Raw genomic sequence first — 132,679 nt, 5'->3', positions numbered from 1 at the left:
TATGATTTTTCTCCATCTACATAAGACATTTGGTTGTTAGCATCCAGCGGTATACTGTGGAACTTTCACGGACCATAAGGTGCACGATGCTATGCACTGTAATGACCGATGCTTGCTTATATGATATTGGCATCGATATGTTGAACGCGCGCTCCGCGCGCGAAAAATTTTGGCTTTTTTTCGGGCAAGTCATTACAGCCCCCAAATCCAATTGGGCTCCTACGCCTTTAACTACACACATAGACAGTTTTTGAGGCTGTTCATCGTGGAACATGCATTTCAATGCTCACTGATATGATGTTATATCTGCTCTTTGCTTTAAAAATTCGAACAGGCGTGTAGCGAGTAATTGCCAAGGGAGGGGCGAAGCCTGTAGGCAAACTATCTAAGCGAAGCGCCACCATGAGTTGGCGCGAAGCGTACAAGCAAAATTTTGGCCGAAAATGCCTCCCAGATCGCTGGAAATGACACTTCCCAGGCCTTGAAAGTTGCATCTAAGCAATGTCTATTTTGAAATTACTAGCGATGTCATAAAGAAAATTTGCTCGGGGGGGGGGGGGGCGTTCGCCCCCTTCCCGAAATGCGTCATGTACCCCGACGACTCGGTCGAGTTCAAGACCAGCCACAGTTGGTTCCATATAGCACAATTGTACAATTGTTTAAGGCGTCCATACACACACACACGCGTTATGATAGACCATATATATAGTATTTATATAGATACATTAGTGAGAGAGGAAAAATGGAAACGTCAAAAATGGAGTTGTCGGTGTAAGGGGTAGGGTGAGGCGCACACCCCCCTCCGTAATCCTTGATCTGTCACTGGCTACCCTGTGTATATAATAGTGATCAGCGCTTTAACTATGACTGTTCCTCTTTCTCTTCCCGAGGTCTTGGCTATCTTCTACTCCTTCCTTTTTTCCTTTTTCTCTCTTTTTTCTTTTTCTTTTCCCTTCCTTCCTCTCCTCCTTTTCTTTTTCCCCCCTCCTTTTCCCTTGTTTCTTCTCTTTTTTTCTCTCCTCTTTTCCTTACCCAGGGGGCGCGCGCCCCCAACGCCCCCCCCCTGGATACGCACCTGTATATATATATATATATATATATATATATATATATATATATATATATATATATATATATATATATATATATATTGTTATTTTAATTTTCATATGTACAAGAAAGAGGGACTTCTTGATCCCAGACGAATCTTTATTCAGATGTTAACAGTGTAAAACAAAACAGAGTAAGAATTCATTAAGAGACACAGGCGGACAGTTTAATTCCACAAATGAGCAATGAATAGAGGCAAAGTAGGCACAACAAAGGAGAGGAAGATGGAAAGGAAGGAGTGATGAGAGGATTATTGGTTGTGGAGAAACATTCTGAGGAGTATAACAATTGGAGCTCCCGGTTATATAGTTACAGAGGTGAAAGGAAGGAAGGGGGACCAGGAGGGCAGACCTGCGAATGTGGGGAGAAAAGATTGTGAGAGGCTGGGGATAGTCTAATGAGGGATGTTTTCTATATCTGCTGTCAAAGTGACATTTCAGTATACCAAACTTTTATATAGAATTGTAATACATTCGCCGGGCGATGCCGTCATCATTTGATGATACTGTAATGAAACAAACACTGGGATTAGCCTATATGCGTAGAGGCGTCACGTCAAGGGAGGGTTCGGGAGTAGGTGTGGACCACTCAATTACAACCCCCCCCCCCCACCCCCGTTCCACCAATCAAATAAACAATATCATATCTTTATATTCATTCATGTGAGGACAGAGGGGAAGCTAAATATATATAGTGACGCACTTTTTCGAGATAGCATCCCTCTCCCCTACAAGTAAGCGGTTGTAATTCACGTAACGGTCCGCATGTTAATAACTAAAATCATAGAGCTACAAATCAAGAGATTGGTCAGCTATTATTATAAGTACCACCTTTACGTTGCAAGTATAATGCAATCCTTGAGCAAAGCAGCAATGGCAGGCTTATAAGAGAATGAGAATGTGTTCATGTGTTCTTGTTATAACATATCTCTCTTGCAGGTAATTGTGAGTTATAGGTTGATGATTTACTTTCATGCTGATATTTCATTGAGTATTTTAAATATTTCATTTAACGTATTGCGAGCATGGGCGTAAACAAATGAGCAAGTATTATCTCAAAATGCTACAGTTTGCGAGGTCTTCGCCAATAGGGGCTTCATTATATCCCATTGTGTTTTTTTTTTTGCTTTGCCGAATGGCCTGCAGTGATATATGGCAAGCCGCTTTTAACGAAGTGGAATTCATTTAAGTGCATGGAATGCATTTCACTTAAGTGGAATTCAATTTCACTTAAGTTAAATTAAATTCCATTTAAGCTAAATTCATGAACTGGTCACCATGTTTCACTTAAGCTCAATTCTATTTCGCTTAAGTGAAATTCCATTTCACTTAAGTGGAATTGCATTCTGCTCAAGCGAAATTCTATTTCACTTAAGTAAAATTGGCAAAATGTATTCCACTAACGTGGAGGCAATTGTGAAATGTATTCCACTTAAGTTAAATTCAATTCCACTTAAGTGAAAATGTATTCCACTTAAGTGGAATTGGGAGGGAAATGTTCAAACGGCTTGCCAAAAGTACACTCTCGTTCGTTGCAAGCCGGATTCATCTGCCAAGCGGAAATTACCGGCCAAATCGGATAGACAATCAGTGGCGTTACTAGGCCAATGCACTCCGTGTTCTAAAAAAAAGTCACTAAACTATAGCTTGTTTTGTATTTGTACAGATCTCTGTTAAGGTCCTTTTACAGTGGATGCACATGGATTGAATTTGACGAAATCGTGAGAAGTTGACTGCCTGTTCGTCACCACGCGTACTGCATGCATGGGTAAAATTGGACTTCTTTTAGGCCAACTGATAGCTGATCCATTTTGAAGGACAATATTTCCAATTTACCTGTGTCTCATTCCCCGTCCCTCCATTTGCTATCCTCACCCATCAGTTACACTGATCTGTACTATTCAAGGGCGTAGGAACCGGGGGGGGGGGGGCTGGGGGGGGGGCGCCAGCCTCCCCCAGTGAAAAATATGGGGGGCGGAAGTATCATTCCGCCCCCCCCCCCCCGCTCCGCAAGTCAGAAATCCCCTTTTTCATTTCCAAATGAGAAAAAAATCTCATTTGGAGCACCAAATTGCATTTAAGGCCAGGTGAAAATGCAAAATTCTTTACAAAATGGAGTGGGAGTTGAAGTGTGCTATATTGCACCAAATTGCATCTGAGGCCACCTGGAAATGCAAAAAAATTCCAAAGGGGAGGGGACACCCCCTCCCCTTATGCCCCTCCCCCAGGCCGGCCATCAGTCTTCAGCCCCCCCCCCACTCAAAAGTACCTTCCTACGCCACTGGTACTATTGCAGAAAAGCTACCCTTCCCTAACCCCTCCCTTCCTCACCCTAGCCTTCATTGGCTCGAATACCAAACTTGTATACCTGTACCAGTTACCATGCAGACTAGACGGGATGGTAAATGCTATTTTATTTATTGACGTGAGCACAAACTTCGCGCTCTAACAAAATGCATAGTAACGTATACACTGTTACCAGGGTTCTGGTTGTCAGGAAAGCTTTGTTATAAGCTACTGTACCTTGCGCAACTTTAACCAATCACAAATCTTACCGCTCGAACGCTTAGCACGATGGCCGAAGCGTTATAACCTACTAAAAAATGCAAATAATGATCCAATCACAATCAAGTATTTTCTATAATTTTGTACATGACAGATCCCCTGTATCAGTACTTATTGCCTGTTATGCTTAACGATACAACCATTTACTGTTCGTAATTGCAGCAAACCTGACGTGTTGAACCCGTGTCTGAATCTGAAGACCCATCTGTGTTCCAACAACGAAATTTGACCGTTTTATTTTGGTGAGTTACGACTTCACGTGTGAATCCTAATGTTCATAGGCCACATATTTTCCATCTGTAGTGTTTACCCTATCTAGGCCTAACATTAGGTAGACCTAGCTTTTCATCCTAAACGGTGAGTATAGGCTACAGTAGCTGCATGGGTATGTATAACGAACCAACATTGTCGTCCCAAAAAAATTGCAGAAACTCAATGCTGTTTGGAATTAATCCTATGATTGACCATGGGTTCAAAATGTTTTCTGATTATCTTGACGCTAGTACAGGAATGATTGGAACGAATTTCTGTCGATAGGTAGGCTAGGTCAAAGCACAAAGAATGACAGTCTTATTCTGGATGAGTTTCGCCTTGCGGAGGCTTGCAATTGCCTAGGAATATCAAATAAATCATTTCCCAAGCCATGGATGAATTTCAATTTCTGAAACTGATTTTTTAAATTTTTTTAAAGGAAATTACAAGTGTATGGATAGTGCAGTTGGCTAAAAGTGCATAGGCTATACAAAAGTGGACACATTAGTCATGGTATTCCGAATCCAGTCACAAGTAATGTGTCTTTCTTGGTTTACATGTAACATTGCATATTTTTTGAATTGTTTTAGGCATTTGACCACAACTCTGCAGCATTTGCAGTTCATATCTTGAAAAGTCTGGCTTTATAATCAAGTAGATTTTTCCCCCATTGTTTGGAGTTTGGTCAAAATGCTATATTCTAAACAGGAAATGTTAAAATAGGATACATATAAAGTCCTTGGTGTAAATATGTGAATATATATGAATTTTCAATGATGGCCTCACAAAGAAGAGAAATCGGTTGGCATTGAGACTTTTCTTTGAGTGAAGTATTTGTTTTGGTACTCGTGTGATATCAAATTAGCATTTTGCATTGCCACTTGCTACTCAAAACTGAGGATTAATTAAATACAAAAAAGGTGCACCTAGCCTATGCATCATCCTGTTGGATTTCCTATCCAGTGGAGTTGTCCAAAATGGCAGATTGGCAAATGATTCCCCATATACCCCTTGTAAATTGCTTTGTTAAATTAGGTTTGAAAAAGACACCTTCCTACAGAATACAGGGTGGTTTTTCGTTTTCATTTTTTTTCCTGAGGGTACTGGATCATTTCATGAGCAATGTGGATAACTAAAATTGTTGTGCGACTCTTTGCCATAACTTGTGCATCAGTGTGTGTAACGTTCACTTCTATTGACAATCAAAGTTGCTTTTATGATGCAAACAAAAGTCTGAGTGGCCTATCATTACAGTATTTTGGTCGTTCTGTTCTGTTGGCAGGGCATTATTTATCCGGTACCGCAGAGCAACGTGGACAAATTGCTCTTCAAGTGCAAAGATGTATAGCAGTTTTGTACACTGAAAGTTAAGTGACTTAAACTGCTGCACAAAATGTTAACACTATTATGCTCTGATTGGATGTGATGGCATATATAGATAGGGACATGGTAAGGTAACAGCTAGCTGTATGGCACAATATTGGTGGTTCATGTAACTTTAAATTTTTATCCTAGTTACAACACATTCATGCTTTATTACAACTTAGGCTACTGAGCACTACATAACCTTAAAATCTTTCCTTTTTACTCAGGAAGAAAATAACCTCGCTTCAAGAATGTCTGAAAGGAAAGCTGTTGTCAAGAATGCTGACATGACGGAAGAGATGCAACAAGATGCCATTGATTGTTCCAATCAAGCAATGGAGAAATTCAACATTGAAAAGGACATTGCAGCATCTATCAAGAAGGAATTTGACAAGAAATACAGCCCAACATGGCACTGTATTGTTGGCCGCAATTTTGGAAGCTATGTGACCCATGAAACGAAACACTTTATTTACTTTTACCTCGGGCAGGTTGCAGTCTTGCTGTTCAAGTCTGGTTAAGGCCAATCATAACATTTGGTTTTGCAGTATTTCTTTGGTGCTATCAAGGAACATCCTATAACAACAGGAACATGACCAATACCAAATTACACAAGTTACTGATGGGAGAAGATGATGTTGGGCGCTGTTGGTGTGAAATGTCAGATGGTAGATGGCCACATGCTTGTACTCTATTTTCCTTTAGCACTGGATTTACACCCATGAAATTGATGCTCCCTGTTGTTAATCGCTCTTGTATTCATTTCTTCAGATGCAACTTTCAGCTTCATATTTTGTTTTTACCAGCTAATGTATATTACCAACATAATCAATGTACATTTATATAACAGTTATTACATTTGCATTTTGTTAACCTTAAAAATGGATTGTTATTTCATTTTTCTTGACCATAAATTGCAGCAAGGCTAACTGTAACATGTTGAATGTTCAATGATGATCTTTGTTGATTGCCAGTCTTGTCCCTAACCCATATTCCTCTGCAGGTGTTAAGTTCCTGCTCTTTGACAATGACTAACTGACAACACTGTTGGACCCCTTCTGCTTTGAGAACCATTTTGATCTACCATTGAGAACAAACCTGAAAGAGTAGGCATATTATCAATCTTCCAACTCCCCTTCCCGACCCTTCCGCCCAAGAAAAGGAAGTTTTATCCCTCCAGTGGAAATCGTCACAAAGAAATCATAACATGAAGAAAGAGGATGGTGTTCCTACCTTGCACAGGTTGCTCCAAAAGCTAATGTGAAGCAGACAGGTGTGATGTCAAAGTTGCATAATGACAGCAAAATATTGTATGTTGAAGTTACGTATACCTATATTCTAGGGGGTATTCATGTTGTCAAAGGGTCCAAATTGTTTAGGGAAATTTGATAACGATTATAAATAAAAACAACTTTGTCAGTGTACATCTATGACATCACTTCCATTAGCTTCAAGTTCACTTTTGTTACAAGACATGAACATGTCCCATCAGACCAAATATTTCACCAGGACAGTTTTCAGCACAATGTATAAACGATACAGCGATGGACATCTCAGGTTCAGCTAAAGGTAACACGGTTTCACGTTTCATTACTGTCTGCATTTTGTAGCGACACGAGCAAAACGTCACTTGCAAGCAACGTAAAGTTAACTTTTTCAGCTGGCCGAACGCGGTTTGGGGCGAGTCTTCAATGCCTTTAACGTAGTCTGGTCAAGTGAAGTTTTGTGAAGGGGCAATATAGATCATTAGGCTACAGTCATCCAGGAAATGAAATTGCTTGTAGAGTTCATATTCATGCTTTAAACTGCGCTTCTACGTTCCTGTCAGTTTTCAGTCTCTAATGGTGAAAAAATGGCTCGTGGATTAGCTCACAGGTTAATCACAGAGCCAACTGGCTTTCTGATGATGGTGTATGCTTTCATGGTGAATTGATCTTACTCAAATCTTACCAAGTTGGTGACGCTCTATTAAGTACAATGGTACAAATTCTTGGACACAATTGCAGGGGCGAACGGCCATAAGTTGTTAGAGAATTTTACAGTCACAAGTTGCATCCAAAAATATTGTATAGCGCCAAAGGTGCTAGTCTAGATTTATGACTCGAATACTTCGGACAATTATCTGTTGTGGGGTATAAAGTTAAAAGACGTCATTAAAACTTGCGTGTAGGCCTTGTTTATTGCCTAAATATGCCTTAATATGACCATTTCACGTCTTTCTTCTGAGGCCCCCTTCCATGGAGATTTAGTTCAACGAGCCCGGGACAATCCCTCCCTCCCCGAGTTGTTTCTTGCCTTAGGCAGGCAAGTTAAACTTGAATGACCTTCAAATTGGTAAAGACATCCATCACAGTGCGTTTAAAAGCCGCATTGTTTTTGCGAATAGCAAAGGTCAGGAGGGAGAAGTCAAATTCCGAAACCTTGTAGGCTTGAAAAGTCCAAAATTGACGCATGGACGATGTTCACACTTAATATGTGCATCTCTTTCAGTGAGAACAAAGACCGTGTCAAGTTATGCAGGGGTCAAAAGTCATCTTGGGTCAATATAGATCAAAGTTTGAATTTATTGGGAACACAAAAACGGCAATGTTAAAACTAAGGTGAACTTTTTACAATCCTGTTATTTCGCCGGAACTAGTAAGTGCAACTTATTCAAACCTATGGTATCATTAGAATGGATGAAGCTTCTTTCACCATATGTAATAAAGTAGTAGGCTAGGCTACTAATATAACTTTATATCCTACTAAATATTTGTGGCATATACGCTGCTCCACATCATAATGTCCAATTTAATCACATTGACAGTCTTTGTCTTAATTATTTGAAACGTAACTTGACTAGTCTGCATTGTTATGACAATTTAAGAACCAATTAATGCTATAGAAATTTATCACATTCTAGGCTGTGTTCACTACTCAAATATGAGTGTATTGGTCATTTTGTTAATAAATGAAAATAGTTTCAACAATTTTTTTTCTTTTACGTCAAAACGTGAAATTAATCAAATCACTATACTTGAAGTGTTGTCACTATGGTTTAAATCCTGGATCGGCCCTTGCAAGCGGAGTTAAATGATAAAGCAGTGGCGTCAAAGATGGATGAGCAGAAGCTGGTGGGCTTTGTGGATATTAATCAGAAGAACTTGAGTATTTTTGTAGATGCTTCTGTGGCTCAAATGGGACCTATAGTGAAAACCAACTTTTATCTTTTCATGTTTTTTAAATCTCCGTGGATTTCTCACTTTTTTTCTCACAACTTCTCTTTGGAAATGCAATTAGTACTATTATAATTCTTAAAATTTTATCTATTGGCTGATATATTGGCTCATATCAAAATTTCGACTTGTTTCTCGAATTTTCAACTTTATGTTTTCGACTTTTGTTTATTATTCGCCTAATTCATAAAGAATCTATGTGATGGTGATTGCGTATGTCTGCGCATGACGAATTGTTCATGACGAATTGGCTCGTTAATACGATACCGTAACTCACTCAGCCTACATGAGTGCATGAACTTTTCCCTTAGTTAGTTGGCAGCTGTCGTTATATTGGGCAAGGTCAAATGTCACCAGCTGCAACATGGAAAAACCTTGTAAACAAGCTTTTGTACATCTTTCTTAAACTCAATGCAGACAAAACGAGGTTATAGTGGATTGGAGCCATTTGCCGTCTGTGGCTGTTGCTGGTGTGGATGTTCCCGTCCAAACAAACTCTGTTAGATACCCGGGGGTTATGTTCAACTTTGGTATGACAATGAGTCCACAGGTCGCAAATATCATCAACAAAATGCTCACCACTGAGGCAGCAACTCAATTGGTACACTGTAAACATAATCTAGTCAAGATGACTAGAGTACATTAGTCCAGACAATGCTTCTATCGACCAATTAATTCTAGTCACTTGACTAACTTTTGGTCCAGTGACCAAATAGTTCTGGTCATATGACTAAGTAAACCTGGTCACATGACCAGTTTTTACTAGTCATTCAATTATGCCTCTATCGACCAGGCTTTAGTCAAGCGACCTAAACGATTAGTCAAGATGTCAGTTGACTAATTCAATTAGTCACATGACCAGTTTTTACTAGTCATTCAATTATGCCTCTATCGACCAGGCTTTAGTCAAGCGACCTAAACGATTAGTCAAGATGTCAATTGACTTATTCAATTAGTCACATGACCAGTTTTTGCTAGTCTTTCAACAATGCTCTATCGACCAGGCTTTTGTCAAGCGACCTAAATGATTAGCCCAGCAGTCACTTGACTAATCCAGTTAGTCTTGCCCATGGATAAAAGTAGTTTTTCTATACTAGTTTTATATGACCCACCACAGATTCGAACCTGCGACAACTCCCTTATAGGTACAAAGCTGTCTGTTGAGCTAACTGGTGGGAACAATTCTTGGATATAATACCTGATTGGGCCTTAACCACTGCTAGACCATCAAGCCCTCTCACATGAAAAAAAGAAAGCAAGAATTTCTGTATTAATTTGGAATCACATTTTATATTTTCTCTTAAACACTACATATGCTTCACCTCAATAGTAAGTACAAAAGAGTGTCTGATTTCATCAGTAATTGAAGAACCAGAAAACCCAAAGGTTTAGTGGTTCTGATGCCGATGAGAGTTTATGAAATAAGATAAGTCAGAATTTGTTATTGTTATATACCTGTATTGTACTTATTGCCAGACAACTGAAACCAAACTGAAGCTGATCAGACATAAAGTTGTCAGTGCACTCATGAATATAAATGAAATTTCAGTTTCATGTGGCACTACTGTACCAACCTACCAAGTATGAAGGTGATCAGACATATATTTGAAAAAATATCGACATTTTAAGAATTTGATTACAAGCCCCACCCACATATTCATGTACTGGACAACAAAAACAATGAGGTCCATGTAATGATAATGTAGCATATCTACAAGTTATTCAATACATTTAGGGTAATTAAATATATTGTTTTTAAGATTATACATACACTTGCAAACATGCTAAACTGTAGATTACCTGGCTATCGTAAACAAAACCAAAAATTAATGCCTTTATTGATGTACATATAAAGTTGAAAAAAGTGATATAGTTGACTCTAGGCATTTCACCACCCCACACCCCCTCTCCAGACAAACACATGGGGATCATACGACACAACCCATATCCCCAACCCAGAGCGGAACCCTTACCATCATACCACCTGCAGCCTCACCTACCATCCTACAACCCTGATCCCAACATCACCCTACTCATCTGACAACCCCCCCCCCCACCTGACACCCATCAGATTTTACCAGTTTCACACCTTACTACCAACACATTAATCTACCCCACTCACATAAGATTTCCCTATACTCTATAGGTACATGTACAGTAATACCAGATTATTAAGTTCATTTACTATTTTCACTATAGACTATCCCTTTAATTGTCTGAGCCAGCTATTTATGCAACATACATATACACATACCCACACGCAAACTTGATCAAAACATACAAACATGCCAACTCATCACAACATACACATATGCCAACTTAATTGCAAAGGTTACTTTTTTCAGTCCAGTGTAATTTGTCACTGGACTACTCCTTTAATGGCCTGGCTAGCCAATTTCATGGTTTTATAAAGCAAAACAAATATAGATAAGATCAGCAAGCTCCCAGGAACCAGGAAAACATGTCAAACGTGACGAATGACAGGAGTTTAGGAATGAGGTACAACAAATGCTATATGGCCAACAAACACATGAATATTAATGAGGTTACATGTTATTTTCATATGAAAATGTAACTATTATTATCCACCACCAATCAACAAAGTATGGAGATGATCGGTTATACCGTTGCAAAGTTATTGACATTTTAAGAATTTCACTTTAACTGCTGCCTACTCATTAATATTCATGTCATGAACAACAAAAACAATAGGGAACATCTACTAATCATGGAGCATGTACCAGTTCAAAATGACAGTAATTCAACATTTAATTTCTAAGATTTCAGGTTTACAAGCTATTTCTAGCAATTAAGGATTAAGCCCCACCTACTCATGAATATTAATTAGATGAAATTCCATTGTCATGTGACAATGAACCACTTACATCACCATACCAAGTATGAAGCAGATCGGACATACCGTTGCGAAGATATTGACATTTTAAGAATTTTACTTTAAGCCCTGCCCACTTATTAATATTCATGTGATGGAGAACAAAAACAATAGGGACCATCCACACATCACCAGTCCAATATGACATTGATCCAATGTGTCGTTGTTGAGATATTGTGTTTACGAGCAAGCTGTCACATCACACACACACACGCATACATGTTTGTGTTTCGTTCAGACCGAGGACCCCATTGTATTTTCCATTGTTCAAATCCACGTACCGTAACATTAACAATACCCCATACAATAGAATTCTTCCGAGGACGTGGTGATTCTTTAGAAATCACAACCGAGGACCTGAAATTGGTTTGTTCAAGTCCTCGGTCAGATAGCAAAACAAACGCACCCTCACACACGCCAACTTGATCACATAGGTTACTCGGCCTTCGGCATCGTAACCAAAAATAACAACATTTTGTAAGTCAAAACACACGCAACAGCTCAAATGATAATGAAAAAATTTTCAATGACTTATTATTTGCAAGTTAGTTACAGTTTTATAACACCTTAGCCTATTTTGACTCATATATGCTAGTGCAATTGATAGGCAGTATTCTATGTTATAAATGTGATGACAGTTTGAGCCAAAAAAACTGTACAAAAAATGGTAGGTGCCTGGAGCAGTAATTAGGCCATCAATTTTTAGTGATTTGCATGTTTAGTTTCTCCAGAATTTTATTGACTGATTTATCTGCCGGTGTAGTATCATCAACATTCAAAATGTTTTTTTTTAAAACTGAAGGGTTTTCTTCAGCAAAGGCTCATATGCCATATTTAGGACATAGAACACTGCCAAATAATTGCACATGGCTGCGAACAAACTTTTCAAAGTAGCTACTTGCAAGGTTTCCACTATCACAGTGTACTCTGGAACACCTTCATCCTCTGTCACCTGGATATAAACTGGCACGTCTGACAAGTCTGTAACCTGCAAAGATATTAAGGTATATGTATTCAATATACAGCGCTTTCCAGTTTCAGAAAATGGGAGGGGTGGCTGATCCACCATGATGGCCATGAGTGACCAACAAACAAATATACTCCACCAACGAAGGAATCAAAATAAATAATTTCTTAAATATTTTTTCAAATCAATTTACAGTACATCGTATTCACTACAAGTAATACTATTTTTGATGATATAAATAATAGAATAAATGAAACAACAAAGCTAAATGGTGCACTGGTTCCGTGTATTTTAGAGAGAAATGAATATTTGCCATGAGTTATGACATCTTGTTACAGCTAATTACATCATGGTAGGGATTCATTCCACTAGATGATTTTAATACACTTGGGGCTGATCAGGAAATCCACGTTGGGTTATGGTTACAGCAACTACAGATTGAAATCTGTCCAACATTCTGTTCCAGTTATCACATACATACTAGTCTATTCTACCTTTGTGATGATGCCCTTACTATATTTACAGCTATGAACACTCCCAGGTCATACATGTGATATTTAGTTAGGGAATAATGATCAGATGTGCGGGCCTTTGTTGCAGACAGAAGGTTTTCAGGGCCCAAATATTTCAAGGCCCCCCAGAAATAAGGATGCCAAAAAATGCCCCCCCCCCCCAAAAAAAAAAGATGCCCCAACAAATGTTAGGGCTAAACCAATTTTAGGGCAAATTTGTATGAAAAGTATCATTTTGAGTGATTTCATAAATTGGCCCATATGGTCTACAGGTGACTTAGGCCCCCAAATCCTAAAAACCCAAAGGAGGCACTACCTAAGTACCACTGTGAAAAATGCTCAACACTGCACCATAGAATTCATAGGAAAAGAAACATTTTGTGTGATTTCAGGCGGAGTTCAGGAGTTCAAAATGGCCCATATGGCCCATACATGACCTTTGGCCTAAAATTCCAAACACCCCAAAGGAGCACTACCAAAACACTATCGTGACAATTAAACTCTAAGCATTGTGACCATAAAATCTGTAGGAAAATATTAATTTTGAGTTATTTCCTGAAATAGCCCATATGGCATCAGACCTAAAATTGCTGAATACCCCAAAGGAAACACTACCAGGGCACTATCATGATGAACCCTCGACACTGTAACATACAATATCAGACCACCTCTGATGGCCTTGACCCATAGTTTACATACTGTTGATTTAAATAATACATTGGGTACTTACACTATCCTCATCTGCAAATACAATCATAGCACCCAACTTCTCATTCAGTAGAGTCGGAACTGACAGAATTGCTGCATGCATTCTAGACTCTAAAAGAAAAATCAACAACAGAATGTTAAAGCACTCATTACATCATGACATTTCAGAAGAGTGATATTATGTCATATTTGGTAACATCGATAGGACAAAAATATCACAGATTCACTCATCTGCAGTCCGGAGAGCAATACTCAATGCTCGATAAATTGCTTAGGTGACAATATTAAAGTAGAGTACTAAATACATCACAGGTCTTATTTTCAGCAAAGATATTTGTATCATTTGATAAGGTCTAGGCTACTTAGCTAAGTAATATCAAGTATGAGCTCAACCCAAGCAAGCATCTTTAAGTTAAGCCAATTGTTCAGTTATTTGTCGTGGGCCCCTACTGGCATGGGCCATAAAAAATGATTGCATCCATGTCATTGTTTCAGCTTGAGGGATTCAAGACAATGATAACTGATAAGGAACATTTGAAGCAAAATATAGAAACATTAATGGAAAAATATCAAATACTGAGATTGTATTGAAAGAGTTGCTCCATTTGTCAAGAATATGTATCAGTTGTCAAACTCGTATCTTGGACCCAAAGCAGATAGGTTTCATTGATACCTACAGATTCCTGAAGTCCGAGAACATGTTTTCCCTGAATTAACAACCATATACCATATTCTGAGGTCTTCAGTAAAATGAAGATAATAGAGAGCAGACTAGCAAGCAGATTGACACATGAAAATTTGAACCTCAGGATTCAGCTGGCAACAGAGCATGAACTAGTGTGAAAGTTGAACAAGGAAGATATTATTTGAGAATATGCAGACAGTGATAAATTGAAATGCCTCTTGTTTCCAAAGTAGAGTAAGTAGACTAGATTTCCATATACTCAGCTTGTAACAATGTAACATTGCATCATATAAATGGATCAAACTGCATATCGTGTAGCCTATAATACATATAGGCATATAGGGGGAAGTGGGGGCAAGTTGTCACATACCACCTACTTCCACCCATGGATTTGCATATTGAACAATATATTTTTGGAAATTGGAATAGACATTCTATATCCATATCCATAACTTCAAACATGTTATAATAACCTTAATAATAATAAAACGTTTTTATATAGGGCATTCCGTCCAAGACCACAATGCTGCAATGCACTGCACACAGAAAAAATATAATTATACAAAACATTACCCATATTGCAAATATAAATGCTAATTCAGAGTTGATTTTTTAATTTTTTTTTTAATAATCAAATAAATTTTGCAATAATCAAAAGTTCAATTTCCTCTCAAATGTTACCTAAATCTTCCAAAAACATCTATACCCACCCATATCACATACGAGCAGTCAGCCCAATGATTTAATTTGATTTCGGGACAATCAAGGGAAGTCAACAGTCTTGAATATAATTTCAAAATTAGGCCCTATATCCCCTCCACTAAGGGGCCCATGATACTGTACCAATTTCCCTTTGTTGAACACAGACACTTGTTTGTACCAAATGAAGTACTTCACAGCCATAATTTATGCAATCTACCGTCAATACACAGCCTGTCTCGTTATCATCTGAGCACTTGATTGTGTTCATCCATGATCATATCTGGCAGTCTGGGTTATCTGTGGTACAGGGTCTTTCACAGGGTCCATCCTGATCCTTATTCTACTGAACTTAACTGAACTCTGAGGGGATTCTAGCAGGCAATTTCTAGAATTGTTCAATTTGTTTTAGCATGATAGGCCTCATGCCATACCGGTGTATGTGACAAGGATTTTTCTCCCTGAAAATACAACCCCCCCCCCCCCAGATTTACTGAAATTGCTTTGATACTTGATTGAGACTCTATTTTATAAGGAACTGCTTGATTTCAGAGAATATGCTGACCACAGATTCAACTTTTCCTGCCAAGAATTAGAAAAGTGATTTAAATCAGTGATTTAAAAAAAACCACTGATTTAAATCAGCATAATTTAAAATCACACAACCCTCTGCTAGTAAGTCTTAACAAGGTCCTAAATTTACATATAGATTTAGCATTTCAAACATGTGGTGGTAGTTGGTTTCAGAGTTTAGCAGCTGCTGAAAAAAGAACTCTCACCGTAAGTAATGGTGCTGACATTTGTACAATAAGTGTTGTAGCAGCATTTGACCTGAGAATATGTACCGGTTCATTGATATTGAGAAGTTTACATAGATAGTATGGAGCAAGTTTATTTAATATTTTGTAGGTCAAAAGCATTAACTTACACATGATACGCTTCTTCACTTGTAACCAGTGGAGATTTACAAGGATGGGGGTTATGTGTTCACACTTCCTAGATAAGGTAACCAACCTGGCAGCTCGTACAACGCTGGAGCTTATTTGGCAGTCCATAAATGAGTCTGTTGCAAGAGTCAAGATGTGAAGAGACAAATGCGTGCACTAGCCTTTTAGTGCTACCACAGTCTGAGTATGTACGGATGCGCCCTATTTTCCTCAGACTGTATGATGCAAGACGACAAACGTTAATGTCTAATGAAGGTGTTTATTTTTCACTACCATACATCTGAATGGTTATACTGTACCCCCTTACCAAGACATATTTTGCATCCACCCCTGCCTCAGACTTTGCTCGTAGTCCATTTTGAAGACCCAGCACACACCTGGGTGATGATCACTTGAATAGTGAATTACAGATTGAATTGTTACTAATGTACCTTAACGGGCACCCTCGTCCTTCTCCATGGATGTATCTATGACAGTGGGATGCTTCATCTTCAAAGTGCAGCGGATTATGGCATCTCCATACTTGGAAAGCCCTTCACCAAGCAACTGTGCCATTGTCGTCTTTCCTTCAAGTCGCTTTAATTCAAGTAGTATCTATGGTTAAATGAGATCAATTAGATTATACAGTACATATGGTAAATTCACCTGAGAAGTTAAGAGATCGCTTAGGACTAACACATATTCGGGATTATGTTCAGAGACGTAGATTGAGATGGTTTAGACATGTCGAAAGGGATGGAAGATGCGAATTGGTAAAGAAGTAGAGAGAGACTACTGTAGCTGGTCAATGTAGGAGCAGTAGGCTCCCCAAGTCTTGGGATGAGGACATGAGGTTTTGCGGAGTGATCTTGCTGATAAAGGTATAGATCGGGCTCTAGCTCAGAATAAAACAAAGTGGTTTTCTTTTTAAGGGGGAACATCCCCCCTACAAATTCCCAATAGCGGTATCAGCAAAAAAAGTGTGGGAATCCTGCAATCGCGCTGCTTAGCGCAACACTGTCTTGAATTGATTTTTGAAAAACAAAGTCGTGGTTCGAACAAGTGGCGGGCATAAAGTGAATATATTCAAATGTCCATAACTTTTGAAACCACAAGATTGAATTTTACTTTTACGCAGACTACTGTATAATAAATAATATCTACAAAGACATATTAATACAGTACCTCTTCATCTTCAAATAGCCAAGGATAGACTTTCTTAACCACTTCGCTAGTAGCATCCTCTTCCACAATTAAACGACGTCTATCTGCCAATGTGATAGACATACAACTTTTGTTATTTGTTCACATCCCTAATGTTCATGTGCATATTTTGTACAGCATGTGGGTAAACATGTACGGTACGATACCAGTCACAATTCAACTATTTAATCACATCCCATTACTAAAATGTACAGTAGAAATGGAAGTGAAATTACTATGCAGTGATACAGAAGCCTGAATGCATTTGATACCTGTATGGAAAAAGAAACATGTGCAAACATTAATCAATCCGCTATGGTAGCTACATTTTCATTTGTCAAGTGTACAATGATAACCAAATACATTTATGTTTGAAATTGTAGTATTTCCAAAAAGTTGAATGAAACACCCCGTAAAAGATGTCCTATTTTATTTCCAATGGAATTAGGGCTAGCCTAGGGGGATCAACTGCGGTTCACGGTACCACAGGTAAAGCGAGGAATATTCCATCTTGAAAAAAGGCCTAGTCCAAGGCTATATGACTCCCTACAAACAGCTACAACAAATTAAACACCCACCCACCTTTGTTCTGAATCGGAACTGTTTTGTACAAACTTAAAAAATAGCAGAAAAAACTGTCCCAACTCATGCCGCTAGAATATTTAACAAATTTTAGCCAAAAATTCCGGACAAGTCAGTGCAATTGTCCAGAAATATTCCCCCTCTATATTACTGACAACTAGGCCTATAAATTGATATGACACAGCTGTGGCAGCAATAGGCTGTTAGATTGCTCCAAGGTCCCCAATGTTTATTTTGGAAGGGGGAGTGTATTCTCCTGTGAATTGTTAACGGGATTGTTGGATAGGATGGTCAGTGGACAAACTGGTAATAAAAGATTGGCGTCATGTTCAGTTGATGTTTCGAGGCCTAGCCTCTGTATTTTATGAAAACTATTTAGGGCTAGGCCTGGGGGGGGGGGGGCTATAGGGCCCTAGGAATAATCAGCTTATTTAGTGTAACAGTTTCGCACACAACTACACAATCCCATACACACTATTCTAGTTAATTCGTTATCTTAGGGTGACCCTAATTGGAGGCTAATCCTTAACTCAAACCTAATCTAGGTATAAATAATATGGCCTAGGACCTAAGCCTAGGCTATGTCCCCCCTGAAAGTGCAGGAGAAACACTGCTGTGAATTTATCCCCCTAAAATATTTCAAGAATAATATAGCCAAGGTCCTATCCCCCTAAGGCTAAAGTTTCTAATACAGATTATAAATATTAAGTTTAATTTAGGTTTGTTATTTTGTAAAGAAATTATCCATTGCAAACATGAGAAACGCGTGAATACCGGGGCCACCATGATACTGTAAATATACGGAGGCCTACTGTTACGATAAACTGTGCTGTACAACTACTACAACTACAAGGCAGCTTAACGTCATTAGGTTTAACGTTAGGCAATTCGCCTATAGCTACTGCATGATAGGCCTAGCCTAGGACCTAGATCTTAGCTTGTTCGTACACAAGTTGGAATAATCGAAAATACACACTTTATGGTCTAATATACTATATACTTTTTAAGTGACTAACAAACGACACTGGCCAAAGGCCCAAAGAAAACTGGTCTAATATACTAACCTTGCAATGGTTACTGACAATATCACTGGATGATAATATTTTTTTGATTTTTCGTACCGTAACCGTCTGGCTGCTAACTCCCTGCTGTACGTTCCTTGCTCGTCGTGTACGTATGTGTACAATGTACTATAGTTCAGTGCAGTACGCTAGGCCGTACCGTGGCGCTACAATTGTTAATATTTTCCCGCGCTTTTTCATGTGACGAATATATCAACCTGATTGACTAGTGAGTTTCGTCCCAGTGCTGACATTTATTGTAGGACCAGATTAAAATAGAACTGTGACCATTATGTTCTGGTCAGGCGACCTTTTGGGTTAGTCGTGAAGGCATCTCTACCAAGATTATGGCGGGATAATCGTTGACTAACGTAAACCAGTCGATATGACTAGACTTTAGCCTCGCTTGACTAGATTGTGTTTAGAGTGTATCAATAAATTACTCATGACCATACTTCAAAATGCCCAACGCACCTCTGCTCGCATCATTGTCAATTTTCATTTTAAGAAGTATGACTGTATCACACCACCACTCACTGCTCTTCACTGGCTCCTCATAGTTGCGCATCAAGTTCAGAGTACTTCTTATTGTCAAAATAAAATAAAACTGTTAGCAAACTAGTGCTTATCCACTCATTGTGTTCACCGTGCTCATTAACCTGTCTGTATTCTGTGGGTGTTTTTGTCCCTTCTGTTACTGTTACTTGTCATTTAGCCTCTGAAGAAGATCCTGCTAGGATCGAAACGTCAGGCCAACTTACTTTTACACATACTTCTTCTTCTGTATAAAGCTTACCATACACAAATGTTTTTTGATGTAACATTGGTTACTGACAGAGTTGGGTGGTAAGTGCCACTTGATAAGTACTACACTTTGAGTAGTGTAGATATAAGGTCAAAGAGTAACAGAAGGCAAAGTCTGTAAACCTTGTAAACAAGGTAACTCAATAATGATCTCATCTCCCTACGTGCAATGTACAGTTTTTAGCCATTGTCAACAGCTTGTCAACATGCACGGAAAGGGCATTAAAACACACGATGTATAGAGAATAACGAGAGGAATTTTAAAGTAGGACAGATCGGGGTCGAAGGTCAATTGAGGTCAAAGGTCAAGTTGGCCTAAATTGTGTGAAAAGTGTGTCTCGGACACCCTCCTACACTGTAAGTCCGATCACGTTCTAACTTGGTGGGTAGGTGCCTGATCATGAAAACTGGGGCCTGCGTGATAGCTCAAATATCCCTAAAACTGTGTTTTAGCCATTATCTGCTTGTCAGTAAGTAGGAAAAGGTAATTCAACCACACGTGGTGAATAATGGGACAAATTTTAAAATAGTACTTACATGGTTGTTAAAAGGGTCAATGTCAAAGGTCAATTTAGGTCAAAGGTCAAATTGGCCTACATTGTGCGAAAAAGTACGGTCGCGAACTCCTCCTAAACTGTAAGCCGGATCAAGTTCAAAGTTGGTGGATAGGTGCCTGATCATGTAAACTTGTACCTGCGTGATTGATAACGTCAAAAGTAAAAAAAAAAAAAAAACTCAAAATTAGTCTAAGTCATTTTCTGCTTGTCAACATGTAGGGAAATGGCATTAAACCATACGATCTGTACATAATTTTAAAATAGACGCTAGATTGGAGTGTTTATGGTCGAGGACAAAGGTCAATTGAGGTCAATTGTCAATTTGGCCTAAGTTGTGCAAGAAAGTGTGACGCGAACTCCTACACCGTACCCCGATCAAGTTCAAACTTGGTGCCGTGTGTACCTGAAAAGTGAAGCTGCAGTGAATCTCATACTCATAATGTGCATCCAACTTAGTGATTACAACACCTGCAATATGTTTTAACAGAATCTACGTAATTCAGTTGAGGTGCACAAGATTGTTAAATTTTGGATAACTTAGCGTTAAATTGCTTTTTCGATTGTCTTTTTTCCCCTTCAGTGTCTCTAAGAGTAAGAAAACTAGAGGTCATTGTCCTAAGTTGCAGAAAATTTGAAGAAAAAAAGGGTCCAGGGGCGGAGCACTGGTAGGGGACAGGGGCGAAGCTCTCTTAATTTGTTTAAAGTGCTCAACGAGTTGAAGAGAAATGTGCAGAGATTTCTTCCATTTTAACCATGAATGACCTGGGTGACTTTACATGGCTACTGTACAAGGGTGCTTTCCAGTGGACAGATGTTTACTATTATTCACTGCCCAACTGATGCGCAGGATGCTACTTGAATTTATACAAAAGTTCACAGCATCACCTGGCGCAATGTAATTGGAAACAGGATGTTGTTCTTATTCTAAAATGAACATTATATCATATAAATTACAAGTATGTGGAAAGTTTTGCCAAAGGTTCGACAAATTAACAACTGTACCGAGGTCAGTCAGTAGTTCATACCAGAAGTTGTCGCGAATCGCATGTCATTTCTTTTGACAATTGCTTCCCTTTAGTTTAATGAAATAACCCATTGCTCTGGCCCAAAACTATTCACATCTATGTGCAACTTGTGACAAACAGCTGGCACTATGCGATCGAACAAAACTAGCTTTTCAAGTTTACATAATTCTGGTTACGGTGTTACGACAAGCGCGCTTTACAAAATTTTCGTGAGTTGTCAGTCGTCACAAAGATATTTCACCTTCGGATGGTGGAATATCTTTGGTAGTCTTGTACATTTGAGGTAAGTTCGAATCACCCTCACGGGTGCGCCTGTTCCTAACGTATGCCATTCAGCAGTTGCAAAGACCATTGAAATTGATATGGCATAGACACTGTGTGGTCTACAAAGGCTTAACGTTAGGCTAGTATCGCAGAACTAGGCCAAACGGAATGAGATAGCTTATGTATAGTCTTAGAAAGCCATGATTAAAAAAAAAAAAAACCGATATCCAGTCCTAACCATTTCTATGACATGCCGCAAGAAGAAACAACGACTTTGTCCAATTGTACAAGACTTACTTAGTATAGTCAGTATTGCGAAGTTCGGCATACTGCGAAAGTTCGGACACCCTAAGAAATACACGATTTCACCATGAAAATCTACAGGAAGAGTCAAATTTCACCAAAAAGTACGAAGCTACAGTTATATTCTCTCCAAAATGACCCGTGTGCAAGAAATTACTTACATATTTGTCAATAAAATGACGAAGATCTATGAAGTCTGTTATAATTACTGAAAGAGCAACTGCGCCACCAATTTTATCACCAGCGCCACACTGTGGGTTGCGTGTCCGAACTTCGCAATACTCTAGCAAAGAAATACCAGTTCCACAATCACGAAGAATCTTCTTGGAAAACAACGTGAAAACAGTTTGCAGGAAAGAAAGTTTGGCCGTGTATCGTACTATAACAAAATTCTCCCACCATATGAAGTATATTTTCAAATGATTTATACCAGAAGATTTAGTTATGGGGTGTTTTAAGTCTTAAGTGTCCGAACTTCGAAGTCACCATGCTACTACTATAAGGCCTAGGATAGGCCTAATGTTCTGCTATAGCCTAGGCTGTAGCCTATAGGGCCTAAGTTAGTTCACGTTACTTAAAGTAGCAGCTCCCTGGTACTAGCCTAGCAGGCTTCTCCCTGGAGTTCATGGCACTGTACCACTAGGCACTACCAGCATAGGCCTAGACTGCTATGTTATTAGGCCCAGCCTTTATTAGGGGTGTTACTAAAACGAATGACAATTGCGTTACACATAACGAATGACAATATGCTGTACACACTAAAAAATTGCGTTCAGCTAAAACGAATGACAGTAATGACAGCACAGACATTTGCTTCAACCGGAAATCACAGTTCAGACTTCGTGGGTATCTAGATCTAGTAAAGTACTGACAAGATAAAAACGCACCTTAAAGTAAGCGAAATTGTAAGTCGGATATTAAAAAGTAAATTTAACATCATTTTTTCCGATATTAATTGTTAGAAACTAACAATACTATAATCTTGAAACGGCTTCAGTTATCTTTCTATATAAATCTACAGAGGTAAAAAGCACAGCACTCAAGTGCATTCTCACACAAAAACTTTCCCTGTGATTTCTATCCGTAAATTACACCAAAACCCTGCAACCACGTAACATGCGATTTTCCTCAAATCATTTTTGCGCAGAAAACCAATAACCGCATTTACTCCACTCCGTTAATCATTCTATCTCTTCTCAACACTGTCCTTCGTTGTCATTCGCTGTCCTTCGTTGTCCTTCGCTGCCATTCGCTGTCATTCGCAAATGATAATTAACCCTGTACAAAGTCAATTGTCATTCGGTCATTCGCTGTCATTCGTTTTAGTTTGTCCCTTTATTAGTGCTGATACTGATAGTTGATTCTTTCTTTTGTAGTCAATTAATCGCATAGCTTTTCTCGCGATTACCCGGTTACAGTTATGATGTCACCACTGTCTTTTTTACATTGTAGAAATAGTCAAAACAAATCTTTCTCACAGTTTGGTGCACTGTCTTTATTTCTTTATTCTTTCCTGTCATATCGTGTGGTGTCTAAATCATGGTAAAACATCTACCAAACAAAAACAGTGAACAACTTTCAATCTGTAACGTTTCTTAAAATCCTTCACAGTAAATCAAAAACTTTCGAATGAATCTACGAGGCTACTACAACTACTAGCACTAATAAAACTTGAGCAAACATGCAATCAATGAATATATGTAACACTTGTAGCAGTTTGATGTTTAGTATGCAAGAGTTTTCTGTAGAAGGATGTTCTAGGCTAGGCTCTAGTCTAATGCGATAGCAGGCACATATTTTGCACATTGAAATTAAACTACACCGCAACTGACACACTTTATCAGACATCGGATGAATGAGAACCAGGCCAGTTATGAAGTTATTGTAAACATGTTTGAAGAAATTATAAATACTTTGGCAAATGTAAAAGATTAATAAGTTACAAATTAGCGCAATAATTAAACATTACTAGGAGTCTAGGACTGAATGTTGCATTGCAGAACAAGCGTGTTACTGACAAGCAAACGCATGAATTTAACTGGAGCGGGTGCTTGCTGATTTTTAACACAGCACAGTGCTAGTGTAGCATTGTGAGAACCTGTATACGTTGATATTTGCTGACAAAATGCTTTAGTGTTGTTTTTGATAGGTTAGGCTATTTTTCAAAGCAAATTATGTGTAGTGCTAGCTTGTAGTCGAGTAATCGCAACTTAGGTTTTGGGCGCGATTAATCGAACTTCCAAAGTGTAATCGCGACTACTGGCGATTAGCCTATTTTGTACTGCTACTGATATTTTTGAAACTTGTGAGTAACTGTAGAGTGCAGGGCCGCTTTGGAGACCTATCTAAGTATTCAAATGCACAGTAGCCCAGTTTATATTTCCAGAGCTAATCATTCTTTCTCCTAGATCCCATTGACATCATATTACAATTAACCATTTTATTTAAATGATTAGTCCAAGGCTAATATTCATAAGTGTATGCTTGGATGCAGAGTGGAAAAATATAAGTCCAAGCCTTAACTTTGAGAAAACCTAGCATTGTGATGTTGTAAGTTTTGTTCATGTGTGTATTTGAAGTCCAATGCTAATAATTTGAAGTGGATCCTCAAATGCAGATGCTGTCATTTCAGCAATGTAAAATGTGGCTGCTCTTATAAAGTGCAATGACAAAAAGAAAAGGCTTTCAATGCAAATGAAATGGTAATAACTTACTATACTTCATTGTTAGCATTTGCAATTCTTTTCTTTCTATGCAGTTACTTTACAGGTCAACACAATGATGTGGTTACTCTGTTTTCCATGTGTCAGGTATATCCCAGGGATCCAGTGGATGTTCCTGGTATTGATGCCTCTTCTTGCCTCATTATGTGGTCCTGACGTGGTTGTTCGTCTTTCCCTCATTCTGATGTTGCATACATTCATTGCTGATATCCTTCCAGTAGTATGTATATTTGCTTAACAGTTTTGTCAGCATGTAACATTTAATATAATTTGGATTTAATTTAATTAAATCCAACATTAATTTAATTAATTTAATTTAATTTAATTAAATCCAACATTAATTAACATTTAATATAACTTGGATTTCACCAGATGCATGTTCCTACGGTTGCCATGGGCACATTGCATTCATTAGAACATGTGACTGAATATGTACTCATTGTACTGTCGTAGGGAAATGTTGTTGTGTGGCTGTGGCGGAGTGGATTAAGGCGGTGGTATTTGAAGTAGTGAGGTGTAGCAAATAGGGGGTTCGATCCCCAGCTGGGTTTTTCATCCAAGAGCAATCTATAGTTTTCCCATTTGAAATGACTTTCTAAATTGAAAAAATTCCAAATTTGAGTTAAAATGTTGAATTGGAAGCCACCCAACATGAAAGTTGTAATTTATAAGCCCTTGTGGGCTTCTCCCACATTTGTGGTGGTTTACAATCGTCGCAAAAATAAACCTGATTATTTTACTGTTTAAATTATGTGCAGCAGTTTTGAAGGGGGCTACATTTTGTCAGAAGTAACATACTATGGTTGCTATGTACATAAAATGCAAGACATGTGTGTACTTGCATAGTCATTTGCCAATTTTGCATAGCATTTTGCAATGGGATACTGGATGAATATGTTAAAATTATTCTCTGCCACATGCATATGTGACTGCTTTGTGTCCCACAATAACTGCCTTCCAGGACAAAATTATTACTATTATTAATATAATGACTAAAAAGAATTTGGTTTGCTGTAGATGTGTGGGTAAATCTGAGAAGACCTACAGTATAATTTCATTATTTTTTTGTGCTTCCAATGCCCTTTGCTTGCATGAAAAAGTCATACAAATTTGTGCCTGGTCTGCCACTTCAGAATGTGCATGTTAAAATGTCAACCATTGTGGAGAAATTGATGATAAGTCAAATATTAAATGAAATTTATTTCACTAATCCATCCATCAGTCATTTGTCTTGATTTGTTAATAAATTTCATTTGTGTTCCACAACATTTGTTTGCCCTGCATGTGTTTTTTTGTTATTATTTTTTGATTTCTATCTAATTCAGATCAATCAAATCCCATTCCTGTCAACTGCCCTGCTGGTTGTCTTGGTAGCTCTTCCAGTGAATCTATTCCCATCCATGCTGGTCTGGGTCTATACTCAAGTCATCTTGTCTTCTGAACCACTGTTGATGATGCTAGAAGCAATTGCAGTTGTGCACTTTGTCATGCAGACCAGTAAACAGTTGGTTAGCTACATTGATGATAGACCAGTTGTTGTGAAGGTAAATACCACATTTCTCTATTAAAGACCTCAGAGAAGAATGAGAGCAGGCCTACAATGCATGTAAGATGTTACAATCATCAATTGACTCGGAAAACTAGCTGATTACAAGGATAAATTGCTTCATAGCGATTAGTGTAGATGATGCATTGCACCAGCCGTGCGTACATCATTTAGAATGAGTTAATCTGATGATGTGCAAAAGGGTTCTATCATTTATTAATATTAGAGCTGAAAGTTGATCAAACTGAAGCTAATGCATGTAAATCAAATACAGATATAATTGATTCACTGGTAACTACTGTAAGTCACGAATGTTGTCAGTTTTATTGCAGCAATGATTTGTTTGGTGAACTTTACATTCGCAGTGAGTAGAACATGTATTAATGTTCCGTTGATAATTTCAGTGACTGCAATCTGGTGATCAATTGATTCTAGACCTTTTCATGCAATTTCAAAACTTTAGTACAATATTATCATCAACATTACCATTAGTTAGCCTAACACTTTTCATCATTCCATTCTTTCATGGTTGGACTGAAAATGATTTCGACATTTGTTACTCATCTTTTACATTTCACTCTTTTTAGACTACAGTTTTAGGAATAACAGTTATCTCATATGTTGCATCATTTAGTCTTGGATTAATCCTCTTTCTGACAGGAAGTCACAGCATCAAATGGTAAGCACATATCAAGTTTTCAATTTGATTCTGTAGTGCACTTCAGACTTTGGGTTTAACTGTGACTGGCATTTAATTCCAAATCTTGATTTTGGTGGAAAAAATGTACTTTGAATTTGGAACTTTGTGAGTTCCTTTATTTAGGAAGATTGTTTAAAGATTGTTTAAACTATGGACAACAAATTCAAAAATCTTTGATTGATACCATATAATTGGATATTATTTGCATATGCCATGCTCAGTGCAGTTAAGTTTAGCCTCATATATAGGAACACTTGCTCTGGTTTTAGATTTGAAATTAATATCCTGTACAAATATTTATACAACATTACAAAACCCAACAGTAGTGTGGTTAAGGAAGAATGAGTTAAAAGGATCGTCCAGATGAAAATTATGTTTGACCTTTGGAATCTGAGGAAGACATTCTATCGTTTGTAGCATTTCATCATCTACTACTTAGTCTTTCTACTACTATACTGTAATATTGTGACGAGCCCGCTTCCTCCGATAGTAAAACTATATCGGGACTCGCGATAGAAAGGTACTGGGATATCTTGAAGCCGTATTTACGCTTCTTCAGGAGATGTCTCGAACGGAAGAAAACAATGACTTCACACAAAAAACAATTTGACGAGATAGGATTTGATTAATGATTCGGTATAATTTCTTCTCTGTCGATTCTCTTTACAAATAAAACTAAATTACAATGATTTGACTTGACTTGACTCCGTCAATTAAACAATTAGGAGTGATGAAATGGTGACGAAGCAACGAACTGATCACGGAGCGCTGACGGAGTGATAAATTTGCTGATCAAGTGATAAATTGATCACGGAGTGATAAATTTCTGACCTCCTTTTTCTTTTATACCTTACTTCCATAAAAATCCTCTGCGCACAATCAGTAGGCAGCCAATAACCTGACCATCCTGTATTAACTTAATAATATAAAAATATGTGCACTGGCACTGATCTGCCCTGATTGGTTGGGAGTTTGGAAGTCCATCCCCTTTCTATGGAAACTTCCATACCACGTGAGAGAACCTTCTCGAATGTTCCACAGACATAATGGAATCTATTTTGGGAAAAGGCCCTGTACCAAGATTCAATAAGATAGTTAAAAACTTCTCGTGGGAAAACTGAATCCATGACCTAGATAAATACATAAGAGGCCTGTAAGGTGTCTCGATGGAGCGTTTCAGTAACATCAAAGAGATGGTATCACTATTTCATAACATCCCCCTCAATCTTTTAAAATTTTTGGATACTCCAAAATTTTAACATCATACTGCTTTAACTTATCATTATCTCAAGAAGGTAGAGTACTGTAAGCACATTCACTAATATTCATTGACTTCAATAAATGGCCTTCATATATCTCAAAGGTTAACATCTTGGTTACGAATTATTAAAATGATCATATGGTATATACATTGACACTATCTCCATGACTTTGAAATTGAAGTGTACCTCTTCAATATTGATGACATCATATGATGTAATCTATTAAAAAAAAAAAAAAATGTCATTAAGATATCTTAAAGTTACATGACACAGCAAAATATGCAGTATCTCTTACAAAATACATTTATGCATTTCATACATCAATAATACATATATATCAAAAGTGAAATCATGCCGTGAATTGGGGAGAGATCAGAGAATACTAGACTTAGTTATCTTTTAACTGAATAAAACACCTTGGCGTTCCATAAAAAATTCGTACATTCAAAAAGAACCTTAAAATATTACAAACTCTTTTACAAAACCTCCTCTTTAATGAAGGCTTAGTTTCAAAACTGCTTTGAAACCTTGTGAATCATATATACATTCACCCCAAGAAAATCAAGAAAATGTGACTCGATAGCATGGTGACCCTAGGTATGCACTCCGAATTGATCTAGTAAAGTACCAAAGTACTAGATATTCGATACCATAAAAGAGACCCCATAAACTATGACATCAACAAATCTTTCTTCAAATTAACATATTACTTAACATCTTGTCTTTTCAACTTCATGATGAAATTTACTTTTGCATGAATATTTGAGGAAAAGAAAATATATACATAAGTTCCTCAAAACATCTATACTTTCATTTGCTTCGATAACTGTTGCTGTAAGCAAAAGTTGCACATCTTCAATGCTGTCTCTGAATAGCCTTCAATATAACATCAATGATGCAATGTAAATATCCTTAAAATATTTCTCAATATATGAAAACCCATGTTGCTAATATTCCGGATATGTTCTAATTGCCGGGTAAACGTTTGAACGAATTCATAAGGAGAAATTAGGTATACTCACTACATATTTGTTATAAAAGATGAAACTAGGTCACTTGGTGGCGTTTTAAACAATAAAGCTTATATTGTTACACCATACAGTACAATGACTTCCACTTAACAGGTATGCAGGTAATTGCCATGACGCATTCCATTCATACAATCGTGGGTAAAACACCTGTTCATCTGAACTTAAAGCAATATGCAGTTATACATATTAACCATATAATGTTTGCAACATCCTGCCTGGACTGCCTGTAATGTTCAATCCCTTTTCATGGAGAAAATTCATTATTTCCTCTGTGTTGGAATATTTTCCTACATTCCACCAAAAATCGTGACTCTTAAAGCCTGTTGGAAAACATGGTGTCTGATAGGTGACCAGAACCTGTAATTCACCCAATTTGTATCGAGCACGTTGGACTTTCATGTCTCCTTGTGGAGCATTTGCAAAAACTTTCTTTTGCCTTAATATGCTATCTTTCATGGAAGGATATGGAATTGCTAATCCTTCATTATGTGCTCTATTCTCTAAAAAGGATGCAACATTCATTGGCTTAGTGGTCATAAGACACATGACATGATCTGAAGTTACCCCTGGCAAAATGTTACCAAACTCATCATGAAACTCAATATGTGCATCTTGCATGACATTAACATTTTCTGCATTAGAAGTGTTACTACTCAATACATTTCTCATTCGAGCAACCTTTTCACTTGATGAACCCTTTGTTTTCAAGACCTGACGCAATTTCTGAATGTTAGTGATATTCTTAGTTTCAGAAGATGCTCTTACAAAACATGGTTTAAGCCTGTTATAATTGAATACATCACTAAGAATTTCTCCTTTGAGAGTGGCCAACAAATAATGAGTCCTATCTAAAACTTGATGGATCACTAATGGTCCACACCATTCTGCAGCAATTTTGCGAGAGTTCGCAGTCAAGGAGGAAGACGTTGGCTTATACAGATACACTAATTGACCCGTTGAATAAATTGCACCTTTGTCCAGTTTTGCACTTATCTTAACATTTTGAGCATCTTGTTGCTTCTTTTGTAAGACTAACATTACCCTTGACAAATGATCAAATCGTTTCTTTAACAATGCAGCATATTCTCCATGAGATTGTGATAATCCTGCCATTGGATTGAACGATAAATTTGTAAGATTTGGCGGCTTACGTCCAAATGCAAGTTCAAATGGGCTATAGCTACCTAACTGAGGAGAGGAAAATGTGTTATATGCATAGGCTGATGTTGGGACAAATCGTACCCAATCCGTACCAAACTGATTTAAGTTCACTTTGAGGAAATTTGAAAGAGTCTGAATGTGTCTTTCAACCTGTAAGCTTCCATGATTGCTTACACTGATGAACTTTTGTTCAATGCCTAAAGCTTTACTTAAGAGCTCCACTAATTTTCCTGTAAGAGAAGCTGCCGCATCACTTATGATACAAGACGGTGGACCAAAGGTTGTGACTACCCTCTGCAATAATGCTTCACATATTGTTTCAGCATCAAGAGTCTTAAGAGAAACACATACAACAAATCTAGTGATCTCATCACAAACAACCATCAAATGTTTAAATCCTGTAGCCGTTATGGGCATAGTCTTGAAATCCAGACTAAGTCTGTCAAAAGGACGATAAGAATCAGGAATGCGAGCATGATATTGTCTCAATTTGTCCGGTTTCTTACGGAATTCTTGACAACGGAGACATGCCTGAATATAATTACTGATGCGTTGAAACATATTGCGCAGATAGAAATGCTGTCTAATGGTCAAATATGTACGCATTACACCCTGATGATTACTTAACAAGTCATCAAGATATTATTTGTTCTACCATAGTCTCAGGTACGACTAACTGAAGAGTCATCTTAGCATCATTAGTCTCATGCAAAAATATCCTGAATAACAAACTATTACATAACAAATAATCCTCTGCTTGAGAACGAACAGTTCTAGCATGCTTAACATTACTTGGAATAATGTCGTGGGCAAGAAAATCATAAATTGGTTTGTAGTAAGGACAAGTTTGTTGTTGAACTTGCAACTCTTTTACATCAAATGGCAGATCATAGTTTTTGATCAGCTTTCCTTGAATTGCCTTCATGACTTTATTCAATTCCTTTTGTTTTGGAATGTGCCCTGTAACCAAATGATCAATGTTTGTTATGACTGGCTTTGGCTGAGCAAATAATTCTGGTGGTGGTTCTCTGACTACCTCTGGCACTCTATGTCTACTCTGATCCACTAACCTTGGCTCTGAAGGTTGAGAAACACTTGTAAAATTTGGCACAACCAATACATCAGGACTATATGTATGTCTATTTTCACTAGGCATAGTAATAATAGGCCTTTGAATATATGTTTCTCTCTTATCAGTAGAACTAACTGGTGTAGTCGTCTTTTGTGACTCAGATTGTGGTCTCTGTGTAACATGATCACTAGAATGTGTTGCCTTAGGACTGAATGTCCTTTCAACTCTATTTGTTGATTCTTTGGCTGGGGAATCCTGCTTAGACTCCTTTGTGACTTTATTCGGAAATAAATCTGGAACTTTGACTCCCATTGACCTTGCCATTGACCTTGTCATGATTGGATTAAATGTCTCCTTAGGTGGAGTTGAAAAATCCTCATAAGAACCGACCTCTTGAGCAACCTGATCTATTTCGGAGTGGAATTCCTGTGGTGCTCTAGACAAATAATCTGCCAAAACCAATTCTGAGCCTTTCTTATAACCAACCTTGAATGTAAACTCTGACAATTTGAACAGAAGCTTACGTAAGCGTGAAGTTGCTGGTTCTTGTTTTGACTTAAACAATTCAACAATGGCAGAGTGATCAACATATGCCTCAAATTCTACATTTTGCAATAAATGTTTGAATGCTGTCACATTAATAAATAGACCCATCATTTCTAATTCAGTGACACTATACCTCTGACATGCTGGTGGTAATATCTTAGAGTAATATGCAATAATATTCTCTTTACCATTAACTCTTTGTGTCAGGTATGATCCTGTTGCTACTCATGATGTGTCGCTATATAATACAAAACGACCATATTTCTGTGGCATATGCAATATAGGTGGATTACACAACAACTCTTTAATACTTTGAAATGCACTCTGATGTTCCTCTGTCCATTTAAATACCTTTCTCTTACGACTCAAATGATGTAATGGTCTCAATAGTGCTTGAATATTTGGGAAAAACGAAGCCACATAATTAACTGCACCTACAAATCGTCTTACTGACTTAACATTGTGTGGTTTCGGTGTGTTCCTGATTGCTGCACATCTATCATGTAAAGGTTGGATACAAGCCTCACCTTCTGGGGTTATTGAGAGCAAATGTCCCATATATCGGACTGAATTTTGAAAAATGCTACACTTTTTCGGAGAGATTTTCAATCCGTTGTCCATTAAAACCTTAAAAATTGCCTTTAGGTGTTGTTTGTGCGATTGTTTGTCTGCACTGTACACAATAATATCGTCATGATGAGCAATACAGAACTTATTTGAATTTGGGATCGTTGCCAAAATATCATTAATTTGCGACTGAAAGATCGCTGGAGATAAATTCAATCCCTGTGGTAAGCGTTTATAATAATAATGCTTTCCTCCATGAAATGAAGCAATACCCGTATACTGTTGTGCATGAACACTAAGTGGCAGACAGAAGAAAGCAGACTTTAAATCAAGAACACCCAAAATTTTGGCTCCAGAGTACCCTATGGTACGGATAGTCTCATTCAGTAAAGGAAAAGGGTGATTGAGACGTTTTATTCTACTGTTCAAGTAGCGAAAATCTGTGACAACCCGTTTGTCTTTTGTTCCCTTCTTTGGAATTAGGAAAACCGGTGAGGTATAAGACTGATGTCCTACCGCTAAGATTCCTAATCGCACTAATTTGTCAAGCTCACTGGCGACAATGACTTTGTCCTCATCTGAAAGTCTATAGGGACGTATGTAAAATGGCTCATCATTAGTAAGCGTAATATCAGCCTCATAATTTGGACAGTGAGATAATTCACCATAAAGAGAAAATGCATCTCTATGTGAGTCTAGAAATTCATATATGCTCTCTGTTTCTGAAACATTCAGAATACTTTGTTCCAAATTAATGTTGTCTCTCATGATTTCCTGTTCAGATTTGGAAACCAGGGGATCATCGACTGTCAAATGTGGATATCGATGTAAATTATATCGTGTAATTTCATCACGATTCTCTTTAGAGTTAGAATTCGTTCGAAAAAGAGACGGTTTCTCGATGTCTCTCATGACATTGAGAAAATCTAGAGATTCAATAGGTATGTCTTCTGTGACCGTAATGATATCTGCTAAATTTAAATGAGCCACTGTGCGAGAAGGATGCAGACAAAATTTCTGGTTACCCATGTTCCTTAGTAGAATCTTTGTTCTACCTTTATGCATTTTCACTAACATTCGTGAAGGACACATACGAGATATTAGAGGGAACGGTTTAATAACTACATCTGCATTTCGTGCATATAGTGGAAGACGTCCCTGTACAGTAATGTATCTTTGCTGACCTGGGTAAATAACAAATCTCTGCACTGGCCTAAGGAAGACTTTGGCTTGTTTAATTCTAAAACAGTTTGTGGTAAAGTCCAAAGATCCATTCAATTCCTTCAGAGTTGGACTACCTAATATTAAGTCAATACCTGTCAGGTTTGCAGCAATTAAAGCAGAAAGCTGAAATTCATGACCTTGAATTTTGACCTGAAATGTTATCGTGCTATACGCATGAATAAACTGACCATTACCCAACTTTAGGTTTACTACATCAACTGAGACTGGTTGTATAGAGGATAAATACTTTGAATTTTGCACTGTAGAAGAAGAAATGATAGAGCGTGTCGCTCCACTATCAAACAACAATGAAATTCCTTTACCATCATGTAAAGTACCTCTTACAAAATTACGTGTGTCCAGTTGAATATCCACATTACGGTCGTTCCCTGTATATCTAGAACTAGGAATATTACTATTCTTCCAAATATTATTTGCTTTACGTTTCGATCTTCCTTTACTTGGTACTTTGTCTGGAGTCACTGTATGATGAGTGCAATCATAAGTGCTCCCTACTGAAAATTCTGTGTTGGTACTTTCTTTACATTAGCCTCCATTTCATGGCTTAGGCGAATTTGGCAATATTGTGCAAAATGACCTCGATTTTGACAGTAATAGCATGTAATTGAAGGATTATAATATGGTAACCTTCTCCTGTTATTATTCTGACCTGTCCTAGGACCACGAGAATCACGAGAACTATATCTTTGCCTCATATCTTTTGGATTGTCTTGCGATTCTGACCTACGTGACTGATCAAACTTGGTTTCTAATTCCTGAATTTTGGTACACAACTCGTGTATCTCAGAAGATGCAGAAATAGTAGAAGTCTGAACAGAAGACGCTTTGTCGTGCATTGCCATAAATGGTTCGGAAGATGCTGGGGGTTGACTTTGGATTTGTAAGTCAAAAAAGCACTGTACTTTCATGACCAAATCTGCAATTGTTGCTTGTGGTGTTGCAGACATTAACACTGCTGAGCGGCATTGAAAAGGCAGGGTCGAGATCAATTTATCTCTAATTTGGTCCTCGCCATAACTTAATTGTGCTGCAGCTTTGGAAATTTTGGCCAAATGAGCTTGAGCTGTATCACCTGGCGTATAGCTTAATGCATGAAATGCCTGTGATTTAGCGTAGGAAGAAGTGCCTGGACTGAAACGAGCAAGGAATTGCTTGCGCATATCAGCAATAGTTGAAAAACTTTTGTTTTCAATCCAGAGTCTGGCTTGGCCTTTAAGTGTTCGCTTAAATATGCGACATATTTCATTCAATTCTTCCTCTACAGGGGGGGTTTGGGACGGCAATTTATGCACCTCTAAATAATCTTCAAATCCCAAATAATGAGCTTCGGCTAAATCTGCATCAATTACATCGCCCTGAAATCGTGATGGCAAAAAATCAGTGGGCCTATGTTTCTGCATAACATTAACAGAGGTCGAAGTTTCCTGTTCGCTGACGGACATTATGCCGCATACAATTAGGCTAGTTACGAGTATACAACATGAGCCTATACTTAATTGAACACACTATCGACCGTAATACAAATAACATGCAATACATGGACACGATTAAAATAACTTATCGGTACACTCTAATCTCAAATAGGGGTTGGGATACAAATTGGCATGATTTCACTCACCCTTAAGTTTAACTAAGAACTGGTAGTGGAAACGATGAATGAAGTCCCTCGGCTAGCAGTAGTAGTAGCGGCAGGTAGTAGCAGTAGCAGGTGGGTAGTAGCAGGTAGTAGCAGGTAGGCCTACATCTCGTAAGAACTTCAGATTCGTTCGCCGTTAACATCGGGTCGAGCCTAGGCTTAGATCGCGAAAATGTTCAGTTCTGATGTTTTGAGCTGTAGTATGACTAACTACGTACTAGTTGCGCGAATGTTCAAACGCGAACTGCATGCTGGGTTGATTAAAGTTAGTGTACGATCAGTGGTTCCGGTGTACAGACTTAGGCTAGTATAGGCTGACTTCCCTCGTAGAGTGTTTCCGTTAGGCTAGGTCGTGAACATGCGTTGCATTCCTCGTTAGGTCTTCGGGCCAAAAAAAATCTCTGTTCGTTATTGATCGTAACGAACGAAAGTTGTGAAAAGTTCCGTTTTTGTTCCTGAAGAAAGCAACCGCTCCTCCACCATGTAATATTGTGACGAGCCCGCTTCCTCCGATAGTAAAACTATATCGGGACTCGCGATAGAAAGGTACTGGGATATCTTGAAGCCGTATTTACGCTTCTTCAGGAGATGTCTCGAACGGAAGAAAACAATGACTTCACACAAAAAACAATTTGACGAGATAGGATTTGATTAATGATTCGGTATAATTTCTTCTCTGTCGATTCTCTTTACAAATAAAACTAAATTACAATGATTTGACTTGACTTGACTCCGTCAATTAAACAATTAGGAGTGATGAAATGGTGACGAAGCAACGAACTGATCACGGAGCGCTGACGGAGTGATAAATTTGCTGATCAAGTGATAAATTGATCACGGAGTGATAAATTTCTGACCTCCTTTTTCTTTTATACCTTACTTCCATAAAAATCCTCTGCGCACAATCAGTAGGCAGCCAATAACCTGACCATCCTGTATTAACTTAATAATATAAAAATATGTGCACTGGCACTGATCTGCCCTGATTGGTTGGGAGTTTGGAAGTCCATCCCCTTTCTATGGAAACTTCCATACCACGTGAGAGAACCTTCTCGAATGTTCCACAGACATAATGGAATCTATTTTGGGAAAAGGCCCTGTACCAAGATTCAATAAGATAGTTAAAAACTTCTCGTGGGAAAACTGAATCCATGACCTAGATAAATACATAAGAGGCCTGTAAGGTGTCTCGATGGAGCGTTTCAGTAACATCAAAGAGATGGTATCACTATTTCATAACAATACACTGCTGCTTCAGTTGGTACTTTGGCTTGGAGATGGGTACAGTACAGATAATGAGGTTACCTCATCACTTCTACAACTTCAGCTCAGCATAACTTTGTCATGTTTTTGTCTTCTTTATGCAATATTCAAGCCTGCATTTTCTTTCTGTTGTCAGGATTTTGGCATCCATAGCAGTCATGTCATTGGTCTTGCTTATCGTCACACTTGTCAAAGATGAAGGTTTGTAAGCATTTACCCCCTGCATGGGTAGTGACTCCTTTTATTGATGCATTAAAATTTGTCCTAAAAATGTTGATTCTTTGATAGAATATTTTCTTGTTTGTCTAAATGGTAGGTGTGCATCTTTGCAAATATTAGACAATGAAGGGAAAATCAACCTAGAAATCATCGTTATGTATGATAGGGATAGTTGTTACAAAATACTTGCTCAAACAGCTAATATTAACTAAGGAAAATCTTGCTCTATTGGAAGGTATGGTGTAGTCTTGTCAGTGGGCTACCATTTTGTCAGTGTGTGTTGTCCTAGTGTCAACAGGATGTAGAACCTCTTTCCTTCCTTGGTATTTCTTTTCATACTTTCATGTTTTAAAGAGACAATCTTGATACTGCATTAATGCCAGTACTAGGTAATGTGAGGTTTGCAAATGCCTTCCCTAGTTAAGAAAAATGTATGAATAGAGACATGAAAGTAGAACAGAATGAAGCCCAGTCCAACACAAGTGGTTTCTTTAATGTCATTCTTAGGCTTGCTCAAATCTTCAGCCGAGCATACACAAAGAACACTTAAGACAAGATAGCTCTCAAATCAAGTCAAGTTATTCCTATAGCTTATAGCATGCGGGAGTTCTTGACAAGTTTACTACATCTTGTCAGTAAAACCTGTTTTTTCTATCCAAAAGATGAATTGGACAGATTTTTACTTGCTTACTGTGATACTCTATTCTGCTCTAACATCAGATGTAGCTGTTTTCCTTCCATGGTGCCTGTTTGATGATCTATAGAATCAAATAAAACTTTTGAAATGCTTTGGTGAGAACTTTGGTGAAAGTTAATGTTATTCATCTTTCTTTCCATAGGCATCATCTCAGACTGTGCATTGATGTCATTCTACCTAACCTGGTGTTTGTGGGTAATGCAACAAGAGAACAGTCTGTCTTCTCATCCTTTGAAACCTCCAGCTACTTGGGAGAGGTGAGAGGGACCTGTCTGGTTGTATGTGTTGTTTGTTTCTGTATATACCAGAATAGAAGTTGTATGTTCAAGCTAATTGGCAGAGCTTGTCTGTTTGTACGCATCGTTTTAGTTGTACCCTCTGTAATTATATACCAGCAAGATGCTGATAATTTTTCAGAACAGCTCCCTCACCAGTAATTTCCTTTCACTCTGTAACTAATGTTGTTGCAATATTGGTGTGCTTATGAAAGCTTATTCAAGCCAGTTATTTAGCAATGGTTTTGAAACTGTTTGTTTTAGCACCAAAGTTCAAGTTGATATTTTTTGGAACAGGTTTTAATGTCATAGATGCTCTCTGATAAATGTGTTATATATATTATTATTTTTTTTAATGTACACTCACTTGGGGGTGTTGATAACTTCATATCCTGTAAAGCAGAGTTGAAACCCTATCCAATCCAAGGTCAAGCACAACAAAGTGAAAATAAAGGGGAACAAATATTTTGCTATCAGTGCAAACTATGAAATCTGCTAGTTCACTTATGGTACAGACTGAAAATTTCAATTATCAATATTTAAAATATGAATTGCCTGCAAATTTCACCAGGATTTTAGTTCATATACTCTTTTCCATTTAAGTCAAAAATAAAGTTTTCTCTGGATTATCCTTTTAAGGAGGAAGAAATCCCAGATTTACAGACATGATTTTCAGTTTGGCAGTGGCACAGTATCTCAAAGTAAAATCAGTGTTTGGCAAGAAAATGCAAGTATTTGTTTTAGAGTGAACACTTTTACTGTCACCATCCTTCTCTTAAAGTAGCTTTTGGTTACTTGCTGTAGGCAGGCAAGTAACCTATGCAGTCAAGTTGGTGCGTGTCTTTTGCGTGTGTGTGTGTTTAAGTGTATGTGATGCCCTAGCTTGTAAACATGATATCTCCAGTGAGGAACTGTATTTTGGCTCTCATACTTTGCATGTGGCTTCCCTATAATGAGAAAAATTAATTTTTGCATATCCATTTGTCCATGTTCTTTTCTGGATCACAGGAGCAAGTCCCTCCACTCATCTGTGGCACAAATCCTTTATGGCTTTCTTCACCTTAAATTAGGTAAGGGACAAATTGGAGTTAAAATACACCATTAGAAGGTGTAGGTCTTGGTACTCTACTATACTTGTATGATTATGCCCAAAACTCACAGGGCAAAGTAAATGTAGAAGATTCCCCCCTATCATTGCAAAGGGTATGAAGTTTTGTTTGCACCTTCATTTGCAATTTTATGTAGATTAAAGCTAATGTCACTCCTGCTCATGTCTGCTCTGTGAACCTTTTACATATGATAGTTGCTCAGGGACTAGTGAGGCAAGTGCTTTCATACTTATCCAACGCCAATAAAATGGAGTCCCAACTTTGCTAGCAATTTTTGCTATTAACAAGGGAGGAGGGGTGGGGGGGGGATGGTGAAGGTTGTTGTTGAGACACATTTGGGAAGGGGCATGGTGAGAAGTGGGGCCCTAATAAATGGCACCATCAATTGAGAAATGTGAAGGAATCACCCATGACATCTCATCAATGGCATGGTAACAGGCTGTTTAGGACAAGCTTAGAGTGAATCAACACAGATGATTGCAATGCATTTATCTCTTCACGATAGTTCCATGTTAGTGCTAATGTTAGTGATTTAAAACTTGAGACCCTATTTCTGCTTACAAACATTACAGGGAAAGTGAAAGTTAATACAAACCTCATTCAAGTTCTTAGTCTTTATTTTTTAATCAGAAAATAGGACTGTCTCTAAGCTGGACTAAGGGAGGCTATTATTGAAGGGAGGGGGAGGGGGAAGTGTGGGGATTGCAGCTATATTTAATATGTTATTGCTGGTATGTTTAACATAGCACACTGATTTTTTTTCCAGCAAGCATCAGTAGTTCCCTGCTGTTCATGTGGTCCTTACTGTCCCCAACAACAGTTGTCATGCTTGTGATGAGGAGTTTTGTCATTTTACAAGCAAGATCAATAGCCAGCAGGATACCCCTACCGGTAAGTATCTTACTTTAATCACATAGTAATTGGTCCATGGATGGTTTCTAGGATTTTTTAGATTTTATGTTGTTCTGTCGTGTTGGTTTTTAGGTTCTAACTTCAATTGGAATTTTCACTTTTTAGCATTCAAATTGTAGATTTTGTAGTCAATCTGTTTTATCGCTTTACACTTCACTAGTGCTTTTAATAGTTTATTGATCTCATATTCCTGTATATATCTGTAGATGGTATATGTATTTGCTGTTTTTTCTATTTAATGTTTTATGTCATAGTATTTTCTAGATTGTTTGTAAAGCGCACAGATGCATCGCGCATAGTGCGTTATACAAGATTTTATTTACATTACATTACATGGTATTCGTTTATTTCTTCCAAACTGTTCTGTTCATTCTTGATGAATAATAAAAGTCCTCTGTAAGCTTACTGTTTTACTTTTTTTGTAAATTTCATGTACAGTACTGTGTACTAAAACTGGTGAACAATAATGCCTTTATTAGCAAAGAAATTCAAAAATAATTTGCTATTAATCCTTTATTTGAGTTTTAGTGTCTGATGGCTTGTCATGTTTGGAACAGAGATGTAGTTCAAAAACTCAGGATAATTTTCCAGGAATTGAGTGTTTTTGAAGCCAAACCTATTAATGTAAAGCAGTGCTTAACCTTCTTCTAATGATCAGATGCATAGTTATAATATTTAAATTCACAGGGCATGATGTTTGTAGTTTAAGCTTTAAGAGAACTTTAGTGTTAAAATCATTATGGCTGTCACTTGAAACTATGAAGGGAACCATATTAATGTTTCATCGCATTTTGTTGATTTATTAATCATACTTCTCAATGAACATGCATGTATGTATGTATGTATGTATGTATGTATGTATGTATGTATGTATGTATGTATGTATGTATGTATGTATGTATGTATGTATGTATGTATGTATGTATGTATGTATGTATGTATGTATGTATGTGTGTGTGTGTGTGTGTATGTATGTATGTATGTATGTATGTATGTATGTATGTATGTATGTATGTATGTATGTATGTATGTATGTATGTATGTATGTATGTATGTATGTATTTTAGATCCTCCTGCAAGCAGGAACTTGTGAAGAAGCCATCATTGGCTTATCAAAGCCGCAAGCTGATCGAAGTCAGTCTCTTAGATTCATATTTAATGTCCATGATTATGAATTGTCAATTGTCAACAACTCTGTAACTGGACGACATACATTAATCTTGGAGTGATTTGAACCGGGGACCTTATAATTGAAAGAAGTAACATAAAAGACATGTACCCTATCTCAGCTAATTGTTAGCTTTTGGAAAATAGTAAGAATGGAAATAAGCTAGCATTCTCTTCACAGATCCTACACATCTCTCCTACCATACAGTGTATGTATTGGCTTTAATTTGTTATTTGGCTGCATTTGTTTTAGAGAACCAAAATTGAGACCTGGTGGTTGGAGGTGCAAAATTTGCCCAGCTTTATTTTCTTTGAAGAAATGATTGAAGTTATTAGGTAGCAAATGCAGAGTACAGGAAACTATTCAGTTTTTATGGGGAATACATTATCAGTATAGTTCATTGATTGTGTTTATAACTATGTCATAGTTCCTATTCACTTGAGTAACACAGCATACAGTACTGTGGACATGCTAATAGTGTTCAGTGGATGACACTTAACACTTTGGATATACAATTCTGAATTTTCTTGAGCAATATGCAAGGCTATGTTGTGACCTACATTGCATTTGGTTCACTTTTTATTTGGATTAAACTGTTACGAAATGATGTATCAGAAAACGAGTATGAATAAATGTTCATTTGTAAGACAATTCCAGTTTTGAATTAGGTCTGGTAGACTAGCTCTTTCTTGACTTAGGTTGATATATTGAGAAAAATAGTCTCATGTAAACTTAAAGTTAAAGTAGAATTAATTCATTACCACACTGTTCAATCCAGATTGTATTTCTATAGCAGTTTGGCTTAGAGAAATGGTCCTTTGAATACCAGAAGCTTACCAATAAAAGTGACTGAAACGTCAAGTCTAGCACACAGATCATTACCTGAGCAGCTTGTGTTAACAATGTTTAAGGGTGTCATTCATCAATGGACTGTTGGTTTTATAAGCAATTAAAGGATATATTTTTTTTCACATATTACAATTTATAAAAGAATGGATCAACAGATTGTCTTGGAATGTGGATTTGAAATTATCATGCATAGTTTAGCCTTGAAAGAGCACCCAGTTTTTAGAATATTACAAAGATGAATATCTAAAATGCAGGAAGAGCTGTAGAATGATTAATTAAGGCTTCCAATCTTTTAGTTGGAATGTGACAAATCAGTGCTTTAATTCTGTCTAAATTCTGTGACTTGGGTTATGATTGTTACATGTGAATCACAAATGCAAAATCTGTTAAAGAAATTGTCTGGTGGAAGATTTTGATACATTGTCCTCATAGTTCTTATTTTTCTCTTTCTAGCCATGTGAAAATCCTCCCCATTCAACGTTTTCTTCTTGCATAAATCTGGTTTTCAAATTCACCAGTTTCTAACCAAAAGCACCATTTGTTCGAACGCATCAATTTGGTGAATTATGTAGTGCAGGCAAATAGGCAAAACGAGCGACTTGAAGTTAGCACTTCCGTTTCCGCAGCAAATACACTCTTGAGTGTACACGCACAGGTGATTGCTTATCATATATTACGTACACTTCGGGAATGTACATATATAGCCTACATACCCATTTAGTACGTACATAGCTTTGCACATAATACACACTCAAACCACATTTCATAAACCGTTCTTCGAAATTGCTGAAAAAAAATTCACGGCTCAACTTTACAGTAAAAGGAAAAGTATTTGGAACCTCGAAAGATGAAAAATGGCGGAATCGTTGTCAGAGCAGAATGTAGTATCGAGAAGCTTAGGCTTTGCAGAACTGTCCAATTGTAAACGTTAGAGTAGCCTACATGCGAACATTCTTTGAAATGGACAGCGCGATGTATAAACAACGAAGAGTCTGCTGTTCAACTTATCCTGTGTTACACAAAAATCACAAAATCGCTGACGCACTACATATATGACGGGTTAACAATTTTTGAAAAAAATATATAATTTATAAGAAACTTTACCGAAAATTAAGGAAGAAATTAATCTGTATTCAAACACGGTTTTTGTTGTGATTACTGTAGGAACTGTATGGAGCGTGGGTTATGTCGCAATCTGCAATCGTGAAGATTATGTCACGTTCTCTACTGTTCAAAGTATATTTGAAATATCCATCCTAAATGATTAAAAAATTGTTTCTCTGTCAAACGCAACATTCGCGTTCTCATATTTTGTAAACATGTTTGGAAAATTATTTATCGTTTTTTAAGGTAACTTCTAAGGGCTGCCAGACAAGTCTTTTAAGAATAACAAGTTTAATAAACATCAACATTACGTGCTTAGTAACATTTGATTATAGAGACACAAATAGCCTATTTGTCACATTTAGTGCATTGAAGTATAGATATGTTTCAATCATCTCCTTAGTGTGTACCAGTTAGTCTAACTTGTTTAAGGGAATAGGGTGGAATGGTAATCTTTTACTGCCAAACGATGAATTATCTATGATTATTTAATGTTAATGTCATTCCATACAATGCTGCCATTGAATGCATCCCTATAAAGGTAAACATCTACAGCTGTTTGTTTATATTGAGGTTGATTGTATGTGTGTGCGTGCGCGCGTGTGTGTGTGACACTATGTGTCTCTTATGGTTGATACCATAACATTTCAATTTCACCTATTTCTGTACCTTTTGGTACAGAAATGCTGGGCCATATGTAGTGATTCGTTGTGCTGGTTAACCATGATGAAGCTTCTGTCCTTGATAATATCATTTGTGAGCATAAACATTTTGTCATGTGTACATTCTGTTTCCTGTGTACCAATGTGTTGATAATCCTTATCAATCAAGGTCTACTACAATCAGTCACACTTTTATTTCCAGTTTGTTTTCACATATTTCCCTATCGTTAAATTTCGGAAGCATTAAGCTTGGATGTATCGGATGTAAATTTGTGAATGACAAACTGTTCTCTAATACAGCAAACTTCTTAATTGGATCGTTTTGGTAGAACAATAGGAATTCTGTTATAGCCCCCTCTATTATCAGTTCTCCCTGCCAGTTCATTTTTGTTTGATTAATCTACTGTTTTTAGGGTCACTTGTTTCCAGATGAAGAAGACTACACCAAAAATTGATTTGCAATAGAAAGTCCCTATGTACCCAGATTGTTTTTTTTTCTTTCTGTTCTTTGATTAAATTTTGTATTTACGAGACTTTTGTGAAGTTTCTTCTGTAGAGAGATCTCTTAGTTGTAGGTCTGTGCATTTTATGCACTCAATTTCTCAGTGTTCAAAGGTGTGACATTGAGTCATGTGTTAACAGATCAATTACATGGGTCAAAACAAAAAGGTTATTTGTGTAGTGGAATGTGAAAGTGCCATGTTAGTATCATTCTCAACTCCAATAATTGGTTATGATAATGAACAGAGCAATATGAGTCACTTTTAAGCATTTGCCTCTAATTCCCTCTTGTGGAGGGTTCATTATTTATCAAAATTCCAGCTGTTTCTCTAATGAATGTTTAGTTTCTAGCTTTTCAGAGTTGCAAGGCTTTGAGTTGTTCATGTGTTTAGAACCTGACACATACATCAAACCATACAAGAAGTTCATTGTGTATTATATGTTGAAGGTGCCTTGATGGTATTTCTCTTCTGTTTGTGATATATTTTGTGTTGATAAGGGTTCTGATAATGTAATGTCCTACTCAGGTCTTAATCTGCTTTGCCGGAAGATATATCATGAGATGGTTATAAGAAGTGTCTTTCAGATAAATAAACCATTGTAGGTATCAATAGGAGCGCCAAATCACCATAGATTAATGCTCTAGGGACTCATCAGGGATTGTCCAATGTCACTTCAATTTGTTAGATAGGCTTATCCACAATGAGAAATGTCTTCAAGTGTTGTGTAAAATAACAAGAAATTCTCAAACTGGGCTTTGCAGTCTTCCTTGTCAACACTTGACTTGTTTCTTCTTAATTCCATCAAAATTGATCAATATGCATTATGAATTCACACTATTGTAAAATTTAGAGAGAGATCCCATCTGCAGGTGAATAACATGAGGAGAAAACACTGAAAAAGTAACCAGATTTCTTGTCACACTTTCGACAAGTTGCTTGATTTCCTGGATGTTAATGATGCAAAATATGGATGGAGGGCTATCTTCAAAAGTTTAATAATCACAAAAGGATATTTTGATACTAATGCGACTAATTGTATTCAAATATTAATTATTCATGTTACCTATAATTTATCATTGTTAAACTCAATTATATTAAGAACTCCACAGACATAATCTACCTAAAAATATTAAAGTCAGCATTGTTAATTTGATACTTTATTGCATTTACACTGGAAATGGGTAGTGAAAGCTTCCATAATTACTTGCCAGCCATGAAATGAAGGACAGAGGCAGAAGAAAAATGCCACAAATATAATAAAGTCCAATTTTCAAGCAATAATTTTTAAGGTTCTTTGAATAATATGTGATATTATACAAATATCTTCAGCTATTAAACATATGCTTCCTAATAATTTGAAGATCTAGAGTTAGCAAAAAACAGCTAAATTGCCTAGCAGTTTAAGTCTTTTATGAGTAACCTTTAATATGTAATAAACAGTACTGTTTGTGTTTTTTTTAAAAAGAATTTTTAAAAGTAATTATTCTTGAAGGTTATTTTAGACTGAGCTAGCAGCTACATTTGGATTGGAGTGGAGTTTTGTATCAGTCATAATAAACCAGGTAATGACTTAAACATACAGTATTTTGATACTCCTCAATCCTAATGGGAGCATTATGTGGCTACAACCATTACAGACTTACTAAATCTGTTTGTTTGCATATCCAGTCATTGTTGGACCATAACCTATAACTCTGAATAAAACATTAAGACAATTGGAACCAATTTTATTTTGCACAGTTGAGGATGGATGATATCAGCAGTCTGAATAATAATAATCTTAATCACAAAATTAAAATGTGGCCAGAAACAACATGCTCATGTACACCATGAATTGTGGACAAATTTCAATTCCAAGAATTTATATATCATTCTGTGCAATAATCCTTTTAATGAATATGAAAATTTAATCTTTCATGATTATTGAAATAGATGCTTTGAACTTGGTCATGAAGTTACATTTGACTTACTTGAAGTTACTTCAAGAATAGAAAAGATCAGCTTCCTGACATAATTCCCCATTATGTACAAATATGAAGGGAAGCAATAAAGATTTGTTGTTCATTATATAATGTTGTGTAATTTGGATCATACTGCTATCATCCATTTTAAATTTAAGTTACACCAAGTGAAGTTCCATGTTAAGTTATCATTCATGAGTTCATGAGTTATAGTGCATGAATTGATGTCTTCTACATTCTGTTGTAACTATGATAATAATATTCTAAGCCATAGACATGACTGGGTACCCTTCAGGCTATGTACCTGCAGGATCCATGTGCTTGCAGCCATTTTGCTATTCCAACAAAGTAAGTTATTACATGTTTTGTTATATTTTGCTAATCTTACAAAGGAAGTTATTACAATACTGTTTCATTTGGCTACTCTTACAAAATACAGTGAGTTATTTCATGTGCTTTCTGTTTTATTTGGCTACTCTTACAAGTTATTGTTTCAAATTGTTTCATTTGGCTATTCTTGCAGAGTAACTGAGTAACTTGTTACAATTGTTTTTTTGTTGTTGTGGCAAACTTGATGCCTAATGTCATTGTTTCAGGTTCAGTCTTCATGGACTACCTTTGTTTGGCAGCTTACCGTTTTGTTCAAGGAAATGAAGATAACTTACCTTGAAGGATCTAAACCATTTGATGTCAATGGGAATTATCCCAGGATTGGTCCACATAATAAGATGCAACAATTGCTCATTACATTTGCATCCAAGGTTCCCAATGTTGTCAAATTATGCTCTTAGCTAGCTTTACATCTAACTGTCAGACTCTAGCAAACAACATTAGCATACTGATTGACAGCAAAGAAAGATTCTAACACTTGAAGGAGGACCTTAACCAATTCTGATAATTGAAGAAAACATGTCATTAAAGTGTTTTTTTACATAGAAATAATAACATTTAAGCTTTTATTTAAAATTGCAACTTAGAAGCATCTGGTTTATTATGGTTTATTTAAGTCCTCTCACCTTCCCTTTGCACTCCTACCTTCAAGAAAAATCAAAGAGGTAAAATATCTACAAGTTTGACCATCTGAGAGAGTTTGAAAGTCATCTTCCATTACAGTTTGTTCAAAGAGTACCCACATCACATTCGTGGCATAATTATCAATATTTACATTATGCGATATGAATCATATAATTAAGAGCAAAATTAGTTAAGGCTCTGACAGAATGATTTAAGGTTTTGGTTCATGGGCACATACAGAAGCTCCTCTTTCATACTAATGGCTTCTTTTGAATTATTTTGTTAATTACAAATGCAAAGCTGATGACAAATGTAACACTGATTTCAAGAAAGCTTATTACTTTTTCATAGAGTTAATTTGCCTGCATCTTAAATCAGAATGATTTATGTTTTTGCTTTGGCTTGTTTCTGACATCAAGACAAAAAAAATACTGAAAAGATACAGAAAAGAGATGCTGCTTACAGCTACTTTAAAAGGATTTGTTATTAATGTGCAGACATGATTTTAATATTGTCGTTTCTTCATCCGATCTGTATGAATATTTGATATAGAGATTTACCTTCACAAGAATACCTTGGCATAATTGTTGACAGAGCTGTCTATTTTTCATAAATAAAAGTGAGATAAATGACAAAAGAAAAATGTTACAGTTATAGGGGTAACTACTTTCTACTTCGACAAAGATTTTGAAGTTATTTGTTATAAATTCATGGATTAAGATCAGAAACTGGCCTTGAATATATCTTTGACTTATAGTCATAAATTCAACATAAACTGAAGAAAATAATGTTGAATTTATTAATTTCTTTTATTCACATTATGCTCAGTTTCTAATCATCCTCCATTGATTGATCTGCTAGTACTGTATATTGACTAAATAAATCTCATTTAATTTCTTATTCTCCTCATGCAATTTTGCAAAAATGCACGACCAAAGTGTTTTAACACATTTGTAAAGATTAAGAGAGATTTTGTTGATTACTTCTCTTAAGGTACAGTAGTCACTGAAGGTAATAGAAATGTGATATGGTTAAGCTCTAGTAGCATTGATGAATGTCTTCTCAACTTGTTATTTGTTTTATTGAAGGTAAATTCTTTGTCCAAGTTTTTTTTTTATGAAGTTTAAAAGTTAGGTTACTGTCAAAGACTTCCATGAGAGTAGCCTTTCATTGTAGCAAAACAACTCTTCTGTTTAGAAGTCATTGAACCTGGTACTAGCCGTATCTGCCTGGAGGGATGATGATGATGATAATGATAATGATGGCTCAGTCATGGTATAGTAGTCTTGGACATGCTCATTGGAGCGTGTAATTGTTTCTTCAATGGACCATTTAAGGATATTGATGAAATGTATTTGTGGAAACAGACATGAAATTTCTCTTAATTGTCCAACTGGAACAACACTGCAGGCCACACATACTCAAAAGATTGGACAAAGTATATAGATCACATACAATAGAACTACTTAATTTGATGTTAGTCATCCATGATTGGTTGAGCTGGTAAATAATAAAACTATTTTATCCCATTTTACCTTAATCTGCACATTATGTTCACTTTGGTTAAAGAGAAACTGTGTTACAAATACATACTTTGATGCCAGTCTGTTTCTTAAAGAATTGTTCTATGTACTAATAATTACATATTATTACATTCATTATTTCATTCATTAATAATGAATTATTACATTCATTTCCAAGAATAACATGAACATAAACTACAGTATGCTCAGTAGTCTTAATGGTTAAAAGATTTCCTCAATTTGACCACTACACATACATGTACATTGTATCATTTGTATGGTAATATAAATGAGCAAAAATCAATATGTTAAAGTAGCATTTTTAATTCAGCCTGAAGATCGTTTCGTGCCATTATCCAATGTTATTGAATCGCATAGTTCGTTTCAATTTAAGCAAGTTTTCATTTCAAGTAGTTAATGTAGAATTTGCCTTACTATATGAATCAGTGTTTAGGCTTCTATGTGATTCATATTATATTGTAACAATGAAATGATCAACTCAAATTAATTGATCACAGTACATGAAGTCAATATTGAGTCTGCAATTGATTTAAATCTCAATGATCAACTCTAGTTGAGTGATTCTCAGATCCATAAAGTGACTATTGAGTCTGTGAGTGACTGTTATCTCAATGAAATGATCAACTCTAGTTGAGTGATTCTCAGATCCATAAAGTCACTATTGAGTCTGCAATTGATTGTAATCTCAATGATCAACTCTAGTTGAATGATTCTCAGATCCATAAAGTCACTATTGAGTCTGCAATTGATTGTAATCTCAATGATCAACTCTATTCTCAGATCCATAAAGTGACTATTGAGTCTGTGAGTGACTGTTATCTCAATGAAATGATCAACTCTAGTTGAGTGATTCTCAGATCCATAAAGTCACTATTGAGTCTGCAATTGATTGTAATCTCAATGATCAACTCTATTCTCAGATCCATAAAGTGACTATTGAGTCTGTGAGTGACTGTTATCTCAATGAAATGATCAACTCTAGTTGAGTGATTCTCAGATCCATAAGTGACTATTGAGTCTGAGAGTAACCTAAATTTTAATCAAGTGATCATACCCTGAGATCAGAGATTAATGTCCAGGTACAATAAATACTGAGTCTGCAAGTGATTGTAATCTCAATGTAAGGATAATCTGGTTGAGTAAACACAAATTCATGAAGAGACTAACTGACTGTGCTCTTTCAGTGATCAGATACTGATATATAAGATTAGATCCTTGTAAAGGGGCTAACTTACTGTACTCTTTAAGTGATCAGATTCTGACATATGAGGTCAGATCCCAGTAAAGGAACTGACTGTACTCTTTAAGTGATCAGATTCTGACATGTAAGATCAGATCCCAGTGAAGGGACTAACTGACTGTGCTCTTTAAGTGATCAGATTCTGACATGTAAGATCAGATCCCAGTAAAGGGACTAACTGACTGTACTCTTTAATTGATCAGATTCTGACATGTAAGATCAGATCACAGTAAAGGGACTAACTGACTGTACTCTTTAAGTGATCAGATTCTGACATGTAAGATCAGATCACAGTAAAGGGACTAACTGACTGTACTCTTTATGTGATCAGATTCTGACATGTAAGATCAGATCCAAGTGAAGGGACTAACTGACTGTACCCTTTAATTGATCAGATTCTGACATGTAAGATCAGATCCCAGTAAAGGGACTAACTGACTGTACTCTTTATGTGATCAGATTCTGACATGTAAGATCAGATCCCAGTAAAGGGACTAACTGACTGTACTCTTTATGTGATCAGATTCTGACATGTAAGATCAGATCCAAGTGAAGGGACTAACTGACTGTACCCTTTAATTGATCAGATTCTGACATGTAAGATCAGATCACAGTAAAGGGACTAACTGACTGTACTCTTTATGTGATCAGATTCTGACATGTAAGATCAGATCCCAGTAAAGGGACTAACTGAATGTACTCTTTAAGTGATCAGATTCTGACATGTAAGATCAGATCCAAGTGAAGGGACTAACTGACTGTACCCTTTAATTGATCAGATTCTGACATGTAAGATCAGATCCCAGTAAAGGGACTAACTGACTGTACTCTTTAAGTGATCAGATTCTGACATATGAGGTCAGATCCCAGTAAAGGAACTGACTGTACTCTTTAATTGATCAGATTCTGACATGTAAGATCAGATCCCAGTAAAGGGACTAACTGACTGTACTCTTTATGTGATCAGATTCTGACATGTAAGATCAGATCCCAGTAAAGGGACTAACTGACTGTACTCTTTAAGTGATCAGATTCTGACATATGAGGTCAGATCACAGTAAAGGGACTAACTGACTGTACTCTTTATGCGATCAGGTCTGGATCAGGTCCAATAAGGTCATATACGGTCAGATCCCAGTAAAGTGACTACTGATTGTACAAGTAGTCATAGTCTTAATCAATTGATTAGAGTTATTATACCAATGTCTCCGTAAAGTGACCTTAGTCTGCAAGTGACCAATGATATTAATGAATTAATCAAATTCTGACTTCAAAGTCAGTATGTCAGTAAAGTGCCTACTGATAGTGCCAGTGAATGTAATCTATCAAATGATCCGACATAAAAAGACGATCCAAGTTCAAAGATTTATGGCGCCATAAGTTAAGCTGATGACAGACCATTTACTACAGCTAAATGTGAAGTCATGCAACAGTTTGAGTAAGTTAAGCAAGTTGCTAATCTTCTATATCCTTGCTTTTCTCTTTTTCCCAAAGTTGATCAGATGTCTTTAAGGGAGAGAAAGCAGAATGATATAGCCAGATTATTTACCAATAGATAGCTTCAGTCAGCTGTGAAATGGCCTTCATCACCCCTTCCTGTCAAGCTTGTCATGTTTCATGCTTGGCCAGTGTCATTGCTGGAGATGTAGCTTTGAAGGTTGTACCATTCCTTAGAGAAAATTAAAAGACATAATAGCTGCTGCATGAAATATTACCACTAAACAAAAATAAAAAAAAGGTTACGAACTGTCAGTCAGTGCATCTAAAGCATGACATATACCTCGTCTAATATTTTGCCAATCACCAAAACTATAATGCAGTAGGAACCTTTTAAGAGACAGACATGTTGTAAAGTGCATCAATTTTCTATAATCTACTCAAATTGACACAAATCTCACCTGTCATGGGTATATATTATTTACTGTTTCAGAATTTGGTGGTCTTGGTTGCTTGCAGGTTCCCCACTTTCACCACTGTCCCTTCAATGGCTTTTCACCTCCTCCTCCTGTCCTTAATATGAAGTCTAATTGGCTAAGTCTACTTGCTAATGTTCACTTAAAGTAGTACTCTCTTATTGGGGATCTCCAGCCATGTCCTAAATCAATAGAGGGCGCTGTCATGTGGCTCTTAGCTAGTTCCTCAAAACTTGACAAGTTACAATCACTGAGTAATCCTTTGAGGTATCTCTGATCGACACTTCTGGGCAAACTTAACCTGTACATTCCCTACTTCACACATCCTGTGACATATTCAAGCTAATATATGGTTTTTACCACTCATAACTAGTACATTTTAGGAATGAATGTTGCCAATCGTTTGTTTGGCAACTTTACACACGTATAATCATCAACCAATCAGAAAGCTTCTTTGACATATTCTCAATTATGTCCACTGAGTTTAAGCTTTTAGGTTCAGCAAACATTGTATGGAAGCCTCTGAAATATACAGCAATTCCTAGTTGAACATTAGTGGTGTATATGCAATTTTCATTTGTGATTTTTGAAGATGAGATTTTTTGAAACATTTTTTCACAACTAGCCCGTTGAATCTGCATTAGGACCAAAACAACAGTGCCCTCGGTAGAAATATGAAGATCCCGATTGGGTTTACATATCCTCAGAGAGTTCCTAGCACTAACTGGACCACCACCATCTGCATACAACAATAGAATATTGTACCAATGAAATATGATGATACATACTACAAGCCATCCAAAATCATATTTTAAAGCATATTAAAGTAATTTAGTAGTTTTCAGAAGTAAAGAAATATATGCATTGGGATCAGCTTGAAGAGACTAGAAGAAATAAGCATATGTAGTTGATCTCCAGACATGGTCACAGTAATAGCGTCATACTGTAGTACAACTGGGCAGACTCAGACTCATTCAACCGCTGTGATACTTTCTAAAACCCTGCATATCAAGAAATAAAAATAAAATTGTATTGGGGGCCAAGACATTATCCTCTTACACATGAAAACTAAAATGATTTCTGCTTGATTTTGTTCTTGACTCACTTACTCCTTTGAAATGTTTCTCAGGAAATGGTGATTGATAAAGAGCCTTCTAAGATGATTACACTCTCATCCATACAGTATGCTTGATTGCAATCACTACCTCAAGGTTACACCGTCAAGGAAATTTGCTCTCATAGTATTCCCTCCCTTCAAGTTTCAGAGAAATGAATGTCTGATTTGTTTATTCTTTTGCAATAAGCAGTCCTCTCTGATTTCTTTAGCACAGCTTTAGTTTGCCAGATGAAGCAGTTTCTATCCAGCATTCTTTTAAATTAGATTTGCCGTTCTGTAACAGACTCTCATCTTCCTTCCCGAGGAGAAGAAAGATGAGGAAAGTGCAAGGTTATTTTGCTCTGGCATGATTTCCAAATTTTGTCTATGAACTAATGGCTCTTTCATCATACAAGGTAAAATACAGCTGTGTGAAAAGGTATAACCAGTCTTTGTAAGGTCTCTGCAACCCTAAAAGCCATTTAGTTACTTTCAAAAGGAGGATTTAGATGCCTTAATTTTACAAAGTGACCTTTAATTAGCTTATTCTAGTCGGTCAATGGAGCAGCTAGCCATTAACCAAGCTATTCATGGTCGAGAAAACAGACTTCTACTGAGATTGCCTCATCTAGAGAGGAGTAAATCTCTTTTAGTGAAGGTTGCTAATTTTATTACAATCTTTTTTTGCCAGTTTTGTGATATCTCAGATTTTTGGCAAACCACTTTAATAATAGTTGGAGAAATTTACATATGTTTAAACATTTAAAGTAACTTTCAGATGATACTTAAGTTGATACTGAACGAAAGTTTGATTTGTAGTCTGGGGAATTGTGATATATTTTCAAAACTGCACAAATATGGTTCCCTGCACTAAACCACATCATATAGCAGATCTTAAAATAAATCAGACAAAGGATTTTCAAACATCGGAAACATGTATGATGCTTTAGGTGTCAAGAATGTTACTTTTGGAAATAATAAAAAAACTTCACAAATATTTGTACAGAGCCTGAAAACCTTGAAGTTTCTGTAAACTACAAAAGCTAGGTCATTGGTAGCTAACATTTTGAAAATGTGACTGCAATAATTGGTTCATGAGCCCCTGTCACTGTAAACAGTTTTCTGTCATTTTTCACAACTCTCCTTGCCCCATACTGTATTTGAGATCAAATATTCATACTCTCATTTCGTGAAGTTCTCTGCTCTAATTAAGATCATGCAAAAAGTCTCTCATCTTAGGAGCAAGCCTAACACCACAAACATCCAACTGTCATCTCTGATATTAGCTTCTAACATACAACTATTGTGATATCAGTATTTAACTTTCCTGTATGCTGTGTTAAGTGTTGGCTTGTTGTTACTGCACCATTCTTACCAAGCCATGATAAGTTATATAATTGAATAAGAGGCAGATGTCATATGGCCTCAGCTACACTGAGCATCTGGCTACATAAAGCAAGTAAGCAAAACTTTGCCCTATGAAAAATGTAATGCCTTATATCTTGGGTTGTAAACATTTGAACTTTCTGCCAAAGTCTATCAATTATGTTGTAATTTTTACAGGCAATAAAAGTTTTCAAGTACCTACAGTAGTCTTTCATTTAAAGATCAAGTTTTGCTATCACCAGGTTGTCTGACAGATTCAAAGCAACATGCACCTGTACAAGCTTACGTAACTTTCTAACTTCTTTATATTTCTAACTATTGACGATTTGGGAAATGTGAAGATTTGAGTGTCATCCAATACATTATGCAAATATTGTATTATGTCTAATGGTGAGAATGATTTGAAGAAAAATAATACTCTAGAGTTCTCTCCAACCCATTTTCATTCCCCAGTGAATGAGGTCGCCAGGAGGAAAATCCTGTGGCGACTAGATCTTTATTTTTCCCAAATTCTGGTCGCCCAGAATGAAAATGTGATCGCCACTTTGATATGCTAAATATTAGTACAAAAAGCACTAGGCCTAGGCTCAACATCGATTAGCACTACTGTCAGTGCTGACTACACTAACGTTGAACTTTAAAGCTAGTACAGTAGTTAGTACTGATGACAGTGGCTAGTAGTACATTTTGATTTTAAAATAATGACATAGGCTAATGTATATTATTTTCTAACAAAATGGGTACGGTGAAAAATATCTTACTTTATGTTTTCATGTTCAAATACATAGGTGTAAGATAAGGTATAAAACCTTCCTCAATAATTTCTATTTGCTTTTGTTTCTTTCATTAACTTGTTAATAACTTCATATAATTAACATTACTACTAACATCACACTGCTGCCGCTGATTATGCTTGCTCTCCACGTCTATTGGATCAGACCATATAAATATCCAATTTAGCTCTTAAACAGTTATTACTACTACTATCTAATATGCAGCCCCATGGTTCGCATTAGCCGCTAGATTGCAATTTGATCGCATTTGGAATAAACGATTAGTAAAAAGCCACTTGCGATTATTATTTTTTAGTTATCCCGTCTATAACCCATAAACATCTCATAAAATTCCTTGTCAGCCTTTCCTTCTATGAAATAAAGGAATGAATAAATAATAATTTCTTCCACATGGTAGCCTAACACCACACTAAGTCAATGGAAATCTAGCTAAGCCTAACCATCTGTTTACTTGCTGAAATTGTGAAGCAGTTATAAGATATCCATGGAATACTTTCATTATTGCTGTTACGTTCAACCACATGGTTGCCTAACATCACACTAAGTCAATAGGGTAATCTAGCCTAGCCGTCTTTTTATTAGCTGAAATTGTGACGCAGTTATAAGATATCCATGGAATACTTTCATTATTGCTGTTATCTTCGACCACATGGTAGACTTACACCACACTAAGTCAATGGAAATCTAGCTAAGCCTAACCATCGGTTTGCCAAAAAAGCATCACACTTTGCGTAGGATTCGGGTAATAAATTAGGAACCGGGTAGTACCACGTCGGGCGGGTACCTTCGTTATTTTGTAAAGCATTGGTGAAATTTTCAGTTGCAAAAACTGATCGCCACAGTATTATAGGTCTGGCGACTAGCATTAATTTTTCAAGAAATTCTCATCGCCAGCCGAGAATGGTCGTCGCCAATGCGACCGTAATGAAAAAGGGTTGGTTCTGTCTAGTTTCGTTTTCAATTACAGTGTAGAGTGGTACTGCTTTTATATCCGTTTTAGCTTTGCGAACGGAACCTCATCTTCAGGAAACTGAATTATTGTATAACCTTAAACTTGTAAAAACAAAAGCCCCCCCCCCCCTCCTTATTGTACAGCGATTCAGACTTGACAATTTATTTCCAATTGAGGTTTTCTGTTTTCTGTTTGGTGCCATGATTCATCTGTAAATGGACATAGAATTGTTTGGTCAGACATTTAGGGTGACAAGCATTCTAATTAGCAAATTTGTTGTTAAACTTAAGATGTCAATTGATGGAGCAAACAGTTTGGACAAGATAAACCTTCAAAATAGTGTCAAATGGGTGAGATTTGGGCCAAGTAAATAGTCCTTCCCATTAAGGAATGATTAGATAAAGACAAGCAAAGTTTACAAAAGAGATTGTAACCCTCTACTTCAAACAAGGAACTAAATCCTACTCTATTACAGTTGTGTGTTCACAGTTAACATTTGTGTTTTCATTGCTTTCATTTTGATTAACAGCAAATATGTGTTTTATTTTCCTACGGTACCAGGATAGATGGTTGAATATGGAGGAAGGTTTGTGATGTGATGTCCACAGTCTCCTGGAGCAAATCTTTAATACAAAATAGGAAATTTTGGCAAGGATTGACTCATTATTTGAGTTACTGCTACAGCAGATGTTGAAGCTTGTGTTTGATTGGTCAGTTCTGTTCATGTGTGGCTGTAGGAGACTAAAGGAAACACTTCTATTTATCCGTTGTGCACAATATTATAAATTGTCTGCATTATGTGTAGATTGACAAGTTGAGATCTAAAAATACTTTTTACTGCTCTCTGTTTTTCTTTCATTGGTTTTTTGTAGAGATATCAGGTCTTGTTTTGTCTTAAAGTTAGCTGAAGAGCTTAACAAAGAAAGTAAGTTTTTGCATTTCTGTCAGCTGATCAGTGTGCTTTAATGTGGCCTAAGCCACTCTCAGGTTAATCCTTACCATCAGAGACTGACATAATGTTTACAAAGTTTCAATCATGTTTTGTTAGGTTTACTGAATTATTGCAACATATCTCCTTAAATGTTTATTTTGCATTCCCTCATGATCAATCTATGTACATTGTGAATTATCTTTTTAAATGCACTGATTTCTTTACTTGAATGACTCCCTCATTATCCCACTTGCCAAACCTCAGTTGATGTGTTATGTGTTGGGTTGCAACTTTGACTTGACCAAACCATGTACAGGATTGATAATTACACAATATACATCAGACTGTGAGCATGTGGTTCAACCCCTTGTTTGAGTTCAGATTTGAAGTGTAAAGGCCAATCAACATCTGCGATGTGAAGGCTGCGATAGACAAGGATTGAGGAAGGACCAGACCCATATCGGTGTTAAATTTGTTATTAAATGCAGTGCAGGGAGGTGGGGGGGGGTATGGTTGACCCGAGATCAGTGGTGACCCTAACTTTGAAGGTTTTTTTTTTGTTACGTGGGTAAGTTGACAAGCAGTGGCAGCACCTACTGTAGCCTTTTCTCCTAGTGGTCAAACCTCAATGTCCTGTTTGGTGATACTGGAATGGTCTGCCCATATCTGTGCGGAGTTCTCCCACTCTCAGTCAGTTCAAGTCTTGCTTGAAGACTCATTTTTTCAAGTTGGCGTTCTATTAGGGTTTTACAGCGCTATTGAATACTTCGTAGATTTTAGCGCTTTATAAGTTCATTTATTATTATTATTATTAAGCTGGGGATCTGAATGTCTGATACCAAGCATGGGTCCAATGTAAACTTTCTAAATCAATTTATCTTGTTTTCTGGCTGAACTTCGAGTGGGCTATGTCTGTAATGTTAAACAGTCCCTGAGAGATCTATGTGGTTATGGTCATTGGATGCTTCTAAAATAAGGAGGGAGTGTTGCATTTGCTGGTGGTCGAGGATTATTGGAGATTGTCAATGTAAATACCTTGTGCGGATCATGTACAGTACTTGGTATTTTAAGTCACATACTCAGCAGATACCCTGTTTAGTTTTGTTAAAGGTCCTGTGAAGTTTGTAGAGGTTATATGTGCAAACTTTGTCAGCATGCTGTAAGGAGAGGAACTCTTTTATTTTGGGGGTCAATCCATGACAAATCAAACACAGGCCGGACAATCATTCCAGATTTTGTCAAGTACAGTACTATTGATCAATATGTGTTCCAGATCCCTAAGATGCAGATAATTGACAAGAAAGTCTGAAACTCTGTGGTGGGGGGGGGGGGGCTAGGATATTATGGCAACGGTAACAAAAGGCAATTAGCTTCCAAACAGCTCATACTTCTCCAGTTTTTAGGAAGGCACTTTTTCATTTATGACCTATTGACAGTATTTTAATTTAGCATATTACAGATATTGTGTGAAAGACATGCATGTGCCATTCTACATTAAGGGGTACCATGTAGAAGCCATTGAATACAACAACCCAATATTTTGGAGGGGGTTTGTTGTTTTTCTTAATTTTAGGTAAGGTCAAAGGTCAGGGCAAAGTTTTAAAGATTTTTTTTTCTGGTTTCCAATTCTTACCTTTTGGTTGTCCAAACAGAAAATTTGGTGGTCCAAAGTATGCAACAAAAATAACAAAGAATGACTTTGTTGTACAAATGTAGGAGAGATATGTAGGTTTGTTGATTAGAACACTAGCTTTGCGGTAAAACTTCCCTTCGGGTGGATCATGGGCCTGGTCACTATTTTTGTATTATGTTAGGATCTCCAGAGTGATGGAGCATGATACCAATTTAATTGGGGTTTACATAGTTATAACACCATCTGAATTTGATTTACTAATCCACTGTACGACTACTAAAGTTTATTTTGGTCTTCCTTACAGAAATTTGATCGTTGACCAACAAAGACTTTGCCCTGGTTTTGGTTAACATAAGGCCTAAAAGGAGGCATATGTGGTGTATAAATTTATTAAGCAAAGCTTTAATTCACACTCTCTAGTTTTGTTGGAGTTCAAAGGTCACATTGGTCAGAGTGTGAAAACCCTGCAAACACTATAAGTCCATAAGTATATGGTTTATTTGAACTAGGGCTTGTCATCACTAAATGTTATAAAGTATGTGAGATTCCACCTACGATATCTACTATTCCTTCCTTTTACTTTCTTGAGCTTCTAACAAATTAATTTCAAAGTGTCAAAGTGAATTTTCGTGAAAGAAAACAGCAAGCATTGATTCAAGTGGTTTAAGTGTCTGGAGGTGATAAACAGAACATGCTCAGACAAAAGTATAAAAAAAAAATGAAAATATAAAATAAGACTTTTCTTGCTACAGTAACTATATATCTCTTATAATGTCACAATATGGCCAAACATGGAACGATTTTGAAAGAGATTACATTCAGGTTTTGTATGCCTGAATTCTCATTAGCAATGCAGCATTTATAATACATGTGACTTGCTCTGCCAAATTTGGAGTGCAGCGGTTTCAGCATGGACCGGTAACACAAAGAGTGCCATGACTGTTGGCATTACAGTACTAGTGCAATGAGCTCAAATGGTGCGTGTGTATTTCTGGCACATAGAATGAGTAGAAAAGAGCTCACCAACGCTACGAAGCTCTTCTAGGCTGTAAAATCCAACTTAATTTTTGAACAAATCAGATTTTTTTGTACTTTAGAATCTTATGCATATTGGAATGTTTTCACATAAATGAAGATTGTAATGTGAAGTGAGCCTGTCAGTATGTAAGAAAACAACAGCTGCAAGCTCAAACTCCAGTTCCTCTTAAAGCAGTGAATGAAAAGAGTGATAATTGTTTATCTAGGACAGGAGAACACATATCATCCAAAGTAAATCATGAAAGCGAACAAATTACTTTTGATTTACTGTCCTGGTTGATCTGTCTTTGCCAGGGAGAATTGTAGAGGGTCATCTGTTCCTTTGAAGTTGCTTCAGGTAGAAATGAGTTTATATAGTTTATTTTAAAGTACTATCAAATTAGACCTTATGAACATCCAACTCGACTGTTCCTTTGAGGTTGCTTCAGGTACAAATGAGTTCATTATTTATAGTCTGTCACATTAGACCTTATGAACATCCAACTTGACTGTTCCTTTGAGGTTGCTTGAGGTACAAATGAGTTTATTGTATATAGTTTAAAGTATTATCACATGAGACCTTATAAACATCCAACTTGACGGTTCCTTTGAGGTTGCTTGAGGTACAAATGAGTTTATTGTATATAGTTTAAAGTATTATCACATGAGACCTTATAAACATCCAACTTGACTGTTCCTTTGAGGTTGCTTGAGGTACAAATGAGTTTATTGTGTATAGTTTAAAGTATTATCACATGAGACCTTATAAACATCCAACTTGACTGTTCCTTTGAGGTTGCTTTAGGTAGAAATGAGTTTATTGTATATACAGTAGTTTAAAGTATTATGACATTAGACTTTATGGACATCCAACTTGACTTCACTTTACTGCTCAGGCCTAAATGACTTTATATTTAGTAAAAAGTACTCCCACATTAGACCTTTGCTAGACCTTTGCTATTATATCAATTTCTCCATGGTGATATATATCTGTTTAATGTTAGGGCGTTATCAAGTTGATTGTGAAGTGAAGGTGTAATGTATCACATGGTTACCATTCTGATATGTTATAAGGCACTATGGAGACAGTGTTTGGAGGGACAGCTGTTTATCATATAGCCGATATCACAATACATTTGTTAGGATGGTAGATGTTTTCAAATATTCTCCATTAGATAAGTGCAACAAAAAAGGAAAATTACTTTGAAGCCAGAAACAAAGGTCCATTCCAGGTCAAGCAAAGTCAACTTAGAATTCATATACTAGATCCATGTGCAAAATATGTTGGTCAGCAACTTGTTTGAAACTACTGTTTTCTCTTTTGTACATTTTCAATATTTACTGCACAACAAAGTTGATGGTATTGGAGATAAGTAAGTAAGTAAGTAAAACTTTATTGCTCCAAATAAGGAAATTAGTGTCTCGCACATGGAAGTTCAAAACAGTACAAAAATATATGAGCAAAGGAAAATAAAAAATAAAAGATGTGTATAGCCTGGTAGTCTTTAAGGTGGTTGGCAGACTCGCAGTCTTTCAAAGTGTGCTTGGTGGTGTGATTGGTATAATGTATATCCATCTATGACAGCCAACATGAACAGTGAACCTCTGGCTTGGTGGGGTGATTGGTAATGTATATACCATCTATGACAGCCAACATGAACAGTGAACCTCTGGCAGAATATCAAAGTGTGCTTGGTGGTGTGATTGGTATAATGTATATCCATCTATGACAGCCAACATGAACAGTGAACCTCTGGCTTGGTGGGGTGATTGGTAATGTATATACCATCTATGACAGCCAACATGAACAGTGAACCTCTGGCTTGGTGGGGTGATTGGTAATCCATATACCATCTATGACAGCCAACATGAACAGTGAACTTCGTGGCAATATATCAAAGAATGCTTGGTGGGGTGATTGGTAATGTATATACCATCTATGACAGCCAACATGAACAGTGAACCTCTGGCTTGGTGGGGTGATTGGTAATGTATATACCATCTATGACAGCCAACATGAACAGTGAACCTCTGGCAGAATATCAAAGTGTGCTTGGTGGTGTGATTGGTATAATGTATATCCATCTATGACAGCCAACATGAACAGTGAACCTCTGGCTTGGTGGGGTGATTGGTAATGTATATACCATCTATGACAGCCAACATGAACAGTGAACCTCTGGCTTGGTGGGGTGATTGGTAATCCATATACCATCTATGACAGCCAACATGAACAGTGAACTTCTTGGCAAAATATCAAAGAATGCTTGGTGGGGTGATTGGTAATGTATATCCATCTATGACAGCCAACATGAACAGTGAACCTCTGGCAGAATATCAAAGATTCTAGTGAAGCAGAGTCAATATATTAAAAGGGGTGCACTAACCAATGTACTCTCCCATCCTGATTGATTTGCAACCGGATGAAAAGCCTTTGATGTGCCAGTTGTAATGCCAGGTGTGATAAAACATTGTCTTGAGTTTGACAGATGGCTCCATTCTCTTTTCCAAATTGACTGTTACCGCTTTTAACAGTGAAATATCCCATTTTGCCCAAGAAAATCAGACACATTCCCCATCAGTAATTCATGAAACATTTCATGGACCTGGAAGACGTGTGAACCTCAATATAAACAAACATTCTACAAACTTGTTTCTCTTTTCGTCTGTAAGTTTGAATTGGTACCCGGTCGAGTGACAGCGCAACTTCTCTAATGACACATCGGAGATGATTAATGTACCAGCTTACACCTTTAACTGAAAAGGAGTGTCTTTCTTGATATCTTTCTCCGTTAGCAAAGATGGAGAAAGCTTTTTACTGCCACGCATCCTTAATAGTCATTTTGGATGGAAAAATATCACTGGTAATTTTCTAAATAAGACATTTATTTTAGCGAATGTTTAACATCTGTCCGATGGTCTGATTTATCACCTATGCATTTGTGGCACTATCAACGTTTATGGCCGAAATTAATGTTTTGTGCAGAAAATAGCACAAATATTGGAAGAAAAAGTACAGAATCATTAAGAAGTGACGACTTGAAGGAAAATTTTTTAATGGATAATGAATGCCGGGATTTGTATAGCACATACGCAATGTGTTTGTAAATCTGATATGTCTCATATATACAGCAGTAATGTACAGTGTATCCAGAGCAATATGCAGCTTATAGAGCAATGTACAGTGTAGAGAAAAATGTACAGTGTTAAGAGCAATGTTCAGTGTAGAGAACAGTATGTGCAGTGTAGAGAGCAATGTACTATGTTAAGAGAGCAATGTACAGTGTAGAGAACAATGTACAGTGTAGAGAACAATGTATAGTGTAGAGAACATTGTGTGCAGTGTAGAGAACAATGTGCAGTGTAGAGAACAATATGTGCAGTGTAGAGAACAATGTGTGCAGTGTAGAGAACAATGTGTGCCGTGTAGAGAACAATATGTGCAGTGTAGAGAACAATGTGTGCAGTGTAGAGAACAATGTGTACAGTGTAGAGAACAATGTGCAGTGTAGAGAGCAATGTACAGTGTAGAGAACAATGTGTGCAGTGTAGAGAACAATGTGCAGTGTAGAGAACAATATGTGCAGTGTAGAGAACAATGTGTGCCGTGTAGAGAACAATGTGTGCAGTGTAGAGAACAATGTACAGTGTAGAGAACAATGTGCAGTGTAGAGAACAATGTGCAGTGTCGAGAACAATGTGTGCCGTGTAGAGAACAATATGTGCAGTGTAGAGAACAATGTGTGCAGTGTAGAGAACAATGTGTACAGTGTAGAGAACAAAGTGCTGTGTAGAGAGCAATGTACAGTGTAGAGAACAATGTGTGCAGTGTAGAGAACAATGTGCAGTGTAGAGAACAATATGTGCCGTGTAGAGAACAATATGTGCAGTGTAGAGAACAATATGTGCAGTGTAGAGAACAATGTGTGCCGTGTAGAGAACAATGTGTGCAGTGTAGAGAACAATGTACAGTGTAGAGAACAATGTGCAGTGTAGAGAACAATGTGTGCCGTGTAGAGAACAATGTGTGCAGTGTAGAGAAAAATGTACAGTGTTAAGAGCAATGTACAGTGTAGAGAACAGTATGTGCAGTGTAGAGAGCAATGTACAATGTTAAGAGAGCAATGTACAGTGTAGAGAACAATGTACAGTGTAGAGAACAATGTATAGTGTAGAGAACATTGTGTGCAGTGTAGAGAACAATGTGCAGTGTAGAGAACAATATGTGCAGTGTAGAGAACAATGTGTACAGTGTAGAGAACAATGTGTACAGTGTAGAGAACAATGTGCAGTGTAGAGAGCAATGTACAGTGTAGAGAACAATGTGTGCAGTGTAGAGAACAATGTGCAGTGTAGAGAACAATATGTGCAGTGTAGAGAACAATATGTGCAGTGTAGAGAACAATATGTGCAGTGTAGAGAACAATGTGTGCCGTGTAGAGAACAATGTGTGCAGTGTAGAGAACAATGTACAGTGTAGAGAACAATGTGCAGTGTAGAGAACAATGTGTGCCGTGTAGAGAACAATGTGTGCAGTGTAGAGAACAATGTGCAGTGTAGAGAACAATATGTGCAGTGTAGAGAACAACGTGTGCAGTGTAGAGAACAATGTGTACAGTGTAGAGAACAATGTGCAGTGTAGAGAGCAATGTACAGTATAGAAAGCAATGTACAGTGTAGAGAGCAATGCTCAGTGTAGAGTACAATGTACAGTGTAGAGTACAATGTACAGTGTAGAGATTAATGAACATTGTAGAGAGCAATGTACAGTGTAGAGAACAATGTACAGTGTAGAGAACCATGTACAGTGTAGAGAACAATGTACAGTGTAGAGAGCAATGTTCAGTGTAGAGTACAATGCTCAGCGTAGAGTACAATGCACAGTGTAGAGAGCAATGTACAGTGTAGAGAACAATGTGTGCAGTGTAGAGAACAATATGTGCAGTGTAGAGAATAATGTATACAGTGTAGAGAACAATGTGCAGTGTAGAGAGCAATGTACAGTATAGAAAGCAATGTACAGTGTAGAGATCAATGCTCAGTGTAGAGTACAATGTACAGTGTAGAGTACAATGTACAGTGTAGAAAACAATTTGCAATGTAGAGATTAATGAACATTGTAGAGAGCAATTTGCAGTGTACAGAACAATGTACAGTGTAGAGAACAATGTACAGTATAGAGAACAATGTACAGTGTAGAGAACAATGTACAGTTTAGGTAACAATGTACATTGTAGATACAATGTACAGTGTAGAGAGTAATGTGCAGTGTAGAGAACAATGTACAGTGTAGAGAACCATGTACATTGTAGATACAATATACAGTGTAGAGAGTAATGTGCAGTGTAGAGAACAATGTACAGTGTAGAGAACCATGTACAGTGTAGAGAACAATGTACAGTGTAGAGAACAATGAACAGTGTAGAGAACCATGTACAGTGTAGAGAACAATGTACAATGTAGAGAGCAATGTTCAGTGTACAGAACAATGTACAGTGTAGAGAACAATGTACAGTATAGAGAACAATGTACAGTGTAGAGAACAATGTACATTTTAGATAACAATGTACATTGTAGATACAATGTACAGTGTAGAGAGTAATGTGCAGTGTAGAGAACAATGTACAGTGTAGAGAACCATGTACATTGTAGATACAATATACAGTGTAGAGAGTAATGTGCAGTGTAGAGAACAATGTACAGTGTAGAGAACCATGTACAGTGTAGAGAACAATGTACAGTGTTGAGAACAATGAACAGTGTAGAGAACCATGTACAGTGTAGAGAACAATGTACAATGTAGAGAGCAATGTTCAGTGTAGAGTACAATGCACAGTGTAGAGAGCAATGTACAGTGTAGAGAGCAATGTTCAGTGTAGAGAACAATGTGTACAGTGTAGAGAACAATGTGCAGTGTAGAGAGCAATGTACAGTATAGAAAGCAATGTACAGTGTAGAGAGCAATGCTCAGTGTAGAGTACAATGTACAGTGTAGAGTACAATGTACAGTGTAGAGAACAATTTGCAATGTAGAGATTAATGAACATTGTAGAGAGCAATGTACAGTGTAGAGAACCATGTACAGTGTAGAGAACCATGTACAGTGTAGAGAACAATGTACAGTGTAGAGAGCAATGTTCAGTGTAGAGTACAATGCTCAGCGTAGAGTACAATGCACAGTGTAGAGAGCAATGTACAGTGTAGAGAACAATGTGTGCAGTGTAGAGAACAATGTGCAGTGTAGAGAACAATATGTGCAGTGTAGAGAATAATGTATACAGTGTAGAGAACAATGTGCAGTGTAGAGAGCAATGTACAGTATAGAAAGCAATGTACAGTGTAGAGATCAATGCTCAGTGTAGAGTACAATGTACAGTGTAGAGTACAATGTACAGTGTTGAAAACAATTTGCAATGTAGAGATTAATGAACATTGTAGAGAGCAATTTGCAGTGTACAGAACAATGTATAGTGTAGAGAACAATGTACAGTATAGAGAACAATGTACAGTGTAGAGAACAATGTACAGTTTAGATAACAATGTACATTGTAGATACAATGTACAGTGTAGAGAGTAATGTGCAGTGTAGAGAACAATGTACAGTGTAGAGAACCAGGTACATTGTAGATACAATGTACAGTGTAGAGAGTAATGTGCAGTGTAGAGAACAATGTACAGTGTAGAGAACCATGTACAGTGTAGAGAACAATGTACAGTGTAGAGAACAATGAACAGTGTAGAGAACCATGTACAGTGTAGAGAACAATGTACAATGTAGAGAGCAATGTTCAGTGTAGAGTACAATGCACAGTGTAGAGAGCAATGTACAGTGTAGAGAACAGTGTGTATAGTGTAGAGAACAATGTACAGTGTAGAGAACAATGCATGCAGTATAAATAGCAATCCTACATGGATGGCAGAATGTAATGTATTGAGCAATGTGCAAGATATTGATAAACCATAATACAGCTTATATAGCAACATGTACAGTACAGCACACAGAGCCATGTGCAGTGTTTATGCAAATGCTGCAGTCCTGACATACATAATTTACAAGATATAGAATAATTTGTAGTGTGTAGAGCAATGTGTTGAATTTATAGAACGAGCCTACGAGGTACAGGTTATATGGCAATTTATAGTGCACAGAGAAATGTCCAGTGCACAGAGCAATTTGCAGCGTACATAACAATGTGCGGTGTATAGAGGAATGTCCAGTTCACCAAACAATGTGCAATAGTTGAAGTTTTCCCTTACAATAGCTGTCATTGTACTCAAGTTCAAATTGGGATAAATGATAGTTGACCATCTGCCCGCATTGATTTCTCAAGAAGATGGTAACTTAAATGTAGGTAAAATCTTTCCAAAATTAGTAAAACTTGTCAAAAGTAGGGAAAGATGCACAAGCATTCTGAGGGGTTTGAGCTGCTCTTGGAACTTCATTATTCCAATACCTCTTAAATACTTGCACCCCATTAAATAGGCATTCATATTTTCTTAACTCTCCAGAAGGATTTAATGTGTTTTCATTAGTATTCAATCTGTACTGTTACAATACAAAGGTACACATCCAAGATATTTTCATTTTTGGAGGCACTCCACATATTTCAGGGCTAAATTATAATTCCTAATAATTATTGCTTCTGTTTTCACTACATAAAACATGCCACAAAATAAGTGGATACAAGAACAGAAGTCAATGTAAGCAAAATCTGATTCCTACAGTACATTACATTTACCCTTTCAAGCATATTCTTGCATGCTGTGATAAGGGAAGAGAAGTTTTCCACTTCTTTGTTGTTTGTGGTTTATTTTTCTCTCGATAAAACCTGGTCCAGCGAGATGTTATCAGTGTAAATGCCTAATTTTATCCAGCCAAATGCTGTTAAGGATCCGGCTAAATCCTGAGTTACGGACTTAAAAACTTGATTTGTTGCATTCATAAATTGAAAGCTTCACTGAATTAAAGGCTTCATCAAAATGCTATTTAAAAAAAATTGAGTTTTAAAAGTGAGCTGGTCGTAAAAGGAAAACTATTTGAAACTGCAACAGTCCTGTAGCTGAAGAAATTTGAAATAGAAAACTTTATATGAGAGTTACTGTAGGGTTTTGTGACACAATTAGAATGCAAAGTATACAATGTTTCAATGTTTTCCATCTGTAACATGATGACAGGCCTTCTGGTGAAAGCAGATCATGAAAGGTTATGAAAAGCTTCTTTACCAGCAACTTTCAAAAAATGCCTACACACTAGTGACGTCTTTGTACATATGGTAAATCAAGTTTCATTTCATTTCAAGTGAGATTTCAATTCAAGTTTGAATAATATAGAGAACAATTCATTTGTATGGTGTTTCATGAACATCAAATATAAACTGTCAGTGAATTAATCACATTTACACATCACAATGGGAAAATCAGTAAATCATCATGTATTCACCAAAAAAAAAAAGTTAAGAATGCTTATTTTCAGCCTCTGGCTTTGTTTTTACCTTTGACAATTTGTAATAATAAACATTTCTTGAGCTTGAAGTAATCAGTTTACATAACATAGCAGGCGCAGGATGTCTTTGTAACTGTTTGGCGAGCTCCTAAGGCTTGCTTGTGCTGTCGTTTGACAGGAAGCACGTATCATCTAACGATGATGAATCGCTTCTTCAGAGCTAAGCAAATTAGTGTTAGAATCGATAAATAATGACTATTAGGAATGCTGTTGCAGTGACCTAAGTGTCATGGAAGTACAGGGAAACTGTAAATCAACTACATGTTTGAATTCTCTCCTGCCATATTTCTTACCTTGCCTTTTCCTTGAGATTTCTGTTCTGACTTTTCCCTGCGATTTTGTTTATTTTTCTGCCCTGAAGTTGGGGATGCGTTGTCATATTTATGCATTGAAAACTCCCTTACATCCTCCTGCTTTGATTAATCTGAAAGCTTCCTTGCAATTGCAATGTTGACAATTCATTTCAATTTTCAGCATATTTTGTAAATAATCATTATCCACCCCATATCATTTAATGATGTGGTAAAAGATTTTTGGAATGAGCTATGAGCAGTTCTTGATGCTGTGGATGAACATCGAAAATTCCCATAAAGAATGCACATAGGGAGGAAACTGAAGCTAGTATGAACGTTACAATTCTGTCTTTGCTCTACAATAAGAAATAAAACCATGTTTCTCTTCACTCTCACTCATGGAACAAACAACGTTAGCAAGTTACATAAAGCACCGCAACTTTGAAGTTGGTATCTGATACTTTACACTCTGTTTATGTGTTCGTAATGTTACTTAAAATACAAGGTTCTCAAACTGAGACCATAAACAATACCAGTCAAATCATACTGTCGATATTATCTGGGTTGGTTCAACACAACAGAGTATGTTGTACTGTACATGAATGTTACAAGCAGCATGTTGGTAAAAAAAGAAAAAGACTCTTGTCACACCTTTTTACAATCTGTAAGTTGACTGTCAGTCAGAATTGTTTTGCAAATATCATAGGTAAGGTGCTTGCTGCAACTTGACACAAGTGGAACTTTTGCATGATCTGTGGATGTGTCTATGGATGACAGAGAATAATTCTGTGTTCACATGTTGTGTAGCACTCATCAGGTTTATAAATTTTTAGTTATGATAAAAATACTGAAAATGGTTTGCTACAGTATAACAAACCTGCCATGTATGCATATTGCATGTTTGTGGCAATTTGACTATTGATTTTGCATACCATTTGCTGTGTAAGAGATACCATGTTAATTAATCCCTGGATGTCAGGTATATACTTACATGAGCATTCTTTAAATAAACCAATTCACTATTATATGCCTAACTTTGATTGACATTGTAGCAATTTCAGCTCCTTCAACATTGATTTCAACGTCAACCACTCTTAGGCATGAATATAAGTAATACTTGGCATGTTTTTGGTCAATCCATTTGACTCTATCAACAGCCATTCTATATAATAGTAATTACAGTAATGTTTGTTAAAAGAGAATTTAATGTTTGGAGGAAAATATTTCCTTTTGATTTTTGCAGTTTTCTAAGGAAGAGGAGGATTCTTGGAGTATTGAGACAGACTCAGAGGATGAAGATGCCATTAGCAGTTACTGTTGCAGCACTCATAACAAGAAAGAGACCACTTCAACATCATCCCTGCCTCTCAAACTGACATTGTTCTTTGTCTATACACAACTGGTAGTTTACAACATTGAAAGTTCAGTTAATCCAATGAACACTATGCTTTTTAACATTGATGTAAGAAACTGGGTACTTTTGGGAGATGTGCGATTGTTTAGAGTGATGCAGATGACATTGTGTGGTATATTTTACCTCTGGTCTCTCATCATGAGTCATACGCCCATGGAAGATGCAGACTGGTATTGAACACCATTTCATTTCTAAACAGCCACTACAAAATGGCAGTTTTGAAGGGATTGGCATGTTTTATACTTTGATTGACAAGAGGTAAGACAGAAGCCTGATCAAGAGAAAGGAATGTACTTGAGGAGCAACAACACCTCCATGTTGCAGTTTCTTCAATAAGAAGTTCAGACATCTTTGGACTACTTTAGCGATGGTCGCATTCCTAAACTGCACATAACACAAGCACCCAAAATGCAACAATTCTGTCACAGTAGTGACTGATTTATCCTCCAGCAGGCATGGTAATCCGCTATCAACTTAGTGTTGCTTTGAAGATATGTTGGTGCATCACTCCTACTTGAGCCAAATTTGTATAAAAGTTCTTGAAAATAAATCTGAACGGGCTAGCCCTCACACTTCCGAGGTGAACAAGGACCCAACCAATAAGACATCAGTTTCCTTAAATTTCAAAGTCAAATGTTCTCTAGATCACTTTCAGAGCTATCTGGAACATGTTAATGTTATAGAAATGGCTCTCCTAACCTCATAGGTTACTGTAGGTGGACCTGTCCAAACCATCCATGTGTTGCACATAAGTTCAGTGCCCAATGCATACAGTGTCTATACAATGCCAAGCTATGAATTCCATGCAGAAATAATGGTGGTGTTATGTAATAGTTTACATGAACTGTGTGCAATACTTTGTTCATTATACAACTCTGCACCACAAAAAAGACAATCATACGAAAATAATGAGAACAAATTTAAATCCAAGAGGCTAGACTGTATTTCAGTTGTTAACATTTCAAATATGCTATAGACTAGCAAATTTTAAAGACCTGTTTATGACTGTCAGAGTATGTAGTGTTAAAATATGAAGGGAAAAGATAATCAATGGTTAGTTTACACTACGAAGAATGAATCATGAGTGTACTTTGGTGATTCAGTTTAATATTTCTAGAAACAACCTGGTCTACTTTCAATCCAGTTAATTATAATAACACAACCTGCCTTAAAAATCATCCTGGTTTGTATCTAGATTTATATTTCATCAACAGAATACAGTTGTTTGAAAATAACAAGTAATGTTCTTTATATATATAATATGACTATCTTTCATTAAAGAAGGTTTAGTCCTGCAGGTAACGAAACAAATCAAAATTTTCAGGTTTATTGCAGCTTGATTCCTTGTGCAATATGTGTAATCAGCAACAACAGTCATATAATAAAAACATATATTTGTGTAATGGTAGGACTTAGCAACAATTATTGAACAATTATCAAATTTCTTGCTTGAACTTATGATAAGTACTCAATTTCTAATCTAACCGTAAAAGTAACAAACTAAATTCTCAGGTAGAAAAATGTTAATGTCATTGTGTAATGTGGAAAGTAAGAGATAACATTTAATGTACAGTAGTTTGACACACTCACATTTTCCATATCAGCTAATACATATTAGCACTATCCCCAGGACCCCAATCAAACTTCACCTCATCTCCTAGTTTGTGTTCTCTTATGTTACTCTAAAATGATTCTCTGTACACCCAATAATATGATATGCTTCTTGAAATTGAAATGATAGAAAACTAGTAACATTTGTTCCCCTTAATGTTTGTGAGAGATGGTTTGTTGTTCCTTGGGAGTAAAATGGTTATAAGTGGAAGAGATTATCGTTTGTATTGGAGCTGGACGATGGCATGTTTTCATTACAATCAGCAACTGACATCATAGATTTTTATCTGCATAAATTCTTACAAACTCATGCAAGATCTTAAATTCTTTGGATCACTGATGATTAACTTGTTAGTAAATGTATGAAATCATAAAATGTCAGGAAACCAAGAACTCAGTTGTTGGAAAATTTTGTAATTACTATTGAGACCTACTGTGCACTTACTAGACAAATGTTTGCATTAAAGATGTTTGGTAGAATGAAGTTAGACATTTTACTCAAAGGTTGCTAATAATAAGATGGGTTTTTTTTCAAATGAAGTTAGGCAATTAACTCAAATGTTTGCTAAATAAGACGTTTTGTAGAATGAAGTAAGGCATTTAACTCAAAGGTTTGCTAATACTAAGATGTTTTTAATAAGAAGTTAGGCATTTAATTCAAAGGTTTGATAATAGTAAGACATTTTGTACGATGGAGGTAGGCATTTAATGCAAAAGTTTATTAATACTAAGACGTTTTTTATAATTGTTTGTATTGCACTACTTGCTAGTTATACAGATAGTCAAATTGTTGTAACCACATAGGTGTCTTTGTCAGATTGAAGGATATCCACTTATCTTGTGAATATTACATGGCTGGGTAAAAGTGACGCAAAGTAATACAACCAAATGATAAAATACAGCCATATCTTGTTTGTTTACGAGCCATATCATGTAACATACACATTCCATTTGTGGATACTGTTACTTGCCATTGAGCTCCCTACCACATTACCATTGTCGTATGAAGTAACAACAATAAATTACCTTGTAGTCATTTGCAATATACTAATTAAAGGTTTCTTAATACAAAGAAGTGAATAGTATGATGTTAAGAGTACAACAAATATAAAATGCACAGCAAAAGAACTACCAATGTCCAGAGTGTCTTTATCATTTGTTTATATTGTAATATGCTTTATGGAATTGCTATATTTGCTGTAAGTGCAGACTTTCTTATAATCTGACAGAGCCCAAGAATTATTAGCAAATTATGCTCTGAAATTGAAACCAATTAATGAATCAGAGAGTGCTGACACCTTCCATTATTTTGCTAATTTAGAAGACTCTTAGCTAATATTACTACTATTAGATAGTGAAGTTTCCCCCAGATTTTCGCAAACATTTAATATTAAGAAAGGACTCGTGTGTAGTGGTGTATCATTTGATGATCATCATGTTGCAGATCAGTAAAAGTCAGGCTAGGCTGACATTTTGAGTCATTTCATCTCTGTCTCGAAAACTACATGCCACCGCATCATGATAATAATGACAAATTTCTTGGCTAATCTTGCAAATACAAATATGCATAGATTCCAATATGGCCATTCTCTCCATTGAAAATGGGTGATAAAATTGAAAACGAAATAACATACTTCAAAGGGAAACAAACATTGATAAGTTTCAGGAAACACACCTTTTTAAGTATTTCAATAAGCATTAATGATTCCTCTTCATAACGTAGAATAATTCATTAATGGTTTGAACTGTTATTCAATTAAGTTAATTTCTTAACTGCCCAATGTATGCAATTGTATTACCTTTATGGTACAATTTTTTTAGTTGAGCTGTGGATGGGTCAAAAGCCTAACATTGAAATCTATAGATAACTATTAGGCCTAACTGCTAAACAGTGCGTTACAAATCTCTTAAACTGAATGCTTTGTCCATTTGTACATACTCTATATACTATATGGTTCAATTCTCGGCAACCAATAACTGGAGATTTTGATGGCTTGAGCGTAGAAATAATACTCAAACAGACATTGCCTTTCAGTTAATTAGGAACCTCTTAAATAGATTTCTCCTAGGTCTGAACGTCCCACATGGGAGCTTCATTTTCCATCGCTTTGTTGCCAAGGCCCCTTCACTGGGTCCCCCTTATTCAAAGAAAAACAGTGACCCATCAATTTAAATGTAACAGATTGGACACATCTGAGGTGACAAGAGAGAAAACTCATTTGAGGCCGCAGAATGGTTACGAGTAAAGTTCATGATATAGTGTATTGACCTGAGGAGTGTGCTGAGGGTTGTCTGTTAGTCAGCTATTGCAACCACATTGTTTACAATGGCATGGTAACGATATGAATTATAATCGGACATTCGCACGGTTTCACATATAATGAAGAATGTCAACATGTATCTTCCTGAGACAACGTTACATTTTCCATTCGCATACGATACGGTTTGAAACTGCGTCAGCAAGTAGTTTGACATAAAATACACTGCATTGATGATGACGTTAGTTCAAACGAGAGTCTTATGAGAAGGCGTTACCGCTTAGCGGCGGTAGCAATCATCTATTATCATTTGTTTATAATTGATCAGTAAAGACAAAAAGAAGAAATGGAAAAAAGGGCGTTTTGCAGGAAAAATCTAAGTCTATGCATTCTAAAATGCATAGTTATAATGAAAGATCCCCGTTGGTCAATTAACAAGGAGGTAGGCGCTTTGGTCAAGTCACGCTACTCTTTCAGTACTGATGCCACCTGCATATTGAAGAACTTATTTAATATGAGATGATTGCTTAAATTTGCAGAAAAATCTTTATATTTTCATTCGTTGTGAAATGGTGGGAATTTGACGAAGTTTGAAATCAGATAATGAAACGGCTAAATACTGATCATTATTTCCCACCATCTGTGATAATGATATGCAGCACCTTCCTGTTCGCACATAGCTCATCTTGGCGTGTTATAGATTAGCGCCCTCGATAACTGTTACTAAAATAAAAACTCCTTGCGGCACAAGAGACCAAAAATAGATGTGATCATCCTGACGTCACGGTAAGTACCATGTTAATTTATTCATTAGTTTCGGAGTAAAAGAAAAACTACTTTATATTAAAAGAGTTATAAACTGCATCCTATTTTTTCATGATATGAACCATCCACATATGACGCATAAGTGCATTTCGTCTTGCCATTGTCTTCTTGGTCTTAATATCCCCCTCCCCTTTTCCATCTCTCAATGTGTGATAATTTATAGTTTGGTTCATGCATGTCCCTCTGGAGGAATTCATTACATAAGATTTTGGTTTGTCGCACATTCCGTATCAATATATTCAAGATTTTCGGTATCTATCTATCTATCGATCTATCCATCCATCTATCTATCTACCATCCATCCATCCATCTGGTGGGGTGACTGGATCGAACGGTGTACAGCACATTTGGACAAAGTGCGGCCCGCGAGCAAGTTGAATGCGGCCCGCTAGGTTAACTTGTTTTCAAAACTCTATGAATGAGGCCCGTGGAACCTTTATTATCTTTTTATTTATTTATTTATTTTCGTTACGCGTGTTGCCAACAATTTTCACTGATGGCCAACAGGAAAAACATTCAATAATTTTACTTTGCAAATTTCACTGTGACCCGTAAGATCAATTTTTTGTTCACTTCTACGGATAAGTATAAAAAATCCTGTCCGCCCCTGATGATGCTGTGTGTGTATAGCTTGATGGGGTTGAGTGCCCTCCATTGTTAACACACCGATAGGTTGACGCTTATAACCGAAAGCTACCAATGCTATCTGGTCACTTTTTGATATATCTATCTATATGGTTATTTATTGAGGTATATGGCTATCGTGTTATTTTGATCAATGTGTTTGTTCATTAACCTCGAATGACCAATTAAGTACCGTTCTGGTTTCATCTATATCGAGTTATTTGCGTTGTCTAGCGGATAATGCAAGTTATGTAAACTTTACTGAGGCATTATTTCTCTCATTAGCTTACCTCCCACTGATTGCGTACCAGAGCAGCACGGGCTAATTGCCCGTGACGTCACGTTCGACAACGTCAAAACATGTCTACAGCCGACCTTTTATTCTATTAAATTTATTAATGATTTAAGTGGTCTATATTATGCATGATATATATTGCAGATATGCTGTTACACTCGGATATGCTCTGATGCACTGGTACAAAAAAAAAGTGTCATGTATCGGTTGCTAACCTTTGGAACGCCAAGTTACTCTTTGTTCCAAAATTAAACATATCGGCAGTTTAAGATGTTTGCGATTGTTGAAAATCTTTAGTTATTGAAATAACAGATATCTTCCATTCAATTATAGATATTTTGAAATTAATTAAACTAAAATAGCCTAAAACGAATTGTAAATATCTGGAACATTATATATTTTTGTAAATGAATCGGAGGCCCATATAAAATTAAAATATATTATTACCAAACAAGATATTTATTTTTTAATTTAGGAATAAAAGGAACCTGGTTTGCTATACTGCAACCCTCAGAACTGATCCATTTTACAGGTACCCCCTTTTTTTCATTTCATGTTGGGTATTTGCGGATGTGATAATAACCGATAGTACATTTGTTGTCTTAACCGATGCACTATCCCTTTAAGTGAAGCCTACATCAATGTCCTATACCCCCATTGTCGTGTGATAATCGCGTCGCCTTTCATTTGGTATGTATATCTTGCATTTCAACGACACCAAAATCTTGACCCAATTCGTAAATCTACTCCCAATCATACACGGAAATCCATTCGATATAATATATGAAACACTGGTTATAGAGTTAATTTGGTTCACACGAACACAGCTGTAAATATCTCCCGTTCGCTCATCTACGCGGGGAGAAAAATAATGAGCTTACGGAAAGAAGCGACGTCAGTTGACAACAATAACTGTTATGAGATACATGCAATGTTTTACTATTTGAAATTAAGTGTAAAAAGTCCTGGATATTGACATAAAACTTTCCTCATAATTATGAACCATTCACACGGTCTTATTCACGTTTATCTATTTTGTTTCTTTCTATCTTTTCGTCCGTTAATGGAGACGCTATACGCACAGTCAGTAGTAATATTTGCAGATGTAATATATATGCTGTAAACAGTATCAGAAGACTCATATTTTCAACATGCATGCTGCTGTATTCAAAGGTTACATGTATTTGGCACGTATAGATACATACACAAGAGCGAAAACCCTATGGAGCCATGGTGACACACAGCTGTGACAACTCCTGCAGTCATAATTATGTCAAAGAGATTGTTTACTTTTATGAGTGACACCACCTAAATTATAAATGTAATTAAAGGGGAATAACCCCATATGTACCCTTGTCTCCAATCATACCCGTAATGCATGATGTATACCTGTATATGCAGAGTCTACGGTTGACTCGCGGCGGTTCAAAATGTTATAAGACAATGAGCGCCCTCTTAATTCAAGTAATAGATGCGACGCAATCGAGTTCAGTGGGTCTGACAGCAAGACAGAGACCATTGATACTGATAATGTTAAGACTATAGCTAATGATTTTATTACACCTATATTTTATATCATATCTTTCCTGGATCAACACATAAAATTACAAACCTTAAGATTCCTTTTTCAAGCTTAAAATAAGAAAGGACGGAGAATAGCCTAACTTGGAAGTTGCAAGTTTGACCGTTTCTGTTTTATACGGTACTTTTGATTGGTTCCGATGCTTTAACATCCATCGGATCACCTATGCAGTCAAGTTGTCATATGGGTGTTTGTGTGAGTGTGTGACACCCCTGCTTGTGAACACGGTATCTCAAGAAGGAAATATGTTAATGATGTCATACTTGGTGTATACAGTAGTCTGCAGGGTCAGTAGATGATCCCTATTGTTTTTGGTGGGGCTGTCATGCATTATAATGAGTGGGTGGGGCTTAACGTAAAATTCTGAAAATGCCAATATCTCTTCAACCATAATTATGTCCGATTTGGTTTATACTGGGTATGGTGATGTAACTACACAGTAAGTAAATGCTCTTTGCAACAACAAATTTTACTTCATTAAAAATTCATGAGTGGATAGGGCTTAATAGGATATTTTTATAAACAGCTTGAAAACACGATATCTCAACAAACACAAGCTGGATCAATTTTGGTAGGTAGATGACCTACAATTAGTAGATGTGCCCTATTGCTTTTGGTTCCCATCTCATGAATATTAATGAGTGGTCAAGGGCTTACCGTAAAATTCTTAAAATGTCAATATCTCTGCACTGTATGTCCGATTCAGTTTATACTTTGTATGGTAATGTAACTACATTAACATGTTCTTTGCAACAACGATTTTTACCTCATTAGTATTCATAATGAGTGGGGCCTTAGGGGAAATTGTCACAAACAGCTTGTAAACATGATATCTCAACAACACAAGTCGAATCAATGTCATACTTATGAGGTAGATGCCCTGTGATGGGTATATTGTGTCTAGTTCCCATGTATGAATATTAATGAATGGGCAGGGCTTAACCTTAAAGTTGGTTCATGCTGGTATGATGATATTGGTTCAAAATGAAACACATTTTCATGATATTTCTATCTTTATGTATTCATCAAATTGCATGACATGGCTTTTAAGCACAAAACAAGAACCAAATAATCCATGATTTTCATCCTTGACATATTGAGTATGTCACTCTACATTCTTACTATTGTCTAATTAGTTTTATATATATATGTGTGCTTGGATAAGACAACGTAAGTACATTATATAGATACACAACACGCTTATGCTGCACTTTGCACGTATCAGAAATCACGTGCATAATGTCTAAAGCCAAATTTGCACCTTCCCTGTTGACGCTTATTAGATCTTTATTCTTTGTTTACCCAAGGAAGGGTGGTTGATACCTTTGGGATTTTAATGGTTACACGACTGCAAATAAAATTGTTTACGATTAAACAAATTAATCTGTTTCAGTATGATTTAATTACTTACGGGCATTCACGTATTCATACAGCTTAAGTAGTGTCTACATTGGTTGCACTAACACCTGAATTTACATGTACATATATATTTGATTGTAATGGTGTACTGCCCATTGCTTCTCACTGTCACCATGCTGTATGTTGCAAAATTATTCACTTTATGCTTGTTTTGTTTTCCATGGAGGTTCACACAAAGTAATCACTTATCTTTCATTCAGTGATTAGTCTAATATCTCTCTTTTGCTAATTGGTGGTAATTAGAATGACTTGTTTTCTCATGAATTTCCCACTTGCTCAATAAGTTGTTATAATTATATCACATTGGTACTTATATCTCCTATAAATATAATTGACATATCAATGCGCTCCTTCTATCTCATCATTCCTTCAATCCTTCATTCGTCCATCCATCCAAATACCCATCGATTTTGTAGTTCATTCATTCATCAGATAAGACATTATTGAGAATTTTACGGAATATTAAAGTATGGAAATCTCCTCATATTTTGTGATGTAATATTTAGTGTCAACAGGAGGTGAGATCCCCTCATTCCGTTTGTGCCTTCCATTCTTCAGAGTGAAAGTAAATAGTTTAATCTAGTGAAAGTAAATCTAGTCTATATCAGGTTTTTCTTCTGTTCTTTTTTTCTTTCTTTTTCTTTCAAAGACATTTTAAATGCTCATCTCTTCAGTAACTTAAACTCTGTCATGAAACATAGAGGACTTCGGAGGTATTTGTTTTGTTACTATAGGCCAACATTAGGCGACACGTCGTGACACATGAAACTGAACGCAACAAAAACTGATTTTGCGGGCAAGCCTATCTGCTTGTTGATATGATAGCAATACCGTACAACCGATGTAGCTTCTTTATAGTCACCAGATATCTGTTATAGTAATGATCATAGATTAGAACGGCGACTTCAAGCAGGCAAATAATATATCAAACTAGCCTCATTAGTGATACGTTAAAATACCCAGAAAATACGGTAACATCATGTAATAAGTGACAACATTCTGCGACTTGTTCAGTTAACTACCAGTTAGCGTGTTGCTCCCTATATTATTACTTTGCCAAATCCAAAGCCTCGACGCCAAAGTCATTTCGAAAGTGGGAGCCGAAATCGCAAGTAAAAGTTACTCTTTGAACGTTGTTTCAGGATTCCATTCATATTATAGCGGGTAAGTAAGGGATTCAAACATACAATATTTCCCGTTTCATTTCATTAGTAGAATGTTATAGGTATTACACTTTCTCTATAAAGATTCCCCTCTTTGCTCCCTTTGTTGCAAGGATGAAGATGATATCTATAAAGAGCACATTTCTTTGTTCTTGTGTTATTACTAAGCAATTTTGGAACAACATCTCTCACGGGTCCTTATTAGAAATGATTTTTATTTTAAATGTGATTTGGCTATACCAATTATACTACTAACCAAATTAACTTCTACATTTAACATGCAAACTACTTAATTTTTAATTGTAAGATGTGTAAACAACTTCTAGATGCTATATGTTATTTCTGCATAAGTTTTCACTTTTTGCTTGATGTCATATATCATTACGGTTTCAAGATTGTTTTTCAAGTTATTTAATTTAAGCTTATTCAAACCTTCTATGTATAATTGTATAATGCTCCCATGAAACATAAAGTACATCATTGTAAATGATCAGTTATGTGTATTTAGTTAGCACTTTAATGTATCTCATATTCTGTTCATCAAATGAAATTTCTATTGAAAATGGGAAATAAAGGAAAGGGCAAAAACAAAACTCAATTATGCAATAAGATCAAAACGACGAAACCTTATACATCGAGCTGGGAAGCCTTCTTTTTTAGAATGTTTTACGATGTCTACGCCTAGTGTAGGAAGTTGGAATATATTAGCATAGTAGTATGTAAGTCCTGAATTCCTTGGCAAATCAAACAACCTTTTTTTTACCCGACAATAAATATAAAATACCAAATTACAGCACATCTTGCACAGCCATAACTACCCCAGATCCAAGAAGTTCTTTATTGTCGCCCGATTTATTTCTCTGATTACGTGTTAAGAGCCCCAATGCGGCAACCAACATCAATTAAAAGATTTTACGGGAACTGAACTAGCATTTCGTCTGTGTGTGAGTTTGCTACTGTAGCTTGTATAAACCCACGATCGAAAAGGAGTTGTTGGTTCTTTTTGAACCTATATTGATGATTTTAAGATTCGCTTTGGCGCCGTCAGTCTGATGATTGCAACTGTTGTTTTTGTCATATAAAGAGGCGTACGATTCTCACTCAGGTCAACTTTGTGGAGGAAATTAATTCAAAACTTTCGGTTTGACACAAAACTTCCTACCTGCCATGGTTATAGTTATACATTCTACTTCGAAAAACTATCGTTTGATACACAAAAATGTGGCCTGGGGCTGTTCGCCAAAATGACAATGTTGTGATACAGCTAATCATTATACATTTCTACGAATAGTTCCGAAAGTAGCCGATGAATTCACCTTATCTTTGCAATATGGAGCAGCAACTGTTATTGGTAATAACATGCGGAAAGTTGTTGTCGAGCTCTCAATCGATAAATGGACAAATTCGAACCGTATCAAACGTTCTGTTTGCAACAAATGTAATGCTCCCCCCCCCCCCCCCCCAAAAAAAACTCATAAATTGACACTTTGGAATGTTTGTATAACCTTAACTTGATCTGACTATATAGCAATTTCACTCAAGTATTCTAGCGTATATACCTATCCTGGTTATGGTCGTTGTCTAGCCTGTATATAGTTTATACGACCGTACGGCCATGCAGTTTTGCTTCACAAGGTTATGTTGGGGTCGTTGTCGTGTGTTGTGGTCTTTAATTACGACTGAAACAAAATGTCTATTGAGATCTGAGGCGTCGAAAGTAGTAATTTGGGGAAATTGAAAGCAGTGGACGAAAAATAATGATAATGAAGATGGACTCTGGTTTTGAAGGAAGTGTGAAGCAACTACAGCTGTTACGCAGTCTGTTTGTTTCATCTTATGCTGTTAGTCTTTCTACTTCTTAAGACGAAAGCAGTTATCTCGCGCGTTCAAGTGTAGTCGAGGACGGCGTATTGCTGGTGCCAAATTAGACATTTTACTATCTAAACGTAGACTGACTAATTCTATATATTTTTTTATCGAGACTTTCCTTTTCTCAAATCTCGAGGAGTTATCAACCCCTTGGTTAATTTTTTGACATTTGGCAGAAGCGCGCGTTTTTTTTCAGGTGGTCTGATGGAGTCAATTAGGAAGAAGCGTGAAGTTTTAGAAAACTCCGTCTGTGACTCGCCGAGGATATAAAACCGATTCTCACCTCCTCTGTAACTATGTATACAGGACTTTCGAAGCAAAGTGTTTGGATCGAGTGTTAACTTTTTATCTCTCGAGACGGTGGGCTATTAAATAAACACCGTTTAAGGGAAATCCAGCGACATACTGTGAAGCTTTAATTACTTGGACACTTCAAACGACTTAACGGCTTCAAATTTGGAGATGATGAATTGGGTATATACGAAGGCCATTAAAATTTACAAGGAAAGAAAATAGTCTAGATTGATTTCATGTTTCAAGTTTCTTAACATCTCTTTTGGTTGGTCATTAATGCGTTGATGAGTTTACATGGGCGAGAATTGGGTGAAAGTGGGGACTGGGAAGGCGCTATGAGGCCAATATGCATCACATACCGAAGCAGCTGTTCTTTATATAGTATCATATGTAGAGGCGCACATTTAATCCATGGTCGTATGTCATTTTGTAGGAGGATTTGCGACAAGTTGTCCATTGTTCGTCGAATAACCTTGAATTAGTATTACCATGTGGCTTATAAACGCACTTTAGTACCCTACTGTATAATAATATGAAATAACAAGAAGAAGGAAAAACACGACAATAACCATAACAAAAGCAATAACGATGTGACGTCATTTGCATTATAAGCTTGTCCACATTTGTTTGATCAACCCTAACATCGACATTACTGTATATAGTTGCAACTAAGTGTGCAGTTACATGTAAATTAGAAACAACTCGAGTGGGTGATTTGATAAAAGGCTACATTAATGACAACGATTGGGAACACACACACACACACACACATATATATATATATAATATATATATATAAATATATATATAAATATATATATATATAAATATATATATATATAAATAAAAAACGTATATATATATATGTATATATATATATATATAACTCGATTAACTCGGTAACTCGGTTACAGTTATGACGTCATCACTGTCGTTTTTACACTGCAGGAATACATTCAAAACAAATTTTTTCCCCATGGTGCACTGTCTTTATTTATTTATTCTTTCGTGTCTTAACGTGTGGTGTCTAAATCATGTTAAAACTTCTACTAAGCAAAACATATGAACACTTTTCAATCTACAACGTTTCTTAAAATCCTTCACAGTAAATCAAAAACTTTCGAATGAATCCACGAGGCTACTACAACTACAAGCACTAGTAAAAGTAAACATGTAAAACAATGAATAGATGTAACACATTGCAGCGGTGTTATGATTAGTATGCAAGAGTTTTCTGTAGAAGGGTGTCCAATGTTCTAGGCTAGGCTCTAGCCTAGCGCGATAGCAGGCAAGTATTTTGCACATTGAAATTAAACTACACCGCAATCAACACACTCGATCAGACGTATAAAAGACCGATAAATGTGAACCAGGTTGGTAATGAAGTTATTATTAACATGTTTGAAGAAATGACAAATACTTAGGCAATCGTAAAAGATTAATAATTAAAAATTTCCGATTAATATGTAATGGTTGAAACATTGCCAGAACTGAATGTTGCACAGCAGAACAATCGTATTACTAAGTAAACGCATTAATCTAACCGGAGCAGGTGCTTGCTGATTTTTAGCACAGCACAGAGCTAGTGTAGCATTGTGAGAACCACATACCTTTGCCATATTTGCTGACAAATAAACGCTGATAGTCGTAATCGATTAATCGCCAGTAGTCGCGATTACACTTTGGAAGTTCGATTAATCGCGCCCAAAACCTAAGTTGCGATTATTCGACTACAAGCTAGCACTACACATAATCTGCTTTGAAAAAAAGCCGAACCTACCAAACACAACACTAAAGCAGTTTGTGGCACCTATTGTAGCCTATTATAAATACCATGACGTCATATATGAGCTAAAAATAAACATAGCGTCAACATTTCTTAAATCAGGAACCAAATCTCAATAACTTCGTAAAACAGGTCAGTAAAGAAAGCAGCGATATATCGTTTACTATTTAGAGGCAACTGAGCTGATTGGCTCTGTGTGCATGTCACTGTACTGTGCACGTGATGTGTTCGCCACTGTACTGTGTACTTGATGTGTTCGTCACTGTACTGTGCACTTGATGTGCACGTCACTATACTGTGCACTTGATGTGTTCGTCACTGTACTCTGTACTTGATGTGTTCGTTACTGTACTGTACACCTGATGTATACGTCACTGTACTGTGCACTTGATGTGCACGTCACTGTACTGTGCACTTGATGTGCTCGTCACTGCACTGTGTACTTGGTGTATACGTCACTGTACCTTGCAATTGATGTGTTCGTCACTGTACTGTGTACTTGATGTGCACGTCACTGTTCTGTGCACTTGATGTGCACGTCACTGCACTGTGTACTTGGTGTATACGTCACTGTAATGTGCACTTGATGTGTTCGTCACTGTACTGTGCACTTGATGTGCACGACACTGTACTGTGTACCTGATGTGCACGACAGTGAACTGTGTACTTGATGTGCACGTCACTGTTCTGTGCACTTGATGTGCACGTCACTGCACTGTGCACTTGATGTGCACGTAACTGTTCTGTGCACTTGATGTGCACGTCACTGTACTGTGCAATTGATGTGCACGACACTGTACTGTGTACTTGATGTGCACGACACTGCTCTGTGTACTTGATGTGCACGTCACTGCACTGTGTACTTGGTGTGTTCGTCACTGTACTGTGCAATTGATGTGCACGTCAGTGCTTTGGATCAACTCAACTTGTTTGTTGAAGATTTACCAAACTCGATTTACGAAACTACGTGCCTGAGTTTCTATACAACACACCGATGTGAAGATAAATGCGGCGAAAATACAAGATGCTTCAATAACAAAATATAGCATTACACAGATATGTAGGCCAAGTATGTGGCGGAGTTCTTCGGACCCATCTTTCGTATATACAGAGTAGAGTGATATTTCGTATCAAAATAAGAGGCGTTATTTATCTTCTTCATTTATCCATGAAATATGAAGCATTCAGTATGTTTGAACATGTGACAGTGTTCGCTGTATCAAACAATCTGAGGGGGGGGGGGGGGGAATACGAACTTTTGAGAGAGCCTATTTGAAATTTTGAGTTAAGATGTTTAACATAATCTTGCTACCGTATAACCTATCAAACTCTACTGGTGAAGATCCCCAAACTCAATCGGATTTCTGCCACCACCCTTCACCCTCTCCCCTAACTATCGCTTACAATTTAGAAGCCCCCTTCCTACCTCCACATAATGAAAGCATATTTTTTTGGTACGTAGTGTCATAGTTAGCTTTAACCTGATTGGTTTCACGTGTTTATCCACTTCACTCTAGGTACATTGCTCTTCTCGCACAAAATGGTATCGATTAACTGGTAATTCCGCCGAGTCAACAAAGTGACAAATATTATCCTCGATTGCTATATCCAAAGCACGCTAGGTCAAACATAGAGTTATACAGTTGAAATGGGGATTAATCTAGGCTAAGTGTCGAATTCTATTTTGTAAAATATCTGTAAGACTATCCCACGATTTGAGACTATCTCCTCTGACATTGTAATGTCTCAAACTATCAATGTGAACTTGTGTATTCGATCGAGGACAAAGTTCCCCAGCCATAGGATTGAGCTGCTTAAGTCTAAATGCAATGTTACTCGCTGCTGTTCGTGCATTCACAGATTCCTGATTACGTCACTGACAATCATTTTTACCGCCCACACCTATATCACACATCTCTTGTACTATCATTATACGCAGTATTTCACAATTAAAGGCATGCTTAATGGTTGCTTCTTCTTGTCAGTATATAGGTCTAAACTGAATTTCTTGAACACCCTGTAAGCCCACAGCAATCCCTGCTTTTAAGGGTCATGACTTCATATAAAATGTCAGTGTCCGCGACGGTATTTCTGAAATCATAATTAAAAACTATGCATGACATACCACAGATCACGATCTATACCTACTTTTTTTTCCCTGGTCATTTTTCCCCTTCTTTGCCTTTTTTGTGTGTGTGTGTAATGTTTGCGGATCAAAATGAGTCATACATCTTCTTTATCAACTCAAGAAATTAAATCTGCTTGCAAGCAGTCCCAAACAAGTTCCCAAGCAGCGGAAGTTAAAAGAGCTTGGAAAATAGGCACCCCGGGGACAGGAGAGCCGTGTCTTGTATATGTAAGTGCACTATACACTTTTCTACTGGCCTCTTTTGGCGCCAGTTTTTCGTTATTTACGCGGGAAACCTCGTGGTCTACACAGCGATGTGTCGTCACTCCCCCGGGCATATACATGAATAGTTCCATACCACGCAATAATATTAGGATAGCAAACGAAAAGTTCAATATGCGACGTTATATGAAATAATGTACAGTAAGTTTGTGTCACTGTAGGGGTGCAATTATCAAAGCCAACCACATCCAATGAAGATGACCATTTTACCATGGACAGTGTGTCTAGATTCGAGGAGACATTTCTGCTCTCATATATCTATTGAACAAGGCTCTTTTATCGAACAATAATAACCTCAGGCTCTCTTCATGTTTGCCTTCAGCGCCTAAGAGCACTAAAACCGTTATTTCTGTCTCCTGTTGGTAAAGCAGTACGTTAGACTGCTGCCAAACTGATACTCGGATTGTGTTCATAACCGTTTCCTCGATTGCTATAGGGGCAATGGCAAAGTCAACTGGCTGGAAGCAAAGAAATATATGTAGTATGATTGGACGGGAATAAAGTGCTTCAAACTGAGAGGATGTTGTCCAGTTAAGTTAAAGCTGCGATTTGACGACAGATGGTGAAAAGAGTGAAAACTAAAACTGGTCAAATATTGTCCCCGTTAACTCGAAACATTGAAAATTCACTTTTTGTGGTTGCAACCAGACGACGATCCTTTCTGCGAGGAAATTTCTTTCTGTAGACCTGTAACTCAATCTGAGGAGTTATGTATTTTATCTATCATTTTTATTTGATTAATTGGCTAAATAATTTCTTCTCTCTGTGAGGGCTGAAATGTCAAGATTTCTAGAACTGAGTACATTTTTTTTTTCGTACGTGAAAGAGCTTTTATAACATGGTCGCGCTCAGTAAAGATTTTTTTGTATGATTTCACTCGTACTGCACATGCGCATGGAAAGTCGAGTCGTTACTATACCTCTGTGTCTGACTGCCAGAGAAACTGCATCGCCTAGAAATATAAGAGAGGTAAAAAGAATAAATTATATCATGTAATAATTAATGTACTGCTAATGGTTGTGAAGGACACTGGAGCAGGGTTCACATAGAGACCATTTAGATCGGTGGTAACTTATCTATGTATAATATACCATACGATTATAGACTAATTATAATTATAAGCCGAGAACATATGGATTGCGTTTTAAAATTAGAAATAGAGTTTGAGGCATATATACCGCACATAACAATAGGTATCGGGCTGTATGATAACAACAGGCTTTTTTTCTTGATAAGGAAAAGAAACTTAAAATGGATTAAGGTCGATAAGCTCTTTAAAAAAAATATTCTTGGCATGAATGTTGTGACAGGGTTGCCCTCTCCTACTGCCCAATGAAGCTCTAACTTTTCTAGTAATATGTTCATAGAATATATTATTTTATTTCCAATACCGATCTCATCTCACACTAATAAAATATAATGACAGTTAGATTACGTGTGATCTGAGATATAAGTCCCCTCATATAATGTGGTATGGTTGGTTTCAGTTGAAAAAGCTGAAGAGCAAAGGTCTGACGTCCACTGTCAACTTTAGGAATGCGAACACTCCTTTAATATATCTTCATAAACGTCAGGGCAGAATCTATTCACGCTTCATTAACGCTATCCGCTACATTAGTTCCGTTCACCATCATACTCCTTCCCCATAATAGCACCTTCATTCAAACTTCAATTGTTTGCTTACAATGAAGTCTTAACATTCATGTTTTAATAATCACATCACCGACTCAACGTCAAGTCAAGCAAGCAGAACCACCCGATTAGTAATCGAGAAAAGCCAACGTACTTTGCAAGATATCGCCCACGGCAGTGTGTCAGTACGCCGCCTTCGCGGTCTCGTCGATCCTACCGCAGCTTCAGTATAGCTCAATCGAATGGAAAGGACCGTCTGAGATGCAGAATTGACTGATACGATATTACTTGGAAACATCATTGTACTATATTCTGGAGCAGCAGCAGCAGCAGTAGACCCAAACAAACACCCGCTGCAGCCCTAGGGATACGGTGATCTTTCAAATGAGAAAATTAATGATTTCACGCCCATCTTGCGATCAGGAAAATTCTGCACGCCAGCCCCCGGGGACGAGAGGGACATACTTCTCCAGCAGAAGAGAAAGCTAGAAGATTCTAACCGCAAAAGGATGCTATAGGAAAGATATTCTATCATGAAGCTGTGAAATGCAACGTGAAAATCTGTCATCTACTGAAGATAGGGAAACCGCACGAGTAATTGAGTAATATTTACTGGTTAAACTGCTTAACTGAAAGCGTAAGAGTTTGCGCCCCGAAAAAAGGGGGACAATTTCGTTTTGACGCTGACTTTACTGTCAAGAAAATGATGACGTACTTGAACTAAAAGTTGAGGGCAGTCATGAGGAAGGGCACCTGTAGGAACGAGAGTCAGAGAAAAATTGGTAGAATTGGTGAAGGGTAAAGGCAGAAATTGAAAAGGATATAGTTTGTTTATGAGGACTACGGTATATCATTTATTCACAATGTTCAATGATCGGCGTGTGTATATTTAACACATTGACTTGTAAACACAACAAAACACAACCCAGCACCACACGACACAACATATCTTCCATAAAGTGGTTTCTCAGAGGTGGTAGTCGGTGCCTGATGTTTTGGGTGGAGGTTAAAGTCTCAATACGTGTTTGCTGATGAATTTCGGAAAACAAACTTCCGCAGTAGACTCGATGTTTCTTATTCTAAATGCACTCTGACCAGGTAGGTTGAATGGAGAAAAGCTGTCGCAATCGAAAGTAAGAAATTTATTTTCTGTTGCCCTTATGGCACGAACGATTTACCGTAAAATCACTGCACAATCCATATCAGCATGGTCATTACATATATAAATGTAAACAAAATAGTCTACACATGCGGCCCGATCAAGAGTTTAAGGCAGTCCTATACACGTAGCATTCACTTTTACAATTCCACGGAGGAGAAATGTGTAAACACCTGTTTATTTATTGCGATGGAAGGAAATGACACAATTTAGAAAGCTAAATCGGTATAAGACCGAGATAAAGATACAAGAGAAGGGACCTAACACAGGCTACCCACGAAAGTAAAATGATCCTAGGCCTAACGGTCGTAAAAGAAAAGAAAAGAGATTTGATTGGCGCATGATCTGTTGGGCGGGGCTTGCAAATTTTGATTATAGTTTGTAGAATCTACGGACTCGTTAATAAATCTGACGAATTTTATTCAGCTTAAAATTTTCAATGACAGATAACTCAATAAAAATAATGAATATTAATATGAAAATTGCATAGAACGGTGTCATATTCACTGAACGTTTAAGTGCAGTAAGCTGGAAAGGTCAAAGTTTAAATTTGGCAAAGATGTACTGAGACTTAAACGATCGTTGGAAACAGAAAACCCTAAACATGAAGTATGTTTCATTTTCCCCCTTTTCACTTAAAACACTTCATAGGTCGAATATTCAAATAATAGTGTTATCATGCATTAATCATATTGACCAATTGAGTAATGCGACTTCTTAACTAATACATGTATATCTATTTGAGTGTTTACTTTACGCAGTTCAAGCCTATGCCATATCTTGTTTAACAGTTGTTTGCGTTTATGATGTGTGATTCAACTTTGTTTCTTTTAACACTTCTCCTCATTTGTATATTTGCTAAAGGGTGCATGACTGTTTGCAAAACAATTGATTAAGATATATTGTAAACTGTTATTAATCATTGCAGTCTACGTTGAAATTCTATCAGAATAATGTTGTTGTAGTTGTTGAGTTTTTTTTTTTGTCCTTAAAGTACCAGAGTCCCATCGATCAAAGTGGCTGAACTGCTTAGTCTACATTTTTATGGCCTCGAATTAACAATAACATTTAGACCTGGACTGAAGAATCGACGCCATCTTCGATTCAGTCTTTAAGGGGTTTCCAGACTTGAAACACCCGATGGTGAATAATATGAAAACCGGAACAGCTCCGTATAGGAACAAAAAACTATGTATAGATTGGAGACTATTTCTATAACATTTTGATGCATAAAGGCTATATTAATAATGCGATAATGCAGAAGGTATTGTTATTTACTTTTTGAAGTTCTTCGTAATTTGTAAGGATGTCTATAACCTTTGACTTATTGCTAGTCTTGAAAAAAAGCAATCGAAATGTTCTAAATTTATTCCTTTTTGTTTTTATTTCGTTTGTTTGTTTGTTTTTGTTTGTTTGTTTGTATTTATTTATTTATATATATATATGTATGTTATATATATATATATATATATATATATATATATGTGCTATATGCTATATATATATATATATGTGCTATATGCTAGTATATATATATATATGTGCTATATGCTATATGCTATATATATATATATATATATGTGCTATATGCTATATATATATATATATATGTGCTATATGCTATATATATATATATATATATATATATATATATATATATATATATATATATATATATATATATATATATATATATCCTTGATTTAATCGGACGTTGCGTCTTTATCAACAGACCACTAATGGTTATGCTCTTCTTCATCCTCGAGGATGGTTGTAGAATAAAGTCAACATGAAACATCAGCATCAAATAGACGACACGGCGCTATGAAAACAAATCAACTAAGTGGAGTGAGTTTCTAAGCCGTGTGGCTTCTACAACGAGACCGTTTGAAATGAAATTTATAATTTAATATTTCACTATACCTTTTCTTGCTTGCGTCATTGCCCATAATAGCACTTGACCATTTAATGGGTCAATACTGTACAAGTTTACATACACTCAGCAGGTAAACTCAACCGCAGTTTTAATTTATAAATCAAATAAATATTTTCCGAAATGTAATTAAAACAGCAGGTTCGTATAGCAAAAGTTTAGAGTCATATTTTTAGACGACAACTTTTAGTCGCCGCTTGGTTAAAAACTGGTATGCTTTAATAAGTTATGTTTTGTTATTAATGTGAAGTCATTTTATAGTGCACGCCTCTTGTCAGGTAGGGGTCTGTTATTATAGATTTATTGGGTTGATGGTGCAACTTCAACCTGCTATTGTACAAGCGATTATTTCTATTAAGTTAATTTGTTACATGGTTCGGGTGATCCAAATAAGCCTTCTCAATGTCCTAAACGGATTTCAGCAGAACTTAGAACAATAACTCTTTAGCATATCAATTATATTCCGAGCGAAAGTAGATCAAGTCCTATATAAACATTGTAAGGTTTCTATATAGCATATAGAGCGACAGTTATAATCAAATTGTTCGTAGTAAAAAATGTTTTTATTTTGTGTTATTTAATTTAATCAGTATATAAGGAATGTGTTTAAAATGATCGTGTCACATGTGTATTGGGAGCGTTTAAGAAATTGATTAAAAATTGACTTAAATTGATCAATTTCAGTATTCAGTGTTTATCGACAGGATAAGGGCGGTTTCTGCTCTCTTCTATAGGGAAGGTTCGTATAGTTATTTACAGCAAATGTGTTATGACTTGTTCAAGGGCTAAATATGCACATTGGTGGTTATGTAATTAATTGCGACAATTTATATATCGACAACGTAAAGGATTTAACAGATTCCTTTTCAAAGCATCTCTTTCGAGATCCTGCTGTAGGATTCACAAATGATTTCGAGTTGGTTAGCATCAAGATTGATCTCTGTAGAAAGCAAACAGGATTAGCATTGTTCGATACAGGCGGCAAAATCCTACAGTGGAATAACGACCGTCCTAACTGGTTTCGAACCTCTGGAGAGACAATCATATGTATAATTATATGTATAATTATATATATATATATATATATATATATATATATATATATATATAAACATAACAGAGAAAAATATTAAAACATCTTTGATACCCGACTTACAAGTATTTCGGAAACGAACAATAAAACCCTTTTTTTCTGTCAAGGTTCTTCCACAAATCATTACAAGGATTGAAGTTTTCTATCTCTCACTCTCTCTGTCTCTAAAATGGTTGTGTGAAATTTTCTGCCGTTGCACTTGTCAAGAGGCAGTTCAACAGATAACTGTCATGTAAACCCTTAAAAGAAACTACCTTGACCGTAAGAGAGTTTTGATAAAGATTTTCTAGTCATCTTGATGATTCGTTCCTTTAATGCACGGTCAATCTCGTCATCAGGATACATGGAGCGAACTCAAGGCTAGAGTTGATTTTCCCTCTGGTTTGAAATCGATCAAGATACGCCACTACCTCGTCAAGGATAATTACAAGGTTTTTAGACATGAGATGGATTCATTAGGCTTAATTGGTCTTGACCTAGAATGAATTATCTCATCTTACTACTTACGCATGCGCAATCACGACCATACACTAGAGTTGAGTAACACCTCCCAGAAGAGCTATATAAGGCTTCCATTTGCATCAGGTTAGATGCGAAACAAAGGTTTGGTACGGATCATAGTTATACTAAACTGACTACAGAACTGAAGGGAATAACAAGAATTCATTGTATAATTCACCAATAGGCTATACAACTATTGTAATTATGTATATTCAATGTGCTATACGGTTTACATGGGACACAGTACAAAAACTCCTCTATCCATGTACGCACACTGCGATGCGATAGCTATCCGTAAGTTCAAGGAGCATAAATGGGCGAGCATGAAGATAGGTCGAACGAACAATATAAACTGAAGGAACAACTTGAATTAAATACACTCTTGGAAGAAGAAGCAAGATCCTTGTTCCCCCTCTCCCCACCCCCACCCCACCTCCCCATCTCACACCTCTCGCCCTCCCTCATAATCAATCCTGAACTGGAAATGGAAATTAACGACCAAGTCAAAATAAATATATGTATATATTTGAAACGGTAATGAGTGGAAAGATCCAAAACAGTGAAGAAACTTCCACCTTCTAACGGGACTCGAACCCGGGACTCGAACCCGGGACTCGCGCTTTATATGCGTAACAGACAGAATGCAGGAAGTTTGAGGGCTATAGTGGTGGGACACCTATTTGATGAGGAAAACCACAAAGCTGCCTAGCAAATTCAAACAAGACTATTGATGGCCGGGGCTGTCTTGTCGTAACCTAAGCATCAGTAGTCAGCTATCGTGACCCACCTGAAGGATTAATAAAGTCATATAAATTTACTAAACTACACCGGGTTTTCATCGCTACTCTATGTACTCTATGTACTATGTACAAAACAACCTTGAATTAAGCAGACCGAAAGACATGGTTCTATAAAAGTTGAGAGTTCGCGAAATATTGGTGAATACTCGTGCGAGGAAGGTGTGTGGGGGCGGGGGGCTGGGGGGTGGTGTAGTTACATGTAAATCTTTGGCATTTACTTAAACTTATCTTTCCTTTGGGCTCCATTGAAGTTCTCTGGCGATACATCCATTCGTTTATGAATATACATCCCATATGGTCTGTAGGGCTTTACAGTAATATTTACTTTCTGTATGTTACCATAACAACCTTCATCCCTGCCAGAGTAGGAGACGGTCGTCTTAAGATGATGAACAAGCATAATAAAACAATAGACTGAAATAAATTTTAAATGTTTGAATTCAATCCCAATAAAGTAAAAGATAAAAGAGATGGACGATGAAAAAGAAAGGGATTCACTAAAATGCCGTCATTTAAGTTTATTGGGCTTAAATGCAACTATATGTATCGTTACGTCGAACATTATGCCGTATGTGGTTGCGAAATCAAATACGTTCGATTGTTAAGTAGGAAAACCGTTTAGATTTTGCAAACCGAATCCATAGCTACAGCATTCGGGGCCTGAATATCATGCAAAGCAGTTTGTAGTATTGCTGTTTTGTTATTTGCAAGAGGTTTGCTCACGACAAGACAGTTATCAGGTCGACTTTGACAAATACAATGTTTTCTTTTCTCCATGAGCGCAATTTATATTTATTATTATTGATAAAAAAAAGACGGCCACAACTCGTTCAAACCAGAATAAATATACTAATTTACAAGCCTGCTATTTAAGAAAAAATTACATGTTACGAATGAAACATCACCATATTTATTGATCGAAACTCGTACAGTTTACTAAACCGAACGAATTGTAATAACTAATTGCCCAAGTACAATGACGTCAAATCACACCCTGCACCATTAAACTGTTGTGGCTTACACACATTCATCTGTACGTGAAATTCATTGTATTATTATGTCGATCGACCAAACACTGATACCAACAAGACAAGACCTTTGTGTATATTCGTAACACATCTTATGTAATTATGCGCACTGCTAAATATTTATGCTTTATTCTCTCGTCTGACGTCATATGCATAAAAGTCGATTGACCCCCTCTCTGTTACGCATGTTGAAGATAACAGGCGTTACCACGACTTCATTCGCTGGGTGACATCCCTCCTAGGGATTCTGATTAAGAAGATCAAAGTTATTTTGTTTTTCACTTGCTTTTACTCCGGTTTTACCCATGATTCAGTTTCCGCCTTCAAAGCCTGTTTTTACGGTAACTTTCATCTTACCAAGACGAGAATCCCTCGCGGTCCGCTAAAGTCTAAATCCTTTTAAAAGGACCCTGATCTTACTTGCGGGCTTGTCCAGAAGAGGTTTTTCTCGCACGCGATGAAAACCGTTGGCGCCGATGAGAGATCAGGGATAAAATAATTATCTCTTATCGAAAACGTATTCAGGCACGAGAAGATGGAGCTTGTATGAGATTGCAAGAGTCTACTGTGAAGTTGACGGTATACTGCTCTCAAGCAAGATTCGTGCATTTGGGAGGAGAAACCACGTAGAGAGATCAACTCAGTAGGACACACGTGTTTTGAAGTGTAATTACTCACGCAACTCAAATCGGCTAATTTACAATCAATTATCAATATTATGTGCCCAAGCGACCGATTAATTAAGCTTAAGTGACGTGTTATAAGTATTAGGCGAAAAGACCGACTATGTTGCGTAACAAATATTTCATTAAATTGATCAAATATTTTTCTCATGTTTAAATGTTTAATCGCCCACGGTTGTCCTAATGTTATTTTTTTTTGTACTTGTCGTTAAGTTGCCTGGCACGCAAATTTGTGGTACAGAAATGTTTTCGTAACTGAGTTCGGACTTCGGAAGGTGGTATGTAGACACACGTTGAAGACCGTAAGAGAATATAATCATCTCATGTAATTACAAATAAAGATGGACGAACACATTTATGGCGGAAGGGAATGGTGTCCCAGGTGAGGGAGGGGTAGCCATGAGGAATAGTGTCGAAGTGTTGAAGCAGGTTCAAGAAGGATCGAAAAGATCGAATGACCTAGAGGGATCTAGTGGGTGGAATAGGACCGCGGGGTCGAGACGGAAACTGTTACCACACGTGAGCAACCTCGCAATATCGGTCGAAAGCCTACAAATAATCCAAGGAAGTGCAAGGAAACACATGATATTTAGATACTCGACTTGCAGCAACAGGTCAGTCAATTTTGGATCAACAGCTATACCTTCATGAGTAGCATCCAGATGAAATATATGTAAAGGATTTTGATTTGCCTGCATAGATACCATATCATCTTTCAAAATAACTCGTAAGTATGACAGTATTTTGCTACTTATATGTAGCAACATATCCCACATTAAGAAGCAGTAATGTGCACGCACGTCATGTACCTAAACATTCATGCTTGATCCTCCAGCTTCCCCCCATCTCCAAGGACATATTTAAACCCCTCTCAGTGTTATCAGAATAATCAAGGGCGTAGGAACCGGGGGGCTGGGGGGGGGGGGGGGCGCCAGCCCCCCCAGTGAAAAATATGGGGGGGGGGGCGGAAGTATCATTCCGCCCCCCCCCCGCTCCGCAAGTCAGAAAACCCCTTTTTCATTTCCAAATGAGAAAAAAATCTCATTTGGAGCACCAAATTGCATTTAAGACCAGGTGAAAATGCAAAATTCTTTACAAAATGGAGTGGGAGTTGAAGTGTGCTATATTGCACAAAATTGCATCTGAGGCCACCTGGAAATGCAAAAAAATTCCAAAGGGGAGGGGGACACCCCCTCCCCTTAGACCCCTCCCCCAGGCCGGCCATCAGTCTTCAGCCCCCCCCCACTCAAAAGTACCTTCCTACGCCACTGAGAATAATTAACTGTATAGTTGCTGTTGTATTTACCAATATCTATAATGCCAACATGAACTGAGTGTGGTCTATAAAATGAGCAAAATAAGTGTGAACTTTATGCACCATAACATAATTAAAATCTAAACATATACATAAAATTTGCTTTTCTCTGTGAATTTGTTATCATGTGCACATTAAATGAATTACATGGAGAAGAGATCAATTAACAAATATGATCTGATAAATTTATGTTTATATCTTAACCTTACAGTGTGTACACAGGTTTATATAGCTAATTCACCTGTAGAAATCAATATTATTGCCAAGTGATTGGATTCATTACAAATTATTTTGGATGAAATATCAATCACCTGTTTTTAGTGATATGACTTTTCGAAAAGTTTTTGTTAAGACAGTGTGATCAAACACATTTCCACCTGTTAAGCCAGAATGGTTCCGATGTGACCCTTGTCCTCTTTAGTACACATGCGGTACTTTTCAAGATATTTTATACATTGGTAGTAAATATCAGGTGAACTCTAAATATTTCTCCACAAAAATGATCTTTGTGTCCACGAACGCTACTCTCTAGCGATTCACTGGTTCGCCTTTTGTCATTCGATAGCTCTGTTTTGAAACCCGACTTTTCTTTCTTGGCGCGAAGAAATAGAAGAAAAAGAAGAAAAAGTGGGGGGGGGGCGGGGAAAAAAAGCTGTGAAAAGAAATGATTCATTCCGTAGTTTAGTATCGATCATCTCTGTCTTATTGTATTCATTTTCATTCTTGTCATTTCAAAGCAATACCAGAGGAGTTTGGTTTCTTAATGATCTTTGGACAAAATAAGATTCATGCAACGCATCTGCTAATAGTAATTACACCATACAATTAGGTTTCTGTCATCTTGCAGTATGCATGGATTCTTCCTACATATCTCGGTGCACACGGTCCCTGCTTTATACTTAATGGCCCTGGATATCGTTTGCAGATGTTTTTATTACCTTGGCATCCGATGTCATGTGCTGTCATTCTGAATAAATCACCCATACTCACCAGTCCAATTAGTAATCATTTTATAAACGGCTGGGGTAATACATCTATACCTTGGAGAATTTTTGTCAAGTCAAGCTTCATTATGCGTATATAGTAAAGCCCTACTTTTGTTATTGGCAGTGTAAAAGCTTCCATAGTAATAACAACAGTGGCACACTGCTAATTCCCTTTTGAGGGTCAACGCACTGGCTTGAAACTTTTGTTTTGATATCTGAGACGCTGATAAGACTCTGTTCTGTCTCAGAGAAGCAGAAGATGGGATGAGAGAGAAAGGACATTTTCAGAAACGTATTTGTCTGAGCTGAATAGATTTCTGTGTCATGTAATATGATTTCAAAGCCTATAACTCCGGTGAAACTACAGGGTTTGCTGTATCAGTTGGTTTAATTTACAGTTAGTTTACCTTGAATATTATCAAAGAAAAAGTGCACATAGCAACGCAGTGTTGTCTGCAAGATTGAGAAAACGCTATCCCTTAACACAAGTCGTACATATATAATGAGGAAATGTCGACATAATACTCATGGCATATGATTACAACAAATAATATGGAGTCCCTTTTGTCAATATTGTCTTTGCTCTCTTGGGGTTTAGTTAGACTACATACATACATACACACATATATACACACAGACAGAGAGACAGACAGACATACATATATACATACATGTAAATTGATAGAAACGATTTTCAATGTACTTATTTCATGGCTTTATGTCTTACACAACACAAGTTTGAATTTGTTTGTGCACTGGTTAGTTTGCTGCGCACCTCGGTTTCGAATCACAGAATAATGAACAACTGTAAAATACAAAAAGATGGGATGTGCTGCAAGAAAGTTTGATCGAAAACATTCAAATGTATTAGTACAATGAGTGTATACATGAACACCTTTATATTCAGGCACGGATCGCCACACCAAACATTAAAGGTGGTTGTAGCACAACATTGCGTGTAGCCTGACCTAATTATAAACCTGTGTTGTAGTCTGACTATTCCTCAGAACACCTCTTCACGTTTAAAGTTTTATATGTTTTTTGGGAGGGGAGGACCCTCACCACCCCCTACTTGAGTGTCGTCTTCAGCGACCTCAGTGCCACACCCTCCCCGCATCCGACCTGATAGTAGGTACAGCGTATTGCCGGTATTCATAGGCCTATCCACGTTTGTTTTTGGACTTAAATGAATTTCAAATTAGGCTAAAAAATAAGGCAAGAAACTCAATTACTTTTGATTATTACTTCTCAACTCATCACTACGTTTCCTCTCCTGATGACCGAGATAGCTAATACAAATTATCTAAGGTTTGTTGTTTCTTTTATTATCAACAAGACTAAAGTGACCTTTCTGTGCGTTGTTTTATACGGTCTACGGTTTCTATAGTAACGAATGGCGTGATTTATCGTTTCTTGTCTTTATTCCTGACCGCGGTCAGTTTCAATCAATCCCCTTTCCTCATTGTTCCGTTGATGCCCACTTACTTGTCTTTATCATTGACACTACCATCTCGTTCTGGTCAAATAGTTTTGACCTCTGATATACGTTTGACCAATCTACACCCAGTTTCATTACTGCTTGTTTGCTAAAGGTCGTTTAACAAACGCCATGTCGACAGTTTGTCGTATGGTGAGAGCACTTCTTAGGGCAGGAGCAATCGCTTGTGTAAACACTGAATCCGTGAAATGGTCAAACCTAATTGTACATTTCTTGGCAACATATGGAGTGTCACGTAATTCTATCAAGAGACGATGATCGAAAAAAGGTTCTGGTAAAACTAGCACCATTACTGCCGCTGCTGGAGGTACACACTTTGTGAGTGGACTTTGACCTCTTCGTTTGCTTATTAAGACATTGAAAAGAGCGATTTGTGGTTCTATAACGCCATGTTTTAATCTGATAGGCAACTCCATCCCCACCCCCTCCCACGTTCGTATATCGATCACGCTTTCATAAAAACACAACTTGTGATGTGAAAGTTTACAGCGAAGGCCTATACCGCACAACCTAAAAGACCTAAAGGAATGTGATTAAAATTATTTAGCAACGAAAGGGCATGGAATTAATTTCTTAATCTAAACTAAACTAAAAACGTCTTGTTGAAGTATTATATTGTTATGTTCGTCTTTTAGATAAGTTAACAGTTACATTTAGAGTGACCATTTGTATGATACGCCTCATGTAGTTATTCTATTGCATCTTGCTACAGTTTACACAACTATAAATTAAGCCTTTCGTCACGTATAACCTACTCTTGTGTTGTTTCCCTTGAGTTTAAATTCTCGTGGACGCTAGTTTTATCGTAAGTCGATATTTAAGGGTATGTATTTGTTTCACAAAGAAAGACAACTTACAATAAGTATAACATGTCTCTCATAAACGGATACATCAAACACGTTCTTTAAACGTCTTTGAAAGATAACACCGAACAACTGCCCTCTTACGGAGGGATTTCCCCCTCAAACCTGTTTCTATGGCAGTACATTGAGCAGCATCGTACGTCACCATCCAGTCATTGCAATATTACTACAAAATTGAAACTTTCTTGGGTATGGCAGCCTACAGGCTGCCATCGATTCCCATAATAGAATAGCTTAGTCGACGGGAGCGCCATTAATTGTTATTATAACTAAAAAAGCAAATTTTTTGTTCTTCGATATTTCGTGAAAACAACGTGAACACAAAGCAGATTCCACTCAGCTGCTTGTGCTACTTTACGAGACATTTGAAAGTACGAACAAGTCCGGGCTAGTAAAGGGGAAGTGACATTATTTCAAAGTTTTACTAGTTTCTTCGTTGACGTGCCCTCTTATTTATGATCGAAAGAGCGAGGCGGCGCCGCAAATCCCGTAGATAGCTTGTATCAGAGGTTCCTGTGACTACGCTTCGGGCACAATCGATTCGCGTCAAGTGTGCGCTACCACCCTGGGGTTGGCAGGCCTCTCGCCTTCTCGAGGGGCCCAGTTTGTCTGTCGATGGTTTTGCTGCAGTCTGAAGGAGACATCTTAGCGACCTTGCCGAATCCTTCCTGAATAGTTAACGATCACGTCTTACTGTTCGACAACGTGTCCAACATTTCCAACGAAAGCCACTTATCATTCTCGAATGACCCCCTTTATTTCTAATCGAGACTTTCAGATACGAACAGATATAATGCAAATAATTAGATCCTTGCATAATAATAATAATCATACGATTAAGCAAAAATACTGACATATAACCAACAAGTGTAGATTTCTCGTCGACTATATGGCATATAGCAATAGCCAGATGGAAGGTCGTGATCGGTCATGGTGTGGTGAGTCTATGCGTTCACCTATACGACTATGTGTGTAATGGAAGAACCAAAGGCTTGTCGTGAAAATCGTTGTCTGGATTTCATTCTTAATTTATTGCACTGAATGCGATTGTTCAATTCATGCATGTAAATTGACTTTAATATTCATACCCTGATTGACAGCTCTCGGCTTAACGTCATTTGCATGTTGTAATGAGAAATAACCAGAGCTAATATCACACAAACTTCGTGAGGTCACCTCGGTTACCCCTCCTCACAACTTCATTTGATTTTTTGAGGTTTAATGATTTGCCCTCGAGATTTTAACTTATTATTCCTCCCGTTGCAATGTTGCTTTTGAGACGCTGTATTCCACTGTACACCACGAATCAGGCGTTATTTCGCAGCATGCTAATCCAGTCACGTGCGCAGGATTTCAAAGGTAGTGTATCGATCCTAGATTAACCAACTGATATATGGAAGGGCTTACTGGGAACGGAGGAATGGTCTATTTATACCCCGACTGAATGTTCGAAATCCTCCGACAGAACGTTCACCCTCGACTGCCATGATGGATGAGGAGGGGATGGCGCTCGTTCCACCCCCTTGCCCCCCCCCCCCTTTATCATTTGGTAGTAGAATAGCGCATTATGGCAATAAAGACATAAAGTTGACATTGCTGACCAAACCTTTTTCATGTCGGCTGGTCGTAACCGTGACAAACCATTTTCTTTTAAAAAGTACAAGACAGTATACAGAACGCTATAAAGGCGAATTTATCAGCAAGTTATAGCTTACTTTAATGTTTTGGCTACTATCCTGATTTTGTGATAACTATATACAAGTTATCCATATTTATGATGGTCTGGTTATAAGCTGAACCTATACCTTTGCAGTGTAGGCCTAGATGTTAGATGTAATGCTAGCCATGCAGTATATATAATGCTTTTCACGTGTTGTCCATTTCGGAGTCCTGATTAGCCAAACGTAACCATACTTAAGTGCACGGCGTAAACGTTTACATGTTTTGGCTAGAGTGTTAGTTCCACAATTCCACACAAGACAGTTACCGGTATCACCCATGGGTTGTGGTGTGTAGTCCACATTATATAAGTATATATATACTAACTGTCGATGTTTTGTACAACCCTATAAGCGTCATCCATTTTCAGTATGGATTTTAAAGCCAGTATATATATTTGATACATTTAATTCAGTCATTATACATGGAAATTTTCAGGGTTTACATGGAGTCAACGTCACTGTGTTACATTAGTTCAGTGGTTACGCGTAGGCACTGTGCATCGTGTTTAGCGAAACCTTAAAACATTGGTCCATTTTGGTCTCGTTAGAAGTGCGTTGTACGCTTTTACATCGCTTATAGGCGTGGTCTATCGATCTTTTATGAAATCTTTATATGCTTATAGTACTTGTTTCTGCCTTGATAACTATACCCACTAAATTAGTACACCGCTCAGACATGGACTATTCTGATATGTTATAACAGATTGCTTTCACCCACTAAATTAGTACACCCCTCAGACAGGGACTATTCTAGTAATAGCCTATGTGATAACAGATTGCTTTCACCCACTAAATTAGTACACCCCTCAGACAGGGACTATTCTAGTAATCGCCTATGTGATAACAGATTGCTTTCACCCACTAAATTAGTTCACCCCTCGGACAGGGACTATTCTGATATGTGATAACAGATTGCTTTCACCCACTAAATTAGTACACCACTCAGACAGGGACTATTCTAATATGTGATAACAGATTGCTTTCACCCACTAAATTAGTACACCCCTCAGACAGGGACTATTCTAGTAATCGCCTTTGTGATAACAGATTGCTTTCACCCACTAAATTAGTTCACCCCTCAGACAGGGACTATTCTGATATCTGATAATATGTTGCTTGCACCCACTAAATTAGTACACCCCTCAGACAGGGACTATTCTAGTAATCGCCTATGTGATAACAGATTGCTTTCACCCACTAAATTAGTACACCCCTCGGACAGGGACTATTCTGATATGTGATAACAGATTGCTTTCACCCACTAAATTAGTACACCACTCAGACAGGGACTATTCTAATATGTGATAACAGATTGCTTTCACCCACTAAATTAGTACACCCCTCAGACAGGGACTATTCTAGTAATCGCCTATGTGATAACAGATTGCTTTCACCCACTAAATTAGTACACCCCTCGGACAGGGACTATTCTGATATGTGATAACAGATTGCTTTCACCCACTAAATTAGTACACCACTCAGACAGGGACTATTCTAATATGTGACAACAGATTGCTTTCACGCACTAAATTAGTACACCCCTCGGACAGGGACTATTCTGATATGTGATAACAGATTGCTTTCACCCACTAAATTAGTACACCACTCAGACAGGGACTATTCTAATATGTGATAACAGATTGCTTTCACCCACTAAAGTAGTACACCCCTCAGACAGGGACTATTCTAGTAATCGCCTATGTGATAACAGATTGCTTTCACCCACTAAATTAGTACACCCCTCGGACAGGGACTATTCTGATATGTGATAACAGATTGCTTTCACCCACTAAATTAGTACACCACTCAGACAGGGACTATTCTAATATGTGACAACAGATTGCTTTCACGCACTAAATTAGTACACCCCTCAGACAGGGACTATTCTAGTAATCGCCTATGTGATAACAGATTGCTTTCACCCACTAAATTAGTACACCCCTCGGACAGGGACTATTCTGATATTTGATAACAGATTGCTTTCACCAACTAAATTAGTACACCACTCAGACAGGGACTATTCTGATATGTTATAACATATTGCTTTCACCCACTAAATTAGTACACCGCTCAGGAAGGGACTATTCTGATATGTGATAACAGATCGCTTTCATGGATATACCTCAGTCAGTATTAAGTCTCACAGCTTTGAATCTACCCTTCCGATCGTCACCGATTTATTTAACAGCTCGTCGATTAATCTTGCGCCTCCTCGCGACCTTTAACTAGGCCAATAACCTCTCCATCCGACGAAGGACTTTAACCACCGTATCCATTTCAAATTACAAACGAAATATGGATTTTTCTTCACAAGTCGAAGAAATCCTTAAACAAACAGGTTAATTAAGGAAATTCGTATTCACTTTCGCAAGTTAGAAAATTCATGCCCGGGGTAGTAGAACTGTGAAAATGGCTGAAAAACAGGCCAGCGTATAACGACTGAATATAAAAGAACGAAATGTGTAAAAGAGGTTTTCATCCAAATATTGAGCGCTCCTATATATGTGCTGTATAAATCACGTCGTTAAACCTCCGGGGATTTTGCAATGAATAATTCGTTTCATTAAAACAATACACCTCAGATTGTTATGACGTATTTACAATACAGCTTCATGCTTCAATCTTTCATTTGAAACAAGTGGTACCTGAATTGGATGTTTCTAAACAACCTTACTTTAATAGCGAATCTCTATGTAAGTTTATAAACTCAACCGGCTTATTTTCCACGCTTCAACCTCAATATAGCTAGACGTCCGAAATGTATTTGTGTAAACCTCAGCTGTAAGACTCCTTGGCGTATTTGAGGCCGCAAACAGTTTTATATAGTTTCTGTCGATATTTGCGGTCCTCGTTTTGTGATATACTGAATTTTCATTTTCCTCGATTAACGTAGACCGGAGGAACTTTGACAGGGTATCTTGTCAGACCTAGATTACTTTTGGGAGGTCATTTAAAGGTAAACATGTAATTAAAATTGAAATCTTCACTGAGTGACTAACAAAACATGTTGGCTTGAAATTATTATAAGAGTTCACATCTTGACCGGAGCATCTTTAAAGTTTCTTTTAAGTCACACTTTTATTGTAAATATTAGTTTGAACCAAAAATAATTGTCATTTTCATTAAATTTGAAGCATGTTATAGAAATGATAGGGCAATATAGAACTTTTTACGCATTTTTAATTGACCACAGTTTAATCACGGTTTCAATGCTTGTTATTCCGTCTTATATAGTCTTATAAGACAATACCCATTGGTACCTTAGCAAAGCTACAACGTTAAAACTATAGCAACACTACCATGCAGCTTATTGAGTCATTCATAACCTTGTCGGAAGCAATTAAACTTATTCATTGCCATTCAGCTAACAAATATTAAGTTGCTAATGATATTAACTTCAGATCTCTTATTGAATCACATTCGGTCTTATCACATAAAACTAATAGGACTAGAACGTTACTCTTAGATTATATGTTAGATTACTTGAAATGAACTGAGTTTTATAAACAAAGTGCCTTAAAATAACTGCTACCAGTCGTCTATATAAATAAAGAAAAAAAGAATTACAAGAATGAAACTCTTAGCTAAAGCGTCATAACAAATCCCGGCACGACTCATCATAGTAAACGATTGACGTAACAAACATTGACCTAACCTCAAAATAAAATATCATTAAATGTCGAAAAATGCTCAATATATGTGCGCCTTTCAAAATAATTTATAACTGTCACGTGTTCTTGATCAATTTCAACTTAAAATTCACAGCATCTCTACAACAGCCTTCAACTACCCGTAGAAACTTGTAAAGGAATATGGTCACTCTAACCTGTAGTGATAACATGTTCTGATCAAGTGCTATCTCGGCCCTTATACGAGCAGGGAGCTATAATACACGCCGTTTGTAAGAGTAATGCTCAACATCCTAAAATCCAGATCGAGGAGCAGCTACGACAAATGTTCTGATCGTCCGAGTGTTATCTCGGCGGACTCGGCCCTTATACGAGCAGGCAGCTATACTATACGCCGTTTGTAAAAGTAATGCTCTGTATCCTAAAATCCAGATCGAGGGGCAGCGACGCAAATTTTCCGATCGTCCGAGTGTTATCTCGGCCCTTATACGAGCAGGGAGCTATACTACACGCTCTTTGTAAGAGTAATGCTCTGTATCCTAAAATCCAGATCGAGGAGCAGCGACGCAAATTTTCCGATCGTCCGAGTGTTATCTCGGCCCTTATACGAGCAGGGAGCTATACTACACGCTCTTTGTAAGAGTAATGCTCTGTATCCTAAAATCCGGATCGAGGAGCAACCACGACAAATGTTCCGATCGTCCGAGTGATATCTCGGCCCTTATACGAGCAGGGAGCTATACTACACACCGTTTGTGAGAGTAATGCTCCGAATCCTAAAATCCAGATCGAGGAGCAGCCACGACGACAAGTGTTCTGATCGTCCGAGTGTTATCTCGGCCCCTAATAGGTGTGAGCTACCCACACCTCGTGTGTTACAGTACTGATCTACAATATATGATCTAGTCAATATTGAGGAGTTGTGATTATAAATGTCTCCTGTATCGTACTCTGTTAGTTCATCCGTTTGTATATGACACACAACGGAGCATGGTTATTATTAATTACGAATATCTGAGTTATGAACACTTTGCCGTTTCCCATTCGTCCTGGTCATATATAATCCATCGATCCTCCTCATTATTGATTGGAGTAGAATTCGAGTTATTTTCATGTCACATTTATAGTTTGATATTCAGCTTTACAACCTTGCAGCAGATCCAAGAGAGGAAACATGTTTTCTTGCCGGGTTCATCATAATGTATTTGAATTTTTCGATCTTTTAGAGTCAACGACCACTTGGTTGAGTCAGAGCTAGATGGCAGAAGTGCATCAAAGGTTATAATGTGCTGCTGCAGTATATGGCGTTGATGAAGAGTGGGGTTTGCTATAATATATGACGTACGTGGATTTTAACTGACTTGACAGATAGATATGTCACGTAGAGGAAGTTGACAGGCTGGCTCGAACAACAGTCAAATTGAAAGGTTATATTCCGAATCAAGCAGGCCTACTTCTCCCTCGAAAAGTTTGTGACTGTGTCAATAATCTCAAGTATGATTTACTAAGAAAATGCTCGAAACTATTCTTTGGTCTATAATTCAACCATCTTGCTGTTTGCATACAAAACTTGTATACAATGATGATGTTATTAATAAAACAATATATGAGAAATACTGATATGTAGGCTACAAAACGAGGATTTCAAAGTTTCTCACATTAATTGTTGTTTTCAATGTTAATTCTCTCGTTTACAAGTGTAATTAGAAACTTAAACACAAGCAATTTCCAGGTTAAGTATCCTAACGGCTACATGTGTTATCGACGACAAAGAGTTATGCTGTACGAAAGACATAACATTACGCTGTCACCATGACACATATTTTTCATTTTTGTTCCACAAAGTCGTAACAATTATTCGAACAATTGCAATCAATTATTCGAATGAAAGAAAACTGTCACCGTAAGCAATGTGATTATTGGAAACTACGTCGTATGATTAAAGATACGAGTACGTAGAGCTATATGAGAGGAAGAGCTGGATGAGAGAAAGAGCTAGATGGAAGGAAGAGCTAGATGGAAGGAAGAGCTAGATGGGAGGAAGAGCTAGATGGGATGAATAGCTAGATTGGAGGAAGAGCTATGATGGGAGGAAGAGCTAGCTGGGAGGAAGAGCTAGATGGGAGGTAGAGCTATATAGGCGAAAGAACTAGATGGGAGGAAGAACTAGACGGGAAGAAGAGCTAGATGGGATGAATAGCTATATGAGAGGAAGAGCTAGATGGGAGGAAGAGCTTGATGGGAGGAAGAGCTAGATATGAGGAAGAGCTAGATGGGAGGAAGAGCTAGATGGGAGGAAGAGCTGGATGGGAGGAAGAGATAGATGGGAGGAAGAGCTAGATGGGAGGAAGAGGTAGATGGGAGGAAGAGCTAGATGAGAGGAATAGCTGGATGGGAGGAAGAGCTAGATATGAGGAAGAGCTAGATGGGAGGAAGAGCTAGATGGGAGGAAGAGCTTGATGGGAGGAAGAGCTAGATATGAGGAAGAGCTAGATGGGAGGAAGAGCTAGATGGGAGGAAGAGCTGGATGGGAGGAAGAGATAGATGGGAGGAAGAGCTAGATGGGAGGAAGAGGTAGATGGGAGGAAGAGCTAGATGAGAGGAATAGCTGGATGGGAGGAAGAGCTAGATGGGAGGAAGAGCTGGATGGGAGGAAGAGATAGATGGGAGGAAGAGCTAGATGGGAGGAAGAGCTAGATGGGAGGAAGAGCTAGATGGGAGGAAGAGCTAGATATGAGGAAGAGCTAGATGGGAGGAAGAGCTGGATGGGAGGAAGAGCTAGATGGGAGGAAGAAATCAACCCCTCTTCTTTCACTTAGTTCGAAGTTTACATACATGAGCGACATTATAAAGAGTGTTAGTGAACGGATACCCCTTTAACTAATTACACACATAACATATCTATATATATATATACACCGATATATAACATTAGCAGCAGCCCACATTCAACTTTTGTGTTCGTTGATACTTTGGAACAAACTTATTCTCATGCTATGCGGAGCACACACGTTTGAGACAGACGCCAGTTGCGCAAACAAAAGTTTGCTTTCTTCTTTCGATTTAATTGTTTACATGAAACTAATGATGTGAAGTCATGGTAATTAGTAATGTAATCAAAATATGTATACACAAATTAGTAAATGACAAAACAAATAAACGTGCATCTCATTTACGCCTGACATGGAAGGGAGGAAGCAGAGAGGTGGAATTTCAGTAATTGGTTTGGTATTGAGCTCACTCAAACCAGGTCTTGACCTCAGCTTAATAAATCCGTTGTGAGTCGCGAATGGTTATTAGTGCTTGTCATGAATATTTTACAGACAATAAGTTAGCGATACAGAATCACTTCATCCTCCTCAGTTATACACGGACAAGACAAAGCTATGAAAACCGAATTTAATGACTGTTTAGCCCAATTATTTCAACTATTGGACTCGCTTACCCATGCAGCTGAAACTAGGGCAGTGATGTCATTCGATTACTGAATTTCAAATACCCCGATTTAAACCTAAGCTCATCACTCCGCGTATAGGTTTCCTAATAGTTCCACATATGTACATATATTTACCACTATTTATTTGGCAAACATGAAACCATTAGACCGACTTAACTGTGTCGAGCTTAGTTTGTGATTGAATTCATTAACATAAATGTTCACAGAATTTTACCAATATTTTATGGTTACATGCGACTTGCTGATTCTCCCTGGGGTCTCTGTACAATATGAATAGTTTCCCCATTACGGGCCCGAAACTGGATCAGCAACATCTTTGCCGCGGCTACTCGAAGATAGGGAGATGAAGATAAAACGATCCGATTGAATTTGCTAATCTTTGGCCTCATGAGGGAGATTGTTTTGCTACAATTAAAAGATTAAACCATGTCCATATCTGATGCATTCGATAACACTTAGTGGGTTCAGTTGCTACTTATACGTCTTCCTTAGTACGTGTATATATGGTGAATATCCACATCCTTCTCTGTAAATTATTCCTTTCGTTCCGAAAGGAGGTTCAATTGGATGCATGGAAACCGAAATCTTTGGTTCTCGTGCAAGAAGGAAGCAAAATATTATATATCACGTGACTTTGTGTTTGATGACAGTGCATCCGAAGATGTATCGGAATTTTAACATTATAAGATCTTAATCGTTTGTCACACGTTTGTAGTATTAACTTAAACCAAGGCCGAGATAGTCATATAAGTGGTACGGATTCTCATAAGGTAAACTATGAAACTCCATGGTTTAAATTTGTGAAATGTGTATATACAGCTGTCAACAAAATTGTTTATATAGCTGTTTATAGCTGTATCTGTGTGTACTGCAGTATGAATTAATATGGATGTATTTTGTGCTGAACAATACATAGAGGTACATAGTCACAATAAAAGTTACCGGTAGTGGACATAAATATACATATACAAGGCAATATGTAGCATGTATTGGTAAAATCTATTGGTGCACATTGGTAGGTATGTTATATTGTGTTACGACGAATGCACAAGGGTGAATTTTTTCCCATTACTTGAATATATGTCATATATCCACATAGGCATATATTTATATAAGATTATCTAAATACTATGGCTGTGTTTACTTATTTAAAACATTAATCTGTGTAATTAGAAAGTGATAGCGACATATATCAATAAGTGTTAAATTATAATGTTAATGATAAAGCTTGTGGGGCAAACTTTAAGTACGAAATAATTGTACACACAAATAAAACCAATAGAAGTACCGTATTGCTTTGATTTGAAAAATCACATTCCATGAGTAAAGGTGAATACCTTAATTACGTAAGAGGTCAAGATTTACAAATGAGGCGGGGCGTGGAGAACACACGGGATGCTTCACTCCTTGAGATCTATTTGTCCTATTCATTGGATAGCATGTGCATATATTATGAATTATACTTGAATATGCATGCCTCTATAATACAAACCTGAGAAAAAAAATTAAGAAAAGAAGGGATGATACGTGCGGACAGATATTTGTAAGGGTTTGTTGTGTGATGTATTTATTAATTAGCGAATATCTAAAGAAAACAAACGTGCAATAAAAGTTTAGTCCTCGAAGACGACGAACGGTCGAGTAGTGAATGAATAATCCAGTATGTTCCGCAAACTATAAATCTAATAATGTTAAGATGTCATTTGACTGTATGTATTACTAATACTGTCAGCACACATGTGCCCAATCTCCATTATGTACGAAGACCTTGACCAAGAATAAAATCTACGTTACTTCTAAAGCAAAAAATAATAATAATAAGAAGAAAACATAGACCTTACTGTGCGTTTCAATAAGTGACTGCCGATAACGGTAACTGAAATGAGCAGAGATTTAAATGCGAGGCTATTGGCGATAAAAGGAGTGATGGAATACATGGTTTGGCTGGGAATATGATAATCGAGTTTGTATTTAGGTCATCACACACAAGGAAACACAATACGTGATGACAAGATTGCCCGCCAGTAACGTGAATCACAGAAACGTCGGTTTAAGAACAGCTTTGCCATGCACAGGTTTGAAAATAGTCATGGGAAAGTAGCCTAGAGTGGCACTCTAAGGCATCGGTTATGCCTGTATATGTGATTCCGTTACCGATGTGTCACTTACTGATATTACAGGCAAAGCTATAAAAAGAAGCTTGTTGCAAGGTAACACGGCTATCTGTTTATTCATCTTATGAATGTGAATCCTTAAGGTTTTGTGATTACAATGTTTAATACGTCGAGTGTTATCTGCAAGCTATATAATACTCATGGTTCGAAGTGTGTACGAAGTATGAAAACCGATGACCCTGTACGCTAACTTAACAAAATCACTCGTATTTGAGCTTATCTGATTTGTGTATTATATCTTTGAAAACTATTTTTTAAGTACTTAGAAAAGAGAGCTGTTATATGAGGATTTTGAGGGTACGAACATTACAGAAGGCAACAAACCTCAAATTTTAAAGTACGGCAATTTTACGCAAAATCGCCGTTAGCATATGTTTGGGCATTAGGAACCAACAATACTGTTATAATATTCTGTACGTTGGCGATCAATCGTGACAGCGTCACTACGGTAAACACTTTAGTTACATATAATGAACCATACATTTGAATTCTTCATTGATGCTGCATTGGTATATACGGTATAAGAATGACGGTTATAATTGATACGGTAAAATTACAACTGAAAACACGCACATATCACAATCGCATTATAAAATATGTTAATTTTACGTTTTACAGTTTTTAAAGCATCGTTTTGCGTTTGGTCATGCAGCTTGTTTACCATACTACTACAGGAGTTTTGTTATATTGTTATGACATTAATTTAGAAATTCCAACAATTCAACCGAAACATATTCATATACAACTACAGATCGTCCGTGGATTACATCCAACACCACTTATCTCCTTGATGAATTTGTAATTGCATTGTAAACCGTGTTATCGGTATGTGAGGATATAAAGATATTATCTTATCTTATTTAATTTAGAAAGGTAAATTTAGATAAATCATTACCATGTTTTATCTTGTCTTTATAAGTTTCAGTTATTGTGAACTTAAACAAGATATTATCACAAGGTTTAACGTCATATTGAATTGTAAGAGTATAGGGTGGTTTAAGTTGACGTTAACTTATACTGTTTACAATGACTGATGCAAAGCAAACAGTTGATGGTAACAAAATGAAGTGAATATCCCGCTTTCCTCAGCTTATGTCACTCTATAAACTTGTGAACAAACAGTAATAGCACCATGATTTGTACGCAAATATACTACAAATTAGCCAAGAAACACATTGGTAAATGTGAATAAGGTTACTGTCATGAAAAATTCCCCAAATAGTAGAGAGAAATCTTATTCCAATTTAGAGATATCACATTGTTTGTTTTCTGAATTGAGTTGGAAAGGCTCAGCGTTTAAACATGACCTAAAGATGGGATTGCAAGATTTTCTATTCTAGTGGTACTATGACATCACAGATTTACAAATTGACATCCGCCAGACACGACGTTTGGACTAGGATATCTCCCTAACAGATTTGTTTTCCTTATAACCAACTTAGGCAGTGATTATTACACGTCACTGTTCATTTTGGAGGGATCGACTTTACATCTGTTCATAATTTTTAACTGGAAATACTACTGTAACGTCAGTGTGAATATAATATTCATTGGTTTTCGGCTCCCTGGTTGCATATCTGTTTCAGTAATAGTCATATAGCTTTAATCACGCTGTAAAATTGAAAGGCCACACCACATTGCAAATGTTTGGAAAGTAACTACTTCAGTCCCTGCCTCGTTATTCGCTTCTTTCAGGTGTGAATGCTCCCAAAGTGATAAACTATAATATCTTATAACTGCTTCCCGAAGCTAGAAAATTTAAAATGACCCAAATTTACAACTGTTCCCTTCAGGATAGAGACACGACTCAATAACATTTGATCAATGATCCAATTTTCTGGTTTAGGATTTACGAAAATTGATTTTCGGTGAAATGAAAGACGCTTGGGTAATATCGGTAAAGTCCCATGATTTATAGAGTACGTCCTGTAGGATTTTCGGTCACATCAGGGATAAACGCTGGAAAAGTCAATGAGATGTTCAACATTAAGAGTTTATTAAGAAAGCTTAAGTCATACTACACATAGAGAGCATGAAGGAGATCCCTCACGCAATCACTTCTTTGGAACAGTACTATAGTATGTAGCCTATATAGAGGTCAGGCGGATATATAGTTTTGTAGTATAGCTGATAAGAGAAGTTGCCAAGTGACTTTATGACTTGGCAGGATAAAATATCTGCTTAATAGGCTTTATATAATAAGTCAAGTTATTCCATTCGAAACAATTGTATGTCCGACACAATCACACGGATTATTAGGGATTATTAGGGATTATTAGGGATTAATAGTTGGTTAAACAACAAACTCTGAAGATTCCTACAAGGTACAGTTGCAAGTTATGCCAGTTTGCCAACATTATAAAATGATATCAACTAATGTTGCAATATACCGGTAGTTCCTGTTGTTTTTAACTTTTCAAATAACAAAATTATACCACTGGAAGTGTGGGTCATGTAGGCCGATAAACCAACATTTCTGATAGCTTGCAGCTCATAAAGCTTCGAAGCCCTCACAAGTTATATGACCCAAAGTTACTTCTCCAAACGTATATGTGTTAAAATATTTCTGTAATTAGCAATCCCTTCTAGAAACAGTATATACACGCAAATGGGTTGTGACGTAATGCCAGCTTGTGTTTGCATTGATCATATTGAATTTACTGTATTCTCAGAGACAGTCATTCCTAGATATGTCATGAAAGGACCTCATCACGACTATCTTGGGACAACTTTATTAAATCACACTCTAAGAAGATTTGGCTCTAAATCTGGGAGAAGTAAGTCACTCTGTGACCTTTCAGCCACGAGTCCATGCACACATACGTCAACTATAATGTAAGACTCTCCATCAAACTTTAATCAGACAAACTAGGGGCATAACAGACTGTACTGAAATGTTACTGTCAAAACAAGTTATAGAAAGACTGTTGATCAGCTAAAATGCTTGATTGATTTTCGTTATAACGTGTAAGAGGATATAGATGCCACAGTCAAAACGCAAAGGGAAGAAGCCGATCACAGCGAACTCTACATATTCCTCGGCAACGTTTATCCAGATTTTGGAATGTGTGTACTTTCTGTCATCTGCTATAAAAACAATAATGGTATTCTCTGACAACGTACATGGAATTTTAGTACAGGAACCTATATTGACCCGTTTAATTCATGTCTTGGTATGAGACTCATATTGAAGTAGAATATATACATTCAATACCTCCTATATAATACATGCTCCCTACTATCGGATGGTATAATCCTTCCTTGCATATCATTAACATGTAATATACCATCCTCCCATCAAGTGAGAAACTGTACTGGAGTCATTGCGCATCACCGAAATCACATATCTACAACTTGGAATTCAGAGCTTTCATTAATAGTCTAAAACAAATATATGTAAAAACATTATACGTGAATGGTTCACTTCGCTATTAATCGTAGTTTAATATATATAGACGGAATTCCTTCTTTGCATTTACTGGTCGGACAAACCAATCCATCTTCTTCATGTCCGCTTAGCACTTTTCAAATGCATAAATATGTATTGATATTCGAACTTAATATGTTTCCTTCAGTCAAACCCGGTATTTTCTTGTATAAGTACAACCAGACAATATAAAGCTTTGGATGTAATTTGTTTGCTCTCAGTTTAGTAATGCGTTACTATAGAGCGTCTCTCTCAGTAAGTTAACTTTATATTTCAGCTCAAGCGTCATGAATGCTCACACCTCGCTATCAACAAAACCAAAATCAAGTCATCGGCGTGCATTATACGGAAACTCTTATAATCCATCGAAATATTAATTAGTATGTTAAACTTCAAGAAAAGAAAACTTGCGAGGAACATGTCAACAATTCGACATAAAACTTCGAAGTTATGGATGAAAGATGAAAATTCCGAGAAAAAAAATCAAACATTTTGGGAAACAGCGTCGAAATTTCGAGATAAGACGTCAACATTCAAGATTTAATATCCGATCGCCATTTATTGGTAAAATATCTCATTTTCGAGATGAAACTGCAAACTATACGAGGTAAAATTTTAAAATACTAAGATAAAACGTCAAAATTAGAGGTAAAAATATCGCAATTTATTGGTAAAAGATCTTAATTTTCGTGATGAAACTGCAAATCACGTGATAATATGTAAAGTTCTGTGAAAGTATAAATTGGGCAGTAAAACGCCAATTTTTCCAGAAAAAAACATGTGAATTGGGACCGAAATTTCGACATAAAACGTCAGAATTGATGATAAACCATCATAATCTCGAAACCAACTTTAACATTCGAGTTGAATAGTCGAAATAAACATAAAACGTCGAAGTCTCGAGCCCTTCATGTTCAGACATTTTGAAAACTTAGGCTAGACCACTGTCTAATTCAACATGAAATTTGATCTTACGTGTTTATATCAAGAAACCAAACTTATTGAAAACCATGTTCATATTTTGACTAAAACATTAAACACTGTGTATAACATGTTTCAGTGTGGTAGAATATGGCGAAAATCTACCGTAGATGTGGCAGGCAAAAAAAAAAGAAGAAGGAAGGAACGTTCAATATTTAATATTCTTATTTCTTTAAATACAAACTACCAGTGATGTTCTGATGATGAGCTGAGATTGTAGACATGATATCATTAAATCTAATATTTAACCGCATACATGTGAAGGAAGTTGTAAATATTTTCAATAATGTGATATCAATAATGTGATATCAATCAAGAATGTGATATCAATATCAATAATGTGATCTTTGGATAATTTTGGACATCATAAACCACAAGGAGGAGACTTCTAGAGTTCATGGCAGAAGATTTACTCTCCTATTATAATGTTATCTTTGGATGATTTGGGTGAGGATTTACTTTATGAAGTTTGACACCTTTTGGAACATTTTCTTAGCAGCCAATCAGCTTTGTATTTACAATCACTCAAAATGAAACTTCTTTTATTGAAATATTATTTTTCTCTGTAGATATAAGGAAACTCAAGAAAACATACAGGTCAATTGCCATGACGACATGATCCACTCTGCTACGATTGCCAGATGCATGCATTTACCAAATTTCAAAAACTCAAACAATCACCACAACAAAATATGAAATGATATAGCTTTGATGATAAAGATGCAGAAATTTCTTACAATTCTGTTCAGAAGTCAACTTCAGCCTGCAAGCGACATATCTCTTTAAAGATGAGTGAATATGTGTTTCATATTTGTGCCTTGGTAATCAAATGTTACTATCTTGCATAATACATTATTCAACTTTCCGATATGTGATTATAGCATGTTTAGCTATGATTCATTGCTTATAGCTAAAGAAAGATATAATAACCAAAGGATGGATGAACATACTAATAATAACCGGTTATTTAATTCTGTTATTTAATTATTTATTTCTCTGGTGCTGTACGCCTTTTAACCATTTATCATATATCAAGTCTTTAACAGAACATAAAGTCATCTAGGAATGTTCAAGGACAGTTGATATGTAGTATTGCTTTAAACACATTCAAGTGGCCTGTTAATCAGTTTCACCCTCTGAACTTCAAGGGTCAACATGTTATCTCAAATGGTGGAAATTAGCTCAAGGGGTCAAAAGGTATCTCAATTGGTCTCAAATTGGCAATTTGTTTTGTTAATTATACCAGATGATTTGTAAGTTGTCAAATTATTTCACAGTGCATTTAAATACTGTCATGTAGAGCTCTCAGTCTATAATAACATATCTTAAAAGGATTTGCAAGCTCAAACTTGAAACAGAAAGTTTCCTTGTAATCATACAATCTATGTGTCTACGGTATATTTCACATAGGAATTGGAATAAAACTTCTACACTGTAAACTCCTTACCGGTGAATTAAAAGGTTGATGCTTCGTCAACATAATAACTGATTTCCTGATACCTTTCTATATATGTTGCTACATTAGTCAATAGATAATCCTCTTCATATTGGTGTGCACAAGTTTATGTATATTAACATGTATGGCTTACCACACTATGGATTTGCTTAGGCATCGACAAGCACTAAACGTTTGTTTTCTGGTTTGAGTTATAATTTTAATCATTTTCTCAAAATTTCACCGATGCTGACAACTATAAACTATTTCTCTCTCACGTTGCATATTTTAATCATGCAGAAGGCCTTTATACTTTATGTTTTCCTTACACTCACGTAAAAAAATATCATATATTGGCCTCAATTGTATATTCTTTTGATCTTATCTTGATATTCTAACCAACTTTATCGATTTTCTAATTTTCTTTGACCCCGTTGATGGAAACGAAAATGTTCACTATGGAGAATCGTGTTGCTCCCCCCCCCCCCTCTATCCTCCGCTTGTCTTTCTTCTTCTGCCAAGAGCAGTTTTCGTCAAGTCACTTTGTTTGAAGTCATTCAGAAACCGTCACGATAAAACGCTAACTCCTATTTCTCTTGGACTAAATATGTCAGCTTGATAAATGGCATTGGAAATAAAAAATTAAAGAGGCATAGACTACTTGAAAAGAAATCATGTTATTTGTTCAGAGCTTCTACGAGGGATAAGTTAGTATTGCTCTTTGTGAATTCACTATCACCCTAAATTAATATTGCCTTTACTAGCAGGGCTGGGAGCTTGTCTCTATATGTAAAAGTCAGAAAGCCGGGACAGACGTTCCTTCTCAAACAGGAAAATGCTCTCAGAAAAGCTGTCATTATCCCAGGGAAAGGCAGAGAGAAAGATATAATAACATGAAGAACTGACGAGATGTAGAAGACGGATTAGCGTAGACTCACCATCGCACTAACCAATACACTGAGGTAATGGAAGCTATGTAAAAAAGGAGAATACTGAATGTATCCATGAAATAATCACCACTTATTCATGTTCATATATATATAAATATATATATATATATATATATATATATATATATATATATACATATACATATACATATACATATACATATACATATACACATACATATACATATACATATACATATACATATACATATACATATACATATATATATATAATTGAAATCGTAATGTATATTAGATCCTCCTGCAAGCAGGAACTCGCGAAGAAGCCTAATTGGCTTATCAAAGCCGCAAGCTGACCGAAGTCAGTCTCTCACATTCATATTTAACGTCCATGATTATGAATTGTTAATTGTCAACAACCCTGTAACTGGACGACATACATTAATCTGGGAGTGACTCGAACCGGGGACCTTATGATTGAAAGGCACCGGTGTTAACCACTGAGCTAACACTCCACGAGTAATGAGTTGGAGAATCAAGAACGGTGAAAAAACTTCCAGCCTCCACCGGGGTTCGAACCCGGGCCTCCCGCTTTATATGCGGACACCCTAACCACTAGGCTATGGACGCTGATTGTATGTCCAGAGGTTCGAAACCGGTAAGGAAGGTCGTAATTCCACTGTAGGCGTTTGTCACCTGTATCGAACAATACTAGTTCTGTTTTGGTGACATATTTTACCTTACTCTAGAGATCAAAGATGATGCTAACCAACTCGAAATCATTGGTGATTCCTAAAGCCGGATCTCGAAGTTTTTTCACTGTTCTTGATTTTCCAACTCACTACGAATTCAATTATAAATATGTTCATTTGCCTTTGTTGTTTACCTCCATTTCATTAACATAAAGTCTGCTCAAAGTATCTCTTTCGAGATATATAGTTCATACTTTATGAGGGTGCAATTATTCATTATGTTCATTATGGTTATATGGTAAGTAAAGCAGTAGCGTGGGGGGGGGGGGAGGGGCGGGGGAGAGGTGGGGATAGTAAAATCAGACACTATACGCATTGGACGTAGCATTAATTTAACTTTCATCCCTTTCCTGTAAATATTTGAATATCTTCAACTTGTCAAGAGGCCCTTTGACTTGTTTTTCAATTGAAGTCTTTCGTTCAATACTATTTTGGCAAATGACATAATCTTATATACGGTTCTTCCCTTCACGTACGTCTTGATATCCAAGCTAAGATTATTACTTGAGCCCTATTCGAAGCTGAATAACCAAGGGTTGCTAGCCATTTGACTACATCAATCTTTAACCTGTATGTATACGAGTTTTCTCGCAATGGTTTGCGAGACAATCCTTTACCATATATACACGCGTAGGGCTACAGCGTTACGTAATACAGATGAATATGAAAACACTACATAGATATACATATTACACTTCGAATTTTTGGCCTAATGTACGACAAATCAATATCCAATGTATTAATCCCATCCCGGCTTCAGTCATTGTACATCTGACTAATCGTTTATCCATTTGGCCTGCCAAACAGCTGAATATCGTGAGCTTTTCCTAAAGTAAACCTTAGACATGTTTCTGTAACTTATCGTTTCCCTACTTCCTTTTCCCAGACGAACCTGAAGTCAAATACTCGATTCTGTCAAAGAAGGAGTCATTAGCAAGAATGAATATCTGCACATCAGTATACAGTCGCTTACTATTACTCAAATTTTAATCTTTGAACGAGCCTAACGTCAACGAATGGGATAAACATCTTGAAGACGTGATACATTACTACAAGGCTTTCTATTTGTCAAAGCCTACATTTTCTTTATCACATCTAAGAGTATTGGGAAGGCACGTTACTTTTAGCATTCCAGTGCCAAATTTATTTGGCCTTACATAAACTTGACTATTTTATTGATAAAGCGTGCATGTGGCACCGACTTTTTACGTCGTGCTGAAGAAGCTATCTACCAAAGATGATTATACGTGCATGACTTTGAGTTAGTATTAAGTTACACTGTCATTGATGGAGTCCAGGAAGGGTTTCAACTTTCAGGATAGCACCCCTTCCCGATAAGATATACTCAATGTGTACTGCCATACTGTCAACAAAGCTTTAGTATTCGACTAAGGAAAAAAATTACATCCCTGCGCCCTCTATTCTTCTATTCCATCGAATTAAAATGACCTTGAACTCTAACTCCACAGTCATTCAACCATTGGGGGGGGGGGGTCATGTGACGTGCTGCCAGGTGCTACTACCATAAAAGTTTAATCCTTTGTCAGTTCGAAATGATTAGCGTTCCGTAGACACAAGGACCCACTATATGACAGGATAATATGAGAAATATTAACTTATGTTTGGATAGTAACGTTGTTGAGATTTACTTTCCTTCTCATAAAAAGCTTGATCTGCATGGACCCTTGCTATTATTCGAACATCCATTGTCAGAGTGTTATAGATTGCATACGGCAGTTACTCCTATCATCATGTTACGTACAAAACTGCAAGTAGACATGTGTTGCTAAGGAACACGAGTCCTGTCGTCTGCCTCTTGCATGTATACATTTGTATACAGTCGTGAAAATCTGCGTGTGTTCCAGTTGCAGTTCGATTGTTTGAAAGAAAATACTAAAAACGGCAAGTTTGGAATTGAAAACTGCGGTTAACATTGGAAAAATGTATACACTGAGCTAGATTAAAATGGTCGCATAGCTTCACAAGGAACGTGGTTGCTATGAGATCAGGACATTAGTTGTTGTAGAATATACATTCAAGGAGTACTATTAGAGCTGAGTGCGTATACAAGGGAGCACGTTACATGACCCTTCGTACGTTTTTAGCGCGTCTCCTGGTTGACATAGTCGGTCCAGGTTAGTTAATACGCCATTGTTATAATCTAACAAAAGCAGAACCATATAAATCAATCATAATTTATGACATCACGTATAAACATTAATCTATTCCAGTGAGCTTAAATCGTACAGTAGCGTGTAAACATTACGAGTATAGGGTATCAGTGACCAATGGATATTACGTTGGTATTATAAGGAGTTTTAGTTGAACTCTTGTCAGGTTATCGTGGCGCCTTACACGAGATTATTCTGCCGAGGGTTAAGTCCGAAATATAGAGATTATAGAGGAAACAGTTCAGGAGACGAATCGGATACTTTTGTTCTTGTGATAAACTTTATTGTAGTGTTCGGATTCAAAATTGAGAACAATAGATGCGATGAAACTTGAAATGGTGTAACGATAAAGGTCCTAAAGAAATGAGAACTCAAACAAAACGTCCTTACGGGACAAAGACTAACTGAGAACTCTCGAATATGAAAATATGCGTCTTTGAAGTCACGCAAACTGGAATGAGCCAGCATGGCGGCACACTCAGCTGATTGGCTGAAGTGCCGAAAGCGATAATAATAATAACTCTTGATTGGATAAGCCAATCGATCGCGCACAGCTCAATGCAAATGTATGCAAATATAATATCATGTCACGCACATAACGTACGCAGAAAGACGCACAACAACGCGTAGATTCTATCAACAACAACTACTGATTCTGGCGGGCTGCCAACCAATGCTAAGAATAACTAAAAATATCCCTTGAACTTGACATGACCTTGTATTTACACAAAACTACGTCTCCCAGTATTACACAGAGTGTTTCTCAAAAATATAATATTGTTTCAATTTCATTCCTCGGCAACAAGTTGGATTATTGAGGATGGCTACAACTCACAAGAACAAGGAGACGCTATCACTTGAATCAGATGAACAAATTTAAGGAGATTAGGCAGGTAACGTCAAAAGATATCATTTTAAGCTGAATGTTGGGAATAATACTTTTAAAAACCTTGCCCCCTTTCAACTTCAAGAATAAACCATGCATAGTGTCAATCTAAACTATCAATTACTGTTTTAACAGAAACTTAACGGTTTGTGAAAATAATTAGATAAATTTTCCTACATGAGTTAATGATATTATATAAGGTTCATTGGAGGTTGCACTAACCTGATCTCTTGGGGATTTTTTATATGGTTTCCAGTGTAACCTTGATATGTAGTGAAAGTTAATTATCTCCCTTTTTAGACTCTTTACGTTCGATGAAAGTAAAATAGATCCGGGAATATATTTATATAAAGTCATATAACGAAAGGTAACTTATATACAATATTTACATCACTGAAAGGTGCTTTAGTAGTTTAACCTTGTAAATCGTCCACGGAAAATTGATATGTTAAGTTCAGAGATTTAATGTTGCGTATATTAAGACAAGGTCACACACATTGTGTGAGTACAAACGGTCATTTCAGGTTATGACACATGTCCATACATTATTCTGTTCCAGGTTCTGCCTTTATTTGATGCAGTCTTCCTTAATCATAGCTAACTATCATTTAAATTATGACTTTGGGAAGAATTTTAGTCGTGTTATGTCATATTCCAAGAAAAAAATAAATAAATAAAAGTGCTATGGATATCTCAGTTTTCATAATATTCACCTTTAAAATATGTTATATCTTAGAATGCTCCTTTAAGGCTAACTTGATGACGTAAGCTCCTCATTGCAGGTCTAAATGTTACTTTTAATCTATCATATAAATTCTAATTACGTAATCAATACAGTTTCTTTTCACTTCATTTAAACAACACATCACCTTTGGATGATATATTCGACATCATTTGTCCTTTACCTTGTATTGCATGTCATTTGTAGCCATAAATGTCTTAGGTTTTCTCACTGAGTTTTGTGTTGCTTTCGATGATATGACCTGATGGTCTGTGCGTTAGTCTAAATATTCCAAACAATTTAAGAGATGGATCTCAGTCGTTCAAAGGATTATATTTAAAAAATATCCTTTAAAAATGGACGGCGTCCTGTAGTATCTTACTACCGCTATTAAAATCATCTTTAATCACTATATTGATATAGGTTATGCTTGGGATCGACAATAGGTTCTAACCTCTATACGTGTTGCCAATTTGCTGCAGAAGACAAAAGAAAAAAAAAATCATTTTTACTGATCTCGTTTCCTCGCCTGCTTTTTTCTTCATCTTCTTCTCCCTTGTTATTTTGTCATTTGTACTTTATGTAGGTCTCTTCTGCTCCACTTCCAGCCCACCTTATTTGACCCAGAGTGAAATTTTGGGCAAATGCTTTCAAAACGCAAAGGTTTATTCAATTGATTTATTTCAAGACGTTCTTTGGAATAATATACTCTGCGCAGATTAAAAAAGTGTCTTGACCACCACAGAATTACAGTGCCACGGACTTCACTGATATTAAATAGATATTCACACCAATGTGCAAAACCCTGGAAAAATAAGAGTGAGTACTTCTGCATAATATGGTAAGATAATATCGAATGCAATTTTATACACAGAATGACCCAAGCGAGAGAGAAAAATTGCCTTAAGGGACCAAATTCTCTTGATCTCTTTACCATTCTAACTGCAGATATAAGAATCACAAGGTGGACCACGCTCTGCACGTGACTCCTACAAAAACACAGAGAAACGTAATCCTAGATAAGAAGAAGTCCTCGGAAATGTTTGTCAATTCGGTTAATAAATCAGTGCATGGGTTCTTGTTAACTTCTCTCTTTCGTCAATTCACCCTTTCCAAAGTCATGTGCAGGAGCTGCCAACTCTCCAAAGCGTGATGTCACAGTGCCACTAGGAGGCGGTGAAATCTTTTCTTATTTCCATTTTTTCCCCTATTGATATTTTCATGGTCAAAATATGACTGTAAGGCTATACCTAGCGCCACGATTGACCAATGTCTAATGTCATTTTAGTGACCAGCTATGCTATATCAATGAAACTAATGAAATGAATGAATAATGAACATTCAAGTTCAAGCACTGTTGGATCTGTGATGCTATTTTTAAACTTGTTCAAGCCTTCAGTCTAGAATATGAAGGAGCGTTTCAGATTTCAGATTTCCCATTGGAACAAAATAAATCCCTCAATATATCCTTATAGAATCCTCTAACATATACGTTATCCACAATGGTTGCGAAAATTGTGTTGTTGTTGTTGCAAGGTTTATTATAGTCTTTTGACTAATTCTCCTTAATCAATGCTATGCTGTAACACTAAACTCCTAGATAGTCAATTCATCCAAACCCTCCTACATTCCCTTGTCAGTTTTTCTATCGGTAACTGTTCCCTGATTAGAAAATCATTTCTCATAAATGATTACATATGCAAACATTCCTAACAACGGTTAACTACACGGACTGAATCTCGTGTTTTCCGCGGTGGTAATATTAAACCATTTCGCTACACTCTGTTAACTGATCATTCAACAAATCTAAAACCAGCGTTCTAAGTAATTTGATGAACGTATGCAATGTTCTCATTATCCAGCTGAGCAACCCGCTCATCGCAAGTAAATTGATGTGAATTCCTTCCCCCCGCAGATATAACATCCTCTCTTAATGTTACTTTGCGTCTCAAACATTCATAATATACATCACAGCTTAACTCATCTCACCATTTTGCAACAGGTTTTACCCCTGAATCCTGTAGGGCAATCTTCCTACATTTCGTGTCATTTCCTCTGCCCCGAGCGTTAATGAGAAATTAAACAGCTTTGTTTTTAATCGATACCTGTAAGTCTCCTTTCATCCTTCACTGTAAGAGCCTAATTCGTTTTTACTTGAGTCCTGTCAATGCGGCTGGCTAATAATATTCTCTCCTCTCCCCAACCACCTGTTCTCTCAGCTCTTTGAATTAACACGAATCTTGCCAACTTGTGTCATCTCCCTTCCCAACTATAGTAGGAGATGCTGATTACCAAGAGTCGTGGCTAACAAATCTATTTGTGCTTCCACCTTTCGCTCTCTCCTTTATAAACCGTTAGGCCCCTCACTCTGTCGTAGCTTCCCGCTAGCGCTCACAACCGATTAACCCGCTAGGTTGTTCCCTTGGTGCTTTCAGTTTTTCGAGCATACACTTTTCAAGAATCTTATAAAATCCTCTTCCGCATGACCGGGAAGCGCGGGCATATTGAACTTGGTTCACACCCCAAATCACCTGGCGTTTGTGTTCACATCGATGGTACGATTTTCACGCTTATTCGCGCACGACTCGCAGCTCGTTACTCCAAAGAGCTCTAGAAGATATCAGGAATGATTTGCAGTTGCTGAATCCATAATAATAAACTTCTTGGAAGGACGACATTTTGGAAAACATGTTTGAGCACATAAGATCGTAGAGCTGTACGCAACTTAACAGTATTCCTATAAATATATCAGAGAATCTGCGGATGCGACTTGTCAAGTGGTTTATTACTTTATGTTGGGATTATGTGATGTACATGGACATTAGATGAATAAAGAATATGAGACCAGATTTAACAGATATACAAGGTTAGGTGTTTATCATATCAATGTTCTGAGGACCAATGGTCTTCATGCATCGATGAATCCATGTTCTTGCAAAAAAATCCTCTCACCTAAGAGGTTCCGTAATGTTACCATGGTACTTTTAAGAAATGCATGCTCACATTTTCAAACCTTTCGAATTTAACGTCTTATTCCTTCTTCATGCAACTTGTGAATATACTTCACGTATAGCGACACTCTCATAGAATACACATATTTTATGGTTCTTAGCACCAGTGTTCCGAATCCCTCCTCTTTTGCATGGTTGCTTCTGTTTGAGCACCATTTGCTCATTCACTCCGAACGTTTCTATCTTCCGTCTATTTTCTCTCCTTATCGGTTATTTTTCGTCAACCCGTAAACCAAACCCAACGATTACATGTGGTTATAATTTTGTCATTTGTTATACTTTTATTTGCTGTTTATTTATTCCCCAACTTTGTTCTAGATTATAACCATCGACACTGAGATATGATATCCAATGAGGTCATGCAGTTTCCGAGAAGGTCACGTGATAATGCAAGAAAGCGTCATTCGGATATCTGTTTATAAACAAATGAATTAGAAATTCATTAGATTGCAGAATGTCAGATAAAATGGAAATAATTCTAAACGGAAAACCAAACCAGTTCTGATAATAACAATAATAGGCTGACATTGCATTATGCCGATTAACTCTATCAAGAAACGGCGCTGGTTTTTATGTGCGTTGTTGCCTTTCATAAATATGATTTTGTGAATATCTAGTAAGGACCATAAATATATATCTATGGTTTAAGCATCAAATGATCATAAGATAATGTGAAACGTTTCGAAAATGGTGAAAATGTAGTTTTAGTCGAGGTTAAGAGGCCTCAACCTTCCCTCCAGAAATCGGTTGATATTTTGTTTCAAATTTGCCTGGGGCAAATAGTATATTGAGTGTTGGATTTTAAATGAAAATCTAGAGCGGAAAACAGGTCGCTAGCTGATTATTGCAAGGTTACCGAAGACTTTGAGGAAGAATAAGCGATTATTTTACACATACAAGCTGTACTGTGCGTTTCTGGAAATCAAAATGAAACTCGAGTGTGGATTGTTTTACTCCGTGAGTAACGGTAAACTTTAAAGGCATAGAGTGTTTACTGCACAGATGTGGATGAATGTGATCTTAGGTAGATGAATACACTGGTCCGTATTGTAAGTATACACTGAGAGTGTGCCGGTTAGATTATGTAAGGATTTCAAGTACATTGTTAAAACCAAAGCAACTGTTTAGAAAATTTGGATAATTCTTAGAGTAGGTTTTTTCCTTCAAGTTAAAAAGAAAAATATCGTGACAACCTGCCGAGAGGTTGCAGAGAGCATTGTCTTTGTGTAAAATTGTAAACCATTAAATGCAACACAATTTCCTTTTCCTTTTTCTACTGTAGACTCATGGTATTTAGGTCCGCATAAACTTTTTAAGTGTCTATATGTTGAAACGTGGTAATTTCTTATACTAAATCTCTTTCCATTTTCTGAGCTCAATTCAGCAATATGTTGAATTTCTATACCATTTATTGTTTGTATACGAATGGATATCTCGTCTACTTGAAATTCTAAATTGTCTCGTAAAGTTGAAGAAGATAAATCAAGAAAGGTATAGACTATTATTGATATCGTCCTCTTCAATATGGTCATTAAAGGGAACATTTTGTACAAATTTTTGTCAAGTTTCCGAAAAACAAAGTTGTGATCAATCCTCATGAATATTAGTAAAGTTAAAGTAATTTTGAATTCCTTTTTCTGTTTTGGAAGTAATATCTTTTTGGTTCCTTTTAAGTATGCACGTGATCATCACTTTGAGAGAAATAAAGAGTGATGCACACATAACGTAAAACATTTAATGTATCTTAGAGTATAGTTTATGGTAAGTTATGGTCCTGTTTATCAGCTGTAAATTATTATAGATAGCTGCGTTATGGAGGTAATACATCTGTAAATCCGTACATGCATAACAAAAAATGAAGTGAGAAAAGAACCACTCCTTGAATCATACAAAGACCTGATCAAACCCGTTACCAGTTATAAAAGCAACACAATGAGTCTAATGATCTATAATTGTACCTATTTATCCTAATATGTATACAAGAAGTAATGAAACAAAACCTAATTTCAAGCCTAAAGGTATCATAATATCATACCAATTACTCGAGGGAGAAAATAAAATACATACATCATATTATCAGTTTTCACTTATACATATAGGTTAATTGGTTTTGTTTATCCAGGACTTAATCGTTTTTCGCGGTACGATAAGATTTTGATATGAAATTAAGGTAAATATCCCCATTACGCATTAGTTAAAGTTTACGTCCTGTGAAATACATATATGACGGTAATAATTGGTGATGCCAATGTTGTATAGTGATCAATAGAGAGAAATAGAGATTGTAACTCTCGATATATTTGTTTTTGGCGTATTAAATATCTATATATTTCATATACACGACTGATTATATGCAAACATGTTTGTCTCAAATGAACTGCGATCTAACCCAAGTTTTACTTTTAAGGAACCTGATCCCAATCAACTTTTACTTTTTAATATAAAAACATTGGACAACTGATGACATTATGTGAAGTTTTTAATTTGCTTCAAATCTCTGACTTGATTTAGTAATGTTGGCTTTCTACACGCTGCTTAGCTCCCTCGTATAACATTGGAGGACATCATTTGCTAAATTCAAGTTAAAAATGGCTTCTCGCGGTTTTTAAGAAGTTACAAAAGATAAAATACTAATAAACAGGTGGTTAGTATTTTTGGGAAAGATTTTTTTCCAGATGATATTAATTCATCAATGTTCACCGTGACGTCATTTACCGTTAAGAAAATAAAACAAAAATACGGGAAGGTATATCCAGTAAGGGAAATGCGTCACAGTTTCATGAAGCAATTCAGATCGCCCTGAAGGACAAGGAAACTCTTGAAATGTTATTTAAACTCAAATAAAATCTAAGGAACATTAGAATAGCAAAGTCCACATAAATATAGCTTAGTTGTGTACCACATGTTCAACTCCCAAAGTATCACTCATGGGGTCTTGTCTTTTGTGAGTTGCAGGTTGCTGAACAGTAGGTATTCAAGGGTCAGTATATGGTAATCTCATATAAAATATTACATATAATAAAAGCTATAGGGTTACACGTGCAAAAGACATGTGAGGGGTTGCGTAGTCAATTATATGCGATGGCGTAGAAGTATGACGTCACATAGAAACACCGTTCGAATATCTCCCTGATCCTCCAAACGTTCTCATTTCGACCAGGATTCATATATTATCGATCCTCATTTGAAATATTATTATAATAAAATATATAAAAACTGTTAGCAAACTGCTTATCCACTAAAGAGCCTGCGTAAGAGAATGTGTACAAGTAAGTGAGCCTGACTTTTCGATTTTAGCAGGTTCTTCCTCAGAGGCTGAATGACAAGTAACATAAACTACAAGGTACAAATACAAGCACAAAATAAACACAAAAATACGAATGCAAAATAGATAAGGAGGATCAACAGAAGGGATACAGTAACAGAGCAGGTGAAAATCAAAATGAAACAAAAACTGTTAGCAAACTGCTTATCCACTAAATATTATTATAGTAGTAATATTATTATAGAAGTACATTGCTGATCAAGACACAGCGTGCACGTGGTATAGACGAACATCCTAAGCAGACTACTCTTTTGCATTTCCTATGCGAAATGGTGTTTTCCAACAGACTAACATAAAATAGCTCATCTCTCATGAAGAAACGGTTGCTGTGAACCAAAATGTCTTAAAAATATCTGTTTTGTTGAAATTTAATTCATTTGTTGATACTGCTGTTCGTCGCTATACCTTAAACCGAGCACGGAATTATCTGCTGCAAGTCTACATGTCGATTAACGGATCATTAACCATACCCAATCAATTGCTTTAAGCCACGATTGCATAATTTATATCAACAACCTTTAAAAAAGACAATACAAATTAACGAAGTGGAAGTTTGTCGGCTTATCTTACTATGATCATAAATTGTTCTTTCTTCTTTCATTAACCATTCACTTACCGTGTTGGCATTGCTTATCACAATCTTAGCCGTGGCATTGACTATAACGTGTAATACCAGTTTAATTACTATACGCATAAGTTACCACGCGAGAAAATGATTGAGTGTAAGTGATTACTTCTTGGAACGCTGGGTAGGCAATGATTGCGGAGGGACCCTGAATGTCAGATATAGTTATATGTATAGGTATACGGTATAGTTTGGAATTTATGAAGGTAAGATGTTTGAACGGCAAATAAATTTATAAATCATTCTAGAAAATATACTATACAATTATAATATCATATCAAACCATCAAAATATTGTAGCATACAGTCTCTCGGTAAAACTGAAATGATTTTCAGAAATAGGCCTACAAAAGAAGAATTGGTTTTCCATTACAGCAAAAAAATCACAGATCCACTTGTGCTTTCGTTCTCTGACCTTTTTTCCATCATTTATTCATCAATTTATTCATAATTTCATCAATCCAGTTATTCATACATTCATTCGTCTATTTCTCTGACCATCCCTCCAACCTTCCATCTAATCAGTCATTCTTTCGTCCGCCCGTTCATTGAGACCGCGCCAAATTACAGTTTTGAAATCAGGCACTTTAGTTCACAACATTAGGCGATAACTTGCAATTCATTTTTGGGGTTCGTTATTTTGCGGCTTCAAACTTGTCTTGAAATAAAAAATTGTCTTTATAAAAAAAAAAAGGGAGATACTAACAATTATTCGCATGTGCACTAAAATCAATGCAAAAAGCTAATCGATGACAACTAATTACGTTTAACAGTTCTTCTAAATCGATATGTTCCTTTAATTACATGTCTTACACGGGCAGATGACGTCACATCGGGTCAACCCTGATGTGCGTGCACGAGTCTACCTTGACTTTACTTTCACGTATAGCTCAACCCGAGTCCGTTATTTCGTTATAATAAGAAACTAGCACACACGCATGGTTATAACTTCACAGTGCAAGAAATACGTCACCAAAATCTGTGCATCCTTCTGCCCTTCAATATGGTTTAGCCTTACTTCAGCTTTTATTGTCAACTAAATTTAATCAGAACGAAATTAAAGGTTGTTTTTGTTTAAAAGAGAAGCACATTTGTCGCCATTAAAACAGAACCTTTTCCCGCGCATCAGTCCGTATAACGTGTTCGGCGCCAATGGCGTATGGAATCTCTTTGGCGAGATCACTACAATTAATATCCCTGGATATTATTTCGCATTAATTACACAGACGGATGGCTTGGTTTGCTTTGCTGTTCGCCTTACGTTAAACGTTGTATATAAATTTGCTACTATTTTGTTAGGTTAAAGCAAGGTCAGGCTGTGTCTACAACAGGATATACACATTCGGGGTCAAGTTTTAGTAAAAATGATCATTAATTAGAAAAAGGATGGAATGATACGTTGTCTGCATGCGGTGAATTTCCATAGCGTTACACTCTAGTTTGTATGTACGCGTGACCCGGACTTGATCCAAGCTTGCAGGGAGCTGCCACTTAACTAAACGGTCCAAGTCCCTGGGTACGGAAAACAAACAATTCGGAACCATACACGCAGGCATGTTATTAGCTGACATATATGATTTCAAGATCAAGTTTCTCTAGTGTACAAACAAATGCAGTTCTATGTTATACTGTATATCAAGCAAGATTGAAGAATGCCCCAATTCGGTTATTTGTAGGTTTGTAAGCCTCTTAAACTCATAATCCACCTCTCAGCCTAACTTCTGTTCCATTTTGTGTCATGATTTGTTTTCTTCGAATCGTCAGTTCTTTAAAAAAATTTAAAATAAGAACGAACATTATAAGGAAGTTTTACAAAATAAATTTCACGTGACTTCGATTGGTATGAAATGTCAGATCGCCTCAGGTATGGGGGCTATCAGTCGGTGAACAGTTTGTAAATACAAAGGAGATCTTCACAAACCGTCATTTTATGTACAGTTTTACTTTCTTTTCTCTGTTTTGTCTCCTACTTGCTTACCTCGTAAATTCGTTTTCAAGTGTTTTTTTTTTTTATCGATTCATTACTACTTCCACGGGGAACTGTTTTCAGCATGAAATTATGATAGTAAAAATTCGTTATGTTTACAATGATTATATCATGTCACAGATTATTGCGATGATCATTTTTTAGAACTCAACGTGAACAAAACAAAAGAGATGATAATTGATTTCAGGAAATGTAATCTGAGGCCGATTGAGGTAATAATCACAAAAAGTTGAACAGTTGAACGTGTATCAACTCACAAGTATTTGGGTTTTGTTATGGATGATAAACTAGCCTGGCATGATCAAGTTGATTACTTAGTTAAAAAGATCAATCCGAGAATGTATTGCTTTCGCAAACTTAATAAGTTTGATATTGACTGTCGCATCCTTTCTATGTTTTATAATTCTGTCATTAGCAGAGTGTGGTTATATTGCATTCTTTGCTGGGGTGGGAACATGGGCCGCGAAGATAAAAAACGTATCGACACAATTATTAAACAAGCTTGTCGTATTTTAGGAGAAAATCAGCCAACGGTTGACTCATCCTACCAAAGTCTTCTTCAAGTTAAACTTAATGCAGTACTTGCCGACAATAACCATCCCCTATATGCAGATCTTGTCGTGGTAGTAATGCCTCGTAGTGAACGGATGAGACTCACGTATTCTGCCAATAACAGACACAAGTCATCTTTTATTCCACATTGCATTAGGCTTGATAACAACCTTTTCATTCGTTAGGCTCTTTCTATTCTTGTATATATCTGTTTTGGCTTGGGACTATGCATTTTCATGTTTGACAATTTCAACTATCTTACTTGTTAACTTTTATTTCTAAACGTTCCTTTATTCTACTTGTAAATTTATCATTTTACTTGTTGTATTCTTACTCTTTAAAATATGTATTTTTATGCGAGCATGCAATTTCCCCTGGGATATAATAAAGTTATATTTACTTACTTACTTACTTACTTACTTACTTACTTACTTACTTACTTACTTACTTACTTGCTTACTTACTTACTTACTTACTTACTTACTTACTTGCTTACTTGCTTACTTGCTTACTTACTTACTTGCTTGCTTGCTTGCTTGCTTGCTTGCTTGCTTGCTTGCTTGCTTGCTTGCTTGCTTGCTTGCTTGCTTGCTTGCTTGCTTGCTTGCTTGCTTGCTTGCTTGCTTCCTTCCTTGCTTGCTTACTTGCTTGCTTGCTTACTTACTTACTTACTTACTTACTTACTTACTTACTTACTTACTTACTTACTTACTTACTTACTTACTTACTTACTTACTTACTTACTTACTTACTTACTTACTTACTTACTTACTTACTTACTTACTTACTTACTTACTTACTTACTTACTTACTTACTTACTTACTTACTTACTTACTTACTTACTTACTTACTTACTTACTTACTTACTTACTTACTTACTTACTTACTTACTTACTTACTTACTTACTTACTTACTTACTTACTTACTTACTTACTTACTTACTTACTTACTTACTTACTTACTTACTTACTTACTTACTTACTTACTTACTTACTTACTTACTTACTTACTTACTTACTTACTTACTTACTTACTTACTTACTTACTTACTTACTTACTTACTTACTTACTTACTTACTTACTTACTTACTTACTTACTTACTTACTTACTTACTTACTTACTTACTTACTTACTTACTTACTTACTTACTTACTTACTTACTTACTTACTTACTTACTTACTTACTTACTTACTTACTTACTTACTTACTTACTTACTTACTTACTTACTTACTTACTTACTTACTTACTTACTTACTTACTTACTTACTTACTTACTTACTTACTTACTTACTTACTTACTTACTTACTTACTTACTTACTTACTTACTTACTTACTTACTTACTTACTTACTTACTTACTTACTTACTTACTTACTTACTTACTTACTTACTTACTTACTTACTTACTTACTTACTTACTTACTTACTTACTTACTTACTTACTTACTTACTTACTTACTTACTTACTTACTTACTTACTTACTTACTTACTTACTTACTTACTTACTTACTTACTTACTTACTTACTTACTTACTTACTTACTTACTTACTTACTTACTTACTTACTTACTTACTTACTTACTTACTTACTTACTTACTTACTTACTTACTTACTTACTTACTTACTTACTTACTTACTTACTTAC

The 132,679-nt window shown here is 36.7% G+C and overlaps 2 protein-coding genes, 1 long non-coding RNA gene and 1 other non-coding gene across 8 annotated transcripts; 1 reads left to right on the top strand and 3 right to left on the bottom strand.

Moving 5' to 3' along the window:
* Positions 1-5,720: 5,720 nt before the first annotated feature.
* On the bottom strand, positions 5,721-19,171 carry LOC139980555 (uncharacterized). The gene is made up of 5 exons (XR_011797590.1): positions 18,746-19,171; positions 17,082-17,164; positions 16,349-16,511; positions 13,609-13,697; positions 5,721-12,387 (listed from the first exon to the last, which is right to left on the bottom strand). It is a non-coding gene; the product is annotated as an uncharacterized lncRNA (long non-coding RNA).
* A 2,052-nt stretch (positions 19,172-21,223) lies between these two features.
* LOC139980554 (uncharacterized) lies at positions 21,224-72,378 on the top strand. Of its 2 annotated transcripts, none has more exons than XM_071992279.1 (9): positions 21,224-21,411; positions 24,506-24,638; positions 25,744-25,962; positions 26,552-26,643; positions 36,584-36,648; positions 37,506-37,620; positions 38,647-38,708; positions 39,514-39,638; positions 69,466-72,378. In XM_071992279.1, exons 1-9 carry the CDS (start codon positions 21,257-21,259, stop codon positions 69,811-69,813), a joined length of 1,314 nt encoding a protein of 437 aa, XP_071848380.1. In that variant the 5' UTR covers positions 21,224-21,256; the 3' UTR covers positions 69,814-72,378. The 2 variants fall into 2 exon arrangements, with proteins under 2 accessions (XP_071848380.1, XP_071848381.1); XM_071992280.1 differs by having other exon boundaries at positions 21,272-21,411; positions 24,454-24,638.
* LOC139981499 (uncharacterized) lies at positions 59,801-65,236 on the bottom strand. Of its 4 annotated transcripts, none has more exons than XM_071993930.1 (2): positions 61,178-65,236; positions 59,801-61,094 (listed from the first exon to the last, which is right to left on the bottom strand). In XM_071993930.1, the coding sequence occupies exon 1, from the start codon at positions 64,226-64,228 to the stop codon at positions 62,687-62,689; it is 1,542 nt and encodes a 513-aa protein (XP_071850031.1). In that variant the 5' UTR covers positions 64,229-65,236; the 3' UTR covers positions 59,801-61,094; positions 61,178-62,686. The 4 variants fall into 4 exon arrangements, with proteins under 4 accessions (XP_071850031.1, XP_071850033.1, XP_071850032.1 ...); XM_071993932.1 differs by having other exon boundaries at positions 59,801-61,455; positions 61,604-65,236; XM_071993931.1 differs by having other exon boundaries at positions 59,801-61,603; positions 61,751-65,236.
* Positions 72,379-117,556: 45,178 nt separating the features above from the next.
* Trnay-aua (transfer RNA tyrosine (anticodon AUA)) lies at positions 117,557-117,628 on the bottom strand. The gene has a single exon. It is a non-coding gene; the product is annotated as a tRNA-Tyr (tRNA).
* Between the last annotated feature and the right edge of the window lie 15,051 nt (positions 117,629-132,679).

This window comes from Apostichopus japonicus, chromosome 15, assembly GCF_037975245.1.
Source record: "Apostichopus japonicus isolate 1M-3 chromosome 15, ASM3797524v1, whole genome shotgun sequence".
Classification (NCBI taxonomy): domain Eukaryota; kingdom Metazoa; phylum Echinodermata; class Holothuroidea; order Aspidochirotida; family Stichopodidae; genus Apostichopus; species Apostichopus japonicus.
The sequence above is the reverse complement of the archived record's forward strand: the minus strand, read 5'-3'. Positions and strand labels throughout refer to the sequence as shown.

Bases quoted from the DNA above. Each gene is read 5' to 3' on its own strand.
- LOC139980554 (XM_071992279.1), top strand. From the start codon at position 21,257: ATGCGATCGAACAAAACTAGCTTTTCAAGTTTACATAATTCTGGTTAC. The intron at 36,649-37,505 runs GTTTGTAAGCAT...TTCTTTCCATAG, and splicing joins CACACTTGTCAAAGATGAAG to GCATCATCTCAGACTGTGCA. The intron at 37,621-38,646 runs GTGAGAGGGACC...TCTGGATCACAG, and splicing joins CCTCCAGCTACTTGGGAGAG to GAGCAAGTCCCTCCACTCAT.
- LOC139981499 (XM_071993930.1), bottom strand. From the start codon at position 64,228: ATGGTTCTCTACACTGTACATTGTTCTCTACACTGTACATTGCTCTCT.